Source organism: Hemiscyllium ocellatum, chromosome 40 (genome assembly GCF_020745735.1).
Source record: "Hemiscyllium ocellatum isolate sHemOce1 chromosome 40, sHemOce1.pat.X.cur, whole genome shotgun sequence".
Classification (NCBI taxonomy): Eukaryota; Metazoa; Chordata; class Chondrichthyes; order Orectolobiformes; family Hemiscylliidae; genus Hemiscyllium; species Hemiscyllium ocellatum.
The window spans coordinates 7,444,744-7,588,922 of record NC_083440.1 but is presented as its reverse complement, the minus strand read 5'-3'; the positions used below and the strand labels follow the sequence as shown (position 1 = coordinate 7,588,922).

At 48.8% G+C, this 144,179-nt stretch overlaps 1 protein-coding gene and 1 non-coding gene across 4 annotated transcripts; both read right to left on the bottom strand.

The window, feature by feature from the left end:
• Positions 1–36,987: 36,987 nt before the first annotated feature.
• trnak-uuu (transfer RNA lysine (anticodon UUU)) lies at positions 36,988–37,060 on the bottom strand. The gene has a single exon. It is a non-coding gene; the product is annotated as a tRNA-Lys (tRNA).
• A 15,475-nt stretch (positions 37,061–52,535) lies between these two features.
• LOC132834477 (oxysterol-binding protein 1-like) lies at positions 52,536–122,965 on the bottom strand. 3 transcript variants are annotated; one of them, XM_060853385.1, is made up of 14 exons: positions 122,544–122,965; positions 87,145–87,353; positions 83,762–84,012; positions 82,720–82,918; positions 79,658–79,769; positions 76,838–76,892; positions 72,765–72,953; positions 72,170–72,415; positions 70,156–70,276; positions 67,724–67,827; positions 67,335–67,430; positions 61,318–61,502; positions 60,121–60,338; positions 52,536–54,772 (listed from the first exon to the last, which is right to left on the bottom strand). In XM_060853385.1, the coding sequence occupies exons 1-14, from the start codon at positions 122,663–122,665 to the stop codon at positions 54,621–54,623; spliced, it is 2,259 nt and encodes a 752-aa protein (XP_060709368.1). In that variant the 5' UTR covers positions 122,666–122,965; the 3' UTR covers positions 52,536–54,620. The 3 variants fall into 3 exon arrangements, with proteins under 3 accessions (XP_060709368.1, XP_060709369.1, XP_060709370.1); XM_060853386.1 differs by lacking the exon at positions 122,544–122,965 and adding an exon at positions 121,734–121,748; XM_060853387.1 differs by lacking the exon at positions 122,544–122,965 and adding an exon at positions 120,639–120,648.
• Between the last annotated feature and the right edge of the window lie 21,214 nt (positions 122,966–144,179).

Here is a 144,179-nt window from a genome sequence, read left to right as displayed (position 1 = left end):
GAAAGATTTTCATTTCGACCTTTGTCAGTGTCTATTCTGTTTGGAAACCAAAAAGTTGTTCATTTTAGAAGGGGTAACACATTACTTAAAAGTCGAAAACTAGCCTTAGGGAAGTGGAGTTAAAGCTGTGGATCATTCTATGCATCAACCACGCAATTCTTGAATGCCAAACTACCTGGATGGGGCCCAATGGCCTGCTCGTGCTCCTATTTCTTATGACCTTACAAGTTACGGCATAGTGGCTCAGTGGTTAGCACTGCTGCCTCACTGTGTCAGGGATCTGGCTTCCATTCCCGTCTCAGGCGATTATCTGTGTGGAGTTTCCACATTCTGCCTGTGTCTGCATAGGTTCCCTCCAGGTGTTCCAGCTTCCTCCCACAATCCAAAGATGGGCAGGCTAGGTGAATTAGCTATGCTAAATTTCCCATAGTGTTCAGGGATGTGTAGGTGAGGTGCATTAGTCAGGGATAAATGTAGAGTAATAAGGTAGAGGAATGCGTCTGAGTGGGTTACTCTTGGAGACTTGGGGTGAACCTGTAGGGCCGAAGGGCCTGCTTCCACACCGTTTCGGTTCTATGATTCTATTCTATGACACAAAATTACAAAGAAATCTCGCTCAAACCCATGAGAAAGAAACACTTGACCCAAAGGCGTAACTCAGATTTCTCTCCATAGATGCCACCAGAGGTGCTAACAGTCCCAGCAATTTCTGATGTTGTTTCTGATTGCCACCATCCGCACTTCTTTCGGCTTTTATCTACTTTATCCAGTGTGTTTCTGTAACACAGCCATTTCGACAAGCTCTTCACAGTCCAAACGCTAAAATAACACTTGAACTCTCCGAAATAAGTACGACAGAAGAAATTGAAACATTTTAAACTGTGGGAGTCTTATGTCAAATTTAAGAAGAATGAGTTCGAGCTCATCTGGCCTGTTGTTTTTTTTTCGAGACCTGAAACAAATCAGTTTTAAACCTGTCATGCATTGAATGTTTGGTCATAGAACACGGAAATAGGCTTTATAAGTAACGCCCGAACAGGGATTTGAACCCTGGGCCCTCAGATTAAAAGTCAGGTACTACATGGGCTGTGGTAGCAGGGCTCTACTCCAATGGCTAACACAGCGACAACCCTTGGCCAGTCGAGAATATTGCATTGACTTACTTTATGGATTTGTCACACAGAGTTCCTTTCTCATGGTTTACCCCGATTCCCACAATGGTTAATGTTTCCAGCCCAGCGACACTTCGTCACAATTCACAAATTGCAATTCACAACAAGCTGCTCCCGGAAACAAACTCCATTTTCCAAATGGCAGTAACAGAACGTCTCAAGCAAAATACATGACGTGTAAGCGCCGCTGTTGGACTGGACTGGACAAACTTAAAAATCACACCACACCGGGCTACACTCCAACATGTTTAGTTGAACGCACGGGAAGGACAGTGAGCGAACTAAATAAGGGGCGGTGCTCTGAAACCATCTGGTTCCAAATCAATTCCAATACAAGCAGCAGTGTCTCTGGGGGCACGTGACCCAGCTGTTGGTTCCATAGTGTCATAGTTATCCCGTCTGCTTTGTATACAGAAGGTCCTGTGTTCTAGCCCTACGGAAGCCATTGTATTTGGGCGGAAATGGTGACAACTTGCATGTTGCCATTCAAATACGAACCAAAAATCCAACGTGCTGAACTGAAACATTGACGTGACATGCAGAGACCACAGCTAACTCGGCAGTGAGACAGACTTCGAGATGCACGGCACCAAAATAGACCCTTTTGGCCAACTCATCCACACTGACCAGATATCCTTCGCTAATTTAGCCCCATATCTCAGCACCTTACCCATATCCCTCTCAACACTTCCTGTTCATGTACCCATCCAAATTCACTTCAAATGCTGTAATTGCACCAACCTTCACCACTTCCTCTGGCAGCTCATTCCATACATGCACCACCCATTCTGTGCACACATTGCCATGAAGGTCCCTTTTAATTTTTTCCTTCTCCGCCTGAACTTACGCTCTCTAGTTCTGAACTCCCATACCACAGGGAACAGACCTTGTCTATTTGCCTAACACAGTTGCCCTCATTTTCTAACACCCCTCTGTTTTGCTGCCCTATCCCAAGTTTTGCATCTGCACCAGTTATGTAACACCCCTCCCATGTTTCGCACTCTGCATTTTGGCCCCCTCTTCCAGTGCAGTGCCCGTTTGGACCCTGATCATCCCACTCCATTATACACCGCACATAAAAGACCATTTTCAACTCCTTCTGTGTCCTATTAAGGCCCACCCCCTGAACTTTGGGGAAATAAGTCTGTGTGGACGGACCGGCCTGTGACTGTACCGCCCTCCACCAAGTCCATTGATGCACCTCAAAATCCCAGTCCCAAAATCTCTGACACCTTACACCCCAGGAAGAGCATATTTGGCCAATTGTGCCTACCCTCTCCACCCCGTGGAATGATGTGGGTCATCAGGATTTGCCTCCTAATGGCCCTCATTAAATCACATTTCCTGGGGAGACCTCTGCTCCCTGCTACCCCATCCTGCCCCCACACAGTAAGCGCATGCAGAGATTGATCATGGGGATGCAGAGCAAGATCCCAGTCTCTTGTCATTCCCTGCCACTCCCCAAACTCACTGAGAAAGGGGCTTTATCTGATCCTCATCCCAGTTTGTCACTTTCCCCAAAAACCCTGCACCCAATACCTTCCCCTGGAGGTAATGTCTGTCTGTCCTCAGTTTTGCAGTCCCCACCAAATCTCCCCCACCTCCCACCCCCTCCTGTCTAATTGCACACTCCTGATGTAGCTTTATTCCCCTCTATACACTGATCGCCCCCATAGATCCCCTCAATAGAGGGGAATTTTACCCCCAGTCAAATTCTACACTTCCAGAATTAGCCCCACAATTTTGCCCACTGCCAGTTATGCCCAGATCTGGGATAGTCAAAATAGTTGGGGGGGGGAGCAGAACGTAATTGCCCTCATTTTGTCCCATTCCATTTTTATGCCCTCCCCAATTAAGCAACTTGTGACTCCCTATCCCCATATCTCAGCCTCGACACACCCCTGGGATTTCTGTCCCCAGCCAACCCTTGCACTTTCCCCCAAATATTTAGGGCCCCACCTTGTACAGGTCTAATTGCCCCCTTGAAAAACAATGTCCCCTGTGCCATTCCTCACTGCCTCCCCTTCACTGGGTATAAAAGCCCCCTCTGTGTCTCCATCATGTACAAAAACCCCCCTCACCAACATCCCCTCCCCGCTGAGCCCTAGCTCCTGAGCTGAAGGCAGTGGGGACAGAGAGTGTATGTATTCTGACTGACTGGCCTTTCAACTGTGTGTGTGTCTGTGTGTGTGTGTGTGTGTGTGTGTGTGTGCGTGTGTGTGTATGTGTGTGTGTGTCTTCGTGCACAGCAAGATCCCAGGCTTCAACCTGGACTCACCCCAAACTGAGTTCAGTGAGAAAGGAGCTTTATCTCCCCAACCCGCCACCGAGCAGTAGAACAACAAGGGAGGCAGAGGGACAGCAAGATACCACTGTGCTAACTGTACGTGCAGCAATACGTGTCACTGAGTCCAATTCTACCACAGGGACAGGAACAGTGGAACAGTTAGCGGGGTAGGGCGGGAGGAACAGAGAAGAGGAGAGAATGCGAGCTAGATGATGGACAGAGAGGGAGGGACAGACACGAGAGAGAGAGATGGAAGGACAAACATAGGAAGAGCGAGAACTGCTGAGTGAGAGAGACAGAAGGAGACGCAGAGTGTGAAAACAGGGAAAGCGAGAGAGAGAGAGAGAGAGAGAGAAATCCAGAAAGAGACAACATAGGACAGAGAAAGACCCAAGGAATGAAAGAGGTACTCAGACTCCCAGGGACGTAATTGGAGTACAAACAAGTGGATAAGAACGAGCACCAATTGAGAGAGAGAGAGAGAGACAGACAGAGAGCGTGACATAGAGAGAGAACGATAGAGAGAGAGAGCTACAACAGACAGCTAGTGAAGGTGGGGTGATGATATTTGACAGATAGAATAATACTCAGTCAGGAACTGCAAGATCCCCAGGACTGATGGAGAGAGAGAAAGTTGTGGGGAGGAGTGAGCTGGGAGGTTGGGGATTGAACCATCGAACAGTTCCAAGAAAAAGGGAGGATCCAGAGAGTTGTAGGAAAGGATTGTGAACAGGACGAAGATGAGAATGATAGGGTTTGAAAGAAAGACAGACACAGAGAGAGAGAGAGATCGAGAGCTGGGAACACTGAGGTGGAGCTGGGAGCTGTAGTGAGAGGAGGAGATCGTGACATCTGTGGGATCAGACTGTGCAGCAGCTCCCTCTCAATCTTTTTGTTCCTTCGATCCCCCCTCAGCAGCTCAGAACTTACTGCTTGTGGTACAAATCCCAGATGCAAATGTGTTGCTGGTCAAAGCACAGCAGGTTAGGCAGCATCTCAGGAATAGAGAATTCGACGTTTCGAGCATAAGCCCTTCAAGGGCTTATGCTCGAAACGTCGAATTCTCTATTCCTGAGATGCTGCCTAACCTGCTGTGCTTTGACCAGCAACACATTTGCAGCTGTGATCTCCAGCATCTGCAGACCTCATTTTTTACACGTACAAATCCCAGAGACAGCCTGAAACACATAATGTGTATGTGTGTGTGTGTGTGTGTGTGTGTGTGTGTGTGTGTGTGTGTGTGTGTAAATAACTGACCCAGCTCTTTTCTGAGAATTTTGCAGCGCAGAGTATTTGATTCTATCTGTCACTCCACTGTCTAAAGTGTCAACTCCCGGATGCAATCTCTCCTCGGCAGGTAGGGAGGTTGGGCGGGAGGGGAGGGGGGAATGACTAGAAATAAAAATTGATTTGAAATAAAATACAACAATGGCACGGAAAGCACAGCTGCTTTCCCCAATCTCAAACTTTACCCTGTGTCACTAGTTGATTAATTAATGCATAACGAGTGAATCGCATAACATCACAGCAACAACAAAATTTTTTAGAATCACCATACCGCAGTTGACCAGAGGCTAGAAATGTTAACAAACATGCACAACAAGAGCCCAAAAGCAGCAGTGTGATCACAGACAGTGCACGTGTGTCGATGATAAAAGTTAAAGTCTCAATGTTATCTCCAGGGCGACACAGAGGGTCCAATCCTACTGTTTGACAAATAACAAATATTTCCCTCTTTCCTCTCTGTTATCCCCTTCCTCTTTCTTGTTCTGATTCCCCCCTCGCTCTCTCACTCTGTTTTCCCATTCGCTGTCTCTCCATCTTTTATATCTCTCCCTCTCTTTCTGTCTCTGATTTAATCCTGCACACTGTAATCATTATTCCCCACATCGCTAAAAGTAACAACGTGTGGGATGGTTTTGTTTGTTTGAAAACGCAACGAAAAAAAACGGGAGAGAAAGACAGACAGAGACTCGCCCCCACCCACACCTTCCCCCCAATCTGTGTCTTATTTCTGTGATTATCACATTTTATCCCCAGGGCCTATACACATCTCACTTCACTCTGTACACGGCCTTTGGAGGGAGTTTCTCATTTAAGGTATTCATTCCGTCCTAGGGGAGTCCTGCCTCGCACATCCTGAGGGTTAACCTGTTTGTCTCACAATCCCAGTATCCCGGTTACTTTAGCCCCAGGCTTCAAGCCTGTTTTAAAAATGACTGGGCTGCAGTCTGACTGGACCCAGATAAACAGAAGCCCCTATAACCAGGTCCAACCTCCCCAAGAGGGGATGAAACCTCGGGATTATAAACAGACCATCACTCACCTGGGTCCCACGGCGTGAAGCCTGGCAAACAGGCCTCAGGCCCATGCTCCCCCTCTGGAGGTTATTCATGTCCAAGACTTTCATGGCGCAGTCATTTTGAATGTTCACTTTGCAGTTCTCCCAACAAAGGCTCCTCTGGGAAAAAAAAAAGAGAGAAAAGATGAGTTGAAAGGGGGAGCAAGAGCACATCGATTCAAAATTAAACAGCATGAGCTGGGTTTGAAAACATCCTCCATTCCCCATCCCCATCCCCAATGCATTGCATAACACCACAGCAACATCAAAATATAACACACACACACACACACACACACGCGCGTACACACACACACACAGACACACTGATCACAGGACTGGGGAGATCATGGGGACTGAAATCTGAAATATAATTGAAGGGTTCAGGGTGTTCTTTTATCGAATAAGAGATACAATCAGGAAACTAATCAATGGATTTGGGGTGGTTTATATATGGAATACAAGATACCCAAAGTGAGTTGCAGATTGGAATCTAAACAAGGGGTTTGGACTGGTTTATATATGGAATAACATCTATCCTGCAGCGAGTTACAGACTGGAATATAACCAAGGGATCAGGGATGGTTTATATGTGCAAGAACAGGTATTGAGAGTGAGTTGCAGAATTGCAGCAAGCATAACTAGGGAGCGAATAAGGCCCTTTAACGGTCAGCAAAGCAACCTCCGCATGGAATTGCAGGACATGGGGAGATACTGATCGAGTATTTTGCATCAGCGTTTACTGGAGAGAGAGAATCTAACATACATAATGTGGGGAAATAAATGGTGATATCTTGAAAATGTCCATATTATAGAGGGAGTGGATAAATCCCCAGGAGCAGATCAGGCGTACCTTAGACCGGTTCAGGAAGTTGGAGAAGTGATTGCTGAGCTCCTTGCTGAGGTATTTGTGTCATTAATAGTCACTGGTGAGGTACCGGAAGACTGGAGGTTGGCTCGTGTGGTGCCACTATTTAAGAAAGGTGATAAGGAAAACTCACAGAACAATAGCCTGGTGAGCCTGACATCAAAAGTGGGCAAGTTGTTGGAGGGATTCATGAGGGTCAGGATTTCCATGTATTTGGACAGACAAGGACTGATTCGGGATAGTCAACATGGCTTTGCGTTGTGGTAAATCATGCCACACATATTTGATTGAGTCTTTTGAGTAAGTAACAAAGTGGACTGATGAGGGTAGAATGTTGCACGTGATCTATTTGAACTTCAGTAAGGCGTTCCATAAGGTTCCTCATGGTAGACTGGTTAGCAAGGTGAGATCTCATGGAATAGAGGGAGAACCAACCATTTAGATATAGAACTGGCTCAAAGGTAGAAGACAGAGTGTGGTGGTGGAGGGTTGTTTTTCAGACTGGAGGCCTGTGGCCAGTGGTGTGCAGCAACAATTGGTCCACTGCTTTTTGTGAACATAGGAGATAAAGTTAGTAAGTTTGCAGATGACACCAAAATTATGGGTGCAATTCACAACGAAGAAGATTACCTCAGATTACAACAGGATCTTAATCAGATGTGTCAAAGGGCTAACGAGTGGCAGATTTAGTTTCATTTAGATAAATGTGAAGTGCTGCATTATGCAAAAGTAAATCAGAGCAGGACATATATATTTAATGGTCAGGTCCTGGCGAGTGTTGGTGAACCAAGAGACCTTGGAGTGCATTTTCATAGCTACTTGAAAGTAGATTCGCAGACTGATAGGACAGTGAAGAAGGCATTCAGTATTTTCCCCTTTATTGTTCAGAGCATTGAATATAGGCATTAGGATGTCATGTTGCAAGCTGCGCAGGAAATTGGTTAGACCACTTTCGGAATATTATGTACAATTCTGGATGATATTGCAGTCAAAAATGTGAAGAGCAGACATTAACCAAGCATTGACGCAGAGTTAAATTCAGTTTAAACTGTCTCCATCACACCCCACACACAGACATACATAGACACCAACAAAGATAGAGTCCTGAATTCTCGACTGTGATACAAAAGGGTACACATATCAATGGCTCAACATTCTCAACAGTAAATGAACTCGTTCACACACGAGTGTGTGTGTATGTGTGTATGTGTGTGTGTGTGTGTGAGAGAGAGAGAGAGAGAGAATGTGTATGTGTTTGCATGTATATGTGTATGTGAGTGTGATCGTGTGTGTTTGAAAGAGAGAGAGAGCGAAACTGTGTCTGTGTGCATCCAAAATTATTTGCTTGATTCTCTCTGTTCTGAGGAGAAAGTGAGGACTGCAGATGCTGGAGATCAGAGCTGAAAATGTGTTGCTGGAAAAGCGCAGCAGGTCAGGCAGCATCCAAGGAACAGGAGATTCGACGTTTCGGGCATAAGCTCTTCTTCAGGAAAGGGCTGAAGGATGGCTTATGCCCGAAACATCGATTCTCCTGTTCCTTGGATGCTGCCTGACCTGCTGCGCTTTTCCAGCAACACATTTTCAGCTCTGTCCGTTCTGATTCCCTGTTAGATTGCTGGTTCTGGACATCCCCATGGACAGTCAGAAACCCAGGAGTGGATTACTGACTGGAATGTACACGTGCCATGTCCCGCTCCCAAACACAGTGTCTGATACAGAGGCCACTCAGCGTCAGGTGGAGGTGAGTCTTGAACTTGACGCAGGTGCATGAAAGACCTGTGTTAATCTGACAGTCAGGGATTCTTTAGTGGAGCTTTAATATTTGGAAATCCAAATGTCCTTTCATAAATCCATGCCCCTGAGTGCCACTCCATATATTTATGTGTATTGTGTGTGTGTGTGTGTGTGTGTGTGTGTGTGTGTGTGTGTGTGTGTGTGTGTGTGTGTGTGTGTGTGTGTGTGTCACTGATCATTGGGTACATTACACGGTAAACTGTAATAGATATGAAAGGGATGAGATGCAGGAATTGATCACTCCTTACTGGGAATTGGACAGTGGTCATGAACGCAATGAATCAACTCCGAAAAGCTAACGGATGGATGTGGCAATTTGCAAATATTCCAGAAGTGGGGAGAGAAACAGACAGATACACAGACATTATCCAAGAGGCAGGGCTGGAGAGAAGGATATTTGTATGTAGGGTGGCAAGTGAGTCAGTAAAATACTGTCTGAGTCTGAAATCTAATTGAAGGCTTCGGGTTGTTCTATATTGAATACCAGACACCTGGAAGTGAGTTACAGACAAGAAACTAATCGAGAGGTTCTGGTTGGTTTTTATATGGAATAACGTACCCCAAAATTAGTTATAGACTGAAATCTAACTGATGAGGTTGGAGTGGTTTACATATGGAAGAACAGATACCCGGGAGTGAGTTGAAGACTGGAATCAAATTGAGGGGTTCAGGGAGGTTTATATATGCAATTAAAGGTAACCCTGGAATGATTTTCAGACTGGAATCTTATGGAGGGTTTCAGGATGGTCTACATACAGAATAATACATAAACCAGCAATGAGTTACAGACTGGAATCTAATCAAGGGTTTTGGGGTTACTTATATTTGGAATAAGAGATGTTTGGGAGTACTTAAAGATTCAAATCTCAAATCTCATCACGGGGTATGGGGTGATTTATATGCAGAATTAAAGATACCCAGGAATGAGGTACAGACTAGAATCTAATCAAAGGTTTTGCGGTGGTTTTGATATAGAATAAGAAATAGTTTATTCAGGTTTGTACATTTGAGTTTCTCAGATATTCGGAGTGTGGAAAGTAAGTGGGCAGACATTGCTGGAATGTGACATTGTCTCTCTGTATTCACTGTAAACAGGTTCTGGAATTTGCATTTTAATCACCTACAAAGAACTGTCTCAATTCCCTACCTCTGCAAGGATTCATGAATGGAAATGGATTTTCACACATTCTCCCCTTTCCCTTACTGACCCCAAATCAACCAGGCAGACATCTGAGATTTGTTCACAGGCACCATTTTATATTAGCACAACACTGACACTGACGTTCTAATTCGAGAAAAGCAAGAGAAATTGACAACATCAATACAGTTCAATAATATTGAATATTGAACCCACACTGACATCTAACATTCTCTGATCCTAAACCTCCCCCACCACCACCACCATCACCACCCCACCACACAATCCGCCCTCCTGAGACAGACGACTGGGCAGATTGGGGAATAATTGCTGAAGTTCCATCTCAGAAGTTTCCTGATCAGTGTTACTCCGACATATAACTCTATCTGTCTACCTTTTATTTCTATATTTACATCAAGTGTGTGTGATTATCTGTGGCCATGTTTCTGTCTGTGAGTGAGTGTTTCTGTGTGAGTGAGAGACCGTGCCTGAATATGTCCAGTTTGAGTATCAATGATTCCATGATGGAACTCGCGAGGCTTTCTCTCACACACGAGCGCTGATACACACACTCAAATACTCACACAAACCTACTCACGCACCCTCATAATCACTCACACATACTCTCATGCACACGCACTTTCATGCACACACACTGACTCACATGCACAGTTACACCCTCTCAATCTCATTCTCTCTCTTCCAACAAATCATTGTTCAGGAGCTTTATGTATCGAATAACGAATACTTAAGAGTCAGTTATTGACTGGAATCTAATCAAGGGTTCAGTGGGGATTTACATGCACAGTAACAGATACCCGGGAGTGAGTTACAGGCTAGCATCGAAACGAGGGGTTCAGGTTGGTTCATATACAGAATAACAGATACCCTGCAGTGAGTTACAGACTGGAATCTATTCGAGGAATTCAGAGTGTTTTATATATGGAATAACACATATCCGGGAGTGAGTTACAGACTGGAATCTAATCGAAGGGTTCAGAGTAGATTATATACAGACTATCAGATACCTTGGAGTGAGTTATAGACTGGAATCTAATCAAGCGGCTTAGCATGGTAAATATACAGAACAACAGATAATCCACAGTTAGTTACAAACTGCAATCTAATCGAGGAGTTCAGGGTGGTTTATATATGGAATAACGGGTACCCGGGAGGGAGTTCAGACATGAATCGAATGAAAGTGTTCCGTATTGTTCATCTGTGGAGTAACAGATGCACATGCATGAATTACAGACAGCAATCTAATCGAGAGGGTTGGGTAGGTTTAGTTATGGAATAACAGATACTCAAAACAGAGTTACAGACTTCAATCTAATTAAAGGGATCGGGATGATTTATACATGGAAAATACAGATACACAGAAGCGAGCTACAGGCTCTAATCTAATTCATGGCTTCAGGGTTGATTTTATCTGGAATGACAGTTACTCAGGAGTGACCGACATAAATATGAACCATATATGGGTCATATATGTAATATTAGATACCACGGAGTGAGTTATAGACTGGAAACTCATCGAGGGTTACGGGGTAGTTTGTATATGGAACAACAGTTACCTGGGAGCGAGTTACAGACAGGAATTGATTGGAGGGTTTGGGATGTTTCATATATGGAATAACAAATATTGAGTGAGTTTCTCTGCACATAAGAGGCTGGTGGTTTGTTTTAAATCCAGGCCAGGCCTCTTCCCCCAAGAACAGTAGTTGACTTTGTTGCCCTTTATGAGAAACAGAAAGCCCTTAGCCCTCACATGCTTATTTCACTGGAACTCTGTGCTTCATATTAATTGGCCAAAGCAACAGTAAGGAAGTTTTTCTCTGTGAGTGTTTCACTGATATGACTTCAACAATCCTGTGGACCACTTTCACCCTCAGACATCTTCCAATGACAGGAAACAACATCTGCTTGTATCCTGCTGAAGTGTGCGACTCTTCCCTATTTACTCCATTTGCGATTTGTGAGTCATCTACACATTCTGATAATATGTCGTGTAAAACTGTTTCTATACTGTCCGATTTAGTGACTCCAGGGACAGGTACAACAGGAGGAGAGCACTCTAAGATGTTGGAGTCAAATATTTAAAGGACGCACATTATACAAGCAGAGAAATAGAGTTGAACTCAGTTTAAACTTTCTCCATCACATCACTCACCCCACAGCACGCATTGTGTGGGCGTGCATGCGCGCACACTCACGCAGACTGAATTCTTGACCGTGGTACAACAGGGTCAATATATTATTGGCTCTACAGTCTCAACAGGAACTGAACTCTTCCACAAAGTCAACACCTAGTTCTTTGTTTGATTCTCTCTGTTCTGTTCTGATTCTCTGCTAGATTCCTGGTTCAAAGCAGGAACAGCCCCTCCTCTGGCACCCCACTCATTTCACTAGGAAGGCCAGCATGCCATTAACATTCCTCACTGCCTGCTGCACCGGCATGCCAACATTCAGTGACTGTTCCCCCATGACACCCAGGTCTCGCCGTCCCACACCTTTTTTAAACTGCTACCATTCCAATTGTAATCCGACTTCCTGTTTTTGCGCTAAAGTGGATGAATTCATGTTTAACGACATTATATATGCATTGGCCAAGTATTTGCCCACTCAGCCAGTCTGCCCAGGTCACCCTGCAGCTTCTTAGCATTCTTCTCCGAAAACCTGCAGGCATCCAGCTTAGTATCATCTGCACGGTTGGCATTCAATTCCCTCGTCCAAATCATTAACGTATATTGTGAACAGCGGTGGGGGGGGGAGGGGGGGGGGCGGGCGGGGGTGGCAGGACTGATCTGTGCAGTACACCACGCATCACCACCTTCCACTCTGAAAAGGACCCATTTATTCTAACTCTCTGCTTCCTGTCTGCCAACCAGTTCTCTATCCACGTCATGACATTACCCACAATACCATGAGCTTTAATGCTCCTTACTCATGTCTTGAGCGGGACCTTGTCAAAAGCCTTTTGAAAGTCCAGAGACACAACATCCACCGATTCACCCGTGTCCACTCTCCTGGTCACATCCTGAAAACATGCCGGATGAGTTGGTAAGCATGGTTTCCCATTAGTGAACCCATGCTGACAAGGATTGACCCTGTCCCTGCCTTCCAAATGCTCGGTGAATCCATCCTTAATACTTAACATGGGGAGGTGGCATTGGGACAGATGATAGGCCATGGCATCATGGAATAGAAGGCTGCCTTCACTTTTATTCTGGAGAGGCAAAGATTTATCATAACCTGAAAAAGAGGAAAATGCACCATTGGGGGAATAAAAGAACCCTTTATTGCATTGATTAGTTCTGTTCAGCACTGTAGTGCGTAGTTGTGCCAAAGGGGAAGCATACAATTGTTGCAGTGAAGGGAATTGCTAGCTTTCTGATGAGCAGCAGAGGGCGCCTGCGGGCTCAGCCTGGGCGCCGTCAGCTTCACATTGATCTCCATCTCCGCCTTGTGGCTGCAGTAGGATTTGCAACGCCCACCGCCACCCCCGCCACTCCCGTGTTTCCTCTCTTCCTGCTGGTGCGAAAAAAAAAGAAAAAAAGCTATACTCATACCACCTCCATGCGCTGGGCCTACATCCATCCAAACATTCCTTCGCCATGAATTTTTTCAAGATGTCTTCTTCACGTCGTACCCACATCTGCATTCATCACTTCAGAGTCATAGAGTTGAACAGCACAGAAAACATTCAGCTCAACCCATCCATGCTAACCCACTTAACTCAATTAATCTCGTCCCATTTGCCAGCATATGGTCCATTTCCCTCTAAACCCTTCCTATTCCTCTACCCATCCAAATGTCTTTCAAATGTTGTCATTTTACCAATCTCCACTCCTTCCTCTGGCAGCTCATTCCAGACATGTTCCACCCTCTACGTGGAAAGGTAGCCTCTTTGGTCCCTTTTACATCATTCCCCTCTCACTTTCAAACTATGCCCTCTAGTTCTGGACCCCCCAACCCAGGGAAAATACCTTGTCTATTTACTCTATCCGTTCCACTCACACTTCTATACAAGTCTATAAGGTCACTCCTCAGCCTCCGACGCTCCAGTGAAAAAAGTGCCACCATATTCAGGCTCCCACTACATCTCAAACACTTCAAAATCCTTTTTCGATCCCTGTGAAGTTTCCCAATATCCTTCCTGTCGGAGGGAGACCAAAACTGCACGCAATATTACAAAAGGGGCCAAGCGAATGTCCTGCACAGCCGTAACATGACATCTCCATTCCTATACTCAATGCACGAACTAATAAAGGAAAGCATACCAAACACCTTGTTCACTCTCCTACCTACATATGACTCCACTTGCACACGAAGGACTCGTTACTCAACAAAGCATCCCAGGACTTCAGGCCCATCTGCTCTGTCTAATGAGGGCACAGCACTCGGCTCTGCAAAGGTTCTGGCATCTTCCATTTATTCTGTAATTTATTGTCTGCCTACAGTACGAGGGATGCGTAAGGTATCAACATGGATGCTGTCATCCACTGCTCTGCTCCACTGACTGGAACAGGCATATTAACATCAATAAAACATTTCCAGCACAAACACTTATCAGAGCAAGGAGCGAACAGTAAAATGTGAAGCCACCAGGCTGAAGGACTTCTCAAATGACCCAGAGAATAACTCACTTCAAATCAAGAACTAACTTTCATTATTTCACTGTTAACACGTGACATTTTCTGAGTGAAAGCACTGATTGTTCCTGTTGACCTTTCCCTGATGGCCTTCCACCGGTTAACCAGATAGCAATTAACAGCAGCGAAACGTTCTTTCTTGCAGCCGACAGTAAAAACAAGCATCAAAACAAAAACAAAGCCCAATTTATTGTCAACTGATGAACCCAGCATCTGGTGATGGTGGTTAGTGGTGCAGCAGAAGATGCTTGAGACAGGAGGAAGAAGATCACGTGTTTGAACTTCTACTTGATGTGGAGCTTATCAAAGAAAAATCCAACGCACTTCTTTACCACAATATTAATCAGGAATAAATGTTCAAGTTCGACACGTTCTCTCTTGATTGAGGAATTCAATAGGAAAATGATTCTGGTATTTATTTGTTTTAACAAGTTCACACACGTAGTGACAAGATTCAAGAGCAACCCCAATCCGCCACCCCTCTCTCAAGGTCCCACACTCCCTGATGGGATCTAACATTGACATCCAACATTTCTGGGCCTATTTAATAGAGAGATGAAGGACAGCTGTGGCGGCATTCTGCAGTTCGGTTTCCACCGATTGCTAATGAAAGGACAATGTTATGATGAAGGACTGGATTCCCAAGGATTGAAAGGTTTCCACTTGCTGTCAGAGGCCTGGGACCAACCTCAGTTATTCTGTCCCAGAGAAATTAGAAATCACCAAACACCAGGTTATAGTCCAACAAGTTTATGTGGAAGCACCAGCTTTCGGAGCTCCACCCCTTCATGAGGAGCAGAGCTCCAAAGGCTGATGCTTCCAATTAAACCTGTTGGACTATAACCTGGTGTTGTGTGCTTTTTAAATTTGTACACTCCATTCCAACACCGGCATCTACTAATCATGTCGCCCAGACAATGGGGAGGAATTGAGGAGGATGTGTGGGGGGGGTGGGGTTGAAGGAGGGACCAGTCTCCCAATGCAGCCACCCATGACAGGGGCAATGTCACTTCACAGAGAAGGAGGGGGGTATAGCAGGGGGTTGGCAGCAGGAGGCAGTCTCCAGGCACACATCATGCCAGGTGAGGAATGGCCCACCACTTCTCCTCACGCCCCACCCGCCCATAAAACACCCTTGTGCCAATGCAAGTGCCAGGGTGAGTGACAGTTTCCCCCCACTTTCCTACCTCGTGACAACAGTGCCATCTCACTGGCTCAGGATGCCCTCCGACCGCTCACAGCCCGCCACCTCCAGACCACGCCCACGCCTCCGAAGCATTTTCCAGGCAACCAATCGCTTTATTGAAATGTAGCCAATTGTTGTAGAGTAGGAAAAGCGGCGGCAGCAGCTGGTTCACGCACAGCAAGATCCCACAAACCTGCAACGCGATATGGGCCTCTCTCCATCGGATCTTCCATTTCTCGCTTTCCCAATGACGGTGGGGATGGGCGGTTGGGGGTCTGTGAAATTGAGGGCGCTGTGTTTGTGGAATGTTTCCTGCGAACCTGGGTCCATTTGAGTGCGAGGGGTGCAGGAAGATGAAGACAAAGTAGGAGGCAGAGGAGGAGGAGGAAGACAGGATGGAGGACGTGAGAAAACCCACACAATTGGCTCCCAGCCCCACACTACACACCTCATGGCTACCCGGCCTCACCCAGACTCTGCCGCATGGTCAGCTTCAACACCAACCCACACCCACCCCCATCCCTGCCTATGTCCCTTGTCTCAAAGACTCTGCAAGCCCTCCCCAAAACCCAGGTAAAGTCTAAATCTACGTGGATAGTTCCAAGGAAATTACAGCCAATTCCAGACAGATGCTTCCAGCTGCCTGCTTCCCCGACCATTCCCGCACCACAGATCTGCCCTGGGAGAAGTGGCACACTCTCCACCGCCCCTGGTTCTTAGTCTTCCCATCCACCCCAACTCCTCCCCAGATGTTCAGCCTGACCACCACCCCAATCCCACCTCCCCCACCCCCCCCCCCCCACCCCCTCGCCCGGCCAGCATTAATCAGGCCCAAGAGTTGCTGGGTGGTATGGGGGTAGAAAAGAGTCTGTAATGAAATGTTGATAGATTGGAGTCTGGTTTAAAACAAGATATTGGGTGCGTTTTCCCCTTCCATCCTTATGTTTTAGACACGATGCGTGGAAGGGAGATGGGAGCACAGAAAATATAACATCGAACTATACAGCACAGAACAGGCCCTTCAGCCCACGATGTTGTGCCGAACATTTGTCCTAGCTTAAGCACCTATCCATGTACCTAATCAATTGCCGCTTAAAGGTCATCAATGATTCTGACTCTGCCACTCCATTGTGGCAGTGCATTCCATGCCCCCACCACTCTCTGGGTAAAGAACCTACCCCTGACATCCCCCCTATACCTTCCACCCTTCGCCTTAAATGTATGTCCTCTTGGAACACTCTGCTGTACCTGGGGAAAAAGTCTCTGACTGTCTACTCTATCTATTCCCCTGATCATCTTATAAACCTCTATCAAGTCACTCCTCATCCTTCGCCGTTCCAATGAGAAAAGGCCTAGCACTCTTAACCTAGCCTCGTATGACCTATTCTCTATTCCAGGCAACATCCTGATAAATCTCCTCTGCACCCTCCCCAAAGCTTCCACATCTTTCCTAAAGTGAGGCGACCAGAACTTCACACAGTACTCCAAATATGGCCTGACCAAGGTCCTATACAGCTGCAACATCACTTCACAACTCTTGAATTCAATCCCTCTGCTCATGAATGCTAATACACCATAGGCCTTCTTATAAGCTCTATCCACCTGAATGGCAACTTTCAAAGATCTATGACCCCAAGATCCCTCTGCTCCTCCACCTTACTAAGAACCCTACCGTTAACCCTGTATTCCGCATTCTTATTTGTCCTTCCAAAATGGAACTCCATCTGCCACTCTCAGCACAGCTCTGCATCATATCTAAGTCCCTTGGCAGCTGACAACAACCCTTCTCACTATCCACAACTCCACCAATCTTCGTATCGTCTGCAAATTTATTGACCCACCCTTCGACTCCCTCTTCCAAGTCATTAATAAAAATTACCAACAGCAGAGGACCCAGAACTGATCCCTGCGGAACTCCACTTGTAATTGGGGTCCAGGCTGAATATTTACCATCTACCACCACTCTCTGACTTTGACCGGTTAGCCAATTCTCTATCCAACTGGCCAAACTTCCCATGATCGCATGCCTCCTGATTTTCCGCATAGGCCTACCATGGGGAACCTTATCAAATGCCTTACTAAAAGCCATGTACACTACATCCACTGCTCGACCCTCACCAACATGCTTGGTCACCTCCTCAAAGAATTCAGTAAGACTTGTAAGGCAAGACCTCCCCCTCACAAATCCGTGCTGGCTGTCCCTAATCAAGCAGTGTCTTTCCAGATACTCATAAATCCTATCGCTCAGTACCCTTTCCATTACATTGCCTACCACCGAAGTAAGACTAACTGGCCTGTAATTCCCGGGTTTATCCCTATTCCCTTTTTTGAACAGGGGCACAACATTCGCCACTCTCCAGTCCCCTGGCACCACCCCCATTGACAGTGAAGATGAAAAAAATCATTGCCAACCGTTCTTCAATTTCCTCAATTGCTTCCCACATAATCCTAGGATATATCCCACCAAGCCCGGGGGACTTGTGTATCCTCAAGTTTTTTCTTTCAAAATGCCCAACACATCTTCCTTCCTAACAAGTAGCTCCTCCAGCTTACCAGTCCGTTTCATACTCTCCTCTTCATCATTTGTAAAATGAAACAGGAGATAAGGGGAAGGAGGGGGATGTCTGCACATCGTCGCCACCACCTGGCAGAGACAAAGGCGACGTGAGGGACGGGGTTCACTGGATGGGTAAAGGCTGAGGAGGTCACGGTTTGGGAGGTGAAGGATGAGTAATCCTTTCCCTGCACCGTCCCTACCCCGCTCCCTTTCCGTCTGCAGAATCTTCCCGTTGTATCTCCCACGTCGGGGCCCGCCACAGTCAGAAGCAATCTCTCAGTCTGAGTCCAGGGGGTGCGGGGCTGGTCAAGGCTGGGTGCCCACTCTCTCGCTCTCTCTTATGCACACGTGCACACACAAACACACTCACCACAGCATCGGAAAGCAACAGGCACTGGACTTAAGAAGATATCCGGGCAGAAGTGCCTGTCTTGTTCCTCTTTCGCCTTCCATTAACCCCCCTTGTAAAAATGCACCAGCTCTTTGGTGTAAGGGTCCTCACGTTTCTCAAACATAGGAGGATACTACAGAGTGTGTTTGCCCTGCAAACATCAAACAGGGAGGTCAGTCTCGGCAGCTGGATGCTTCAATCCTTTCATTCCCAAACTATCCACAACTCCCCCCGAATAATTTCCACGTAAACTCCCATCTTCGATTCAATTCTCTCACTGGCTAGTCTGTATCTAGGGAAAAAGAACTCTTCCAGATACTTTTAGCTGTGATAATGCATAACGGCCTATGAAAATCTATTAGACCCATGCATGAATGGTCAACAAACATGGGTTCTCACTTTCTGTTTTAGGTCAGGGCCTTATATAAGCAAAATCATGAAGAGGAAAGATGGAAAAGGGTATGCGCCAAGTGCAGGGAAACTGGATTGGCGTGGATGGACATTCTGGTTGGCATGGACCACTTAGGGCGCAAAGGCCTGTCTCTGTGTTGTCATACTCTATGACTGGGACCCTTGTAAAAGTTCCTCAAATGCGGGAGTGGGTGATAAAGAAGCTGGTTTGATCGCTGCCTGAGGTTTCCCAGTTACCTGACTTGAATGACAAGTCTGGCAAAATTCAACTACATCCTTACGAAGTCCAGACCAGTGAAAACCAGTGATTCAGTGTGCTGCGTGCATGATGTGGGAGGTCAGGGACACTGATGGTGTCTCTGGCTCTTATAGCTGTGGAAAGTGTGCACACAAACAGCTCCTGAAGGAGCATCTTGCAGCACTGAAGAAAAGGAGATGAACTCACGGTCATCCGAGAAACAAGAAATTTCTGAGCAGGGCCTTCAGTGAAATCACTACACCGAGCATGCCAGAAGAGAAAAGGGAGATGACGATGAGAAAGGAAGAAATGATTCAAGTCCAAGAGACCACGGGGCAAGTATCTCTTGTGAACAGGTTGACTCTCTCGGAAACCATCAGGACAGACGACATTGCCAGTCTGAGAGGCAGATAGGTCTGCCAATCGAAAATTTGCATGGAAGCAGAGCCAAGGAGTCACACATCATGCAGGGCCGCGATAATAGGGGACTCCATAGTGAGAGGGACCGAAACGGATTTCTGCGACAAAAGGTGGGATTTGAGGATGGTGTGTTGCCTTCCTGCCAGGATCCAGGACATCACCGACAGAGTACAGGGAATTCTCTAGGGCGAAGGTGAAGAGTCAGAGGTAGTGGTGCACGTTGGCACAAATGACGACGGGAAGAAAAGAAGGGACATTCTACAGCGGGATCTCAGAGAAAAAGGCTGAAGAGCAGGATTTCTAGGGCGGTTATTTCCAGTTTGCTTCCAGTTCCTCGGGCTGGAGAGGGGCGGAACAGTGAAATAATGGACTTGAATTTGTGGCTGAGGAACTGGTGCAGGAAGGAACTCTTGGTGCAGGATTTAAGTTCTTGGATCACTTGGGTATATTTTGCGTTTAGGATAAATTTCACAAGGGGGACGGATTGTGCCTTAGTAAATGGGGGACCAGCATTCGGGCAGGTAGGTTTGCCACTGCAGCACAGGTGTGTTTAAACTAAGAAGTGGGTGTGGATGGGGCAAACAGGAAATTCAAAAAGAATGTTAAAGGGAAAGTGAGAATAAGAGAAGTTATTCAAGACAACAGAATCAACGGCGCAGAAAACTCAAGAAGGGATCATACAATATGGTCAAGAGGGATTGGTAGGAAGGGTGAGGTGAGTAACAAATTTAAAATATTCTGTATGAATGCACGAAGCATACGAAATAAGGTGGATGAGCTTGACGCTCAGTTGGAAATTGGAAGGTACGAGTTTGTGGGGGTTACTGAGACGTGGCTTCAAGTGGACCGGGCCTGGGAATGAATATTCAAGGCTATCTGTGCAATCGAAATGATAGACTGAAGAGCAGAAGGGGTGGCCCTGTTGTTGAGGAATGGCAGTCAGTCCCTTGAGTGGGGGGGGGGGGGGCATAGAATCATGAGATATAGAGTCAGCATGGATCGAGCTGAGAAACTCTCAGGGTGGAAAAACCCTAATGGGAGTGATCTGCAAGCCCCCCACAGTAGTCTGGATGTAGGTTGAAAGTTGCATAAGGAATTGAAATTGGCCTGTCGCAAATTTATTACTGCAGTTGTTACGGGGGATTTCAACATAAGTAGACTGGTGGAATCAGGATGGTGCTGGATTCCAAGAAACTGAATTTGTGGAGTACCTCCAAGACGGATTCTGAGAAAAGCTTGTGCCGCAACTTACCAGGGAGAAGGCAATTCTGAATCTGGTGTTGTGCAACCAACCGGATTTGATCAGGAATCTCCATGTAAAGGAACCAAACTGAGGTAGTGACCATAAAATTATAAGATTTAATTTGCAATTTGAGAGGGAGAAGGGAGAATCGGAAGTGTCAGTATTGCAGTTGAACAAAGGGAACTACGGAGCAACGAGGCAGGAATTGGCCAAAGTTCAATGGTTCAGTACCGTAGCAGGGATGGCAGTGGAACAGCAAGGGCAGGTATTTCTAGATATAATGCAGAAGGTGCAGGATCAGTTCATTCCAAGGAGGAAGAAAGGTTTAAGAGGAGGCAGGGGCGGCCGTTGCTGACGATGTAAGTTAAGGACAATGCAAAGATAAAAGAGAAGAATGAGAATATCCCAAAGATGGGCAGGAAGCCGGGGTGGGGGGGGGGGGCGAATTTTAAAGAGCAACAGAGGATATTTACAAAGGCTATACTCAGATAAAAAAAAATGAGCTATGAAGGCAAACTTGCCAAAAATATAAAGGAGGATAGCAAAGATTTATTTTAGGTACAAAAAAAAGTTAAAACTAAAATTGAGCACTTGATGGCAGAAACGGTTGAATTTACCATGGGGAACAAAGAAATGGCAGAAGGGTTGAATAGGAACTTGGGATTTTTCTTCACTGGGAAGACGCAAGCAATCTCCCAGGTATAATAGTTGCTGAAGGACCTAGGGTAATGGATGAACTGACGGGAATTTATATTAGTTCTGAAATGGTGTTGGATAGACTGTTAGGTCTGAGGCTGATATGCTCTGGGACCCAATGGTCTGCATCCCAGCGTACTTAAAGAGGTGGCTCTAGAAATCGTGGACGCATTGGTAATCATTTTCCAATGTCCTATAGACTCAGGATCAGTTCCTGCGGATTGGAGGGTGGTCGATGTTGTCCCATTTTTCGAGAAAGTAGCAAAAGATAAAACAGGGAATTATAGACCAGTTAGCCTGATGTCAAGTGGTGGGAAAGAAACTGGAGTCAAGTATAAAAGGTGAAACTGCGACTCGTTTGGTGAGCAGTAACAGGCTAGGTCAGAGTCAGCATGGATTTATGAAGGAATTTAGTCAACCAACGTTGACTAATCTTCTGGAATTCCTTGAGGGTGGAACAGAAAATATGGACATGGAAGAGCTAGTGGATATAGTGCAACTGGACTTTCAGAAAGTCCCACATAGGATTAGATTAGATTACTTACAGTGTGGAAACAGGCCCTTCGGCCCAACAAGTCCACACCGACCCGCCGAAGCGCAACCCACCCAGACCCATTCCCCGACATTTACCCCTGCACCTAACACTACGGGCAATTTAGCATGGCCGATTCACCTAACCTGCACATTTTTGGACTGTGGGAGGAAACCGGAGCACCCGGAGGAAACCCACGCAGACACGGGGAGAACGTGCAAACTCCACACAGTCAGTCGCCTGAGGCGGGAATTGAACCTGGGTACTCTGGCGCTGTGTGGCAGCAGTGCTAACCACTGGGCCACCATGTCGCCCACTGATTAGTGGATTAGGAGATTAGTGAGCAAAATTAGTGGACATTTTATTGGGGGCAAAATACTGACTTGGATTGAAAATTAGCTGGCTGACAAGAAGCAAAGTGTAGTGATAAACGGGTCCCGTTCAAAATGGCAGGTGATGATCAGTGGGGTTACTGCAGCTGTTTACAATATGTATTAATGATATAGATGCCGGCATTAAAAGTAATATTAGCAAATTTGACACGAAGTTGGGTGGCAGGGTGATGTTATGAGAATACAGGGTGACTTGGACAGGTTAGGTGAATGGACAGATGCATGGCAGATATAGTTTATTGTGGATAAATGTGTGGTTTTCCACTTTGGTGGCAAGAACAGGATGGCAGATAGCTATCTAAATGGAGTCAAGTTAGGCAATTGGGAATTACAACGAGGTGGAGGTGCTCTTGTACATCAGTCAATGAAAGCAAACATACAGGTTCAGCAGTCAGTGAAGAAACCTAATGGCATGTTGGCTTTCCAAACAAGAGGAATTGAGTATAGGAGCAAAGAGGTCCTTCTGCAGCTGTACAGGGCCCTGGTGAGACTGCACCTGGAATAGTGCGTGCAGTTTTGTTCTCCAGATTTGAGGAAGGACATTCTAGCCATTGAGGGACTGCAGCGTAGGATCACGAGGTCAGTTCCCGGAATGGCGAGACTATCATTTGTTGAAAGATTGGAGCGACTGGGCTTGTATACACTTGAGTTTGGAAGGATGAGAAGGGATCTGATTGAGACGCATAAGATCATTAAAGGATTGGACACTCTGGAAGCAGGAAGCATGTTTCCGCTGATGGGTGAGTCCAGAACCAGAGGACACAGTTTAAAAATAAGGTGAGGTCCATATAGAAACTTCTTCTCCCAGAGAGTGGTGGATATATGGAATGCTCTGCTCCAGAAGGCAGTGGAGGCCAAGACTCTGGATACTTCCAAGAAAGAGCTGGATAGAACTCTTAAAGATAGTGGAATCAAGTACTATAGAGGAAAGGCATCGTGGGTGATCGACCATGATCATAACAAATGGTGGTGCTGGCTTGAACGGACGAATGGCACATTTTGTCTATTGTCTATTTTCTACAAAACACATGATGTGGAGGTGCTGGTGTTGGATTAGCTTTGACAAAGTCAAAAATCACACGACACTGTATTAAAGTCCAACAGGTTTATTTGAATCCACGGGGAGGACAGTGAACTAACCCAAGAATGAGCTGCAAAGGGACCTGGCTTCAAAGCAAGTAGGGCACGTGCTTTGGGGGGGCTCACCGATTGGTCCATCTCTGCCTGCTGTTTTCATAGTGCAATACTTCTCTTACCACTCTTATGCATAAAGCGTCCTGAGTTCGAGACTCAATCAAATAATTTAGTTTTTGGTATACTCTGACTGAAATGAGTTGAGAATTTTGATTATTTGCACGTTGCAATTCTAATGTGAAACAAGAATCCAATGTGCTGAATGGAAAATGGGGATATTAGGTGGAGTGTGATTTTTCTCATCAATTCCTTCTTCAATGGGGCATTGATTATATAGCTTCGCTGTTCACAATAGGACCATAAGGTAGATGAGGAGAAAGTGAGGTCTGCAGATGCTGGAGATCAGAGCTGAAAATGTGTTGCTGGAAAAGCGCAGCAGGTCAGGCAGCATCCAAGGAACAGGAAATTCGACGTTTCGGGCATATGCCCTTCATCAGGAATGAGGAAATCGGATTTCCTGTTCCTTGGATGCTGCCTGACCTGCTGCGCTTTTCCAGCAACACATTTTCAGCAAAAGGTATATGAGCAGAACTTTGGCCATTCAGCCCTCTGAGTCTCTCCGCCATTCAGTCATGACTGATAAGTTTCTCACACTTGATGTCCATAACACTTGATCCCTTTGATATTCAAAGACCTATCCATCTCAGTCTTAAATATGCTAAATGACAGGCTCTCCACTGCTTTCTATGGCAATTAAGTCCATAGGTTACATCGTAACCCTTGGGAATATTGACCAGCTGTCGTCCATGTGCTGTAGGTGGATCTGCAATGCTGTGAAGGGACGTTTTCAAGAGTTTTGACCCAGCATCATCAAAGTAGCAGCAATACACTTTGATGTCAGTATGGTGTGTGGCTTGGAGGGGAACTTGCAGTTCGTAGTGCTGGTATGCACCTCCTGTCACAATTCTTTTAGACGGCAGTGTTTGTCGATTGCTGTCATCGGATGCAGATGTTACCTATTTCTAATGCTGCATGTTTTGAAGAGATAACACTTCTCATCCTCCTAAATTCCAACGAGTTGATTCGCAATCTTTGCTCATAAGAAATCCCAGCACAGTGGAGGTCATTCTCGAGAAATAAAATAACGAGCCGTGGACACTGAAGATCCGAATACATTGCTGGAGAAAGTCAACAGGTCTGGTGGCAAGAAAGCAAGATTAGTTTTCCAAAGAAAAGACAATGAACTCGAAAGTTAACTCTGTTGTTTTTCTATCCCTCAACAGGCATGTTGAGCTCATAGTCATGGAGTCACACAGCATGGAACCAGAGACGACCGTACAACTCATCCATGCTGATCAAAATATCCTTTATTAATCTAGTACCATTTGACAGTATTTGACCCGTATCCCTCTAAACCTTCCTAATAATTTCACAGTCCACTTGGCTTTTAAATGTTGCAATTGAGCCAGCCTCCTCCACTTCCCCTGGCAACTCAATCCATACATGCAAAACCCTACTCCTGAAAAGTTGCCCGTCAGGTCTCCTTTACATCTTTCCCTTCTCACTATAATACAATGCTGTCTCGTTTTGTATACCGGGGGAAAAGATCTTGCCTATTCACCCTGCCCACGCCCTTCATGATTTCCTCCCCTTCAATAAGGTCACCCCACGTCCTCCCATGGTCTCCAGCAAATTCTGGGTTTGACTTTATCGAACCAGCTGTGCAGGAGAGCCGAATAATGTGGGTGACAGCAGTGAGCTGGAGGCCCGAGCGGACTGGGCAGTTGTTGGACTCTGGACGACTGTGGGGAGTCAGCGGTTCACAACCCGGGCTGACCACGTGTGGAAGTCCCCTGCACTGATCCACTGCAAACCACAATGCTAAGCTTAATAACCTTACTCCAACTACACTTCAACACGGCCAAATAAATTCTATGAAAGGAATTGAAACATATTAACATTTGGGAGTGTTATAGAACATAGAACATAGAAAAATACAGCGCAGTACAGGCCCTTCGGCCCTCGATGTTGTGCCGACTGAAGCCTACCTAACCTACACTAGCCCAATAACCTCCATATGATTATCCAAAGCCCGTTTAAATGCCCATAAAGAGGGAGAGTCCACCACTGCTACTGGCAGGGGATTCCATGAACTCACAACGCGCTGAGTAAAGAATCTACCCCTAACGTCTGTCCTATGCCTACCACCCCTTAATTTGAAGCTGTGTCCCCTAGTAACAGCTGACTCCATTAGCGGAAAAAGGTTCTCAGTGTCAACCCTATCTAAACCCCTGATCATCTTATGTGGGCATCTATAAAAATGAGCTCAATATCAGCAGTTTCCAGCTTCTGGGAGAAGGTTTTAGGAAACATAAAACAGATCACGTTTAAACATGTTAGGAATTATTGGTCAGAGACAACATTACGAACATTTTAGCGCTGAAACGTCAGATCGAAGAGTGTGATGCTTTACTGAATAAACTATCAGGGCTCGCAGCTGCATATGACACTCACTGGTGAATGGAGAATGGATCCACTAATTTTCTTTGTTCTTCACGTGTTTCTTGCACACATTTCCTTTCTCACTGCTTCTCCCAACTTCCAAACGCATTCACAACTGCATTTTCCCAACACAGCAACTTATTTCACATCCGGCAACAATTCTACACTCTCTCATCCTTTTCTTTCTGTGCAGTTGTCTTGCAGGTTGCTTCCTGAAAGCAAAAGAAAAAAAAATCATCGCTTCCAGCTCAACCCTTCCAAACTCATTCACAAGAAGAAAGACTGAAGTTGCTGGTAAAACTCAACAGCTCTAGCAGCATCTGTCGAGATAAAACAAGGTTAATGTTTCCAGCCCAGTGTCCCCTCTTCACAAATCACAACTTGGAAGTCACAACTTTCTGAAAACAATCCATCTTCGAAATGGGGGCAGTCAAGCAAAACACACGATGTGTAGGTGCCGCTGTTGGATTGTGCTGGACAACGTCAAAAATCGCACTGCACCGGGTTATAGTCCAACAGGTATATTTGAACTCACAGGAAGGATAGTAAGCGAACTGACCAAGGGCTTGTGGTGTCAAACAAAACAAAAGCATTTCTATAAGCCTGCTCTTCATATAGAAGGCTCGACCCCCAGTGACCCATTTGCGTTTTGACTGAAATGAGTTGGGAAATTGATTACTTGCATGTTGCAATTCAAATGCCAAGCAAGAACCCAAAGCTGAATCGAAAGATCTACATCTTAGGTACAGCACAGAAACAGACCCTTCGGTCCAACATGTCCATGCCAAACAGATATCCCAATCCAATCTAGTCCCATCTGCCAGCACCCGGTCCATATCCCTCCAAACCCTCCTGTGGGAAGAATAGAATGAAACTTGAAAGGGCTCAGAAACGATTTGCAAGAACGTTGCCTGGGATCGAGAGTTTGAGCTGCAGGAAGAGGCGGAAATGGCTGGGACTGTTTTCTCTGGAGTGTCGGAAGCTGAGGGGTGACCCGATAGAGATTTATAAACTCATGAGGGGCTTGGATAGGATAAATAGACAAGCTCTTTTAACTGAAGTAGGGGAGTCCAGACTTTAATGACATAAATTTAGGTAAAAGGGGATAGATTTAAAAGGGACCTAAGGGGCATTTTTTTCACATAGAGAATGTTGCGTGTATGCAAATATGCTGCTGGAGCAAGTGATAGAGACTGGTTCAATTACAACATTTAGAAAGCATTGGATGGCTCATGGACAGGAAGTGATTAGAGGGATACAGACAAGGTGCTGGCAAATGGAACAAGTTTCATTTATAATATCGGATAGGCATGAATGAGTTGGTCTGATGGGTCTGTTTCCATTCTGTACAAAGCTGTGAACCCATGAATCGAACAATTTGCTGGACATAGCACAGTAGTGTCTCAGATGGAACGATTTTTATCTTGCTTTTCGTTAGACTGGGAAAATTTTGAAAGGGTTTCAATACACAACCTGTACCAGCACTCCAACCAAGGACTCTGAGAGACAGATCAGGTAGGAGGCACTTTCACTCGGAGATCAGAAAGGTCCACATTTTGGCCTTCTTCAATATCTAATCTGTTCAGAAGCAAGGAATGAAATTACGAAGAAATCTCGATCAAACTCTTGAGAAAGAGTAACTCGACTGGATAGGGTAAATAGGGAAAGTCTTTTCCCCGAGATCGGGGAGTCCAGAGAGCATAGGTTTAGGGTGAGAGGGGAAAGATATAAAAGAGACCTAAGGGGCAACAGGGTGGTATATGTATGGAATGAGCTGCCAGAGGAAGAGGTGGAGACTAGTATAATTGTAACATTTAAGAGGCATTTGGATGGGTATATGAATAGGAAGGGTTTGGAGAGATATGGGCTAGGTGCTGTCTGGTGGGATTAGATTGGGTTGGGATATCTGGTCGGCATGGACAAGTTGGACCGAAGGGCCTGTTTCCATGCTGTACATCTCTATGATTCTATGACCGAAAAGGTAACTCTAGTTTCGCTCTACAGAGCTGCTCAGCTTTTCCAGCGATTTCTGATTTTGGTTCTGTTTGCCATCATCCGCACTTCTTTCGGCTTTTATCTCCTCTATCCAGTGTGTTTCTGGAAAACAGCCATTTCCACACACTTTCCACAGACCTAGGACAAAAATAGCACTTCAACTCTCCCAAATAAACACTAGGGAAGGAATTGAAACATTTTAACCTGTGACAGTGTTATTGGGACGGTACTAATAATGAGTTCGAATTCAGCTAGTCTGCTGTTTCTGGGCATTTTTGTCTTTTTAGACTGAAAACAAATCAGGTTTAAACTTGTCATGTATCGATTGTTGGGACGCAGAATGGAGGACTCTGATTGAAAGCAATGGCTGTACAGTGACTTGAACCCTGGATCATCAGATTAAAAGCCTGATGCCCTACTAACTGAGCAACCCAGGCGCCCCTACACTGGCTAAGCCATTGACACAGACTGGTGCACAGAGAATATTGCATGCATTTACTTTCATCTTCATGGATTTGTCGCACACACTTTTGTTTTTCATGCTGCTTCCCCATTCACCCACAATCACATTTCACCGGCACCAACGCATCACTGATCCTGCACCAATTCCACATTCCCTCATCTTTTTCCTTCTCTGTGGTTGGCTTGCACATTGCTTCCTGAAATCAAAAAAAAATAACTTCAATACTTCCAACTCTAGCCTTCCAAACGCATTTACGACAAGAATGGACGGGTTGGACTGAAGGGTCTGTTTCCATCTCTGTGACACTATGACTCTAAGAAGGACACAAATTGCTCGTGAAAAAACAACATCTTTGGCAGCAACTATCAAGAGAAAACACAGTTAATATTAACAGCCCAGTGAGGCTTCTTCACAAATTGCTCTCTCAAAACAACTCCATCTTCCAAATGGCTGCAATCAGAATGACTGAAGCAAAACGCATGGCGTCTATGGGCCGCCGTTGGTCTGGGCTGGACAAGGTTAACACTCGCAACACGCTGGGTTAGTGTCCAACGGGTTTATATGAATCCACAGGAAGGACAGCGAGAGAACTGAAGAAGGAGTGAGGCCCCGAAAGATTTTGGTTTCAAATCGAGTAAAACACAGGCACTGGCGTTTCACAGGTCTGCACAGCTGGGTGTGCCGGTTCCAGAGTGTAGTGGTTAACGCATCTGCTTGCTCTGGGTTACCATGCCAGAGGAACCATTGCATTTTGGAACACGTTGACATGAAATGAGTTGGGAAATTGTGATTAGTTTGCAGGCGGCAACACTAATGTGAACCCAGTATCCAACACTCTGAATCGAGAGATCGACTTGTCACACGGCTCTCACGTCAACTCCTTCTTCAATGACGCATGAACGTTCGCTGGTTCTGATGCAGCTGGTAATGACTTGGATGAAGCTTTGTTAGACCATACTTAGAGCACTGTGTGGAGGTTTAGGCACTACACTTATAGTGAGGCGCTGCAGGCGAGGCAAAGGGTGTTTATTAGGATATAGTCTGCAGTGGTATGCCTTATCTATAAGGAGCAGGAAGACAGACTTGGATTGTTCTTTGCCAGAGCTGCTGGCCGACCTGATCGAACTCTATACAAGGAGAGGTGGCATTGATACGGTGGAGTGTCTGATTCTTTTTATCCGAGGGTGGAAATGACAAATGTTACTGGACATATGTTTAAGGTGAGAAACAGAAAATTAAAACTGGGATCTGCAAGGGCAGCTATTTATATGGAAGGTTTAGCTGAGTAGAATGTGCTGCAAGACAGGTGGTAGGAGCACACACTACAGCAACGTTTAAGAAGCATTGAGACAGACGCATCTCGAGGCAAAGAATAGAGATACCGTGTCTAGGCAGGTAGGGTTAGTTTCAAATGATTGGCTCAACGATGGTGGGCCGAAGGGCCTGTTGCTATGATGTAGTGTTCCGTGAGCAGGAAATCAGTGATAAATGTGTTCTAGGCTGAATTAAAAGGTATTTTGATAGCCAATGTTGTTAGCAATAAGATTTATGCACTTAAAGGTAAAATGTTGGGGACTGTTGCTGAATGAGTGCTATTTGTTGTTCCTTGAATGTGGAGAGGCATGTAAGCTAGGATAGTCAAGAAGGCGTTTGGAATACTTGCCTTTGTTGTTCAGAGTGTTGTGAACAGGAGTTGGCAGGTCATGTTGTGCAGCTGTACGTGATATTGGTTAGGCCACTTTTGGAACGTTTTGTGCAATTCAGGGCCCCCTCCTGTCGGAAGAAGGTTATGAAGCTTGAAAGGGCTCAGAAAAGGTTTGCCAGAACGTGGCCTGGGTTCGAGGGTTTGAGCTACAGGGAGAGGCTGAAAAGGCTGGAGCTGTTTTGTCTGCAGTGGCGGAGGCTAAGGGGTGACCTCACAGAGGTTTATAAAATCATGAGGGGCATGGATAGGGCAAATAGATAAGGTCTCTTTTTTCCCCTGGGTTGGGGGCATCCAGAGCTAAAGGACATAAAATTATGTGAAAGGAGGAAGATTTAAAAAGGACCTGAGGAACATTTTATTTTCACGCAGAGGGTGGCGTGTGATTGAGAATGAGCTGCCAGAGCAAGTGGTGGAGGCTGGTTCAGTTACAATATTTAAAAGGCATTGTGGATAGGAAGGGTTTAGAGGGATACAGTCCACGTGCTGGCAAGTAGGACGAGATTAATTTATGATATCGAGTCAGAATGAACCTGTTGGACCGAAGGGTCTGATTCCATCCTGTATAAAGCTGTGAACTCACGACGCTAACAATTTGCTGGACGCAGCACGTAAATGGTTCAGCTGGAACGACCATTACCTTGCTTTTCTTAAGACTGGGAAAATGTGAAAGGCTTTGAAAACACAACCGTAACCAGAACCTAAACCAAGGACACTCAGAGACGGATCAGGAAGTCGGGACTCTCTCTCTCTCTCGCAGATCTGTAAGGTTCACATTTCGATCTTCGTCAGTGTCTAATCTGTTCAGGAAAAAAAAAGTAGTTCATTTTGGAAGGGATAAGAAAAGCACGATTATTTAAAAGGCAAAAAACTAGCTTGAGGGAAGTGGAGTGAAGGCTGTGGGTCATTGTACGGATCAACCGTACAATTCCTGAATGGCGAACAACCTGGAGGGGCCGAAAGGCCTGCTCGTTGACTTTACAAGCTACGGCATAGTCGCTCATTGGTCAGCACTGCTGCCTGCCTCACTGTGCCAAGGATCCGGGTTCAATTACAGTCTCACCTGACTCTCAGTGTGAAGTTTGCACATTCTCCCTGAGTCTATACAGGTCTGCTCCAGTTTCCTCCCACAATCCAAAGATTGGCCAAGCCAAATTTCACGTCGAGGTCCATTAGTCTGGGGTAAATGTAGAGTAATACGACAGGGGGATGAGTCTGTATGGTTTACTCTTGGAGGGTCGGTGTGAACGTGTTGGGCCAAAGGGCCTGTTTCCGCACCGTTGCGGTTCTATAATTCTATTGTATGACACGAAAGTACAAAGAAATCTCGCTCAAACTCTTGAGAAAGAAACACATGACCCGAACTCTGATTTCTCGCCACAGATACTAGCAGAGATCCTCACAGTCCCAGCAATTTCTGATGTTGTTTCTGATTGCCATCATCTGCATTTCTTTTGGCTTTTATCCACTCGATCTAGTGTGTTTCTGTAGCTGCAAATGTGTTGCTGGTCAAAGCACAGCAGGTTAGGCAGCATCTCAGGAATAGAGAATTCGACGTTTCGAGCATAAGCCCTTCATCAGGAATAAGAGAGAGAGAGCCAAGCCGGCTGAGATAAAAGGTAGGGAGGAGGGACTAGGGGGAGGGGCGATGGAGGTGGGATAGGTGGAAGGAGGTCAAGGTGAGGGTGATAGGCCGGAGTGGGGTGGGGGCGGAGAGGTCAGGAAGAGGATTGCAGGTTAGGAGGGCGGTGCTGAGTTGAGGGAACCGACTGAGACAAGGTGGGGGGAGGGGAAATGAGGAAGCTGGAGAAATCTGAATTCATACCTTGTGTGTTTCTGTAACACGAGTAAAAAGTGAGGTCTGCAGATGCTGGAGATCACAGCTGCAAATGTGTTGCTGGTCAAAGCACAGCAGGCCAGCCAGCATCTCAGGAATAGAGAATTCGACGTTTCGAGCATAAGCCCTTCATCAGGAATCAGGAGAGTGTGCCAAGCAGGCTAAGATAAAAGGTAGGGAGGAGGGACTCGGGGGAGGGGCGATGGAGGTGGGATAGGTGGAAGGAGGTCAAGGTGAGGGTGATAGGCCGGAGTGGGGTGGGGGCGGAGAGGTCAGGAAGAGGATTGCAGGTTAGGAGGGCGGTGCTGAGTTGAGGGAACCGACTGAGACAAGGTGGGGGGAGGGGAAATTAGGAAACTGGAGAAATCTGAATTCATACCTTGTGGTTGGAGGGTTCCCAGGCGGAAGATGAGGCGCTCCTCCTCCAGCCGTTGCGTTGTTATGTTCTGCCAGTGGAGGAGTCCAAGGACCTGCATGTCCTCGGTGGAGTGGGAGGGAGAGTTAAAGTGTTGACCCACGGGGTGATTGAGTTGGTTGGTCCGGGCGGCCCGGAGGTGTTCTCTGAAGCGTTCTGCAAGTAAGCGGCCTGTCTCCCCAATATAGAGGAGGCCACATCGGGTGCAGTGGATGCAATAGATGATGTGTGTGGAGGTACAGGTGAACTTGTGGCGGATATGGAAGGATCCCTTGGGACCTTGGAGGGAAGTGAGTGTGGAGGTGTGGGCGCAAGTTTTACATTTCCTGCGGTTGCAGGGGAAGGTGCCGGGGGTGGAGGTTGGGTTGGTGGGGGGTGTGGATCTGACGAGGGAGTCACAAAGGGAGTGGTCCTTGCGGAACGCTGATAGGGGAGGGGAGGGAAATATATCCTTGGTGGTGGGGTCCGTTTGGAGGTGGCGGAAATGGCGGCAGATGATATGTTGTATGCGGAGGTTGGTGGGGTGGTAGGTGAGAACCAGTGGGTTCTGTCTTGGTGGCGGTTGGAGGAGCGGGGCTCAAGGGCGGAGGAGCGGGAAGTGGAGGAGATGCGGTGGAGGGCATCGTCGATCACGTCTGGGGGGAATCTGCGGTCCTTGAAGAAGGAGGCCATCTGGGCTGTGCGGTGTTGGAACTGGTCCTCCTGGGAGCAGATGCGGCGGAGACGAAGGAATTGGAAATATGGGATGGCGTTTTTACAGGGGGCAGGGTGGGAGGAGGTGTAGTCCAGGTAGCTGTGGGAGTCAGTCGGTTTATAATAGATGTCTGTGTTGAGTCGGTCGCCCGAGATAGAGATGGAAAGGTCTAGGAAGGGGAGGGAGGAGTCTGAGACAGTCCAGGTGAATTTCAGGTCGGGATGGAAGGTGTTAGTAAAGTTGATGAACTGTTCAACCTCCTCGTGGGAGCACGAGGCAGCGCCGATACAGTCATCGATGTAGCGGAGGAAAAGGTGGGGGGTGGTGCCAGTGTAGTTGCGGAAGATGGACTGTTCCACATATCCTACGAAGAGGCAGGCATAGCTGGGGCCCATGCGGGTGCCCATGGCAACTCCTTTAGTTTGGAGGAAGTAGGAGGATTGAAAAGAGAAGTTATTCAGGGTGAGGACCAGTTCAGTCAGTCGAAGGAGGGTGTCAGTGGAAGGGTACTGGTTGGTGCGGCGGGAAAGGAAGAAGCGGAGGGCTTTGAGTCCTTCATGATGGGGGATGGAGGTGTACAAGGACTGGATGTCCATAGTGAAAATAAGGCGTTGGGGACCGGGGAAGCGAAAATCCTGGAGGAGGTGGAGGGCGTGGGTGGTGTCCCGAACGTAGGTGGGGAGTTCTTGGACTAAAGGGGACAGGACCGTGTCGAGGTATTGGGAGATGAGTTCAGTGGGGCAGGAGCAGGCTGACACAATGGGTCGGCCGGGGCAGGCAGGTTTGTGGATTTTGGGCAGGAGGTAGAAACGGGCAGTGCGGGGTTGTGGGACTATGAGGTTGGAGGCGGTGGATGGGAGATCCCCTGAGGTGATGAGGTCCTGGATGGTCTGGGAGATGATGGTTTGGTGGTGGGAGGTGGGGTCGTGGTCAAGGGGGCAATAAGAGGAGGCGTCCGCGAGCTGGCATTTAGCTTCAGCGGTGTACAGGTCAGTGCGCCAAACTACCACCGCGCCTCCCTTGTCTGCGGGTTTGATGGTGAGGTTGGGATTGGAGCGGAGGGAGTGGAGGGCTGCACGTTCTGAGGGTGAGAGGTTGGAGTGGGTGAGAGGGGTGGACATGTTGAGTCGGTTAATGTCACGGCGGCAGTTGGCTATAAAGAGGTCGAGGGCGGGTAGGAGGCCAGCACGGGGTGTCCAGGTGGATGGGGTGTGTTGGAGGCGGGAGAAGGGGTCATTAGAGGGTGGGCGGGAGTCTTGGTTGTGAAAGTAGGCACGGAGGCGAAGGCGGCGGAAGAATTGTTCAATATCTCGCCGCGTGTTGAACTCATTAATCCGAGGGCGTAGGGGAATGAAGGTGAGGCCCCTGCTGAGGACTGATCTTTCATCCTCAGAGAGGGGGAGGTCTGGAGGGATGGTGAAGATCCAGCAAGGCTGGGAGCTAGGACCTGGTGTGGGACTGGAGCTGGGGCTGGGGGCGGGGTTAGGGGCGGGGACAGAGATCGAAGTAGGGGCGGAGTTAGACGTGGTGACGTTAGTCCCTCCTCCCTACCTTTTATCTTAGCCTGCTTGGCACACTCTCCTCATTCCTGATGAAGGGCTTATGCTCGAAACGTCGAATTCTCTATTCCTGAGATGCTGGCTGGCCTGCTGTGCTTTGACCAGCAACACATTTGCAGCTGTTTCTGTAACACAGCCATTCCCACACAATATCCACAAAATTACACTTCAACTCTCTCAGATAAATATGACGGAAGGAATTGAAACATTTTAACCTGTGGGAGTCTTATGTGGACGTTATTAAGAATGAGTTCGCGCTCAGCTAGCCTGCTATTTTGTCTTTCGAGAATTGAAACGAATCGCATTTAAACTCCAGTTCCCAAAATAAAAAAAACAAATTCCTGCAGATGCTGGAACTGAAACCAAAAGAGAAAATGCTGGAAAAGCTCAGCAGGTCTGGCTGCATCTGCAAGGAGAGAAAAGAGCTGTTTTCTCTCCTCACAGATGCTGCCAGACTTGCTGAGATTTTCCAGGATTTACCCTTTTGGTTTCAGTTCCAGCACCAGCAGGAATTTGCTTTTATCCCACTGCCACCTCCCTTCCAGGAATGCCTACCCAGAAGAAGTACTGCTCTTCTCTCCGACAGGATTTTCATTTGTCTCTCTCTCTCCCCCTGTCCACCTTCATTGCCTTCCTTTCCTCCCTCAGTGTTAGACAAGGTATTTGCTCTGGCTCGCTTCCACAGCCATGTTTCCTTCCTCAGTGACTGTCTTCGGAGCTTTGAGGAAGGGTCAGTCCCACTCGAATGGTCAGCTCTTTCTCTCCTTGCAGATGCGGCGAGATCTGCTGAGACGGTTCATGCTCCAAGTGGCTGCAACAGAACATCTCAAGCAAAACGCATGAGGTGTCAGCGCTGCTGGTGGACTGGGCTGGACAAAGTCAAGAATCACACCACACCGGGTTATTATCCAACAGGTATCCGCAGGAAGGACAGTGAGCGAATTGTAGAAGGGGTGTGACTCAGAACACCGTCTGGTTCTAAATCAACTCCAATGCAGACACCAGTTTCTCGAAGGCGAGCGGGCGTGTGGCCTTTGGCCCGCTAGTGTAGTGACCATCTCGTCGGCTTTATACGCAGACGGTCCTGGGTTCAAACGCCAGTAGAGCCATTAAGTTTTGGTGCAGTTGGACTGAAATGGGTTGGGAAATTGCGATCACTTGCACATTGCCATTCAACGATGAACCAAAAATCAATGTGCTGAATCGAAATATTGACATATGCAAAGACCCGAGCTCACAAGACAGTGAGACAGTCTTCGAGATGTACGGCACTGAAATAGACCCTTTCGTCCAACTCATCCACACTGACTAGACATTCTTCGCTAATTTAGCCCCATTTCTCCACACTTTACCCTTCCTGTTCATATACCCAGGGGAAAGCCTTTGAATTGTTGTAATTGTACCAGCCTCCACCACTTCCTCTGGCAGCTCATTCCATACCCGTACCACCCACGAGGTGAAAACGTGGCCGCTTACGTCCCTTCTAAATTTTTCCCTCTTTCCCCCGAACTTGAGTTCTGGACTCCCACACCAGAGGGAAGAGACCTTGTCTACTCACCTGTGTGATGGTTTTGTTTGTTTGAAAAACTCAACAAAAAAAAACGGGAGAGAAAGACAGACAAGAGACCGACCTCCCCCAGACACTCGGTGAATTGAATTGAAATGGTCTTATTTCCACGATTATCACATTTTATCCCCCACTTCTCACTTCACTCTGACATCAGAATGCCGCCTTTCTCTGGGAGTTTCTCATGTAAGGTATTAATTACTTCCTCGGGGACTCCTGCCTCCCACATCCTGTATGGCCCTGGTTGCTTTAACCCCAGGCTTCAAAGCAGTTTTAAAATTGACAGGGCCGCAGTCTGACTGGACCCAGTTAACCAGAAGCCCCTACAAACCAGGCCCCACCTTCCCAAGAGGAGATGAAACCTCGGGATAATAAACAGACCACCACTCACCTGGGCCCCAAGAATCACTTGACCCGATGAGGTAAGTGATTTCTCTCCACAGATGAGACCAGAGTTGCTAGGCTTTTCCAGCGATTTCTGATGTTATTTCTGATTGCCATCATCCGCACTTTTCTTTCGACTTTTATCTACTCTCTATGTGTGTTTCTGTAATACAGCCATTTCGAAACACTCTCCACAGTCCAAGCCCAAAAATAACTCTTCAACTCTCCTAAATAGGGAGTACAGAAGGAATTAGAACATTTTAACCTGTGGGAGTGCTATATGAATGTTACTAAGAATGAGTTCGAGCTCAGTTGCCTGCTGTTTAGTCTTTCGAGACTTGAAACAAGTCAGGTTTAATCCTGTCACGCATTGATTGTTTGGTCACAGAACACGGAAATCCGATTTAAAAGCAGCGCCCGAACAGGGACTTGAACCCTGGACCCTCAGATTAAAAGTCTGATGCTCTACCGACTGAGCTATCCGGGCTCGATGCATGGACCCCGTGCAGTGACACACACTGGTGAAAAGTGAATATTGCATCGGCTCACTTCATGCCTCCCAGCAGAGCGCTTTAGGGAACATCTCCGAGACACCCGCACCAATCAACCACACCGCCCTGTTTATCAACATTTCAACTCCCCCTCCCACTCTGCCGAGGACATGGAGGTCCTGGGCCTCCTTCTCTGCTGCTCCCTCACCACCAGACGCCTGGTGGAAGAACGCCTCATCTTCTGCCTCGGAACACTTCAACCCCAGGGCGTCAATGTGGACTTCAACAGTTTCCTCATTTCCCCTTCCCCCACCTCACCCTAGTTCCAAACTTCCAGCTCAGCACTCTCCCCATGACTTGTCCTACCTGCCTATCCTCTTTTCCACCCATCCACTCCACCCTCTCATTGACCTATCACCTTCATCCAAGGAGCAGGAAAATCGATGTTTCGGGCATGAACACCTCTGCGACACCCGGACCAACCTACCCAACCACCCCGTGGCTCAACACTTCAACTCCCCCTCCCACTCCACCAAGGACATGCAGGTCCTTGGACTCCTCCATCGCCAGACCATAGCAACACGACGGCTGGAGGAAGAGCGCCTCATCTTCCGCCTAGGAATCCTCCATCCACAAGGGTCACCTTCCTAACCTGCAATCTTCTTCCTGACCTCTCCGCCCCCACCCCCACTCCGGCCTATCACCTTCACCTTAACCTCCATCCACCTATCGCATTTCCATCGCCCCTCCCCCAAGGACCTATTCCCTACCTTTTATCTTAGCCTGCTTGGCACACCTTCCTCATTCCTGAGGAAGGGCTCGTGCCCGAAACGTCGATTCTCCTGCTCTTTAGATGCTGCCTGACCTGCTGCACTTTTCCAGCAACACATTTGCAGCTCTGATCTCCAGCATCTGCAGTCCTCACTTTCTCCTCTCACCTTCATCCGCTCCCCCACTCACTGATTGTACTCTATCCTACTTTCTCCCCACCCCCACCCTCCTCTAGCTTATCTCTCCACCCTTCAGGCTCACTGCCTTTATTCCTGATGAAGTGCTTTTGCCCGAAACGTCGATTTTCCTGCTCCTCGGATGCTGCCCGAGCTGCTGTGCTCTTCCAGCACCACTGATCCAGAACTTGGTTTCCAGCATCTGCAGTCACTGTTTTTACCTCATCGGTTTGTCACACCGAGTCCCTTTCTCACTGTTTACCCCTACTCCCACAACAGTTAATGTTTCCAGCCCAGTGAGACATCGTCAGAAATCGCAAATTGCAATTCACTACAGCCCGCTCTCGGGGAAAAAAAACTCAATTTTCCAAATGGCTGCAACAGAACATCTCAAGCAAAACACATGAGGAGGAAGCGCCGCTGTTGAACTGGGCTGGGCAAAGTTAAAAACCACACCACACCTGGTTATTGTCCAACCACTCGCAGGAAGGACAGTGAGTGAACTGAAGAAGGGGCAGTACGCAGAAACCCTCTAGTTCTAAATCAACTCTAATACAGACACCAATGTTTCGGGGCCAGGAGTGGATAGGTGTTGCTTCCATAATGTAGTGGTTATCATGCTTTACATGCCGAGGGTCCTGGCTTCAAACTCTAAAGCTTTGACTGAAACGGTTTTGGGAAATTGTGATCACTTGCACGTTGCCATTCAAATATGAACAAAAATCCAACGTGCTGAATCCAAATATTGACATATTATGCAGAGATCCGAGCGGTCTTAGAGATGGGCACTGAAATAGACCCTTTTGGCCAACCCATCCATACTGACCAGATATCCTTCGCTAATTAAGCCCCATTTCTCGACACTTTACCCATATCCCTCCAAACTCTTCCTATTCATATAACCATCCAAATGCCTCTTAAATGTTGCAATTGTACCAGCCTCCACCACTTCCTCTGGCAGCTCATTCCATACACGCACTACCACAATGTTATCACTTAGGTCCCTTTGAAATTCTTCCTGAACGTATGCCCTCTAGTTCTGGACTCCCACACCACAAATGACCCTATTTACCTTGACACAGTTGCCATCATTTTCTAACCCCCCCCCATCTGTTTTTCTGCCCTTTCCCAAGTTTTGCAGCTGCACTAATGACGTGACACCCCTCCCATTTCTCACACCCTGCATTTTGGCCCCCTCTCCCAGTGCAGTGTCCCTTTGGACCCTGATCCTCCCACTCCATTACATCACTCCACATTAAAGCCCCTTTTCATCTCCCTCTGTGCCCTATATTGCAATAAGCCCCACCTCCTGAACTTTCGGTAAATGAGTCTGTGTGGACGTACCAGCCCGTGACTGTCTCGCCCACCCCCAACTTCGTCGACGGGCACAGCAAGATCCCAGTCTCAAAATCTCTGGCACCATACACCCCAGGAAGAGGATGTTTGGCTCATCGTGAAATGATGTGGGGCCTCAGGATTTGCCCCCGACTGCCCCTCATTAAATCCCATTTCCTGAGGAAACCTCTCCTTCCTGCTGCTACACAGTAAGTGCATGCAGAGACTGACCACAGCAAAATCCCAGTCTGCTGCCATTCCCTGTCGCTCCCCAACTCACTGACAAAAAGGCTTTATATGACCCTCTCCCTCACAGTTTGTCCCTTTCCCCAAATACTCTCCACTCATTACCACCCCCTGGATGTTCTGTCTATACCCAGTTTTGCAGTCCCCACCAAATCTCCCCCTCCTCCCACACCCTCCTGTCTAATTGCCCCCTACTTTATTCCCCTCCATACACTGATCCCCCCATAGATCCCCCCTCCATATTTGATGTCCCCCAACCTGTAGTATCCACTGTTTTGCATCTCTCAATTTTGCCCCCCAGTCAAATTGCACACTTCCAGAATTACCCCCACAAATTTGCCCCCTGCCAATTGTGCCCAGAACTGGGATAGCCCAAATAGTTGTGGGGGCAAGAACATAATTGCCCTAATTTTGTCCCCCTCCATTTTTATGCCCTCCCCAGGTTTTAAACCTGCCCCAATTAAGCAGCGTGTGACCCCCATCCCCGTTTCCCAGCCTCTGCCCACCCTTAGGATTTCTGTCGCCACCCAACTCTTGCACATCCCTTCCAAATATTTTGGTCCCCATCTTGTCCTGGTCCAATTGCCACTTCCCCATAATTCCCTCTATGCAATTCCACTCTGCCTCCCGTTCACTGAATAGAAAATCCCCCTCTGCGTCTGCATCATGTACAAAAACTCTCCCTCATCACCACCCCATCCCCCCTGAGCCCTGGCCCCTGAGCTGAAGGCAGTGGGGGTAAGAGGGTGTATGTACACGGAATAACTGGCTGGCCTTTCAACTGTGTGTGTCTTCATGCACAGCAAGATGGCTTTCACCTGGACTCCCACTACCCCCAGTTGAATGAGAAAGGTGCTTTATCTCCCCATCCCCCAACCTACCCACCAGTTGGACAACAATGGGAGACACAGAGAACAGCAAGATCCCACTGTGCTGACACTATGTGCAGCACCAATTGGCACTGAGCCCAAGTTTATCCCATGGACAGGAATAGCAGAACAGTTCGGGGGGCAGGGAGGGAGGGGCAGAGAGGGCAGGGGGAGAGAGTGCACGCTCGATGAGGGAGGGACAGATACGAAAGAGACAGACAGACAGACAGATGGACAGTCGTAGGAAGAGAGAAAACTGCTGAGTGAGAGGGACAGAAGGAGAGGCAGAGTGTGAAACCAGAGTGTGAAAGAGAGAGGGCGCGAGAAACACCCAGAAAGAGACAACATAGGACAGAGAAAGACCCCAGGGAATGAAAGAGGGACACAGACTCCCAGGGACGTAATTGGAGTACAGACAAGTGGATGAGAAAGGGCAGCCATTGAGAGAGAGAGAGAGAGAGAGAGAGAGAGAGAGCTACATCAGACAGCTAGTGAAGGTAGGGGTGATGGTTGTCAACAGATAGAATGATCCTCAGCCAGGAATCTCAAGATCCCCCCAGGGCTGATGGACAGAGAGAGAAGGTTGTGGGGAGGGCTAAGCAGGGAGGGTGGAGATTGCACAACTGAATAGTTCCAAGAAAGGGGGAGGATCCAGAGAGTTGTAGGAATGGTGGGGATTGAAAGAAAGATGTGGGACATACAAAGAGAGAGAGAGAGCTGGGAACACTGATGTAGAGGTGGGAGCTGCAGTGAGAGAAGGAGATCATGACATCTGTGGGATCAGATTATGCGGCAGCTCCCTCTCAATAATAATCCCAGAGACAGCCTGAGCCATATAATGTTTGTGTGTGTGTGTGCGCGCGCAAATAAATGACACAGGGAAAGGACAGTTTCTGATTATTCTCTCTCTCTCTCTCTGGTTCCAGCTCTTCTGTGATAATTTCTCAGTGCAGACGAATTTGGGTTCAGCTGTGTCTGCACCATCCCAAGTTTCAGCTCCTCCTAATTGGTGGTTGGAGAGGTTGGGGGTGTGGGGAGGGGCAGGCAGAGAAATAAACATTGAGTTGAAATAAAATACAACAATGGCATGGAAAGCACAGCAAGATCCCACTGTTCTCTGCCTTCCACAATCTCAAACTTTACCTTTTGACACGGGTTCAGTTTAATTATTGCATAATTAATGCATTGCATAACATTGCAGCAACAACAAAATTTTTAAAAAATTAACATAGAGCAATTGAACAGAGGTTAGAATCACTAATAAACATGGACAGCAAGATCCCACGAGCAACAGTGTAACCACAGACAGTGTGTGTGTGTGTCACTGATACTGGTTCAGGGTTCAATTCTGTCTCCGGGATGACAGCGAGGGGCAAATTACAAACATTTCCCTCTTTCTTCTCTGTTCCCCCTTCCCCTTTTTTGTTCTGCTCCCCCCTCACTCTCTTATCCTTTTTCCCCTTTCGTTCTCTATCCATCTTTCATATCTCTCCCTGTCTGTCTGTCTCTGATTTAATCCTGTACACTGTAATCATTACTCCCCCCCCCCCCCCCCACCCCACCACTTAAAATAACAACGTGTGGAATGGTTTTGTCTGTTTGTAACTACAACATATGAAAACGAGACAGAAAAACACAGAGACCGATCTCCCCCAGACACTCAGTGAATTGAATTGAAATGTCCAGCCTGTGTCTTATTTCCACGATTATCACATTTTATCCCCTGGGTCTATACATTTCTCACTTTACTCTGACATTAGAATGCCAACTTTGGAGAGAGTTTCTCATTTAAGGTATTAATTCCCTCCTCAGGGAGTCCTGCCTCCCACATCCTGGGGGTTAACCTGTATGTGTCACAATCCCAGGGCCCTGGTTACTTTAAACCCAGGCTTCAAAAAAGGTTTTAAAATTGACAGGGCCGCCGTCTGACTGGACTCCGTTAACCAGACGCCCCTACAAACCCAACCCCATCTCCCCAAGAGGAGAGGAAACCTCAGGATAATAAACAGACCACCACTCACCTGGGCCCCAAGGGGCTCAGGTCTCATGTGCATGCTCCCCCTCTGGAGGTTATCCATGTCCAAGACTTCCTTGACCCCAATTAATTTGAATGTTCACTTTGCAGTCCTCCCGACAAAGGCTCCTCTGGATAAAAGACAGAAAAGATGAGTTGAAAGGGGGGGGGGGGGGGGAGCAAGAGCACATTGATGCAAAAGTGGACAGCGAGATGCCAGGTTTAAAAGCATCCTTCCTTCCCCATCCCCAAAGCAATATATACCACCACAGCAATATCAACATATAAACAAATCATAACACGCTTATTAAACAGAGGATGGAATCATTAAAATAAACACACGCACACACACACACGCCCTGGCCAGATCATGTAGATTGAAATCTGAAATATAATTGAAGGGTTTGGTGTGCTCTTATGTCGAATACGAGATACCACAGAGTGAGTTACAAACAAGGATCTAATCAAGATGTTTGTGGTGGTTTATATATGGAATAACAGATACCCCCGAGTGAGACTGGAATCTAATCGATGGGTTTAGGGTAGTTTACATACAGAATAACAGATACCTAGGAGTGAGTTGCAAATTGGGACCTAATTAAGTGATTTGGACTGGTTTATATATGGAATAACATCTATTCGGAAGCGAGTTACAGACTGGAATCTAACCAAGGGATTATGGATGGTTTATATGTGCAAGAACAGGTACTGAGAGTGAGTTACAGAATTGAAGCAAGCATAACTAGGTAGCAAATAAGGCAATTTAACGGTCAGCAAAGCATCCTCCGTGTGGAAGTGCAGGACATGGGGAGATACTGAGCGAGTATTTTGTATCAGCGTTTACTGGAGAGAGAGAGAATCAAAGATACATAATGTGGGGAAATAGATGGTGGCATCTTGAAAATGACCATATTATAGAGGGAGTGGATAAATCCCCAGGAGCAGATCAGATGTACCTTAGACCGGTGCAGGAAGTTAGGGAAGTGATTGCTGAGCTCCTTGCTGAGGTATTTGTATCATTGATAGTCACTGGTGAGGTACCGGAAGACTGGAGGTTGGCTCGTGTGGTGCCACTATTTAAGAAAGGTGGTAAGGAAAAGTCACAGAACAATAGCCTGGTGAGCCTGACATCAATAGTGGGCAAGTTGTTGGAGGGATTCCTGAGGGACAGGATTTCCATGTATTTGGAAAGGCAAGGACTGATTCAGGATAGTCAACATGGCTTTGTGTTATGGTAAATCGTGCCATACCAATTTGATTAAGTCTTTCGAATAAGTAACAAAGTGGACTGATGAGGATAGAACTTTGGACGTAATCTATTTGGACTTCAGTAAGGCGTTCCACAAGGTTCCTCATGGTACACTGGTTGGCAAGGTTAGACCTCATGGAATACAAGGAGAACCAGCCATTTAGATACAGAGTTGGCTCAAAGGTAGAAGGCAGAGGGTGGTGGTGGATGGTTATTGTTCAGACCTGGAGGCCTGTGACCAGTGGTGTGCTGCAAGGATTGGTCCACTGCTTTTTGTCATTTATGTAAATGATTTGGATGTGAACCTAGGAGTTACAGTCCTGAATTATTATCTGTTGTACACAGGATCAATAAATCACTGGCTCAACATTCTCAACAATAACTGAACTCTTTCACAAATTCAACACCAAGATGTGTGCATGTGTGTGTGTATGTGTGTGTGTGTGCATAAATGTGTGAGAGTGACCATGTGTAAATGAGTGTGAGTGTGACAGTGTGTGTGTGAGAGAGAGAGACCAAAACTGTCTGTGTCTGTCCAAAATTCCTGACGAGATTCTCTATGCTCTGATTCCCTGTTCGACTGTGGTTCTGAACATCCCCAAGGACAGTCGGATACCCAGGAGTGGATTACAGACTGGAACATACGATGTGCCATGTCCTGCTCCGAAACACAGTGTCTGATACAGGAGCCTCTCAGTCCCGGATGGAGGTGAGTTTTAACTTAACGCAGGTGCATGAAAGACCTACATTAATCTGTCATTCAGGGATTCTTTAATGGAGCTTTATTATTTGGAAATCCAAATGTCCTTTCATAACTCCATGCCCCTGAGTACCAGTCCATATATTTATGTGTGTGTATCTCGGTGTGCACGCATATGTCTGTGTGTGTGTGTGTGTGTGTGTGTGTCTGCATGTATCAGTCTCACAAGGGCACTCTATCATTGGGTCCATTCCCTGGTTAACTGTTAACGATATGAAACATTATTTTCTGGATCTGTGCACGTAAATCCCAGAAAGCTAATGTGATGGTGTCTCCAAATATTTGGTGGTCACCTGGTGATTTTCCAGTTATTCCCAAGGTATGATATGCTGGAATTGATCAAGCCTTACTGGGATTGTACAGTGGACATGAACACCACGAAAAAAAACTAATGGATGGATGTGGCAGTTTGCAGACATTCCAGGAGTGGGGAGAGGAACAGACAGATTGACCAAGGGACAGGATTTGAGAGAAGGATATTTGTATGTAGGGATGGTAAGTGAGTCGGTAAAACATTGTCTGAGTCTGAAATCTAATTGAAGGTTTTGGGTGATCTTATATTGAATAAGAGATACATGGAAGTGAGTTGCAGACTGGAATCTAATCGAGGAGTTCGGTTTGGTTTATTTATAGTATTACAGATAACCTTGGAGTGACTTCCAGACTGGAATCTTATGGAGGGGTTCAGAATGGTTTGATATACAGAATAACCGATTCACCGGCAGTGAGTTACAGACTGGATTCTAATCAATGAGTTCGGGGGAGTTGTATGTGGAATTACAGATACCTGGGAGTGAGCTACAGATCAGAATCTAATCAAGGGGTTCAGGGTGGTTTATATACGGAATTACAGCTACCCAGGAGTGAGTTACAGACTGAAATCCAATCAAGGGTATTGTGGTAATTTATATTTAGAAGACGAGATGCTTGAGAGTAATTAAAGATTCAAATTTCATCGCGGGATATGGGGTGGTTTATAAGCAGAATTATAGATACCTGGGAGTGTGCTGCAGACTGGAATCTAATCAAGGATTTTGCGATGGTTTTGATATAGAATAAGAGATAATTTATTCAGGTTTATATGTTTGAGTTTCTCAGATGATAGGAGTGTGGAAAGTAAGGCAGACATTGCTGGAATGTGACATTGTCTCTCTGCATGGACTGTAAACAGGTTCTGGAATTTGCATTTTAATTACCTTCAAAGAGCTGTCTCAATTTCCTACCTCTGCAAGGATTTATGAATGGAAATTGATTTTCACACATTCTCCCCTTACCTGACCCAAATCAACCAGGCAGATATCTGAGATTTGTTCAGAGCCACTATTATATATTAGCACAACACTGACACTGATGTTATAAATCGAGAAAAGCAAGAGAAATTGGCAACATCAATACAATTTGAAAATATTGAATATTGGACCCACACTGACATCTATGATTCTCTGACCCATACCCTCCCCACCCCATACCACCCCCTCTCCTGACACAGACAACTGGGCAGACTGTGGGAATAATTGCTGAGATTGCCGCTCAGAACTTTCCTCATCAGTGCCACACCAACGTATAACTCTATCTGTCTCTATTTGAAGTCTATATTTGCATCAACCGTGTGTGATTATGTGTGATTGTGTTTCTGTCTGTGAGTGAGTGTTTCTGTGTGAGTGAGAGACCGTGCCTGGGTATGTCCAGTTTGAGTGTCAGTGATTCCATGATGGAACTCGTGAGGGGTTCTCTCACACATGAACTCTGAAACACACACTCAAATACTCACACAGACCTGCTCATACACTCTCACACTCATACACATTCTCATGCACGCATATTTTCACGCACACACAATGACTCACATGCACAGGTACAGCCTCACTCTCATTCTCACTCTTCCTTTAGTATCAAATAACGAATACTCAAGAGTGAGTTACTGACTGGAATCTAATCAGGGATTCAGTGTGGATTTACATGCACAGTAACACTTACCCAAGAGTAAGTTACATGCTGCGTTTAATCGAGGGGTTGAGGGTGGCTTATATATGGAATCACAGATTCCTGGGAGTGATTTCAGACTGGAATCTAACCAAGGGGTTCAGGGTGGTTTATGTACAGATAACAGATACCCTAGAGTGAGTTATACACTGGAAACTAATTGAGGGCTTCAGGGCGGTTTATATACAGAATAACAGATACCCCGGAGTGTGTTACAGACTGGAATCTAATCGACGAGTTCAGGGTAGTTTATACATGGAATAACGGATATCCAGGAGTGAGTTCAAACTTGAATCTAATGAAAGGGATCCGTATTGTTCATCTGTGGAGTAACAGATGCACATGAGTGAATTACAGACGGCAATCCAATCGAGGGATTTGGGGTGCTTTAGATTTGGAATAACCGATACCCAGAAGAGACTTACAGACTGTTATCTAATTGAGGGGTTCGGGTGGTTTATATATGGAAAAAAACAGGTACACGGAAGTCAGTTACCCACTCCAATCGAATTCAGGGTTGGTTATATCTGAAATGACACTTACCAGGAGTGACCAACAGACTGGAATCGAATCAAGGGTTCAGTATGGTTCATAAATGAAAGAATTGATATCAAGGGGTGAGTTCCAGACTGGAAACAAATGGATGGGTTCGGGGTGGTTTATGTACAGAATAACAAACACTGGGAGAGTGTCTCTGCAGTGTGATTTGTGTTAAATCCAGGCCAGGCCTCTTCCCCCAAGAACGTTGGGTGACTGTTTTGCTCTTTATGAGAAACAGAAAGCCCTCAGCCCTCACATGATTATTTCACTGGAACTCTGTGCTCCAATGACAGGAAACAGCATCTGCTTGTGTCCTCCGAAAGTGCACTACTCTTCCCTGTTTACTCCATTTGCAATTTGTGTGTCATCTGCACATTCTAATAATATGTCCTGTTCAATGGAGGTGGACGCAGAGTAAAGCTGTTTCTATACGGTCTGAATTAGTGACTCCAGAGACAGTTACAGAACGAGGAGGACACTCTATGGCGTTGGAGTCAAATATTTAAAGGACACACATTATCCAAGCAGAGACATAGAGTTAAACTCAGTTTAATCTTTCTCCATCACACCACTCACCCCACAGCGTGCACACACACAGAAACACACTCACTCCTACTAAAACACAGGCCTGAACTCTTGACCGTGGTACAACAGGGTCAATATATCATTGGCTCTACAGTCTCAACAGGAACTGAACTCTTCCACAAAGTCAAAACCAACTTCTTTGCTTGATTCTCTCTGTTCTGTTCTGATTCTCTGCGAGAATCCTGGTTCTATGCATCCACATGAACAGTCCCTCCTCTGATCCTCCAATCATTTCACTAGGAAGGCCAGCATGCCATTAACGTTCCTCACTGCCTGCTGCACCGGCATGCTAACCTTCAGTGACTGTTCCCCCATGACACCCAGGTCTCATCGCACCACACCTTTTTTTTAAACTGCCCCCATTCTGATTGTAATCCGACTTCCTGTTTGTGTGACAAAGTGGATGACTTCATGTTTATCCTCATTATAGTTGCATTGGCCAAGTATTTGCCCATTCAGTCACCGTGCAACCTCTTAGCATCCTTCTCCGAGCACCTGCTGCCACCCAACTTAGTACGTTTGGACACATGGCATTCAAGTCCCTCATCCACATCATTAATGTACAGTGTGAACAGTGGGGGAGAGTGTGAACAGCACTGAACCATGCGGTACACCACTCATCACTGCCTGCTGCTCTGAAAAGGACTCATTTATTCTAACTCTCTGCTTTCTGTCTGCCAACCAGTTGTCTATCCACGTCATGACATTACCCACAATACCATGAGCTTTAATGTTCCTTACTCATGTCTTGTGTGGGACCTTGCCAAAAGCCTTTTGAAAGTCCAGAGACACAACATCCACCAATTCACCCGTGTCCACTCTCCTGGTCACATCCTGAAAATATGCCAGAACATTTGTTAAGCATGATTTCCCATTAGTGAACCCATGCTGACAAGGATCTACCCTGTCCCTGCTTTCCAAATGCTCGGTGAATCCATCCTTAGTACTTAACTCCAACACTGATGTCAGGCTAACTGGCTTATAATATATATTTGTTTCTGTCTCCCACTTTTGAAGAGTGGGGTTGCATGAGCTGCATTCCTGCCCATTGGAATTTTTCCAGAGTGCACAGAATGCTGGAAAATGATCATCAATGTGTCCGATATTTCCAGGGCCACTTCCTTAAGTACGCTGGGATACAGAGCGTCATGCCATGGGGACTTATGGGGCTCTAATCCCAACAATTTCACCCAGTTACTGACGAATAAGGATTTCCTTTGGCTCCTCCACCATGCTTCATCCTTTGTCCTAAAGGTTATTCGTGACCTCCTCAGTAATGCCAGATCCAAAATATTTCTTCAACTGGTCTGCCATCTATTTGTTTGACAATATCGATTCACCTGATTCTAACTGTCAGGGACCTACTTTTCACCAGTCTTTGTCTTTTCACATACCTATTTTTGCAGGTATGTTTTCTGCTAGATGACACTCGTAATATATTTACCCATTCTGAATTAAACCCTTTCTCCTCCTCTGCTGCATTTTACATTTCTCCTAGTTTTTTCTGACCAATCCATATTCGTCTGCATTGGCTTTAACACTAACCCTGATATTCCAGTGTCCCAGAACTGTGTCTCAGCACCAGCCATCTTCAGCTGCTTCATCAATGATGTTCCCTCCGTCAGAAGTGGGCACATTCACCCGTGACTGCACGATATTCAGCATCGTTTGTTGGCGACACAGTGGTTCAGTGGTGCATCAGAGCTCCAGTGACCCGGGTTCAATTCCAGCCTCGGGTGAACGTCTGTGTGGAGTTTGCATATTTTCCCCCGTGCCTGCGTGAGTTTCCTGCAGATGTTCTGGCTTTCTCCCACAGTCCAAAGATGGGCAGGTTTGGGTGGATTGGCCATAGGAAATTGCCCCACAGTGTGCTGGGCAGGCTAGCCAAGGTGAAATGCAGGGTTACAGGAATAGTGGCAGTGGTGGGGTGATAACTCCAGGAGGGTGCTGCGAACTTGATGGGATAAATGGCTTGCTTCAACATTTATAGGGATTCTATTCTATCCTTCATTTGTGACTCCTCAGATACTGACGCAGTTTATGTTCAAGCTTGGGCTGACAAGTGGCAAGTTACATCCGTACATCACAAATGACAGGCAATGACAATCTCCAATAAGAGACAATGAAATCACCACTTATAGAGACGTACAGCATGGAGACAGACCCTTCAGTCCAACCCATCCAGATATTCCAACCTAATCTAATCCCAACTGCCCGCACCTGGCCCATATCCCTCCAAACCCTTCCTATTCATACACCCATCCAAATACCTCAAGTGTTGCAATTGTACCAGCCTCCACCATTTCCTCTGGCAGTTCATTCCATACCCGTACCACCCTGTGTGTGAAAAAGTTGCTACTTGAGTCACTTTTATATCTTTCCCCCCTCACCCTAAACCCTGGACTCCCCATTCCCATTTTTCCTCATCATCATTCTTTTTGACAGCTCCTTGTATTTCTCATTGGATTTCACGATTTCAGTAAATTCTGTCACAAGCCGCAGCAAATTTTCCCAAAGCACTTGCTGGGGGTCTTGGCACCATGAATATTTCACGCTCGCTTTCACAAGGTGACCCAAAACATGGCAAATTTAAAAAAAACAGATTTTGTTTTTGTCGCATCTTAATTGGGAGATAGACACAGAGTCATAGAGCATGGAAACAGACCTTTCTGTTCCTAAACTAATGGCAGCGCGGATGGAATTTCACATTGGCCCCAATGTCCCATAGATCCGGTGGGAACCTGTGCCCTACAACCTGAGCCACCTCCGGAGTTTTAGTTTGTCCCTTTTCGGGACATTAAATGGCTGGCTCTGTGTTGACTGCTGCAGCACACTATCCACGTCTTTTCCCTTATTCACCGCCCAGACACACCTTGTCGTGCCCGTTTGCCGGCGGGTGGTGGGGACCCCCAATGGTTGGCTCTCTACATGGGAGTCCTCCCCCTTTATCTCCGACATCTGGGGCAGAGGCTGCTGTACACAGCAATCCCCTGCAACCTCAGATTGCGGTGGTTCACGGAATCCCACTGCTTGTTCTGTGGTGCTGTGGAGTCCATGGACCGTGGGGGGCATTGGTCTTACACTCCGCTTACAAACCTTCTCCTCGGTTTTTGGTTGCACTTCAGTCCCACGCTCCATTTCGTTGGGCACTAAGGGTGGAGGGGCAAGTCAGAGGATCGCCTTGTGGGTCTGCCATGAGCAGGTCGAGGCACCAGGCCATGGAGGGGGTCGTTAGGGCTGATAACTGCAGCAGAGGGGCAGGCAATGTCAGATCCCGGGTGGCCCAGGAAGAGCATATGGTTTCCACCAACAGCCTTGAGATTCTCAGGGAAAGGTGGGCACCACAGGGAATCGAATGCATTCGTTCCTCCTCCAACTCCATTTTGATTTAATCCCTGCTCCCCTTCACTGTTTGATACAGCGTTGCCCTCAAAGAAGGGCACTGCTGGTCACTGGCCATTCCAGTGTTTCCTCACTTCCTGCTGCTGGGTCTATGTCCATCCAAAACTTCCTCCGCCACAAATTTTTTCAAGATGTCTTCTTTACATTGTACCAGCATCTGCATCCACCACTTAACAGTCAGAGAATGTACAGCACAGAAACAGACCATTCAGCTCAACTCATCCATGCTCATCAGATATCCCCAATTAATCTGGTCCCATTTGCCAGCATTTGGGCCATATCCCTTTAAACCCTTCCTATGCATATACCAATGCAGATGTCTTTCAAATGCTTCATTTTACCAGCCTCCACCCCTTCCTCTAACAGCTCATTCCAGACATGCTCCACCCTCGACATGGAAAGGTAGCCTCTTCGGTCCCTTTTACATCTTTCCCCTCTCACCCTAAATCCGTGCCCTCTAGGTCTGGACTTCCCCACCCCAGCGAAAATACCTTGTCTACTTACTCTACCCATTCCCCACACACTTTTATAAACTTCTATAAGGCCATCCCTTAGCCTCCAAAACTCCAGGGAATAAAGCGCCAGCCTATTCAGGCTCCCACTCCAACTCAAACCCTCCAACCCTGGCAACATCCTTTTCCGACCTGAGCAGTTTCCCAACATTCTTCCTGTCACAGGGAGACCAAAATTGCATACAATTGTCCAAAAGTGGCCAAACCAATGTCCTGTACAGTTGTGACATGACGACCTAACTCGTCCTCACAATGCACTGACCAATAAAGGCAAGCATACCAAACACCTTGTTCACTTCTCTACCTACCTGTGACTCCACTTGCAAGGAACTATGAAACGACACAAGGAGGACTCTTCACTCAACAAAGCAGCCCAGGACCTTTCCCCCATCTGATTTGTCTAATGAGGGCACAACTCTTGGCTCTGCAAAGGTTCTGGCATCTTCCATCTATTCTGTAATCGATTGTCTGCCTTCGGTACGAGGGATGTGTATCAACATGGATGTTGTCATCTACTGCTCTGCACCACTGGCATTAACAGGCATATTAATATCGATAAAACAATTCCAGCACAAACACTTATCAGAGCAAGGAGCGAACAGTAAAATGTGAGGCCACCAGGCTGAAGGACTTCTCAAATGACCCAGAGAATAACTCAGCTTCAAATGAAGAACTAATTCCTCGTTATTTCACTGTGACATTTTCTGAGTGAAAGCACTGATTGTTCCTGTTGACCTTTCCCTGATGGCCTTCCACCGGTTAACCAGATAGCAATTAACAGCAGCGAAACGTTCTTTCTTGCAGCCAACAGTAAAAACAAGCATCAAAACAAAAACAAAGCCCAATTTATTGTCAACTGATGAACCCAGCATCTGGTGATGGTGGTTAGTGGTGCAGCAGAAGATGCTTGAGACAGGAGGAAGAAGATCACGTGTTGAGCTCAGCAAAGAAAAATCCAACCGCACTTCTTTACTGTAATATTAGTCAGGAATAAATGTTCAAGTTCGACACGTTCTCTCGAATGAGGAATTCAATAGGAAAATGATTCTGGTATTTATTTGTTTTAACAAGTTCGCACACGTAGTGACAAGATTTAAGAGCAACCCCAATCCGCCACCCCTCTCTCAAGGTCCCACACTCCCTAATGGGATCTAATATTGACATCCAACATTTCTGGGCCCATTTAATACAGAGATGAAGGACAGCTGTGGTGGCGTTCTGCAGTTCGGTTTCCACCAATTGCTAATGAAAGGACAGCGTTTTGATGAAGGACTGGGTTCCCAAGGATTGAAAGGATTCCTCTTGCTGTCAGAGGCCTGGGACCAACCTCAGTTATCCTGCCCCAGAGAATTTAGAAATCACACAACACCAGCTTATAGTCCAACAAGCATAATTGGAAGCACCAACTTTCGGAGTTCTGCCCCTTCATCAGGACCGGCGTTTCAAAAGCAACTGCTTCCAATTAAACCTGTTGGACTATAACCTGGTGTTGTGTGATGTTTAACTGTGTACACCCCAGACCAACACCGGCATCTCCAAATCATTTCTCCCAGAGGATGGGGAGGAATTGGGGCATGGTATGGGGTGGAAGGAGGGACCAGTCTCCCACCACAGCCACCCACAGCACAGGCAATGTCACCCTTTCCCAGAGAAGTGGGGTGGGGAAAATGTGAAGGGGTGGGAAACATGAGGCAGTCTCCAGCTACCCATCATGCCAGGTGGGGAATGGCCCACCGCTTCTCCTCATGCCCCATCCCCCCCAAACAACACCCTTGTGTCAGTGTAAGTGCCAGGGTGAATGAAACAGTGCTGCCCCACCCCCACCCTGTGACAACAGTGCCGTTGCACTGACTCTGGATGCCCTCCGCCCCCTCACTGCCCACCACCCCGAGACCACCCCCAAAGGGTTTTCCAGGCAACCAATCACTTTATTGAAATGCGGCTAAGTGTTGTAGTGTAGGAAAGGCTGATTCACGCAGAGCAAGATCCCATAAACCTGCAACGCGATACGGACCCCTCCCCACCGTACCTTCCATGTCTCGCTTTCTGAATGCGGGTGGGGGGGTGGGTGAGGGGACGGGGTCTGTGACCTTGGGGGCGCTGGGTTTGAGGGATAGTTCGTGGGAAGCTGGGTCCATTCGAGTGCAGGGGGTGGAGGAAGACGAAGACAAAGGAGGCGTCGGAGGAGGAGGAGGAGGAAGACAGGACAGAGGACAAGAGAAAACCCACGCAAATGGCCCCCAGCTCCACACCGCATACCCGACTGCCTTCCCCCACCCCCAGCCAAACCAAGACACTGCCTTGTGGTCAGCTTCCATGCCTATGTCCCTCATCCCAAAGACTCTGCAACCCCTCTCCAAAACCCAGGCAAAGTCCAACTCTACGCAGGTAGTACCAGGGAAATTACAGCCGATTCCAGACAGGTGATTCCAGGTGCCTGCTTCCCCCCACCAGCTCTCCTGCCCTGGCTCTCCCCTGGGAGAGGCAGCACACTCTCCACCAGCCCCCTTTCTACTTTTCCCATCCTCCCTACCCTCTGGTGCCCAGCCTGTCCACTCCCCACCAGCACTGACCAGGCCCAAGAGGTGCTCAGTGGGGGTAGAGAAGTGGCTGCAATGAAATGTTGACAGATTATAGTCTGGCTTTGTACAATAGACCAGGTGTTTTTTCCCCTTCCGTCCATTGCTATATGTTCAACACGTGGAAGGGAGGTGGGGGCATGGAGCAGGGAGGAGGGGGGGGGGGGGGGGGGGGGGGGGAGGAAGGGGGGGGGTGTTGTCTGCACATCTTCACCCCTACCCGGCAGAGACAAAGGCGACGTGAGGAGGAGGAGGTTCAGTGGGTGGGTAAAGGCTGAGGGGGTCACGAGGTGGGTGGCGAAGGACGAGTAACCCTTTCCCTGCACCGTCACCATCTCCCTCCCCTTCAGTCTCCAGGATCTTCCCGCTGGATCTCCCGTGTCAGGACCCGCCATGGACAGAAGTGATCGCTCAGTTCGAGTCCGGGGAAGGGTGGTCAAGGCTAGATGCCCACTCTCTCTCTCTCTCTCGCTCACTCACACGTGCGCACACACACACACTCCCCCCAGCACCGGGCAGAAGCAGGCACTGGGCTTCAGAAGATATCCGGGCAGAGGTGCCAGTCTTGTTTCTCTTTCGCCTCCCAGTAGCCCCCCTTGTAGACATGCACCAGCTCTTTGGTGTAAGGGTCCTCACGTTTCTCGAACCAGAGCGGGCGGTAGGAGGATTCTGCGGAATGCGTTTGCCCTGCAAGTGTCAAAAAGGGAGGTCAGTCTGTGCAGCCAGACGCTTCAATCCTTTCATTCCTCAACTATCCACAACTCTTCTCTCCACACCACACCCACCCCCCCAACCACCCCAAATAATTTCTACGTAAACTCCCATCCTCGATTCAATTCTCTCACTGGCTCGTCTGTATCTAGTCAAAAATAAAACCAACTCTTCCAGATCCTTTTAACTGTGATACTGCGCAGCAGAATGGTCTATGAAAATCTATTAAACCCATGTCAACAAACACGGATTCTCACTGTCTGTTTTAGGTCAGGCCCTTCTGTAAGCAAACAGCAAGAGGAGAGGTGCAGCAGGATATGGGCCAAGTGCAGGGAAACGGGATTGGCGTGGATGGACATTCTGGTTGGCATGGACCAGTTAGAGCACAAGGGCCTGTCTCCTTGCTGTCGGACTGTATGTTTGTGACCCTGGTAAAAGGTTCCTCAAATGCGGGAGGTGGTGTTAAAGATGCTGGCTTTATCACTGCCTGTGGTTTCCCAGTTACCTGGCATGAATGACATGTCTGGCAACATTCAGCCACATCCTGACGCAGTCCAGACCAGTGAAAACCAGTGATTCAGTGCGCTACATGCATGATGTGCGAGGTCAGGGACACTGAGTCTCCGACTCCTAAAGCTGTGGGAAGTGTGCACACAAATCAGCTCCTGAAGGAGCACGTTGCAGCACTGAAGAACGAACAAGATGAACCCAGGCTCATCCGAGAGAATGAGAATTTTCTGGACAGGACCTTCAAGCGAGGTCATTACACCGAGCATGCCAGAAGAGAGAAGGTAGATGACAATGACGAAGGAAGAGATGATTCAAGTACAAGAGACCCCGGGGGAAGTACCTCTTGTGGACAGGTTGACTCTCTTGGAAACAGTCAAGACAGACGACACTGCCAGTCTGAGGCAGATAGGTCTGCCAATTGAAAACTGGCGTGGAGGCAGAGCCGAGGAGTGAGACGTCATGCAGAGCCGTGGTAATAGGGGACTCCATAGTGAGAGGGACCGACAGGGGCTTCTGTGGCAATAGGCGGGATTTGAGGATGGTGTGTTGCCTTCCTGGTGCCAGGATCCAGGACATCACCGACAGAGTGCAGGGATTCCTCAAGGACGAAGGTGAAGAGCCAGAGGTGGTGGTCGGCGCAAATGACATCGGGAAGTAGAGGAGGGACATTCTACAGCAGGACTTCGCAGAATTCGGAAGGTGGCGAAAAAGCAAGACTTCCAGGGTGGTCATCTCTAGTTTGCTCCCAGTTCCTCTGGCTGGAGGGGGCAGGATCGGGGACATAATAGACTTGAGTGCGTGGCTGAGGAACTGGTGCAGGAAGCAAGGGTTTAAATCCTTGGACCACTGGGGTGTGTTTTGCTATAAGGATAAATTATACAAGAGGGACAGGTTGTGCCTTAATGGGTGGGGGACCAGCATTCGGGCAGGCAGGTTTGCCAGTGGTGGTGGGGGGGGGGGGGGGGGGGGGGGGGGGGGAGGGGAGGGGAAAACTGGAAATTCAAGAAGGAAGTTAAAGGGAAAGTGGGAATGAGAGAAGTTAACAAAGACAACGGAATCAACCGAGCAGAAAACTCAAGAAGGGATCACACAGTACGGTCAAGTGGCATAGGGATTGATAGGAAAGGTGAGGGAAGTAACAAATTAAAAATATCATATATGAATGCAGGAAGCATAAGAAATAAGGTGGATGAGCTTGAGGCTCAGTTGGAAATTGAAAGGTATGAGGTTGTGGGGATAACTGAGACGTGGTTTCAAGTGGACAGGGCCTAGGAAAGGAATATTCAAGGTTGTCCGTGCAATCGCAATGACAGAAGGGGTGGGGTGGCCCTGTTGCTGAGGAATGATACTCAGTCCCTTGAGAGGAGGCATAGAATCAGGAGATGTCACATCAGTATGGATGGAGCTGAGAAACTCTCGGGGTAGAAAAACCCTAATGAGAGTGATCTACAGGCCCCCCAAACAGTAGTCTGGATATAGGGGGTAAGTTGAATAAGGAGTTGAAATTGGCCTGTCACAAAGATATCACTACAGTTGTTACGGGGGAATTTCAACATGTAGGTAAGACTGGGGGAATCAGGATGGCGGTGGACCCCAAGAAAGGGAGTTTGGGAGTCCCTCCGAGATGGACTCTGAGAATAGCTAGTACTGAAGCCTACCATGGGAAAGGCAATTCTGGACCTGATGTTGTGCAACGAACCGGATTTGGTCAGGGACCTCGAAGTGAAGGAGCCATTAAGGAGGTCGTGACTATAATAAGTTTTAAGCTGCAAATTTGAGGGGGAGAAGGGACAATCAGAAGTGTCATTATTGTAGTTGAACAAAGGGAACTAAGAAGCTATGAGGGAGGAGCTGGCCAAAGTTCAGTGGCTCATTACCTGAGCAGGGATGGCAGGTATTTCTGGATGTAATGAGAAGGTGCAGGATCAGTTCATTCCAAAGAGGAAGAAAGATCCTGAGGGGAGGCAGGAGCGGCCGTGGCGGACGAGGGAAGTTGAGGACTGTGTAAAGATACAACATCACAAAGATGAGCGGGAAGCCAGAGGACTGGGAAATTAAAAGAGGGACATGAGGATAACTAAAAAGGCAATACTCAAGACAAAAAATGAGATTTGAAGGCAAACTGGCCAAAAATATAAAGGAAGGATAGTGAAAGTGATTTATGTATGTGAAAAGATAAAAAAGGTTAAGACGAAAATTGGGCTTTTGAAGACAGAAACAGGTGAATTTATTATGGGGAACAAGGAAATTGCAGGAGAGTTGAATAGGTACTTCAGATTTGTTTTCACTGGGGAAGACACAAGCAATCTCCCAGATGTAATAGTGGCTGAAGGACCCAGGGCAATGAGCAAACTGAAGGGAGGAATGTATATTCGGCAGGAAATGGTGTTGGATAGACTGTTCGGTCTGAAAGCAGACACGTCCCTGGGACCTGATGGTGTGCATCCCAGGGTACTTGAGGTGGCGGCTCTAGCAATCGTGGACACATTGTAGAACGTTGGAAAATAATGACCAGATTCAGGATCAGTTCCTGTGGATTGGAGGGTGGCTAATGTCATCCCACTTTTCAAGGAAGGAGGAATAGAGAAAACAGGGAATTATAGACCGGTTAGCCTGACATCCGTGGTGGGAAAGATGCTGGAGTCAATTTTAAAAGGTGAAATGACGACTCATTTGGAAAGCAACAACAGGATAGGTCAGAGTCAGCATGGATTTATGAAGGGGAAATCGTGCTTGACTAATCTTCTGGAATTGTTTTGAGGATACAACGAAGAGGATGGACAAGGCAGAGCCAGTGAATGTAGTGTACCTGGACTTTCAGAAAGCCTTTGATAGGAGATTAGTGAGCAAAATTAGGGCACATGGTATTGGGGGCAAAGTACTGACTTGGATTGAAAATTAGCTGGCTGACAGGAAGCAAAGAGTAGTGATAAACAGGTCCCTTTCGGAAAGGCAGGTGGTGACCAGTGGGTTCAGTGCTGGGACTGCAGCTGTTTACAATATACATGAATGATACAGATGAAGGTATTAAATGTAATATCTTCACCTATACCTGATGACACAAAGTTGGGTGGCAGGGTGAAATGTGAGGAGGATGTTGTGACTTGGACAGACTAAGTGAGTGGACGGATGCGTGGCAGATGCAGTTTAATGTGGATAAATGTGTGATTATCCACTTTGGTGGCAAGAACAGGAAGCCAGATTACTGCCTAAATGGAGTCAAGTTAGGTAAAGGGGAAGTACAACAAGATTTAGGTGTTCTTGTACATCAGTCAATGAAAGCAAGCATGCAGTGAAGAAAGCTAATGGCATGCTGGCCTTCAGAACAAGAGGAATTGAGTGAAGGAGCAAAGAGGTCCTTCTGCAGCTGTACAGGGCCTGGTGAGACCGCACCTGAAGTAGCGTGCGCAGTTTTGGTCTCCAAATTTGAGGAAGGACATTCTCGCAATTGAGGGAGTGCAGCGTAGGTTCACGAGTTCAATTCCTGGAATGGCAAGACTATCATATCTTGTAAGAGTGGAGCGACTGGGCTGGTATACACTTGAGTTTGGAAGGATGAGAGGGGATCTGATTGAGACGTACAAGATTACTATAGGATTGGATACTCTGGAGGCAGGAAGCATGTTTCCGCTGATGGGCGAGTCCAGAACCAGAGGACACAGTTTAAATATAAGGGGGAGGCCATTTAGAACAGAGTTGAGGAGAAACGTCTTCACCCAGAGAGTGGTGGATATATGGAATGCTCTGCCCCTGAAGGCAGTGGAGACCAAGTCTCTGGATACTTTCTTGAAAGAGATGAATAGAGCTCTTAAAGGGAGTGGAATCAAAGGTTATGGGGATAAGGCAGGAACAGGATACTGACCGTGGATGATCAGCCATCATCATAATGAATGGTGGTGCTGGTTCGAAGGGCCGAATGGCCTAATCCTGCACCGATTGTCTATAAAACGTGTGTGCATGTTCCCTTCAGCTTCCCTTACTCCCAAACAACCACTGACTAGGAACTCATGTACAATCCACAGCACCTCCATTCTATAACGGACCAGGTATAGAACTTGATCAACTTCTGCCCCTTTCTCATCCGTCTGAATGTATGATGGTCCCCAATCCCTTAGGAAGATGCCCTCTTGACGAGAATACCATTCTGGGATACTCTCAGGTTCGCCTGTCGTCTTTTTGATACAATTGCTTGAGTTTTCCGTGTCTCGGCTGGAATTCAGTTCATTTCTCTTGAACTAAAAATACCCACTTGCCGCCCTTTTCCCTTCAACCACTGGGTCAAACTCCTTCCTACAGGCAGCTGTGGGGGCGCAGCCCTCGTGTATATTTAAGGCGGAGATGGATTCCTGATCAGTTACAGGAAAAGGGCAAGAAAGCAGATGTGATTGTCGGCTCAGCTTAAATTCTACTGTAATTCTTCTAATTCCAACTCGTACTTCCCATTTTCCGAACTCTCCCACATGACCATCCAGTCCAAACACAGCTCCAGGAGGGATCCCAGTCTCCTCTACGACGTTCCGATGGCTCGCAAGGCAGGGACAGTCACAGACACGGAGGGAACACAGCGCCTCATACTGCATCCTCCATTCTGAGACCCCTTACCCTCGCCAACACAGAGGATCCATCACCTTCTGCCGCTCCACCCTCTCCCACCCCCCAATTCCCCAACCCATCTTGACAACAACTTGGCAGCAATTCAGCCCATCAGCCCCAAGGACACATCCTCCCTCCCTGACCGGCCCCAGGGGCCCGGTCCCTCCCTGTCCCCGACCGCCCCCGGGGCCCGGTCCCTCCCTGACCCCGACAGCCCTCACCTTCGGACAGCTTGCTGACGTCGGACTCTCGTTTGCGTCGCACGGCCCGCTGCTTCTCCTCCAGCCGCTGCTTCTCCATGTTGGCCTCATCCCAGCGGCCGTTCTCCATCAGCCTCTGGTCCGGCCGCAGGCGACTGTCAGTGGGGGCCACCCCATCCTCCAGTTCGTTCAGGGTCAGGGCCAGCTCCGAGAAGTAGTACATGGATTCCGCGCGTTCCCTGATGAGACAGAGAGAGAGAGAGAGAGAGAGAGAGGGAGAGAGAGAGAGGGAGGGAGAGAGAGAGAGAGAGAGGGAGAGAGAGAGAGAGAAAATGACAGGGGGAATTTGTTCAAACTCTTGCTTCACAGCGGCCAGCCCTTCTCCCTGCCAGCTCTCACTCCACATGGATGCTCAGTGGACCCTTCCCCACAAGCAGCCCCGAAGCAGAGTTTCTGCTCCAGTACTCTCTGCAGGGAGACAAATCAACACATTGCAGTAACGTTCCTATCTTACACTTCGGATAGGTGTGACAGTACTGCTCCCTCTATGCTTCTAAGTAAATTAGTCTTAGGTTGGAAGTAGGCTGAACATAAAGCTCCCTCTCCCGTTTTAAACTCAAAGGAAATTGTTCTTGGCTCTTTTAAACTGAAAGGAGAGCGCCATCAACACTGTCCCGTTAAATACTCTGTGAAGCTTCCTCGACACTGTCCCCATAAAACACTCCCAGGACAGGGATAGCTTGGGGTTACGTACAGAGTAAAGCTTCTTCTACACTGTTCCCCATCAACAACTCCCTAGGCAGGGGCAGCATGGGATCACAGTTAGAGTAAAACCCACTCCAAACACTCCCAGGGCAGGGGCAGCACACTTAAATACTCTGTAAAGCTCTCTCTACACTGTCCCAGGACAGGGACAGCTTGGGGTAAAATGCAGAATAAAGCTTCAACTCTTCTAACAACGAAGTTAAACTATTTTTACTTGCCTTTAAAATAAAAGTGCCTACTTTATTAACCCTTTAACTGCTTTCTCACCACCCTGTCCATGCTCCTCATCATCTTACACCTCACGCAGGTCCCACCTCAACTGCCCCTGCTCCAAACAAAGAACTCTGAGCTTATCCAGTCTGGTTCCATCCCTGGGGAATCTCCCTCCGCAGTCCCCTCGACAATTGGCGCAGTGACCAGGTTTACATAAATCCCCCACCAGCGGCCACTCACAGCGCCTTGTGCCTTCTCCAGAGCTCCTTCCCTCGCAGGGTCTCGTACACCGTCTTCTGCCTCCCTTCCGCGCTGTTCTCGCCTTTGCTGCTGTGCAGGACCCGCGAGTATTCCATCTTCTCATCCCACGTCCCGGACAGAATGAAGTGAGCTTTCCCCATACTGTCCGATACGACACCGGTGACCTGCAGCCCCCCATGGGCGAGAAAGGAGACACACTCTCATTAGGGCGGTCACATCACGTCGCATACCTGCACGCCTCGGGGACTGGCGGCGCCATCTTGCGTTTCTCTCCGCGCTGCAATCGGCCAGAATTCACAACGGAACGGGAACACCTCACTCGCTGTTGGGCAGAGGTATGCTTCGATAGTTTGAGGGGCACCAGTCCACAGACAAGGGGCAGTGGACGGTTCTGAATCTCCTGGCAGTTGGCATCATTGTGCACCAAGCACTGACCATGAGCTGACTGACCCCTCCTGCTAGTCACATTGTAAATCCTGTCTCTTTTGACCAGAGGAGAAAGTGAGCTCTGCAGATGCTGGAGATCAGAGCTGAAAATGTGTTGCTGGAAAAACGCAGCAGGTCAGGCAGCATCCAAGGAGCAGGAGATTCGATGTTTCGGGCATAAGCCTTACTTCAGAAGGGCTGAAGGAGGGCTTATGCCCGAAACGTCGAATCTCCTGCTCCTTGGATGCTGCCTGACCTGCTGCGCTTTTCCAGCAAGACATTTTCAGCTCTTTTGACCAGAGCCTTACAAAGAGCTGTTACAATTCCAGCTGGTGTTATCGCTGGGCTAGTCAGACCCTGAACTGAAATCTGGCTTGGTCAACCCTATTTTTGGACTCCTTTTCACTTGAACGAGACGATCGTTCAGTGAAATACTGCGGAACTGGTTTTGACAAGAAAAGTGTATTGTTCCGAAGTTCAGGGAATAAATTAAACTGCCCACAAGTTTAAAGATTCTGAAAGATTCTTAAATACAATATGATTAATCCCAAAAGCACAACTTTATATTATAACGACAACCCAGATTTGCCTTCCCTATCACAACAATAGGGGTCAGTTCAATGACGACTTCAATCCCCAGGCTTCAGAATCTGTTTCGAGTCTTCGGGAATCAGGATTAGACTTTCTCAGCTTCAAATAACTCCTTCAGGACTTAAGCCACACAGTTCTGGTTTGGAAACTAAACCCCATACCAGCGGGTCGTGCTAAAACTAATCGCTCATTCTCGGGAGCAACGATCTGAAACAGACAGCTTCAAATAAAGCTTCAGTGAAACCTGAAACCCAGATGTTAGTTTTGCTCCAAAAGCAATGGGTGTTTGCCCTATTCCAAAGACAAAAAACAAAATCAACCTTTCACCGTCTGAACTGCAAATCGAGTGCACACAACTGCTTGCTTTTCCCACCCTCCCAACGGAAACAAACAGGAAGGGAGAAACGCCAAAGGTACGGTCACATAGATGGGTTAACTCCAGGAAAGGTAAGAGAGGTAGTGCAGGAGTCTTCTGTGGCTATCCCCATTTCAAACAAGCGCGCTGTTTTGGAAAAGGTAGGGGGTGATGGATTCTCAGGGGAATGGAGCACAAACAGCTGAGACCAAGACAGTCTCGAATGTAACTTGGGGTACGTCAGATTCCAAACGGTCGATTGGGTCAGGGCACTCTTAAGTCAGAGTAAAAAGTGAGCTCTGCAGATGCTGGAGATCAGAGCTGAAACTGTGTTGCTGGTTAAAGCGCAGCAGGTCAGGCAGCATCCAAGGAACAGGAAATTCGACGTTTCGGGCACAAGCCTGATGAAGGGCTTATGCCCGAAACGTCAAATTTCCTGTTCCTTGGATGCTGCCTGACCTGCTGCGCTTTAACCAGCAACACATTTTCCACTCTTAAGTCAGAGGCACGGACAGACGCTTCTGTGGCCAGCAGGGAAAAATCAGAATGGTGTGTTGTCTCCCTGGTACCAGGATCAAGGATGTCTCAGAGGGTTCTCAAACGGGGGAAGAGGGCCGAGCAGGAGGTCATTATACACATTGGTTCCAATGACACAGGAAGGGAAAAGGACGAGATTCTGACGGAGAACATAGAAAGTTCAGCAGGAATTTTAAAAAGGAGGTCCTTGAGGGGAGTATCTGGATTACTCTCGGTGCCACGAGTTAGTGACGGTAGGAATAGGAGGATAAGGTAGATGAATGCATGGCTGAGGTGGTGTGTATGGGAGAAGGATTCACAATTCCGGATCATTGGGATCTCTTCTGGGATAGAAAAGATTGGTACAAAAAGGAGGAATTAGACCTGAATTGGAAGAGGACTAACATACTGGCAGGGAGATTTGCTAGAGCAGTTTGGGAGGATTTCAACTGGTGAGGTGGGAGGGGGTGTGGGACCCAGGGAGACAATGCAGGAAAAGATCAATCTGAGACTGGTACAGTTGAGAAAAGAAGCAAATTAAGCAGTCAGGGTAGGTAGGAACAGAGCAGAGAACAAGGTAGGACTGATAAATTAAACTGCATTTATTCAATGCAAGAGGCCTAACGGAGATGTCAGATGAACTCAGGGCAGGGCGAGGACATGGGACTGGGATATCATAGCAATTACAGAAACGTGGCTCAGGGATGGGCAGGACTGGCTGCTTAATGTTCCAGGATACAGATACTACAGGAAGGATAGAAAGAGAGGCAAGAGAGGAGGGGGAGTGGCGTTTTGATAAGGGATATCATTACAGCTGTAAATAGGAAGGATATTCCCAGAAATACATCGAGGGAAGTTACTTGGGTGGAACCGAGAAATAAGAAAGGGGCTTTCACCTTATTGTGATTGTATTATAAACCACCTAATAGTCAGCGGGAAATGGAGAAACAAATTTGTAAGGAAGTTTCAGTTACCTGTAAGAATAATAGGGTGGTTACGGTAGGGGATTTTAACTTTCCAAACATAGACTCGGACTGCCATAGTGTTAAGGGTTTAGATGGAGAGGAATTTAAAGTGTGTACAAGACAATTTTCTGATTCAGTATGTGGATGTACCTATGAGAGAACGTGCAAAACCTGACCTACTCTTGGGAAATAAGGCAGGGCAGGTGACTGAGGTGTCAGTGGGGGAGCACTTTGGGGCCAGCGACCATAATTCTACGAGTTTTAAAATAGTGATGAAAAAAGATAGACTAGATCTGCACGTTGAAGTTCTAAATTGGAAGGCGGCTAATATTGATGGTATTAGGCAAGAACTTTAAAAAGCTAACTGGGAGAAGATGTTCGCAGGTAAAGGGATGGCTGGAAAATGGGAAGCCTTCAGAAATGAGAGAACGAGAGTTCAGAGAAAGCATATTTCTGTTAGGGTGAAAGGAAAGGCTGGTAGAAATAGGGAATGCTGGATGACTAAAGAGACTATTGAGGGTTTTGATAAGAAAACGAAGGAAGCACATGTCCGGTATAGACAAGATAGATCAAATGAATCCTTAGAAGAGTATAAAGGCAGTAGGAGTACATACTTAAGAAGGAAATCAGGAGGACAAAAAGGGAACATGAGATAGCTTTGACAAACAGGATTAAGGAGAATCCAGAGGGTTTTTAGAAATACATGGAAGACAAAAGGGTAACTAGGGAGAGAATAGGGCCTCTCAAAGATCAGCAAGGCCGCAGGAGATGGGGGAGATACTAAATGAATATTTTGCATCAGTGTTTACTGTGGAAAAGGATATGGAAGATATAGAATGTAGGGAAATAGATGGTGACATCTTGAAAAACATCCATATTACAGAGGAAGAAGCGTTGAATGTCTTGAAATGCATAAAGGTGGATAAATCCCCAGGACCAGATCGGGTGTACCCTAGAACACTGTGGGAAGCTAGGGAAGTGATTGCTAAGCCCCTTGCTAAGATATTGGTATCGCTGATAGTCACAGGTGGACACCTGGAGGTTGGCTAACGTGATATCACTGTTTAAGAAAGGTGGGTAAAGAGAAGCCAGGGAACTATAGGCCGGTGAGCTTGACATCGGTAGTGGGCAAGTTGTTGGAGGGAATCCTGAGGGACAGGATGTACATGTGTTTGGAAAGGCAAGGACTGATTAGGGATAGTCAACATGGCTTTGTGCGTGGGAAATCATGTCCCATGAACATGACTGAGTTTTTAGAACAAGTAACAGAGGGAGGATCAGGGCAGAGTGGTGGATGTGATCTATATGGACTTCAGTAAGACTTTCGACAAGGTTCCCCATGGGAGACTGATTAGCAAGGTTAGATCTCATGGAATAGAGGGAGAACTAGCCATTTGGATACAGAACTGGCTCAAAGGTAGAAGACAGAGGGTGGTGGTGGAGGGTTGTTTTGCCAACTGGGGACCTGTGCCCAGTGGAGTGCAACAAGGATTGGTGCTGGGCCCATTACTTTTCATCTTTTAGACAAATGGTATGGTTGGGAGCATAAGAGGTACAGTTAGTAAGTTTGCAGATAACACCAAACTTGGAGGTGTAGTGGACAGCGAAGGAGGTTATCTCGGATTACAACGGGATCTTAAACAGATGAGCGAACAAGCTGAGAAGTGGCAGATGGAGTTTAGTTTAGATAAATGCGAGGTGCTGCATTTTGGGAAAGCAAATCTTAGCAGGAATTATACACTTAACGGTAAGGTACAAGGGACTGTTGCTGGACAAAGACATTGGAGTGCAGGTTCATAGCTCCTTGAAAGTGGAGTCGCAGGTAGATAGGATTGTGAAGGCAGCGTTTGGTATGCTTTCCTTTATTGATCAGCGTATTGAGTATAGGAATTGGGAGGTCATGTTGCAGCTGTACAGGACATTGCTTAGGCCACTGTTGGAATATTGCATGCAATTTTGGTTCTCCTTTCTATCGGAAAGACGTTGTGAAACTTAAACGGGTTCAAAAAGATTTACAAGGGTGTTGCGAGGGTTGGAGGATTTGAGCTATAGGGAGAGGCTGAACAGGCTGGGACTCTTCGCCCTCCAGTGTCGGAGGCTGAGGGGTGACCTTATGAAGGTTTATAAAATCCTGAAGGGCATGGATAGGACAAATAGACAAGGTATTTTCCCAGGCACGGGGGAGTGCAGAATTAGAGGGCATAGGTTAGGGTGAGGGGGGAAAAATATAAAGGAGCCTTAACGGGTAATGTCTTCATGCAGAGAGTGGTATTTATATGGAATGAGCTGCCAGAGGAAGTAGTGGAGGCTGGTACAATTGCAACATTTAAAAGGCCTTTGGATGGGTATATGAATAGGAAGGGTTTGGAGGGAAATCGGCCGGGTGCTAGCAAGGGGGACTCGATTACGGAGAAACTGCGCATAAGTGGCGTCGAAACGCCCAACAACCATAACTGAATGACGCAATGGACTCGATGGGCCAAATAGCCTTATTTCCACTCCTATTTCTTATGGTGTTATGATTACGTTGGGATATCTGGACGAGTTGGACTGAAGGATCTGTTTCCATGCTGTACACCTCTGATTCTATGACTCGACCTATTAGCCTCCTGGAACACACACACTGCTTTTGTAAGCGATCACCATTGCTACAAGAAACATTTGCATTTTAAGCCTCTTCAGACACAAGTCTACATACAACTAGCTGAAATCTAGTCCTTACCATAAGCGATGTTACAAAATATGGATGAACCTCTCACACGTTATATCACAGAGGAAATAGGTTCAGGAAGGGATCTGAGCGCTCAGGGTGACCAATGGGAGGGTGATCAAGTGATGCCTGAACCAGACAGGGACAGACATCAGAGGAAAGCTGTGAGGATGCAGAGGGAGAGCGAGCAATGCCACAGAGGGATGTGAACAGAGAAATGGTCAGGTGAACGAGAAGACAGTGTAGGTCAACAGGCAAAGGAGCGTGGTGGGCAACAGGGTTCAGGCAGTTGATGGCTCTTTTCTCTTGGGGTGTGTGAAGGAAGCCGTCCTTGCAGAAGGGGATCATGGTCGGCTTGGAAGTTTGGATTGAGAAGAGCTGACAGACCTGTCCTCTCTAGGCTCTCAAGTATCTCAGTGCGACAGAAACCTACCTTCCGTGCAACGTCGCGAGAGAAATAGCTGTAAGGTGCGAACTTCAAGTGGCACTTGTCCCTGGTCTTCCTGTTGATGATGTCAACCTCGCCACTCTAGTCAGACACAGGGGAGAAAAAAAAGAGAAACAACACAATAGGGTTCTTTATGATGAAGGGGACAATGTCAGGGTCCTGTGAAAATGGATGATCATTCAGCCCCAAGCCTGGGACACAGCACGTGGCTGTGACCCTCCAACAGCGCAGCACTCCCTATCCCAGCCCCTCAGAGGCCCGACGCAGCCGCCTTTATCAATGACCACACGTCAGGCTGCTCATTACCACCTAAACGGGGCGGGGTAGGGGTGGGTGCAGTCCGCAGGGACAGGCCCAGGGCCTGCCATCCTCACCTGATCGATCCACAACTTGCCCACGATGATGTTGTGCACAGTGGTGGTGACCTTCTTCCACGTGTAATGGTTGCCGCTTTGATGGAAGTTGCAGTGGATGGTACCTGCAAGCACAGGGAAGGACCCACGTCAGTTGGTGGGCTTTTGCCCCCCCCCTGTCCTTACCCAGGCTGGGGTGGGCTCCACGTGACTCCAGCCCTCACGTGATGCCCAACCTTACCTGGTCTGCTCTCAGGAGTTCGAATTTCTTTCACTGATGCACCAATGTACACATTTGCGAATACACAATCAATGTCCAATCACAATTGTGTTGGTACAGGTTGTGACCATTTGGCCCATTATGTCTGCACTGGCTCTCTCTCAGATCATTCTGACTGATTGTTATGCATCTGCTTTTGCCTCTTGCACGTCATTTGAATGGGAACAATCACCCCGATGTCTTCTTCAAGGCCTCTGGTCATACCGACAGTCCACCTCTACTCTTGCTTTCCACATCCTAATGACCAACTAGACATTCCCCACCCCGCCTCTGCTCCCTTCGCAAAACATTTCACCTCTGCACCATTGCTTTGGGTTCTCAATCCTTCTCTGAGCAAGGGACAGTTCCTCCCCATGCACTCGGTCTTGGCCCGTCATAGTTCTGAACACTTCCAGCAAATCTCCTCTCTTGTCCAAACTTGATCAGTGCCCAATACTCCAGCTGAGGTCTACAAGTTCAGTAAAAACCTCTTCACTTTTGCATTCTGTCCTCCTGTTAACAAGGGACAGTACAATGGCTCAGTGGTTAGCACTGCCGCCTCTCAGCGCCAGGGACTTAGGTTCGATTCCAGCCTCGTGCTACTGTCTATGTGGAGTTTACACACTGTGTCTACGTGGGTTTCCTCCGGGTGCTCCACTTTCCTCCCACAAACTAAAGATGTGCAGGTCAGGCGAATTGGCCATGCTAAATTGCCTATAGTGTTAGGTGCATTAGTCGGGGGTAAATATGGGGAATGGGTATGGGTGGGCTGCTGTTCGGCGGGTCGGTGTGGACTTGTTGGGCTGAACAGCCTGTTTCCATACTGCAGCAAAACGAAAAGAACAGAACACTGCACACTATATTGACATCTCCCGCCACGTTTCCAGCAGTCCCCTTTATTTGATCCTATTGCTCCGGATTCTGCAGGTGCCTTTTCCCTGTACTATGTGACATGTCCAAACTGGGAAGACGACTGACTATCCATGACACATTACGGTCACGTCACCCCTTGGAGCCTCCAGACCTCCAGCAGAACTCAATCCGTGGGCGGCACGGTGGCACAGTGGTTAGCACTGCTGCCTCACAGCGCCCGCGTTCAATTCCCGACTCAGGCGACTGACTGTGTGGAGTTTGCACGTTCTCCCCGTGTCTGCGTGGGTTTCCTCCCACAGTCCAAGGATGTGCGGGTCAGGTGAATTGGCCATGCTAAATTGCCCGTAGTGTTAGGTAAGGGGTAAATGTAGGGGTATAGGTGGGTTGCGCTTCGGCGGGTCGGCGTGGACTTGTTGGGCCGAAGGGCCTGTTTCTACACAACCTTCCCTTGCAGCCAGTCCACTGTAATTCTGGCAACACTCTGCTAAACGTCTTTCACGCTCTCTCCAAAGCCTCCCCATCTTTCCCCCATGAGCATGCTGAACCGACTTTCACCGACGCGCCAAAGAAAGCACGCTACCTGAGGCATCACAGCTCAGTACAGCAACTACTCTCCCCAGGCCCGTAAGAAACGAGAGAGTTGTGAACACAGCCCAGTCCATCACCCGAACCAACCTTCCATCCATCGACTCCTGACTGTACAACCTACTGCCTTGGGAAGGCAGCCAACATCAAAGACCCCTTCCCACGCATTGCTTATAATCTCTTCCATCAGGGAGAAGATGGAAAAGCTGAGACTCGTGTCCCAACAGGTTCAAGAACAGTTTCTTCCCTGCTGTTATTCGACTCCTGAACCAGCCTCACCAAACTCACGCTGACCTTGCTTTCTGTGCACCTGGAACGTTGCATTCCTCGCCTTGTTCTATCACCCCACAAGTTTTGTATGGAATGACCGGGCTGGAGCTCACGCAAAAAACAAAACTCTTCACTCGACTCAGGCGCAGGGCCACCTCGATTATCCAAACGACACAGGCGGGGACGATTTTGTTTAGATAATCGCATGTGCGGACGATAACAGTTTACCTGAGCATCGGGTCCCCGAGACCTCGCTCAGACAATCCGAAATTTGGATAATTAATGTTCGCATAACTGAGGTTGCCCTGACAGTGACAAATCAAACCAAACCACAGCCTGGGAACCAGCAGCTTCGCAGGTTGAGACAATTCTGTAAAGCATAGCACATTGCGTGGAAGAGTCAAGGGACACACACACACACACACACACACACCTTGTCAACTGGTTTTGACTCGTTTTCACTTACCCAGGGGCATGATGGACAGATACTTTCCTCTGAACTTGCTCGCGATAGCTATCTCTTGCCTTAACGTCCAGCCAAACTTGGAATCGGCGTGATGGGCAGCAGCTGGAGGGTGGTGGCTGACCTGTTGGGAAAACAAAAATTGGGGGGAGGGTCAGAGGACCACACCATTACACACGGAACACCCTCTCCGGATGGTGCTGCCCCCTTTCAGCACCACCTCACATCCCAGTAACGGAGCAGGGATGTCTTGCTGCAACTGTCCGGGGGCTCAGGGAGAACACAGGGGGAGCAGTTTTGGTCTCCATCCCCGAGGAGGGATGCACCAATAATAAAAAAAGCAGAAAGTGCCAGGAAAGCTCAGCAGGTCTGGCAGCAGGTGCAGAGAGAAAACACAGTTCACGTCGAGCGACCCTTCCTCAGAACTGGCAGGAGGAATATTCTTTGCTGTGGAGGGAATGCAGTTGATCCCAGGGACTGACATACAAGGACAGGCCGCAGCACTGAGGATTACAGGTACTCCCTGCGTTTCCCAAGTTCACTTTACGCCACTCCACTTTTATGAAAGACCTACATTAGTACAGGTGCACAATCCTTTCTTCGGACGGGCTGGTTTTCAGAAACCAGAATTTTACAGTAAGTGACAGTTTCCGACGGTGAAATTCTGAAAGACTGACCGGAGGAGCAGACTCATTGAGAAAAACGGGCTTTAAGACAGAATTGAGGCCTGCCAGTGATGAACCACGCCTCTCCCCCCACCACCCACGTCGCATCCGCATGGCACACATTGAGTGGGCATCGACTTGGGTGAACTGCTTGCACACCAAACAACCTTGCTCATGAGGGGGCAAACAAAACTTCACAGAAAAGCTTTCGGACTTTGGAACTTTTTTTGGATTGCAGATAAAGGCTTGTCCACCTGCTCTCGCTAACCAAAAGAAATCTGAAGGGGATATTCGCTTTGACGGAGAAAGGTAACATCTTTCCCGTCTACATTAATGCTTCCTCGCTTTACGCCATTACAAATGGTCTCATAGGAACGCTCTCCTTTCAGATGTGGGGAGCTTAAGGTAAATATCATATTGAACCATAAGGAATTAAGGGATACAGTGAGAGGGTGGGGATGTGGAGCTCAGTTCATGAAAAGATCAGCCATGATCTTATTGTAGGGTAGAGCATGCGTGAAGGGCCAGATGGCCCACTCCTGCTCCTCGTTCTCCTGTTCTGAGATTCAGAAGAATAAGGTAAAAACAATGACTGCAGATGCTGGAGACCAGATTCTGGGTCAGTGGTGCTGGCAGAGCACAGCAGTTCAGGCAGCATCCAACGAGCAGCGAAAGCGACGTTTCGGGCAAAAGCCCTTCATCAGGAATAAAGGCAGTGAGCCTGAAGGGTGGAGAGATAAGCTAGAGGGGGGTGGGGGTGGGGAGAGAGTAGCATAGAGTACAATGGGTGAGTGGGGAGGGGGTGAAGGTGATAGGTCAGGGAGGAGAGGGTGGAGTGGATAGGTGGAAAAGGAGATAGGCAGGTTGGACAAGTCCGGACAAGTCATGGGGAGAGTGCTGAGCTGGAAGTTTGGAACTAGGATGAGGTGGGGGAAGGGGAAATGAGGAAACTGTTGAAGTCCACATTGATGCCCTGGGGTTGAAGTGTTCCGAGGCGGAAGATGAGGCGTTCTTCCTCCAGGTGTCTGGTGGTGAGGGAGCGGCGGTGGAGGCGGCCCAGGACCTCCATGTCCTCGGCAGAGTGGGAGGGGGGAGTTGAAATGTTGGGCCACGGGGAGTAAGGCAGGACTTCACTATGTAAGTAGAATCCAGTTTCTTGTCACCAAGTGTCCTCAAGTACAGGAGGACAGTGAAAAGCGCACAACGACATCAGAGGTGATGCTGCCTGAGGTAGAAAGTACCTCATCACGACTCCGATGGGCTGAAGTAAATAGAGAAAAAGAAGAGGAAAACCTGAAACTTCTACAAGGATACAAACAGGGAAGAGGAAAAAAGTAAAACGTGAAGGTGACCTGCTCGCAGATGGACCTGAATCCTTCATCTTCCAGCCGGTCTAATTCAAAGGTCTCCCCGAGCAAGGGGTTGAAAGGCTTTCCCGTTCGGTAGACGGTGGTGGAGTATGAGGACACAGTGAAGGCAGCCACGTAGCACAGCTGCTCTAAGGCATTCTCGCACTTGGAGGCTCTGTCCAGGAGTTCGTGATACTCCAGGTCCTCCGTCAGTCGCTGCAGCATCGACAGGGGCTCATTGAAGTTCACCTGCGGGAGAGGACACAGAGGGACTAACAACACAGAAACGCCTGAGGGACAGGAAGAGACAGGTCCGGCGCTTATGGTGGACACACTATGGCACACAGCAGGAGGCCCCCAAACGCACGGTGATGCCCCGCTCGGCGCACTTCACCCAGGCGCTAGTTTCAAAAAGGCATGTAGATGGGTCAGGGCGAAGGGCCAGCTTCCGCGCTGCACGTGGCTGTGACCGACTGGGAAGGCAAGGCCACCTGTACAGCACCAATGGCAAGGCCAGCACGGCGATGCGCAGCCCACAGGTACCTCATTCTTGGGCACCCTCCCCACCCCAGAGCAGGGTCCTGAGCTCCACACTCACCGGCATGGGGATTTTGGACAGCTCCTTGCCGATGCAGTTCTTCATGATGCTCCACAGGTTGAGGCTGTAGTTGGGTTTGTCGGGGATGCTGGTCCGCCGACGGCGCTTGGTCGCCGGCTCTTTGCTCACCAGCTCCACCGCGCTGGCGCTGGAGCTGGTGTTGCTGCTGGACATCTGCTCATCGGACAACTGGGCATTAAGGGGGGGGGGGGGGGTGGGGGGGGGGGGGGGGAGAAGAGAGAGAGAGAGGGGGAAAAAGGTGGAGGGAGAGAGAGGGGGAAGAGGGTGGAGGGAGAGAGAGAGGGGGGGGGAGGGTGGAGGGAGAGAGGGGAGGGAGGGTGGAGGGAGAGAGAAGGGGGGAAGAGGGCGGAGGGAGAGAGAAGGGGGGGAAGAGGGCGGAGGGAGAGAGAGAGGGGGAAGAGGGCGGAGGGAGAGAGAGGGGGGGAAGAGGGCGGAGGGAGAGAGAGAGGGGGGAAGAGGGCGGAGGGAGAGAGAGAGGGGGAAGAGGGCGGAGGGAGAGAGAGAGGGGGAAGAGGGCGGAGGGAGAGAGAGAGGGGGAAGAGGGCGGAGGGAGAGAGAGAGGGGGAAGAGGGCGGAGGGCGGAGGGAGAGAGAGAGGGGAAGAGGGCGGGGAGTAAAACAAAACAACACTTTAGAAGGCACATCATTATTTGGCCAAAGCACAGTACAGAGAGAGGCCACTCGAAGTATAAAGCGCTGGACGCTTCTGGGGAGGGGGGGGGTGGGTCATGGTGGGAGAGGGGAGGGGAGGGACACATGTCCCAGGGGAATGGGCGAAAAGGAAACCACAGAGGGAGCGGGGCGGAGGGAGGCACAGGTCGACTGAAGACGGAGAAGCAGGAAACAAATACCTCTCTTATCTACGGCCCTGAGACTCTGTCAGCCTCCGTCTGCTCTGTCTCGCTACGCACTCGGGGCTCTTCCTTCCTTTTTCCTCCTCTTTCTGTGTGTCTCATTCTCTGTCTCTCGCTCTCTCTCTCTGTCTGTACCTCTCTCTTTCACTACCAGCCATCTCTGCTGCTTCCTTCCTCCTTCCCCAGCTCAACTTCCCTTCCTCCAGTGCCTCTCATGATAGCCCAATGTCCGCTTCTCCTCACTGTGGGACAGTCTAAAAAAACAAGAGCAGCAGCCCTGTGCCTGGGCGGGGGACTGAGGCAGGGTGACAGACAGGAGGGGGAAAGGGTGGGGGCGGAGGGGGAAAGAGAAGGGGAACAGAACACATGAAAAGTACAACACTTTTGGGAGGCTGGAAAACGTAACACCAAGTCCAACGTAACACCGAGTCCAATGCCCGGAATCCCGTTTGAGTCACCCCAGGATCACCCACCCACCGGAGAGCTGATAGAATAGGCCATTCGGCCCCTCCATTCACACTGGTTCATCTGGCCTGTCAACTTCATTTGTCCCCTATGACAGGGCCCCTCCGAGATCTTCACTCTGGTACCCAGCGAAGTCAACCTCTTCGTTCCTTTCCCCTCTTCCACGTCCCCCGACACGCACCTAACCCATTCACTCCCAACCAATCAGGCGACAGCGACATCCGCAACTAAACGGAAAGAACTTCTCTCCCAATTCCCAATTGGATTTCTTCGGGATGGTCTTACACCGACAGCCCTTGGCTCTGCCAACTAGCAAGGTCACCTTCTCCACCCCCAAAGGAGGGCATTCAGCCCATCGAGATTGCTCTGCTATTCCCTGAGATTCCAACTGATCTGATAATCCTGAACGGTACTTCCCCACCTCTGCATTTTAACCCTTTCTGCCGTCTCTGATTAAAGATCTATCTACCTCAGCCTTGAATATTCTTCATGACCCCAGCCTCGACAGCCCTTGGGAGAAAGAATTGCACAGCACCATGCAGAAAGTCCTCCTCGCAAACATACATCTCCATGTTCTGAGATTAAGCCCTCTGATCTAAGACACACCCAACAGGGGAACCAAATTCCTTCTATCTCCCCTGTCCACTCCTCTCAGGATCCCCTCTATTTCATTCAGATTGCCTTCCACCTTTCTATATTCCAATGAGTATAGTTCTAATCTCTGCTCTTCAGGTCGTCCCTCTTCATCAGTAATCAGCCTCGCGACCCTTCTGTCTACATTATTTTGTGTTCCCTACATATTCAATCTGCCAAGCCTTTTCCCCCACTCTCAGAACCTGTCGATGGCCCCTCTGCAGACTCTTGTCATCCCTGCAACTTACCTTTCTGACTACGGCCATCTGGAAATACGACCATAGTAGATTTATTTCCGTCACCCACACCATTAACATGCATTACTACAGACTGCGGACCCAGCACCGATCCCTGTGACTATCACTAGTTACACGTTACCACCCTGACAATGTCCCCCTGATCCCAACTGACTTCTATTAGCTAGTTAAGCCTCTGCCCTCGCTAATAAACTACCTCAAACGCCTTAAATCGCTGCACAGCACCTTATCAAACACTTTCTGAAAAGCCAATTATATTACATCCACTGGCTCCTCTTTATCTAACTTTGCTAACTGCACAAACCGGGCTGCAGCAGCTCCATAAAAGGGGACTCACTGTTACCTTCAAGAACAAAGAAAATGTACAGCCCAGGCACAGGCCCTTCGGCCCCTCCAAGCCTGTGCTGATCCAAACCCACTGTCTAAACCTGTTGCCCAATTCCTGAGCATCTGTGTCCCTCTGCTCCCCCACCTCCTCCTGCATCTGCCCAGACCCATCTTAAATGATTCTACCGTACCTGCCTCTCCCACCTCCTGCTGGCAACGTGTTCCAAACACCCCCCACCCTCTGTGTGTGAGGTACTTACCGCGTGTATCCCCCTTCAACTTCCCACCTCTCACCTTGAGAGCGTGACCTCTCGTTATTGAATCCTACACCCTGGGAAAAAGCTGGTCTCTCCCCACCCTGTCTATCCCCTTCATGATTTTGTAAACCTCAATCAGGTCCCCCCCTCAATCTCCTTTTTTCTCATCAAAATAAACCCAACCTACTCAACCTCTCTCCATAGCTAGCACCTTCCATACCAGGCAACACCCTCATAAACCTTCTCTGCACCCTCTCCAAAGAGTCCATATCCCTTTGGTAATGTGGCGACCAGAACTGTACACAATGCGGCCGAACCAATGTCTTGTATAATGTTAACATGACTTGCCAGCTCTGATACACAATACCCCGTCCGATGGAGGCAATCATATCATATGCCTTCCTGACCACTCTATCCACCTGTGCAGCCACCTTCAGGGTACAATGGCACTCCCAGATCCCTCTGCCCATCAACTTTTCCCAAGGCTCTTCCATTCCTTGTATAATTCGCTCCAGAATTAGTCTTGCCGAAATGCATCACCTCACATTTGTCTGGATTGAAATCCATCTGCCACTTTTCCGCCCAACTCTCCAGTCTATCCATATCCTCCAGTATTCTCTGACAGTCCCTTATGCTTTCTGCTTCTCTACTACTTCAAGAGCGATGAGGGATGAGCGATAAATTCTGGCCAGCCGGCGACACCCAAGTCCCATGAGTGAATTTTAAAAATTCCAACACATTTTGTCAGTATTACCCCATTTCGGCATCCTGTCACTGTCCCGTTGTGATCTCCAACAGTCTTCCACGCTATCCACCGACCTTCGTGTCATCGCCAAGCTTACTAACCCACCCTTCCACTACCTCACCCAAGTTATTTATAAAAATCACAAAGAGCGGTGGTCCCAGAACAGATCTCTGCAGAACACCAGTGGTCACCTGAGCTCCAGGCTGAATACTGTCCATCTACGACCACTCTGTGCTCTATGGGCCAGACAACTGTGTACCCAGACAGCCAAATTTCCCTATATCCCGTATCTCCTTCCTTACTGATTGAGACAGTGCTGTACACTACTTCTTAGATACTATAAAAGCATCTGAAGAAAGTCGGTGCAACAGTGGTCATGACCGAACTGGAATATCCCTGCTCGCCAAAACACAAGACACAACGGCATTTGAGAAGACTCAAGGGAATGGCTGCAGGTGCAGGGAGGAGGGGGGAGAGGGAGAGGGAGAAAAGGGGGGTGGAAATTAAATACTTACTTGATCCTCGAAGGCTCCCTCGCTGCTGGCTCCGCTGATGTTGCTCCCCGTCCGCCTGCAATCAAACAGCCCATGTTACCGACAGCAATGTCACGCGGACAGCTCCTTCCTCCCATCTGACGGGCTTTTTAAGCAGAAAAACATGCAATGTTGCCCTCTGCTCGCCAGCCACAGGGGACCTAGAACTCTGGTGGACGCTAGAACTCTGGTGGACGCTCAACAACGTAAAGAAGAAGCGGTGCCGCAAGCAAAAAAGGTTACATTTGGAGAAGTAGTGGGGAGGCCACGGCGGTTTGTCGGGGATCGAGACGGTTAGAGAGAGAGAGAGAGAGAGAGAGAACGAGAAGGAGAAGACTGTATGCAGTGGAGGAAGTCACAGAGGACAGGAAGGGCTGGTCGTGGCTGGAGGAAGTTATTGAGAGGAGAGAAGTTGGTGAGCAGCCGAAGGAAATTACGAGTGTACAAAACACAAGCAGACCATTCGGTCCCTCACAGACCTGTTCTGCCATTCAATCCAATCTCGGCTGAGCCGTGTCCCCCCACATTCCCATCTACCCCCAACACCACTAATTTCCCTTGCCTGACAAGTCAGATTTACCTCAGTCTCAACAGTACTTAATGACATCTCCCCACCAATACTTTTGGAAAGCAGAGCCCCACCACCACTCACCACTCAAAAACAACTCCCATGTGTCTGAACGAGTAATGTTAAAACAGCATCCCTGGTCCTTGACTGTGTTACTGACAAAGGAAATCTTTCTTGCGCCCACCTCGTCAATCATTCCAAATGTTCCAGGCTTCAATCAAAACACACCTTGCTCATGAAAACTTGTGGGAACAATGGCGGCCAGATCTCAAAACCACCCAATACCAATCCCCTGGACCACCTTCAAAGCATTTACTGCCTTTCCTTAGCCAAGGAGACCAATACCGGACCAGCGTTTGACATGTGCTCTCACCAGCGCCCTCTGACACTAAAGCACAATATTACTACTTTAATGTTAAATTCACCTCATAATTAAAGAGAGCATTCTGTAATGATGTGATCACTAAGTTACAGCAAACCAGGCAGAATAACTCACTCCCTCTGCATCGCAATCTTTTGCCATTTAGGGAAAAAAAACACTCCATGTGTTTTTTTTTCAAAAAATGCTTCCTCCCAGGTTACATTCTCTCATGTAAAACTCCAGACCCGTGGGTGGCACGGTGGCACAGTGGTTAGCACTGCTGCCTCACAGCGCCGGAGACCCGGGTTCAATTCCCACCTCAGGCGACTGACTGTGTGGAGTTTGCACATTCTCCCCGTGTCTGCGTGGGTTTCCTCTGGGTGCTCCGGTTTCCTCCCACAGTCCAAAGATGTGCGGGTCAGGTGAATTGGCCATGCTAAATTGCCTGTAGTGTTAGATAAGGAGTAAATGTAGGGGCATGGGTGGGTTGCGCTTCGGCGGGTCGGTGTGGACTTGTTGGGCCGAAGGGCCTATTTCTACACTGAGAGTAATCTAATCTAATCTAATCCCAGGCATCCGTTCTGTCTTGTATCTTTTTTCCCTACCCACATACAAACTGACCTACTCAGCTCGGGATCGTCTGCTACTGTGCCTGGGCTCCCCACATCCAAGGTCACTGACGTAGTTGTGAAATGGTGCAGCCTCAGCTGAGGACTTGGTTGGACTCCAGTTGTTCCTTCATGCCAATCAGAAAGAGACTCTCTGTTTTCTGCCAGCCAGCTGATCTTCTCTTCACGCTAACGTGTTCCCCTCAACACCACTAAACGTTCATTTTCCCCACAGCAGCCTTGGATCTGCCCCTTGATCGAACGTCTTCCGAAAATCCAAACACACCGTACGTCTAGGTTTCGCTTTATCCAACGCATATGCCACTACTTCAAAGCCCTCTTGTTTCTAATCCAGTTGACATGATTACCATTTGGGGAAACCATACCGATTCTAGCCAATTACCTCAAGTTTTTCCAAGTGCACAGCTTTAAGTCTCTTGAATAATCGACTGAAACAGCCTTGCCATACCCAAACATCCATCTCATCTAACCGTTGCCAGGTTTCTGTCCCTCCACCTTCAAGATTTGCTATTTTTGCAGACAAATAGACTCCCTCCTGAACGCAGGGGACTTCAGAAAATCGACACTGACACAACTATTATCAAATCAACAACCTCTTAAGACGCCTCCATTGAAAACCATTCTGGACAGCTCGCGCCATTCTCTGCTAACCGAGAGAGACCCAATTCCAAATCAGCCCCAATTAATCTAGTTACGGAGACAGGGAGGATTCGGAGGACTGGAGGTGGTTACGCAGGTAGGGAGGGTTGAGGATGCTGGAGCGCAATCACAGAGATACACACAAAACCAGATGCAGGAGGAGACCACTTACACAAGATTCAAAAAATGAGCAATGACCTGCAAGGCAGTGGGAGGACTGATGGTCAACGGGGAAACTGGATGGGCAGTTCAGAAAAATAAGCTTGCAGAAGCATGGGGCTCCAGAAAGGAAATGAGAACTGAGCAGACTGCTGTGCAAAGAGGAAATGTGCGCTCAATTAACCGAGAGCACTCAAATCCCACCGATCTGACTCCAATGCTATGGGACACCCTGCAGTTGTGAAAGGCAATGAGGTAAACTGTGACTAATTCTTCTTTTTTTGTTATGGGTGGAACAGGGAGTCTCAGGTTCCTCAGCTGTCAGAGCTGCAACAGGGAGCAGAATGGCCAGCAGAAAACTGACTGAAGGGCACAGTTCCTGGGCAGCCAAAGGCAATGGGGCTAAACAATAACCACCCCCCCTCTTTCAAGGCAGCATCACTGACCTGTGGTACCGCGAATCAGCCTGGACGGTGATAAACTCCGCCACGTCCTCCATTGCGTCAAAGAATTCGTTCTCGTCGTCCTCATCGCTCAGATCCCGACTACTTGTGCTCCCTGAAAACACAAAGGTTGTCACCGGACTAGGAGGACAACAGCATGGAAGGAAGGGCTCAGAGGAGACCAAGGGAGACGCAGACAGACACTCTAAGTTCCGACAGTTTTACTCGCCTTATTTAAGAGGTATTCTTTCTTTTAAGCCAGATCAGAGAAGCTCCACTGGAATGATCCCTGGTGTGGCGGGATTGTCCAGTGACTAAAGACTACACAGGTTGGGACTCTACTCAGAATAAGAGGTAGTCTCACTGAAACATATCTGGACTCGATAGCGTCAATACTGAGGTAGTGCTTCCCCTCAGAGGAGAGTCTGCCACCAAGAAGCACCAGGTTCAGACTGAGATGAGGAGGAATTTCTTCGTTGTCAAGGTGGATTGGCTTTGGAACACCTTGTCACAGAGTGCACCGTGGGGGCAGAGTCCTTGTGTTCATGCCGAAGGCTGGGATATGTAGATTCTTGATCAATCGTGGAAAAATCGAGCGTTACAGGGAAGGGGGATATGAGGATTACTGAATCAGTAGTGATCCTATCAGGCTTGAGTGGCCAAACAGCCTACTCCTGTTCCCAGTTCTTACAGTCGTACGTACGCAGATGCAAAACCAGCCAGCCAACAGCTCGCAAACCAGAAACCTATACCCTTCCTGCTGCTGCTGCTGCTTCTGTGTGTAGCCTAGCACCACACTGGACAGCACAAGTGAGAAACTGCATCCTTCAACTCTGGATTCCCTTCACGAACAGCCCTGCCTCCAACTCCAGATAACTAATTCTGGAAATCCTTCCCCCCCCACCCCCCCCCCCCCCCCCACCCCACACTCCGTAAACGTCGCCATCTTGCTGCCCCACTCGTCCACCCCTGCACTCCGCCATGACACAATGGCATCTCACTCCTTGGTCAGGCGTTTGGTCACGAGACTGAATGTTGCTTTGAGGGTCGCCTGTCCTGGTCGCGCTTGATGCGGCTGTGAGTGTTTAGATGCGATTCCCCTGCAATGTTGCAGAGGGCGGCACGGTGGCACAGTGGTTAGCGCTGCTGCCTCACAGCGCCAGAGACCCAGGTTCAATTCCCGACTCAGGCGACTGACTGTGTGGAGTTTGCACGTTCTCCCCGTGTCTGCGTGGGTTTCCTTCGGGTGCTCCGGTTTCCTCCCACAGTCCAAAGATGTGCGGGTCAGGTGAATTGGCCATGCTAAATTGCCCGTAGTGTTAGGTAAGGGGTAAATGTAGGGGTATGGGTGGGTTGCGCTTCGGCGGGTCGGTGTGGACTTGTTGGGCCTGTTTCCACACTGTAAGTAATCTAATCTAAGGTCCACACCGACCCTCTGAAGAGTAACCCAGCCAAACTCCTTTTCCCTCTGTCTAATGGACCTAAATGCACAAAATTACGCATGGCCAATTCATCTGACCTGCACAACTTTGGATAGTGGGAGGAAACCCACGCACACAAAGGTAGGATGTGCAAACTCCACACAGACAGTCGCCCGAGGTTGGAATCAAACCCAGGACTCTGTTGCTGTGAGACAACAGTGCTACCAACTGAGCCACCGTTCTCTCACCCCCCAGAACCCAGGGATTTGAGATTCAGTCTTCAGCAGTAGCTGCTGTTCTGGGACTTCGAGTGGAAGGTATTTTTCCCCCTTCTCTCGATAACAGCCAAACGCTGGAGGGGGGGGGGTGGCTCTCTTCCCTGGCCTCTCTCTGGCATACATGACAAAATATGCTTTCTGAATTTGCATTTTTACCACGGGTGTATTAATCAGACACAGGAGCAGAAATCAGGCCACTCAGCCCATCGAGTCTGCTTCACCACTCAATGATAGTTAAAGTTTCTCAACCCCCTTCTCCCACCTTCTCCCAGTAAACGTTCATCCCCTTGATATTCAAGAACCTCTCTATCTCAATCTTGTATATACACTCCACAGCCTTCAGTGGCAATAAATTCCATAGATTCGATCAATCTCTGGCTCAAGCTTCTCCTTATCGAAAAGTTCTTCCCTTTACTCAGGCTGTGCCCTTGGGTTCCCGCCTCTCCGACTAACGGAAACATCTTCTCAACATCCAACCTGTCCAGGCCATTCAGTATTCTGTCGGTTCCCATTACAGCCCTCATATCCTGCCAAACCCCGTCACGTACAGACCCAGAGTCCTCAAACGCTCCTCACATGTATAAACCGTGAGTCCTCAAGCATTCCTCATATGAAATGAAATATTACTACACTGGAACAGTTAGCTCATAATAGTCACTGCATCTGCTATTCTGTTAAATTTTTCAATCAAGTTCTTCCTCCTTTTTTGTTCTGTCGAACTATCGTGCGTGAATAAATCGTGATTTGCTTAACATGGTCATTTGACCAGTCATTCCTGAAGAAGAGCTTATGCCCGAAACGTCGTTTCTCCTGCTCCTTGGATGCTGCCTGACCTGCTGAGCTTTTCCAGCAACACATTTTCAGCTCTGATCTCCAGCATCTGCAGTCCTCACCTTCTCCTCCATTTGACCAGTCAAACTATATCTGCAACAGAACACCTCACATTTACCTTACCAAAGAAAGGTTAGGGTCTAGGTTACCTTCTTATAAGGTAAAGGTTGGGGAGGAGGGGGTCTACTCAGGGCATAACAGGCATTTCCATAGATTTGCTGGCCTTATGCATTCATAAGGTGTATGTCACGGGGGGGGTGGGGAATGGTGCTGTCAGTAAGTAGCTGAAAACGTGTTGCTGGTTAAAGCACAGCAGGTTAGGCAGCATCCAAGGAACAGGAAATTCGACGCTTCGGGCCAGAGCATGGTGACATACCGCAGTGCACAGCATTCATGGCCCACATCGCTGCCACCTTGCGGAGGGAATAACTGTTAGAGGCGACGGATGTTGGGGGGTGGTATTGCTGGAACTCTCTCTGGGTGAGACCTGTGCCCAATGCCATCAGGAGACGCTGACTCAGCGGCAGCCCCTTACCTTTGACGGAGCCGACACTGAGCGTGCTGCTGGGCGGCAGGACAGTCGCTCCGCGGAACGCTCGCTCCAGGTTGTTGTGTTGCTTGGCCAGCTGCTCCAGCGTCTCCTCCAGCCGGATCCGCTGCTCCCGCTCGTGCTGCAGGGCTTTCTGCCATTTCTTACTGTGGGTCTGGGCCAGCAGCAGGAAGTCACGGCAAGCCTGACAAACACACACACAATGTAGAGAGGGACACAGGGAGGGTTAGGGAGCAGTCAGAAGTATACACTATTCATCAGCACTGTACCCCCCACCCACACACACACACACACACACACACACAGGTACATTAACATCCATTTCCATACGGCCAGTAACACAGGGCGCTGGGTGGGGTGGGGAAAAGAGGGGTTACTGAGTGAGTGTGAAGGAGCTGGATTAACATCAGTACAGATACAGTCAGTAACACAGGGCGCTGGGGAGGGGAGAGAGGGGTTACTGAGTCACCATGCGAGGGAGCTGGATTAACATCAGTACAGATACAGTCAGCAACACGTGGCTCTGAGGAAGGTTGTCGGGGTGGGGGGGCGGGAAGGGGCTCCTGAGTGACGGTGTAAGAGAGTTGTATTAACATCAGCAGATATACAGGTCACTAACACAGGGTGGAGGAGCGATGGGTTACTAAGTGACAGTGGGAGGGAGCAGGGGGTTTGAGTGACAGTGTGAAGGAGCTAGATTAACATCACTACAGACACAGTCTAACACAGAGTGCTTTGGAGGGAGGTAGAAACCACACTGACAGTGTGAGGTAACAGCAGTAAGACAAATCAGTGAGACAGGAAGTTGTGGGGAGAGGGGTTACTGACTGACAGCGAGAGGTAACAGCAGTAGTGATAGAATCAATAACGTTAGGTGCTTGGCTGGGGGGGGGGGGGGGGGGGGGGGGGGGGGGAGAAGGGCTACTTGAGAGAGGAGGGATTATAGGGTGCCAGAAAGGAATTGCTGGACCACCCTGGTAGAGCCCTTGTGGGTGCTGGGGGGTGGAGGGAGAGAGCGCTGACTCACATTGATCATGGCGTTGGAGGTGATTCGGAAGAGGGTGGCTCGCTCGTTGACTTGTTTGATCTTCTCGGAGCTTTCCGGAGGCAGCCGGAGGTTCTCCAGCTCACTGAGCGAGCGCTGCAAGGCCGTGCCGTGCTTCGCGATGAGGTCGTTGCACGTCGAGAGGTCCTCCACCTTGCTCGTCAGGGTCCTCAGCGTGTTCTGCACTTCGGTCTTGTCCGTCTGAGAAGACTGCTCTTCGTCAGCGGAGTCATCTTCAAAAAACAAGTTGTTGAATTTCATAGCGCGTTCAAGAGATCAACCTCCCGCGCGCCCCCACCTCTCAGCAGCAGAGTTAACGGCTCGCATACCCTCACCCAGCAGAAACACTCATCTCTCACTTTCCCTATTCTCCCCCACTCCACCCCAAACATGGGACAGCCTCCCCACCGTCACAGCACAGGCAGCACAGTGGCTCAGTGGTCAGCAATGCTGCCTCACACCGGGTTCGATCCTACTCTGAGTCAAGTTCACATATTCTCCCCATGTCTCTGTGGGTTGCCACCAACGCCCAGGGATGTGCGGGTTAGGGTGGATTGGCCGTGGTTAATTGTCCCATGGTGCCCAGGGATGTGCAGGTTAGGCTGGATAGGCCGTGCTAAATTGTCCCATAGTACCCAGGGATGTGCAGATTAGGGTGGATTGGCCATGGGGCAGTGTCCCATAGTGCCCAGGGATGTGCAGGTCAGGGTGGATTGGCCATGGGAAATTGTCCCATAGTGCCCAGGGATGTGCAGGTTAGGGTGGATTGACCATGCTAAATTGTCCCATAGTGCCCAGGGATGTGCAGGTGAGGGTGGATTGACCATGCTAAATTGTCCCATAGTGCACAGGGATGTGCAGGTTAGGGTGGTTTGGCCATGGGGCAGTGTCCCATAGTGCCCAGGGATGGGCAGGTTAGGGTGGATTGACCATGCTAAATTGTCCCATAGTGCCCAGGGATGTGCAGGTTAGGGTGGATTGGCCATGCTAAATTGTCCCATGATGCCCAGGGATGTGCAGGTTAGGGTGGATTGGCCATGGGGCAGTGTCCCATAGTGCCCAGGGATGTGCAGGTCAGGGTGGATTGGCCATGGGAAATTGTCCCATAGTGCCCAGGGATGTGCAGGTTAGGGTGGATTGACCATGCTAAATTGTCCCATAGTGCCCAGGGATGTGCAGGTGAGGGTGGATTGACCATGCTAAATTGTCCCATAGTGCTTAGGGATGTGCAGGTTAGGGTGGATTGGCCATGGGAAATTGTCCCATAGTGCCCAGGGATGTGCAGGTTAGGGTGGATTGGCCATGCTAAATTGTCCCATAGTGCCCAGGGATGTGCAGGTTAGGGTGGATTGGCCATGCTAAATTGTCCCATAGTGCCCAGGGATGTGCAGGTTAGGGTGGATTGGCCATGCTAAATTGTCCCATAGTGCTTAGGGATGTGCAGGTTAGGGTGGATTGGCCATGCTAAATTGTCCCATGATGCCCAGGGATGTGTAGATTAGGGTGGATTGGCCATGCTAAATTGTCCCATAGTGCCCAGGGATGTGCAGGTTAGGCTGGATTGGCCGTGCTAAATTGTCCCATAGTGCCCAGGGATGTGCAGGTTAGGCTGGATTGGCCGTGCTAAATTGTCCCATAGTGCCCAGGGATGTGCAGGTTAGGGTGGATTGGCCATGCTAAATTGTCCCATGATGCCCAGGGATGTGTAGATTAGGGTGGATTGGCCATGCTAAATTGTCCCATAGTGCCCAGGGATGTGCAGGTTAGGGTGGATTGGCCATGCTAAATTGTCCCATAGTGCCCAGGGATGCACAGGCTAGCCAGGTTAGCAATGGGAAATACAGGGCTACAGGGATAGGGTCAGGGACTGGGTCTGGTTGGGATGCTCTTCAGAGGGCCAGGCGCAGGCCCGATCGGCCGAATGGCCGCTTTGCACACCTCCCCTCCGCACTGCAAGAGGGTCAGTTAACTGCTCATATCACTTGGATGAAATAATTCATTTATGGGGCGGTGCGTTTAAGAAAGTCAGAGCAGCATTTATTGCCTGTGGCTCATCACCCTCAAGGGTAACTGCTTTCTTGAACGACTGCAGTCCGTTTAGTGCAAGTCCAGTACCATTATGGCTGGGGAGGGCAAGATCGAGGGTCACTGGGAGCGCGCCAGGATCCTGACCCGGTGACACAGATATATTCCCGAGCCAGGCTTGAGGGCGGCTCTGATGGGACCTTACAGGTGGGAGTGCTCCTCACTGTGTTTGTCCTCCTGGACAGTCACGGGTTTGGAAGGTGCTGTCGACAGAGCCTTAGTGAGTTGCTGCAGTGCATATTTAGATTAGATTACTTACAGTGTGGAAACAGGCCCTTCGGCCCAACAAGTCCACGCCGACCCGCCGAAGTGCAACCCACCCATACCCCTACATACCCCTTACCTAACACTATGGGACAATTTAGCATGGCCAATTCACCTGACCCGCACATCTTTGGACTGTGGGAGGAAACCGGAGCACTCGGAGGAAACCCACGCCGACACGGGGAGAACGTGCAAACTCCACACAGTCAGTCGCCTGAGTCGGGAATTGAACCCGGGTCTCAGGCGCTGAGAGACAGCAGTGCTAACCACTGTGCCACCGTGCCGCATCTTGACACACACAGACACACACAGACACCCCCTGCAGCTACTGAGTATCGATGGCGGAGGGAGCAGATGTGGTGCTAACTGAGCGGGCTGCTTTGTCCTGGACGGTGACAAGTTTCTGGAGTGTTGCTGGGGGTGCCCTCCCACCCGGACAAGTGGGGAGTATTCCATCACACTCCTGGCTTGTGCCTTGTCGATGGTGGACAGGCTTTGGGGAGTCAGGGGGTGGAGTTACTCGCTGCAAGATTCAGAACTTCTGGCATGTTGTTGCAGCTCGCACCAAGTTAACCACGCAGAGAATCCCTCCGGCAGGGAAGCAGGCTGTTCGATCCAAAAAGCCCACAACAACCCCCTCCAAACAGCATCCTACCCAGACACACTGTCCACCTATCGCTGCATTTCCTTGGACGCTGTGAACAGTTCAGCACGGTCAGTCCACTACACAGCTTTGGACTAGGGAAGGAAATCCCACATAGATACAAGGGGGGGGACAAACACCCGAGGGTGGGATTGAACCCAGCCCCCATGGTAGGACTCAGGTTCCCTCCAAAATGAACCTCTCGTGGGAAAATTAACCCTGCCCCCCACCCTCCTGCTGCCTGCACTGGGATGGTCGAGCCCTCTTGGCCGGGAACAGTGAATCACTGGAACACCTCACTGCACTCGGTGCGGATCTCCCTGGGGGGGGGGGGGGGGGGGGGGGGGGGGGTGGCCCTTGCACCTTTCCTTACCTGACTCAGCCTGCATCTTGACAGCCTTCGCTTTGGCCAGCTCCAGGGCGGTGATCCAGCGCTGGCGCTCAACCTCCGAGCTGGCCTTGAGGTGGTAGGTCTGGGCTCCCCCGTTGGAGATGATGAAATTGCACGAGTCCTCCACGGTGATGTTGGCCGTGGCGAGATTTATCGTCCCGCGGCACGTGTGCCCCATCTCTGCCTGGGTCCTTGGGTGAGGGGGAGCGGTGGGGAGGGAGGAGAAGGACAGACGGAACAGGGAGGGGCAGAGAGAGAGAGAGACCAGGAGAGAGATTAAACGACCGTTCAGCTGGAGAGGGTCCAGGAGAAACTTAACCGGGATGTTACCAGGTACAGTCGGCTTCAATTATAAAGAAAGCCTGGGACTTCTATCACAGGAGTACAGGAGGTAGAGAGACAACGTGTTAGAAGTTCATAAAATAATGAGGGGTATACACAGTTAATGGTCGTGGTCTTTTTCCCTAGGATGGGGATTGCTAGACCGGGGGAACATTTTTGAGGTAAAAGGCGAGCGATTTAAAAGACACAAGGTAAAGGGTGTTGTAAAACTTGAAAAGGTTCGGCAAAGATTTATAACGATGTTGCCAGTCTTAGATTAGATTACTTACAGTGTGGAAACAGGCCCTTCGGCCCAACAAGTCCACACTGACCCACCAAAGTTCAACCCACCCATACCCCTACATATACCCCGTATCTAACACTACGGGCAATTTAGCATGGCCAATTCACCTGACCCGCACATCTTTGGACTGTGGGAGGAAACCCACGCAGACACGGGGAGAACGTGCAAACTCCACACAGTCTGTCGCCCGAGTCGGGAATTGAACCCGGGTCTCTGGCGCTGTGAGGCAGCAGTGCTAACCACTGTGCCAACGACATGGGTTAGTGTTTGGACTCTCGGGGAAGGCCGAATAGGCCGGGGGTATTCTCACTGGAGCGGAGGTTCAGGGCTGACTGTGTAGAGAGTTTATAAAATGCAGGGCAATAGGAGGGATAGGGTGAATAGACAAGGTCTTTTCCCCAGGGTGGGGAGTCCAAAATTGGACACGGCATAGGTTTCAGGTAAAAGGGGAAAGATTTAAGAGGGAGGCAGGGGAGATCTTTTTTCACGCAGAGGATGGTGCTTGCATGGAACAAGCTGCCCAAGGAAGTGGAGGAGGCTGGTACAATGACAGCATTTGAAAGTCACCTGGATGCGTATACGAATACAAACGGTTTAGGGGGATACGGGCCACGTGCTGGAAAATGAGACGAGATTAATTGAGGATATCTGGTTGACGTGGATGAGTCGGACCGAAGGGTCTGTTGCCTCTCAATGACTCTAAATGGTGGATGCAGGTAGTTGCGCGCAGAAGATATCTTGGAAAAAAATTCATGACGAAGAAAAGTTTGGATGGATGGAGGCCAAGTGCAGGGAGGTGGGACTAGTTTAGTTTCGGAACATGACCAGCATGGACTGGTTGGACCAAAGAGTCTGTTTCCGAGCTCCGTGACCGAGTCTGCCTCACAAATAAGATGCTACTTCAAATCTAGTTCCTTTCTTTTGCCAGGTTTCGGCTCACCTTGTGAAACCGATCAGGACACATTGTGTTTAACAACTCCCATGAAGCACACTGGGAAAATTTAATGCAACTTGTGACAGAACTTCCTTAAAGCATGAAATCCAGTGAGAAACACAAGGAGCTGCAGGGAGGAAGGGGGGCTGCAGCGAGGGGGGGGGGGCTGCAGCGAGGGGGGGGGGGGCCGCAGGGAGGAGGGGGGGCCGCAGGGAGGAGGGGGGGCCGCAGGGAGGAGGGGGGGCCGCAGGGAGGAGGGGGGGCCGCAGGGAGGGGGGGGAGGGCTGCAGGGAGGGGGGGGCTGCAGGGAGGAGGGGGGCTGCAGGGAGGAGGGGGGGCTGCAGGCAGGAGGGGGGGGCTGCAGGCAGGAGGGGAGCTGCAGGGAGGCTGCAGGGAGGAGGGGAGCTGCAACCCCTACTGCAGCCACAAGATGGGGCTGCAGATCAATGAGAAGCTGACTGCTCCCCCCTAGACTGAGCCCACAGGCGCCCTCTGCTGCTCATCAGAAAACCTGCAATTCCCTTTACTGCAATAATTGAATCCTCTCCCCAGGCACTGGGTTCCAGGGCACGACTACTCAATGCATGACCAAGTACTTTTATTCCCCATGGTGCATGTTCCTCTTTTGCAGTTTTTGTTAAATCCATCTCAATACAAGTGCAGGCAGCCTCCTATTCCATGATATAACCGTCTGTCATTTTCCCATCTTACTTTAGCACTCTTGTGATTAGATTAGATGACTTACAGTGTGGAAACCGGCCCTTCGGCCCAACAAGTCCACACCGACCCTCCGAACAGCAAACCGCCCAGACTCATTCCCCTACATTTACCACTTCACCTCACACTACGGGCAATTTAGCATGGCCAATTCACCTAACCTGCACATGTTTGGACTGTGCGAGAAAACCCATGCAGACACAGGGAAATGTGCAAACTCCACACAGATAGTGAGGCAGGAATTGAACCCGGGTCTCTGGCGCTACGAGGCAACAGAGCGCCAGAGTGGTGCTGGAAAAGCACAGCAGGTCAGGCAGCATCCGAGGAGCAAGAAAATCGACGTGCCACCGTGCTGCCCAGCCACTCTGCCGCCGTTACTCATCTCCAGAAACAACCAATTGTCAATTTACATCAAGGGCAGGCTCGCTGGCTTACAGCTGTCTGCGAAGGAAAATTCCAAAGACACACCACCTTCAGAAGCGAAGGAATTCCCACGTCCATTATCCGGAGTCTATGTCCCAAGTTCCACCAGTGGGAATACAAGGGCCCAATGTTTTCCCTGGAGCACTGGAGGCAGAGGGCTGACATCATGAGCAGCATGAATAAAGTCGATCCCCACCCCATTCACTCAATGTACTTTTTGTTCCCTTCTCCCCAGCCCCCTCTCTTTCTCCCCCCTTCCCCCCCCCCCTCTCTTTCTCCCCCCTTCCCCCCCCCCCCCCCAAGAGGCTTCCTGCCCTCTCTCTGGTGGACTCTCCCTCTTTATGGGCATTTAAACGGGCATTGGATATGGAGGGAAGTGGGCTCGTGTAGGTTAGGTGGGCTTGGATCGTCGCAACATCGAGGGCCGAAGGGCCGGTACTGCGCTGTATTTTTCTATGTTCTATGTTCTGATGAAGGACTTATGCCCGAAACGTCGATTCTCTTGCTCCTCGGATGCTGCCTGACCTGCTGTGCTTTTCCAGCGCCACTCTGACCTAAGCTCTGGTTTCCAGCATCTGCAGTCCTCACTTTTGCCGAGTTGAGGTTTATCCCCCCAGCGTGTAGTGGAGGACAAAACTAGAGGACATAGGTTTCAGCTGAGAAGCAAAAGATTTAAGAAGTGCTTCACGGGGCAACTTTTTCCACACAAAGCATAGTGCACGTTTGGAATGAGCTGCCAGAGGAAGTGGTGGAAGCTGGTACAATTACAACATTTAAGAGGCATCGGGATGGGTATAGGAAAAGAAGGGTTTAGAGCGATATGGACAAAATGCTTGGGAATGGGACTAAATCAGATTGGGATCAGTGTGGATAAACTGGACCAAAGTGTCTGTTTCCACACTGCATGACACTGATTCCTGCAGGAATCCTGCGATTCTACTCGCTCAATCTGGCAGGTTTCAAATACTTCTATCAGCAACACTCTGCCTTCTCTCAAGAAGAAAAAAAAAATCTCAATTTCTGAAATTCAGATCAGAGGTTCCTCATCCTAAGAACCGTTCTGGCGAAGGTCACTCCCAGAAGCGCACACCGTTCAGTTGAGATCTAACAAAGTAGGAGACAGTGAGGACTGCAGACACTCCCAGTCAAAATCAGTAGACGAGAGACTGGAAGAGGGTTGCACAGCACCAGGGCGGACAAAACGCCGACTCGCCTGCTCCTGTTTGAACAGACGAGGTTGAACAAGCTCAAGTTTAGCGTAACCTTCTTCCTTTTTCTCCCTCTCCCCACCCAGTTCAAACATGGCAATTAAGAGGCCTCTTCAATGAAGTTTAGAAGCCAGCAGCACCTCTCAGGACATTGGAAAGTGCAGAAGAGCAAATACGTGAGTGCTCACAAACAGCATCACCCCTGCTCCACTGATGCCTTGCCATAACGGGAGTGCTTGAACAACTGGAATAGAACATCAAACACGCGCACACCTCCCCTGATGACCAAGCAACCTTGAAGCTATTAAAACAAAGCCTGTTTACACAACAAATGGGCCAAAACTAAAGCAGATGGCACTCGCAAAGCACTGTATTTACACTGTTTCATGTTGGGATTGGGCAGAGGCAGATGGGAAAGGGGAGAGACACAGACACAGTGAGAGAGAGAGAGAGAGAGACACACACAGACAGAGTGAGAGAGAGAGTGAGAGAGACACACACAGACAGAGTGAGAGAGAGAGTGAGAGAGACACACACAGACAGAGTGAGAGAGACACAGACAGAGTGAGAGAGACACACACAGACAGAGTGAGAGAGACACACACAGACAGAGTGAGAGAGACACACACAGACAGAGTGAGAGACACACAGAGTTAGTCAGATTTGATGGTGACAGAAAGAAACAGACAGACACAGCAGTCCCTAAAAATAACCAAAGGCATACGCTCAAATTACAAGATAGCGTCCCTGTCACCTCGGGCAAGAGTTCAAACAATTGATGTCAGGGTTTGGCAGCAGCACTAGCCAAGGTGCCCGGGAGACTGCGTTAGTGACGAGTTGCTTGGATTGTTGGACGCGGTATAAGAGACAGAAGGTGATATCATGGATGTGTCGACGCTCAACATGGCTCAGCTCAAGCTCAGTGGGTCAATGCACTTCCCTGGGAGGGTGTGGGATACTGAATCCTCCCTCCCTCCCTCCCAGGGTCACACTGTCCGCAGGATTCCCAGCTGCTTCCTGGACCTTGCGGGGTACACACATGGTCTCCTGTGGTGCCAGTCACCAACGTACAAGGCTGGTCAACCAAACTAACTCCAGGCACGGTGGACAAACACGAGGCAGGTTTTGGAGATCAGAGACTGGAGGCCATTCTGCCCACGGTGACCGTGGCAGCCCGCTGGGCGATTCTCTCCGCCAAGCAGGCTGTCCCCCAATACCCACGATTATTCTGTGAACCGTCCCGACGTTAAGCAGGGCAAGAAAAAAACCCAGTGGCAAGCAATCAGCCACCATCTGATCACGAGATTCAACAGTGTGCTCAGTCTGTGGTTTTCTTACCAACTCAGGAACAGGAGGCCATTCAGTATGGTCTGCTATTCAAAGATATCATCTACCTCAATGCCCACTTCCATACTGTATGGTGTTATCATCTCCAGACATGTTCAATTACATAGAACATAGAAAGGTACAGCACAGAACAGGCCCTTTGACCCATGATGTTGTGCCGAGATTTAATCCTAATGTAAAATATTGTAACTTAACCTACGCACCCCTCAACTCACTGCTATCCATGTGCACGTCCAACAGTCACTTAAATGTCCCCAGTGACTGTTTCCCCCACCATGGCTAGCAACGCATTCCAGGCATTCACAACTCTCTGCGTAAAGAACCTACCTCTGACGTCTCCTTTATACCTTCCTCCTAACATCTTCAAACTATGACTTCTTGTACCAGTCAATCCAGCCCTGGGGGAAAGTCTCTGGCCATTGACTATTTATTCCTCATTATTTTGTATATCTCGATCAGGTCTCCTCTCTCCTTCCTCCTCTCAAGAGAGGAAAGTCCGAGCTTATTCAACCTTACTTCATAAGGCAAGCCCTCCAGTCCAGGCAGCATCCTGGTAAACCTTCTTTGCACCCTCTCCAAAGCCTCTGTATCTTTCCTATAGTCAGGCGACCAGAACTGGACACAATATTCCAAGTGCAGTCTCACCAGGGACTTGTAGAGCTGCAGCAAAACCTCACGGCTCTTAAATTCGATCCCCCTGTTAATGAAAGCCAAAACACCATCTGCTTTCTTAACAACCCTATCCACTTGGGTGGTAACTTGGAGCGATCTAAGGACTTGCACACCCAGGTCCCTCTGTTCCTCCACACTGCCGAGAATCCTGGCTTTAATCCTATATCCAGCATTTGAGTCCGACCTTCCAAAATGCATCACCTCGCGTTTATCCAGGTTGAACTCCATCTGCCATTTCTCAGCCCAGCTCTGCATCCCGTCTGTGTCGCGCTGCAGCCTGCAGTAGCCCTCGATACTATCGACACCACCTCCAACCTTCGTGTCACCTGCAAATTTACTAACTATCGCTTTACATCAGGACAGTGTCCACAGCTGGCCGCGGAAGAGAATTCCAAAGACACACCACCGCCTGGCGTGGAGGAATTCGCCTCACCCCAGCCCCAGAAGCGATGTCCTTAGTTCAAGGACTCCATTACCCAAGGAAAAGTCCTCATTAGATTAGATTACTTAGTGTGTAAACAGGCCCTTCGGCCCAACAAGTCCACACCGACCCGCCGAAGCGCAACCCACCCATACCCCTACATTCACCCCTTTACCTAACACTATGGCCAATTCACCTGACCCACACATTTTTGTGGCTGTGGGAGGAAACCGGAGCACCCGGAGGAAACCCACGCAGACACGGGGAGAACGTGCAAACTCCACACAGTCAGTTGCCCGAGTCGGGAATTGAACCCGGGTCTCAGGCGCTGAGAGGCAGCAGAGCTAACCACTGTGCCACCGTGTCGCCCTGTCTACCTCTAGCCTATCTCACCCTGTACGAAATCTCAATGAGATTGTTTAAACACTTGAGAGCACAAGCCTCATTTCCTCAATGTACATGAACCAATGTTGTAATCTTAGGAATGAGTCTGCTCTCATTCACGCTGCGCGCTCCCTGCGGCAAATATATAAGGGCCCAATAAAATGTACAAAGTCCTCTCACTGCGGCTCACCAAAGCTCTCTTCAACTGCAACACTTTCTAATCTCTATTTTGCTCACATTTTCCTGTTGCCTTGATTTCTGAACTTAAATGCAAGTTTGTTGCAAGTCATAATAAAAGGACCTAGATGTCAACAGCTCGCATCATTTAAGAAATACTCTAATTCACAATATGTTCACCTGCCACGTTAGTGATCGCTCACATACCCTGCCCAAGTCTGCTTCAGAATTCCTCGGAACCTTCCTCAAAACTTAGATTGTCAACTGGTTGTGTCAGATTGGAAAATACTCAAATGAGCCCCAGGATCCAGATCACTTACAGCTAAGGTGAACAGCCGATGCACCTTGTCGAAGGGTAGGTGAATCTAAAACTAGAGGGCATAGCTTTTAAAGGGAGACAGGCAAGATAGAGAAAGGACCTGAGGGGCAAGATTTCCCACACAAAGGGTGGTGTGCGCGCGCGTGTGTGTCGTCGATAGTATCGAGGGCTACTGCAGGCTGCAGCGCAACATAGACAGGATGCAGAGCTGGGCTGAGAAATGGCAGATGGAGTTCAACCTGGATAAATGCGAAGTGATGCATTTTGGAAGGTCGAACTCAAATGCCAGAGGAAATGGTTCGGATGGGTAGGATTACAGCGCTTAAAAGGCATGTGGATGGGTACTACATAGGAACGGGTTTAGAGGGATATGGGCCAAAGATAGGAAAACAAGACTGGTTCAGTTTGGAAAAGCTGGATAGCATGGATGTGCTTGGCCGAAAGGCCCGTGCTGTCTGACCCTATTTATATAGATTGTGAAGAACCTGGGCTTTACTATAGCAGTTACTGCCTGTCACCCTGACAATTATATGTTCACTCACACTCTCCTCTCTCCATGTTGATAATTCTGCGCTAATATATGACCTCAAATCCCACGTGCTGTGCTTTTGCTTACTCCAACTGAGAGAGACCTTACCGATAGCCTTCTGAAAATCCCAACACTGATTCTCCTTCACCTATCCTTGTAAACCACCAATCAGGTTTGGCCGATAGGAATGCCCTTTGGGAAATCTGTGTCGAGTATGCCCAAACCTGTTGTGCCCGGTTAGTAGATTCTAACATTTTCCACACTCCTACCATCCAGCCTAACCAGCCTGGGGTTCTGTTCTCCCATCAACCTCAGGCTGTAAAATCTATAATCTTGAAAGACAGCCACCAATCCAACTTCTTTCGTGACAACTACCTCAGTCAACATGCTGTCGCTTATCTGGGCTTCATTAACAATTCTGTATGAGTACTAAATTCTTTCAGCTCCTTCTCTTTTCAAAATGAGTTGACGGGATTCGCTGGCAAGGCCAACATTTGTTGCCCATTCCCGGTTGGCAGAGGGGGGCAGTCAGGACTCATACTATTGTGGGCCTGGGGTCAGAGACGCCATACTGGGCAGCTTCCTTGCCAGAGGAAGTGGTGAAGGCTGGTACAATTGCAACATTTAAAAGGCATCTGGATGGGAATATGAATAGGAAGGGTTTTGGAGGGATATGGGCCGGGTGCTGGCAGGTGGGACTAGATTGGATCGGGATATCTGGCCGGCATGGACCGAAGGGTCTGTTTCCGTGCTGCACATCTCCATGACTCTATAAAAGGGCATTAGTGAACCCAGGATCGGTAACGGTTTCTCGGTGGTCATTAAATCCAGACTTTCAATTTGAAATTTTTCCTGCCCAAACTTGAATTCGCCGTGGCAGGATTTGAACCCGCGTTCCCGGTGTTTCTGGCTTAAGAGGTCATTGCTTCGCCATTTCTACAAGTCCGTTATTTCTGAGCTTCTCTTTATCTTCCCTGGGAAGACAGGCCCCAAGCAAATTGCTGAGTTAGTCCAATATTCCCTGGTTCTCCAATGTCGCCTCCATGTGTGACGCCCAAGATTTATCCCAGCTAACCTTTCCTTTTCACATTGCGAAGGAAGCTTTTGCAATCTGCTTTTATGATCCTCTTTGGTTTGCGTTCATATTCTACTCAATCTTTTATCAGATCCTGGCTCATTCTGTACTCCTAAAGTACTCCTAAATTCTTAGATTTACCATTTTTTTTCCTGGCATCTTTCAAGCCAGGACGGTCAAGACAGCGCTCGGTACACTTGCCTTTGATAGTTGAGCGCACGAATTGGGAGGTCACGCTTAGGGCTGTACGGGATGCTAGTTCGGCCACTTTTGGAACGCCGCGTGCAACTCTGGCCTCCTTGCTATCGCAAAGATGTGGCTAAAGTTGAAAAGGTTCAGGAAAGATTTACAAGGATGTCGCCAGGATTGGCGGGTTTGAGCTCGAGAGGGGCGGAATCGGCTAAACATTTTCCCTGCAACGTTGGAGGAGGAGAGGCTACTTTATACAGTTCATAAGGGGGCATACATGGGGTGAATAGTCAAGTGCAAAACTAGAGGACACAGGTTTAAGTTTGGTGTGGGGGGAGGGGAAGAGGGGGAAGAAGAATATATAAAAAGGAACTGAAGACGCAACTTTTTCACACACGGGGTAATGCGTGTATAAATGAGCTGCCAGAGGAAGTGGAAGAGGCTGGTACAATGACAACATTTAAGTGGCATCAAGATGGGCACACAGATAAGAAGGGGTTAGAGGGATATGGGTCAAATGCTGGTAAATAGGACAAAATTAATTGAGGATATTTGATTGGCATGAACGAGTTTCATCCAAGTGTCTTTTCTCATTCTACGCCAATTCCTCTAAATGCAATTCGACTTTCCTGCTGGATATTCCGACAATGCGAGCCAGCGAATTGGTTTCCAGCACTCGTTTGGACAGCAGGTCGTAGGCTGCGTGCAAAATTCGGATTCCCTCCCCAAGCCCGCCCTTTTGTAGGTCAACTTAAATCCACTTTTGTTAGTTGCGGATAACTTCCTGTCAGCAACTTGATCCAACCTCTCTGAATTCTGAATGACACCTGCCTTTAACTTACTGGGCTGCAAGAAGATCAGCTTTGGTGAGGGTTTGTCAGGATGCTGCCTGGATTAGAGGGTACAAACTACAAGGAGAGACCAAACAAAAAACTCCTGTTGTTTTCTCTGGAGCAGCAGAGGCTGAGACTTAGAACAATACAGCGCAGAACAGGTCCTTCGGCCCACCATGTTCGCCGACCGGTGAACTCATCTAAGCTCATTCCCCTCCACTATCCCGTCATCATCCTTGTGCTTATCCAAGGATTGTTTAAATCTCCCGAATGTGGCTGAGTTGACTACGTTAGCAGGTAGGACATTCCACGCCCTTACCACTCTGAGTAAAGAACCTGCCTCTGACATCTGTCTTAAATCTATCACCCCCTCAATTCTGATGTCATCATCCTAGGAAAAAGACTTTCACTGTCTACAATATCTCATCCTCTGATCATCTTTCTTGTATGTCTCTCTCAAATCCCCTCTTAGCCTTCTTCCTTCCAATGAGAACAGACCCAAGTCTCTCAGCCTTTCCTCCTAAGACCTTCCCTCCAGACCAGGCAACATCCTGGGAAAGCTCCTCTACACCTTTTCCAATGCTCCCACATCCTTCCTGTAATGGGGCGACCAGAACTGTACACAATATTCCAAGTGCAGCCGCACTAGTGTTTTGTATAGTTGCAACTTTACGGCTCCGAAACTCAATCCCTCTACCAATAAAACCCACCACACCGTATGCTTTCTGAACAGTAGTATCAAGCTGTGGGGCAACTTTCAGGGATCTATGTACATGGACACCAAGATCCCTCTGCACATCGACACTACCAGGAATCTGTCCATTGACTCAGTATTTTGCCTTCCAGTTATTCTTCCCAAAATGCATCACCTCACACTTATCTGCATTGAACTCCATTTACCACCTCTCAGCCCAATTCTGCAGATTATCCAAGTCCCCCTGCAACCTGTAACATTCTTCCACACTGTCCACTATTCCATCGACTTTAGTGTCATCTGAAAACTTACTAACCCATCCACTTTTCCCTGTGCCCAAGTCATTTATAAAAATGACAGACAGCAGAGTCCCAAAACAGATCCTTGTGGCACACCACTAGTAACCAAACTCCAGGCTAAATATTTTCCATCAACCACCACTCGCTGCCTTCTGACAGAAAGCCAGTTCCTAATCCAAACTGCTAAATCAACCTCAATCCCATGCCTCGGTATTTTCTCCAACAGCCTACCATGTGGAACCTTATCAAAGGCTTTACTGAAGTCCATGTACACCACATCAACTGCCCTACCCTCATCCACGTTTGGTCACCTTCTCAAAAACCTCAGTAAGGTTTGTGAGACACGACCTGCCCTTAACGAAACCATGTGGACTTCCTACATGCAACAATTTGATTGCAGGAAGATTACAAATCCTATCTCTTGTCATCTTTTCCAAAACTTTTCCCACAACAGACGTACGGTGCACTGGTCTATAATTCCCTGGGTCATCTCTGCTGCCCTACTTGAACAAGGGCACATTTGCAATCCTCCAGACTTCTGGTACTAAACCTGCAGACAATGACGACTCAGATCAAGGTCAAAGGCTCCAACATGTCCGCCCCAGCTTCCCAGAGAATCCTCCGATAAATCCCATCCAGCACGGGGACTGGTCTACTTTCATGCCTTCTTCAATCGATAACACCTCTTCCTTACTAACCTCTATCCTTTATCTTATGCTCCCTACCTTTTATCTGAGCCTGCCTGGCACCCTCTCCTCATTCCTGATGAAGGGCTCTGGCCCGAAACGTCGAATTTCCTGTTCCTTGGATGCTGCCTGACCTGCTGCGCTTTAACCAGCAACACATTTTCAGCTCTATCCTTTATTGCCTAACATCCCGTTTCTCATTATCGACAACATTCTCTTTTTCCTTAGTAAATCAGATGACAAATATTTGTTTAGCACCCCTCCGGTCTCCACAGGGTCCACCTTCAACTTCCCACATCTGCATTTGACTGGCTCTATTGCTCCCCTAGCCATCCTTTTATTCCTCACATACCGACAGAAAGTTTTAGGTTTCTCCTCAATTCAACCTGAAGACTGCTCACGTCCTCTCCTTACTCTTAACTCTCTCTTTAAATCCTTCCTGGCTAACCTGTAACTTTCTATCTCCTCATCTGAACCATCACGTCTCAACGTCACATAAGCCTCCTTCTGCTGAACAAGAGATGCAATTTCTTTAGTAAACCAAGGTTCCCTTTCCTCATCACTTCCTCCCTGTCTGACAGGAACATACCTATCAAGGACACACAATATCTGTTCCTTAAACCAGCTCCATCTTTCAATTGTCCCCATCTCCTACATTTTGCTACCCCATTCTATGCATCCTAAGTCTTGCCTAATCACATTATAATTGCTCTTCCCCCACCTATAACTCTTGTCCTGTGGCACATACCTATCCTTTCCCATCGCTCAACTAAAAGTAACTGAATTACGGTCACTCTCTCCAAACTGCTCATCTGCCACTAAACCAAACACCTGGCCTGGTTCATTACCAAACATCAGATTCGGTGTGGCCTCCCCTCTTGTCGGCCCTTCGACATCCTGTGTCAGGAAACCCTCCTGTACACGTTGGACAAAAACTGATCCATCCGACGTACTAGAGTTATAGCATTTCCAGTCGATGTTGGGGAAGTTAAAGCCCCCCATAATGACCACCCTGTTCCTTTCACTCCTACACTGAATAGTTTTGCCGATCCTCTCCTCCACCTCCCCGGAACTCTGCTGAGGCCTAGAAAAAAACTCCAGCAGTGTGTCCTCTCTTCTCCTGTTTCTAACCTCAGCCTATACTATCTCAGTCGACGAGTCCTCGTGAAAATGTTTTCAGCCACCATTATACCGTCCTTGACTAACAAGGCCACACCTCCCCCTCTTTTACCGCCTTCACTGTCCTTATTGAAAGATGTAAACCCTGGAACCTGCAACATTCATTCCTGACCCTGCTCTATCCATGTCTCCAAAATGGCCACAACACCGAGGTCTATCATTGATGAAAGTCTGTCAAATTCGGAGATGCAGAGATACGGATGACAGTCATAATATCTCCCGCGAAAGTTGAAATGTCGTAAAACCGGGGGCCTGTGTTTGAGGGAAGAAAAAGGAAAGTTCAAAAGGAGATGTGAGGGGCCAGTTTTTTTTTTGAAACAGCGTGGGACGTGTCTGGAATGCACTGCCAGGGATAGTGGTGCAGCCAGATACGCTAGTGTGTTTAAGGGAGTTACAGATAAACACATGGATATGGAAGGAATGGAGAGCAATGGACCACGGGCAGGCAGAAGGAACTGATTTAATTCGACATCACACTCAGCACAGTATCTTGGGTCGAGGGGCCTGTTTCTCTGCTGTACTGTTCCGTGTTTTATTGTCAGCTTTTCCAGCCTGCCTCCATACTACCCCGCCTTCCGGGAATCAGGAATCTCCCTTCCCTGATCAGGGCAATGCATGTCCAAAGCTTCTTTCGACAACTCCCAAAGCACTTCCGAACCAATTAGGGATCGATGTGCTGCAGCAGCCAAACTCACTACCATAATCACACACAGAGTAACCAGATCAGCAGCTTTTTTTTTTTAAGAACGGGCGATGACAGGTATGGGATTAACACACCCGGGCCCAAGACAGCAGGGACTCCTCTACTTGCTCGGTTGGATTCCGATTTCAAAGAACGCAGAAACCCCTCAAGGCTGATCCTCCCATCGCTTGGCGTGCTGCCCCCACCCCAAGGGCAGACCCTGCCACAGCCTGGCGCCCCCTTATGGTTGATCTCCCTCACTACAGACACCGTTGTCGAACTGGACGTGCGCCCCAGGTCTCTCGAGCAGATGCTGACCCTGTGACCTTGGGTGCAAGAGTGCCACCCGCCCAGCCACAGCTGGCACTCCTTGTGCTGAACAATTCCATTCCCGTACAATTTGGCAAGACGCGCTTTCAAAGAGAGTTTAATGTCCAAGGGAGCAGCGTGAGTCACGCTGACTCATATTCCAATCCTGGGTTAATAAACCACTGGGGAGATAAGAGTGTCCTGACCTCCCCATCGACAAAGGCCTCGATAAATACTTTCCACAATGCAGCTTCTGATACTAAAACAGGGGAGCAGTGTCCCTGGGCCATTTAAAAACAAAGGGATACCAGTCTTTAAAGGGAAGATAAGCAAGGGGAGAAAGACCTCAGCATTCACACTTATTTCTCACATGCATTAATCATCCAGTCTGTGGACATTACTTCAGTTTACAGATGAAATGAGTCTCTTTAATGTAAACAGGGAGGGAGATAGATCGAGCTAACCTCGTCTAATGGCCACACACATGACAACTGCAGTGCAATGCAAAGAAAGCTTATTTTACTACATAGCAAAGTCCAATCTTACACGATGACAGGTCAGGTTTGAAAGCTATTTTGAGAATGATCTGCACTCAGAGATATATGCAAAGTGGCGCGGGTTACAAAAAGCTTTACATTAAAACTTCTCTGAATCACCCAGAAGGGGGAGTGAAACCAGAGGATGGTTGGATTAATTTGCCGAGGGGATGCGGGAGGTTTTAGTCATGGGGGTGACTAAATGGTGGAGGCAGTTCTGTTGTTGCACACAAGGTCACCAGCAGTTCTCTGTCAGTCCAACATTTCCCGGTTAACTATCCAGCCAAGTCACACAGAACTGTCTACGGTCTCCAACGAGAATGGAAGGAGACTGAACAGTGACTTAGACGAGAGAATTAGTCACAAAAATCAAGATCTGAAGTTGCAGGGGAATGATAGATTATGGGAAAACAGACACCCTCCTTGCACAGGTTCTACGAGACACCCAGAGCTGCTATTTCGAAGTGGCAAGCATGTGTGCTGGGTCAAAACAGACTCCAAAGCCAACAAGTAAGCATGACTGCACTTAGTCACAGCTTGCTGTGAACTGTCGTCAAATCACAACAGTGGTTATGTTTCAATTAAGCACAGAAGTTCGTGGCCTGAGAAGCACTTGCCCCAGCAACAGTGAGAGGTGCTGCATATTAATGCTCCTCATAATCTTCCAACTTGCCCTTGGCTAGTCCCAACAGCCAACCACCTGTGGCACTGCTCCTTCTGTTTGTACAGTTCCATAGTGGGAGAGGTTTCAGTGTCAGCCACCGCACTCGCCACGTCAAACTGCATTGCTACTCTGTAAATAATGGATGAGCAAACGATACCGTCAGTGGACACACGATCGCACTACTCATGTTTACGCCGCGTATGCACCTGTAGTTCACCCCTTTCGGGCTTTCATTTGGCAGCAAGGTGAGATGAAAAGCAGAAGATTGCAAGTGCTCCTGAGGCCGTGGTGGCTCAGCGTAATCCCTGGTTGCTAAACAGCAGGAGGCACTCGCTCAGGCAACGAACACGTAAAATACAGTCCAGGACTGGGCTACCACGCGACAAAGCCGTGAAATGTTTGGGGTCTCATGTCAAAGGTACAAAGACAGAAACTTTGTCAAAAGCATAGAGGTGAAGGGCAGGCAAACAGCATCGGAAGATGGCATGGCACACAGTCCCCTAGATCTGCTGCACAGGAACAGCAGACCCCTTGTGGATGTTTGTCCATTAAACATCACCAGCACTGTTAGCATCTCAAACATTGTTCAGCCACCTCGGTTCCACGATCCTTTAGTATGAAACCTTTACCCATCGAGGGCCCAGGGAGTCTTCAATTTACAAATGTCTGACTTGCAAACACTCATTTCTAAGAGGGGGGGTAATTTTGAAGACCCCACACACAAACATTTCTTGCTCTTACAAACAGCTGCTTTACACTGCCCTCCACGGTGTTCTGACTTGCAAACCACTCCAGAAGGGAAGCCGTTCACAACCCAGGGACTGCATACATACTAACTGAACTCACAATGACCACGTTTAGAGGGACTCGCTCCCCATGTCTCTGATCCTTTCATGTAGATAAGTGTTTTCCAACTTCGCACTTGACTGGCCTGACTCTAACTTTAAGATGATCAATCCGCCAGGTCATCTCCCACCCTGGACCACACCCGCAGCGGGAAGAAAGACAGAACTTTTTCTCTTTCAATCTTGACAAAATCGTTAAAAGACCATCAAAACTGATTTGACCACAGTTAAAATGGTCTCCAGACAAGGAAATGCTACAAGGAATAACTCAAGGCCCAATAGAACACAGGAGAAGGTGAGGACTGCTGACGCTGGAGACTCAGTTGTAAAGGGTGATGTCGGAAAAGCACAGCAGCATCTCAGGGGACAGGAGCAGGAAAGCCACCCTCCAACTGGAGGAAGAATGCCTCATCTTCCACCTTGGGATCCTTCAAACACACAGCATCAACATCAACTACCAGTTTCCAAATCTGCCTTCCCACCCTCCACTCCACGCCAGATCCAACCCTCCAACTCGGCACCACCCTTTTGACCAGTCCATTTCCTTCCCACCAACTGCTCTATGCTCCCCACTGACCTATCACTGTAACCCCCACACTCTCCAGCTTCGCCCACCGATCGCATCTCCAACTAACTGCTTCCTAGTCCGACCCCCCCCCACCCCCAATTTATCTCTCAGCCCCCTTCCCACTCCGCATTGCTAATGAAGGGCTCATGTCCAAAACGTTGATTCTCCTGCTCCTCAGACACTGCCTGGCCTGCTATGCTTTCCCAGCCTCAGATGGAAACTTCCAAGGTAGGGTAGTATTTTCCCGTACTTCCAGATGGTAGTGGTCATGGGCTCGGCAGCTGGGGTCTAGGAAGTGTTGCTGAATCTCTCTAGTGCGTCTTGCACATGGTCGACACTGCTCTGACTGAACATCGGTGGCGGAGTGGCTTGGAGTCAGAGAGATGTACAGCATGGAAACAGACCCTTTGCTCCAACCCGTCCATGCCGACCAGATAGCCCAACACAATCTCATCTCACCTGTCAGCACCCGGCCCATATCTCTCTAAACCCTTGCTATTCATATACCCATCCAGATGCCTCTTAAATGTTGCAATTGTACCAGCCTCCGCCACATCTTCTGGCAGCTCATTCCATACACGTACCACCCTCTGCATGAAAGAGTTGCCCCTTAGGTCTCTTTTATATCTTTCCCCTCTCACCCTAAACCTATACCCCTCTCGTTCTGGACTCCCCCACCCCAGGGAAAAGACTTTGCCTATTTATCCTATCCATGCCCCACATAATTTTGTAAACCTCTATAAGGTCACCCCTCAGCCTCCGACACTCCAGGGAAAACAGCCCCAGCCTGTTCAGCCTCTCTATAGCTCAAATCCTCCAACCCTGGCAACATCCTTGTAAAGGGTTTGTCAAAGAGTCAGGTTAGACTCAAAACATCAGCTCTTTTCTCTGCTTACAGATGCTGCCAGACCTGCTGAGATTTTCCAGCATTTTCTCTTTCGGTTCAACATCCTTGTAAATCTTTTCTGAACCCTTTCAAGTTTCACAACATCTTCCCGATAGGAAGGAGACCAGAATTACAAGCAATATTCCAACAGTGGCCTAACCAATGTCCTGTACAGCCACAACACGACCTCACAACTGCTGTACTCAATACTCTGACCAATAAAGGAAAGCATACCAAACGCCTTGTGTTTCGTTGAGCGACAGACTGTCATTGGATGATTCAGTGACACTGCAGGGACCAAACGGCCACGCCCACTGGTTGTCCACATGAATGCATTTAAAAGATGACAATGTTCTGGGGTTAAGAATTCAAATCCCACCATGACAATTGGCTGAATTTAATGTAATCAGAGGCACAATCAAAAACCACACAGAAACAGACCCTTCGGTCCAACTCGTCCATGCTGACCAGTTTTCCTAACGTGCAATATTCCAAAAATGGCTTCACCAACGTCCTGTACAACTGCAATATGACCTCCCAATTCCTATACTCAATACTCTGACCAATTAAAGAAAACTAGCAAATGCCTTAACTGTCCTATCTACCTGCAACTCTACTTTCAAGGAACTATGAACCTGCACTGTAGAGTAAAAAGTGAGGTCTGCAGATGCTGGAGATCAGAGCTGAAAATGTGTTGCTGGTTAAAGCACAGCAGGTTAGGCAGCATCCAAGGGACAGGAAATTCGACGTTTCGGGCCAGAGCCCTTCATCAGGATGAAGGGCTCTGGCCCGAAACGTCGAATTTCCTGTTCCTTGGATGCTGCCTAACCTGCTGTGCTTTAACCAGCAACACATTTTCAGCTATGAACCTGCACTCCAAACTCTCAGTTCAGCAACACTCCCTAGTACCTTACCATTAAGTGTATAAGTTCGACTTTGATTTATTTTACCAAAATGCAGCACCTCTCAACTAAACTCCAGCTGCCACTCCTCAGCCCCACTGGTCCATCTGATCAAGATCCCATTGTAACTTGAGATAACCTTCTTCGCTGTCCACTACACCTCCAATTTTGGTGTCATCTGCAAACTTATTAACTACGCCTCCTGTACTCACATCCAAATCACTTATATAAATGACAAAAAGTCGTGGATCCAGCACTGACCCTTAGGGCACACTGCTGGTCACAGGTGTCCAGTCTCAAAAACAACCCTCCACCACCTCTCTCTGCCTTCTACCTTCGAGCCAGTTCTGTACCCAAATGGCTGGAGGTTGGCTAACATGGTTTAAGAAGGGTGCTAAGGTCAAACCAGGAACCGTAGACCAGTGAGCCTGATGTCAGTGGTGGGGCAAGTTGTTCAAGAGAATCCTGAGGGACAGGACGTACATGTATTTGGAAAGACAAGGACTGATTCGGGATAGTCAACATGGCTTTTTGCATGGGAAATCATGTCTCACAAGCTTGACTGGGTTTTTTGAAGTAACAAAGAGGATTGTTGAGGGCAGAACGGTGGACGTGATCTATATGGACTTCAGTAAAGCATTCAACAAGGTTTCCCATGGGAAGCTGATTAGCAAGGTTAGATCTCACAGAGTACAGGGAGAACTACCCATTTGGATAGAGAACTGGCTGAAAGGTAGAAGACAGAGGGTGATGGTGGAGGGTAGTTTTTCAGACTGGAGGCCTGTGACCAGTGGAGTGCCTCAAGGATCGGTGATGGGTCCACTACTTTTCATCATTTACATAAATGATTTGGATGTGAGCATAACAGGCATAGTTAGTAAGCTTGCAAATGACCCCCCAAATTGAAGGTGTAATGGATAGCAAAGATTACAACAGGATCTTGATCAGTTGGGTCAATGAGCTGAGAAATGGCAGACTGAGTTTAATTTATAAAAATGTGAGGTGTTGCATTTTGGGAAAGCAAATCTTAGCAGGATTTATACACTTAATGGGAAGGTATGAGGGAGTGTTGCTGAACAAAGAGACCTTGGAGTGCAAGTTCATTGCTCCTTGAAAATTGGAGTCACAGGTAGATAGGATAGCGCAGGTGTTTGGTATGCTTTCCTTTATTGGTCAGAGTATTGAGTACAGGGGTTGGTTGGGAGGTCATATTGTGGCTGTACAGGACATGGGTTAGGCCACTATTGGAATATTGCATTTTGGTCTCCTGCATATCGGAAAGATGTTGTGAAACTTGAAAAGGTTCAGAAAAGATTTACAAGGATGTTGCCAGGGTTGGAGGATTTGAGCTACAAGGAGAGGTTGAGTAGGCTGGGGTCATTTTCCCTGGAGCGTCAGAGGCTGATGGGTGACCTTATAGAGGTTTATAAAATCTTGAGGGGCATGGATAGGATTAATAGACAAAGTATTTTCCTTGGGGTGGGGAAGAGTAGAACTAGACGGCATAGGTTTAGGGTGAGAGGGGGAAAAATATAAAACAGACATATGGGGCAACGTTTTCACTCAGAGGTGGTACGTGTATGGAATGAGTTGCCAGTGGAATTGAGGGAGGCTGGTACAATCACAACATTGAAAAGGCATCTGGATGGGTGTATGAGTAGGAAGGGTTTGGAGAGATATGGGCCAGGTGTTCGCAGGTGGGACTAAAATGGGTTTGGATATCTGGTCGGCATGGACATTGGACCGAAGGGTCTGTTTCCGTGCTGCACATCCCTCGGACTCTGTGACTCAATCTAGCTCTCCCTGTATTCCATGTGGTCTAAGCTCGCAAACCAGTCTCCAATGGGGAACCTTGTTGAAGGCCTTACTCAAGTCCATACAGATCAAATCCATCGTTCTACCCTCATCAATCCTCCATTACTTTGTCAAAAACTCAATCAATTGAGACCATGAGACTAATTTTGATTGTTGTAAAAAAGCTAGCTGATTCGCCCACGCTCTTTCGGGAAGGACTCCTGCATTCATTGTGCGCTCAAATTTTGCCCAACGTAAAGCTTTTTCCTGAATGAATTTGCATCGGTTCCTATGCTGTTAAACTCCCCCGAAAGAACATCGGCATCAAAACGTATCAAGTATTTAAAACACCTTCCTCGGATCACGCCCGAAACTCTTCCCCCCCCCACCCCCCTCCCCCCCAACCCGAGAAAGGAGTACCAGAACATTTGGATGTTCCCGGGTTTTTCTATGCAGTTCTGGCCCGACCTGCAGCAATATGGAGCTAGAGGGGGATGGGATGGGAAAAGAGAAGGAAGTGCTAACATCACGAGTCGACTAATCAATAACTCCATTCAAGCATTTTGGAGATAGTGATTCAAATCCCAGCCCGTCAGGTGAAGGGCAATTCAACAGAAGTCTCGAATCAAAGATTAACTTCGGGAAAAACCACGTAACCAGTGTCTATTGTTGTAAAGCCGACTTAACGTTTGTTGAGAAAGGAAAGCTGCTATCCTTCTATGGTGTCACCTATAACACCAAGGTGACTGACTCAATACTGCATCCTGGGCAGGAGGGATGGGCAAGACTGACCTACAGAGTAACTCCTACACGCCCGGAATAAATCAAGTCAATGAAACAAAAACGCTGTCTCTTAACTGGTCTGTGAAATGGCCTTTAAAGCCGCAGGGTTCGAGGCAGTTAGGGATGTGAAACAAAGGCTGGCTTTGTCGTCCACACCCCGTCAAAGAATGTCAAAAACCAACATATAAACTTGCCGCTTGGTGGGAACTTGCATTGGCACCTTGGCTGCCCGCTTCCCAAGACAACAACACTGAATGCTTCATTTCAGTTGCCGCACAGCCCTGTAAGAATGGCCGGCAACGTGTAAAGTGGTATAAAAACGCGCCCCTTTTCTCTTTATTGCACGGAATACAAATATGAAGACGAAATGGTCGGGCGTCTGCACAGCAGGGTTTGATGCAACTCTCTAAAACTCCCCTTGGCTTTAAACTAGCAATGATGGGGTAGCTCAGGTGGGAAGGATGATTAAACAGCAAAGGCAAAGATACTGACAATACTCTGGGTGGAGTATAAAGGTGCAGAAGTTACGTTGTTTTCTAAGAAGCCCCACGGTGAGCAAATCTCAGGAAGGCTGTATCAGCCCAGGAGGGAATACAATGTGGGCTTACAAGAATGACACCTGCACTTATGTTCTGAGGAGAGATGATCCAAATTAGGGCCCTGCTACCTCCAGCAATTTAGCAGATCAAGGGGTGATCTGATTGAACTCTTGACAGAAAAAGACAGGGTAGATCAAGATAGTTTCCACTGGTGGAGGTTGTGGACAAGGGGAGCAGAGTCGCAGAACAGGGCCCAGAGTGGTCAGGAGACAACACAGAAACAGACCCTTCGATCCACCTTGGCCATGCCGAAAAGCTACCCTGTATAAATCTCATCCCATTCATCAACTTCTGGCTCATATTCCTTTCAACACTTCCTATTCATACACCCATCCAGATGCTTCTTAAATGCTCTAGTTGTACCAGCCTCCAGCACGTCCTCTGGTAGCACATTCCATACCGAGTTTACCTTCTGTGTGAAAAGGTTGCCCCTTCGGTCCCTTTTATATCATGCCCCCCTCAGCCTGAACCTCTGCTCCCGAGTTCCACAATGGCCAGTGGGAACCCTGCCTCCAACACTCCAGGGAAAAAGGCTATTCTGCTTCTCCCGATAGCTCAAGCACTCCAAACCCAGGCAACATCCTTGTAAATTATTTCTCAACTCTTTCAAGCTTTGCAACAAACTTCCTATAAGAGGGAGGCCAAAACTGAATGCAGTCATCCAAAGGTGGCCTAACAGGATAGGACTTTATTCCTTGGAACGTAGGACAATGAGATGATCGTACTGACATGCATAAGGTCACGAGGGGCATAGATAGGATGAATGCATATTCTCTGAAAATGAGAGGGCAGAGGTTTGAAGTGAGAGTGGGAAAGGTTTGAGGAGGATCTGAGTGACAACCTCTTCACACAGAGTGGCTGCTGGAGAAAATGACTGAGGCACGTAGTTAGCACTGTTGTCTAGAAGCTCCCTGAGCTTCCTCGTTGAGTACTCCTTCATCTTGTTCCAAAGTACATTACCTCACATTTATCAGGATTAAATTCCACCTACCTAGAATTGCCCTTATGTCCAACCTTCTGCAACGTAACGCCTCCCTTCTCACTGTCAACCACCCAGCCAATCTCTGTCATCCCTAAATTTACATCCACACACACCCCTCTTCCTCCAACTCAACAGGCCCATAGAACATAGAACGTTACAGCGCAGTACAGGCCCTTTGGCCTGCAATGTTGGGCCGACCTGTGAAATTAATCTGATGCCCATCTAACCTACACCATTCCATCATTATCTGTATGTATGTCCAATGCCCATTTAAATGCCCTTAACACCCATGAGTCTACTACTGTTGCAGGCAGGCCGTTCTATGCCTCTACTGCTGAGGAATGAAACTACCCCTGATATCTGTCCTAAATCTATCACTATCTAGAGTTCCATCGTGAACATTTGTGAATATCACAAGCAGTAATGGACCGGGCACTGCTCCCTGCGATACACCAGGCTCCAGTCGGTGTCACTCCACATCGCAACCCAGCCAACGAGAAACCAAACGCAAAGTACAGAAGTAGCCCGATATATTGGTGATGGATGCCATACCAACCACACAATTGCAGCGGTGACACATCAACAAAACACACTGCATTAAATCATCAAGCTAATACTTCACTGTTGCTGGGTTCAAGTCATGGGACTCTCCCCACTAACAGCACTGTCGATGCACTCACACCCTAATCTCGAGGACCTTGTGGAACCCTATCTCTGTCACATTACCCAGCGTAGACAGCCTTCCCTACCTCCGAAACTACTACAGTCCTGACAGCACTTGCCATTACCAGTTCCTCCACCACCTCCAACTTCCAATCACAGTTTGGAAGCAGGCCATTTTGCCCACTGGGGTCCACATGGGCCCTCTGAACAGCATCACACCCAGACCCAACGCTATTCCTGTAACCCTGCATTTCCATTGGCTAATCAGACTGGCCTGGTCACTCTGGGACAATGTAGCATGGCCTATTCACCCTAACCTGCGCACCTTTGGATTGTGGAAGGAAACCGGAGCACCCGGAGGAAACCCACATAGGCACGGGGACAATGTGCAAACTGCACATGGAGGTGCCTGGGCCTTGGGCACTGCGAGGCAGCAGTGATACCCACGGAGCTTCTGTGCTGCCCTACTGCACAATCTTGACTACACTGAGCATGCCTGAATCCAGTCGTTCTATCGTTGGCAGTTGCACTTTTAGCTGCCAAGTTCCGCTCGAAAGGCTCTTTGCGTTTTGACACTGCTCCTCTTACAGATGTGCCTCGCAAACCACCTCATCGACTGGGTTTATCTTTTGAAAGCACACTTGGGTGACTTGCTTCTGTCGGCGTGCAAACACACAAGTCGATTAGCAAATCCTTCCTGGAGAGCAGCCAGGGCGAGTTCTTCCTGGACAGCAGCCAGAAGTACCACGTTGAATCATGACTCCGCAGAGGGTGCAAAGGTTCTAGACACGATTCGAGGGTGAACTGCGTTAAATCGAGGCCAGGCTGCAAAGGGCTGGCATGTATTCAGAGTAAAGTTTGGTCAGGGGTCATCTGTTCAAGGTAATTGAAGAAGTGACAACTTCTAATGTCAACCCCATTTCCTCTTATGGGTGGGTTGGGGGTGGGGGGGAAGGTTTCAGAAGTTTAACCCGAGGGCTGACACTTTAAAAGGGTCATGTTAGGAAGCACCTTTCGACATGAAAGGTCACAGACACCTGGGAGGGATAGGGACCCCTTCCCCTGCCCCATGACTATTCTGGGGTTCCACCAGACAACATAAAGGTGAAAGAGATTGCTGATAACCCCAGTTTTAATTCAGTCTTCTGAAATGAGAGAGAAGGCTCCAAGCGAAGTTGGCTGCTCCACTCTGATGGGGCACTTTTCTGTCAGGCTGTACACTGATGTAGCGAGGTGCGAGGGTGCTGGTGCTGAGTGGGGCACGGTCAGATCTTTCTTCCAAACCCGAAGCCTCTTCCTAAGGACAAGAGGCCACAGGGTAGTGATGGTGGGGTGAAAGGAGGAGGAGAGAGAAAGGCAGATTGAAAAGCAACCTGGGGCCAGGGCAAACAGCAGACTGCCTTGCCAGACAGTGAAGAATACAGATGGAAGATCTGACTACAGGCCTAATCACCAGGCTCCACAGCTAAGTATCCTTCACAGCAGAGTCAAGGACACGCCAATGACTCCGCTCAATGAACGGGAGTGTTCCTGTACACAATGTGACTGCACTTGCCAGTTCGATGCTGGCACAAGGCACGCCACATTTTTGATTTAAGAAATTCATTCACAGGATGAGGCTGTCGCAGGGCAAGGCCAACATTTACTGTGGTTCTGGAGTCACACACAGGGTGAGACCAGACGAGGATGGCAGTTTCCTTCCCCAAACAACACTGGAGAACCAGAGGGGGCTTTTCCAAAAATGGACAATGATTTCATTAGACTCTTAATGCCAATTTTGAAAAAAAATTATCCACCATCTCTCAAGGTATGATTCGAACCTGGGTTCAGATCAGGAGTCCAGCGATATCATCACTAGGCCATTGCCTCCCACTTTGGACGATGCTGTATATAATTAATTTAAAACCAAATTCCACAAGATGTAAAGCTTGATCAAAGAGATGCAGCTTCGTCAACATTCTCCTTTCGAGTCTCCACACAGACACTTTCGTGAAGGAATTCCAGATTTTGCAGGGCTTTAGAGAGAGCTCATCTCAAATACCATACGCAGCCTTTAAGTCCTTACTTAAGCAAGCATGGAAATAAACTGGGGGCAGATAGATCACTCGACTGAAACCAGAAACGAGCAGGACGTCTAATGAGCAAAGAATGGACAGACTGGCTCTGTTTTTAAGAGCGTTCAAAAGAACTGAGCCACTTCCAGAGTTTAAGGCATTGTGGGTCAGCAAGCAAAGTCTATAACATGGTCTTGACAAGATTCGCATGGAGATGCTGATTCCAGTGGTGGCTGAGACCAACAAGGGGACAGGCATGACTGGAATGTTGCTCTGTCAGAGGATTGTGCAACTTTATAATAGCCGAATCAGTCTCTGAATGTCTTTCAAATGGAGGTTGACACATTCCAGGCAGGCAGGCAGGCAGGCAGGGAGAAATCACAGGTTTTTGGGAACAGAAAGCAATGGGGAAGATGAGGAACCCAAAACACAGCCTTATCAAATGGCCGAGCAGTACCGAGGCTCAATCAGTCGCCTTCTACTCTTTAATACGTTCACACGTTCAGCTTGGGACAGCTGAAGGTGGAGTCCAAGGGGGAGCTCAGAAACTGCCTTACATATCTTGTGCACGCTCAAGTAGGTGAGACGCTGTTAAATGGGACAGGGTGGGGACGGGAAAGCAGGACGTGATGTCAGCTGCAACGTGGACAGATTCGGGTCAACTTGGGGTTGAGGATCCGGGAGGGTTGGGATCTGCAAAGGGATCTGGGTGCAACGACATGCTCCCTCAACCAACTGAAAATGTGCTGCTGGAAAAGCGCAGCAGGTCAGGCAGCATCCAAGGAACAGGAGATTCAATGTTTCGGGCATAAGCTTTCTTCAGGAATGAAGAAGGGCTTATGCCTGAAATGTCGAAACTCCTGCTCCGTGGATGCTGCCTGACCTGCTGCGCTTTTCCAGCAACACATTTTCAGCTCTGATCTCCAGCATCTGCAGACCTCGCTTTCCCTCAACCAACTGACTGGCAAAGCACTTGCGGACTGAACAGAGTGGCAAACATTTCCACCGTTCGCCACTTGGGGGACACCCCTCAAGAACTCAATAGGGCCCGACAGAAATTCAATTCAAGTTGAAGGCCATGTAAGACCCAGTGCAAGTGAAAGGTGCAGGCCAAGGGGGAGGATTGTGAACAAAGGATGTAGCTCAATAACAATCGGGCTCAGAGCATGTTAGAAGTAAAGCAGCAAGTCAAGTGACTGACCAAACTGAAGTTCTGACAGAGCAGGCATTCCTTTTCATTGAATCATGGGAATTGTCAGCTTGCCCATTCCCAAGCCGCTAAGGCAACAGTCACTGCTTCGGGTCTGGATGGCAGATCTCCAACCCAAAACAGGGCATCAGTGACCCTGAAGGCTTTCAGACAACAATCAGCACTTGGTCCTCTCTGGGGAAAGGTTTTTTATTCCAATTCTCAACATTGAGTTCAAAGTTTCACCACAGACAAGGTCTTATTTCTGGGGCCGGGGAGTCCAGAACTAGAGGGGATAGGTCGAGGGTGAAAGGGGAAAGATATAAAAGACACCTAAGGGGCAAAGGGTGGTACATGTAAGGAATGAGCTACCAGCAGAAGTGGTGGATGCTGGTACAATTGCAACATTTAAAAGGCATCTGGATGGGTATACGAATAGGAAGGGTTTGGAGAGATATAGGCCAAGTGCTGGCAAATGGGACGAAATTAGGTTCGGATATCTGGTCGGTATGAACAGGTTGGACCATACCGCCTGTGTTCGTTATGTATATCTCTATGACTCCATTACGATCCAGACTCGAACGCTTGTCCACTGAAAATTAACCTAAGTTGCCGGAATGATAGCCAGTGACATTACCACAATGTAACTACCTTCCTTTGTGGGGAAGTGCCAACTTCCAGGGCATCAAGGTCAACGCTTAGTCACCCAACCGGATAGTGAGGAACAACTGCCTCACCCAGAGAGTGGGGAGAATGAGGAACTCTGCACCAGGACAAAGACGGGCAACTGAGTTTAACGACGACAAACATTCGACAAATGAAAGACAAAGCATGGGCCAGAGGACCAGTTCCAGCACGTCCAACTCGGGGAGATCTGCTTTCATTGGGGAAAGAAAACCCAGCAAACATCATGCGAAGCTCTGAATAATTCAGCTTTACAAACAATATTGGATCGCACTGGGTCACCAGTCACAGCACTTTCACTCGCAACGCCCGAGCCCAGAAGAGCTCGAGATGGTAGGGCTGGAATCTAAATTATGCAGGAGGGTGGAATCTGATCGATGCAACAGACACCATCCAGTTTCTGAGGCCAGCTGCTAGTCTCTCCACTCGGGTGGCTATAGGGAGAGCTCTCTGTCAGCCGAGTGACACACACACACACACACACACACACACACAGTTTCGAACACAGGAAAGGGTCCACAGGGGAAAAAGACAGGTCCACAGTTTGCAAGATACATCGTGGCCCAGGAAAGCAGATGCATGCCATTAGGAATTCAGGGTACAATCATTCAGTCCAATTAAAGCAGTCAATACCAGCCTTATGGTCTTATCAATGCAACAGCCACAGAGATTATTCAGAGCACAACAATGCACACAGCTGCCCAGAATGTTTCAATGGAATGACACAGCACCACAACTCGGGGAAGCATTCAAGAGACAGCCAAATGCAGCGTGACCCAGAATTTCCTGCAGTCTAGTCACAGGCCCCTGGACAGGACTGAGGGAGCGCCGCACTGCCGGTGGGGGGGAAAGACTGTGCTTGGAGTGGAGGGTCGGGGCCAAGGGGAGCACCGCACAAGTGGGATGGGGGTCAGAGCCGACTGAGCGCCAGGCTGAGGGAGGTGGAGTCTTTTGGACAATGAAAACCCCAGTCTGCCTGTTTCCTGAGAGGGGATTCCAAGACAAGTGCTGTGTCTTGAGCCTGATCTCTATCCTTCTACCAACGGTGGATAATAAGACAGACATGTGTGGGGGTTCAACGTGCACAATTTCAGAGTTACTTCCCCAATATGCCAACAGCTGGTGCAGCTCAAACAACAACAACATCGCTTTGGTCATCTCGTGCTTTCGGACATCCTGAAGTCAGGAAGGAGCCTCTTTGAGCTGTGTCCTTGGCTGTGTACGCTGCTGACTGTCTGCCAGGGCAAGCATTGAAATTTCACCCAGGTACTGGGCACAACATTCACAACCACTGCAGCAACTTCATGAGCTTTTTTTTTTAAAAAGAAAAACGAGAGTGCCCATGTTTGAGGGCTCCTGGGGCAAAAGATTGTGTCCAGGAGGAAATGGATAAAGTGAATTAAGACTGTCCGATTCTATTGTGCAGTGGGGACAGACAGAAACAGACTCGATTATCTAAGTGGCCCATTTACCCTGAAGTGGTTGCTGCCAAGTATCTATGATGTAGAAACCGGCTGCCCAATTGACATTCCTCAAACCCCCTTCTCCCTCGAATGTCTATCTGACTTCCAACTAGCAAACTACTCCATGTGAATAACGACACCAGCTCTGCCAGTCACTCAGTGGTTTATAATCCCCACGCCCCCAAACTTTTCTAGGCTTGCCTGCCAATCTCTCCATCTATCCCAAGAAAGTTGTACACTCAGGTCACCCCCTCAGCCTTTTCTTCCTGGCAGGAGAGAACTGCAGCCTGTCTGGCAATCCCTGACATATTTTTAGAATTAGATTAGGTTCCCTACAGTGTGGAAACAGGCCCTTCGGCCCATCAAGTCCACACCAACCCTCCAAAGAGGAACCCACCCAGTCCCATTTCCCTCTGACTAATGCACCAAATGCTATGGGCAATTTAGCATGGCCAATTCACCTGGCCTGCACATCTTTGGACTGTGGGAGGAAACCGGAGCACCCAGAGGAAACTCATGCAGACACGGGGAGAGTGCGCAAACTCCACACAGACAGTCACCCGAGGCTGGAATCGAACCTGGGACCCTGGTGCTGTGAGGCAGCAGTGCGAACCACTTAGCCACCGTGCCACCCTATTTAGAATCCTTACGGTGTGGAAACAGGTCCTTCAGCCCAACTAGTCGACACTAACCCTCTGAAGAGTATCCCACCCAAACTCATTCCCCATTACTCCACATTTAGCCCTGACTAATGCACCTGACCGATACACCTCTGAACAAAATAACATGGCAATTCATCTTCAGATTGTGGGAGGAAATCGGAGCATCCAGAGGAAACCCACGCAGACACGGGGAAGAGTGTGCAAACAGTCACCCGAGGCTGGAATCGAACCCGGTGTCCCTGGTGCTGTGAGGCAGCAGTGCTAACCACTGAGCCGTCGCACCGTTTCGCCTCGGAGGCTGCGATCATCCATGTGAATTTTCTTTTCTTTCTGCCTATCCCTCGTCTCCCCTATCCTTTTGCATGATGTGGAAACCAGAACTGTGCTGAGTAACCTTTAGATTACACAGAAATCAGAATGGACCATGGTCGTTCTCAGTGCAACATGGGGATGGGAATCATGCACTATTCCCCAGAGTGACGTAGAGACTGGAACTGTGCACAGGAGCTCCCAGGGAGGCCTTGACAAGTTCAGCGTCACTTCCTCACTCATAGTTCTACTTCTCTAGAAATGACCCCCCGCACTTTCATTTTTATAACAGCTGTGTTATCCCAAATTACAATCATTAGCAATCTGCATCTCACTGAGACACAAATAGAAACCCTTCAATCTTTACCTCCATTCCCATTCAAACTGACTGCCTAAACAGATCCGGCTTCAAAAATATCTCAGCCCCATCACAACGTACTCCTGCCTGGCCAACTGTGACATCAAGATTCCTCGTTCATTTCAAAACCCGGTCCCCAGTGGACAACCCAATAGCTGGCTGAATTGTTGAGCTGTACTAATTGGTGCCCAGCAGAACGTTGATCCTGCTGCAGGAAGCAGTGACTCAGACCCAGGAAACCTCCAGGGTAATTCTGACCCTGCACTGAGCCATGCCAGCAGCAACAACAACAGGTCCCTCCCTGTCTCCTCACCTCTCTCTCCATCTTCACTCAGAGTCAGAGAGGTACAGCACGGAAACAGACCTTTCGGTCCCACTCATCCATGCCGACCAGATATCCAAACATAATCTAGTCCCACCTGCCGGCACCCGGCCCATCTCCCTCCAAACCCTTCCTGTTCATATACCCATCCAAATGCCTTTTAAATGTTGCAATTGTACCAGCCTCCACCACTTCCTTTGGCAGCTCATTCTGCACACATACCACCCTGTGAGAAAAAGTTGCCCCTTAGGTCTCTTTCATATCTTGCCCCTCTCACCCTAAACTCTATGCCCACTAGTTCTGGACTCCCTGGCCCCAGGGAAAAGACTTCGTCTATTTATCCAATCCATGCCCCTTATGATTTTGTAAACTTCTGTGAGGTCACCCCTTAGTCTCTGAAACTCCAGGGGAAACAGCCCTAGCCTGTTCAATCTCTCTATATAGCTCAAACCCTCCAAGCCTGGCAACATCCTTGTACATCTTTTCTGAACCCTTTCAAGTTTCACAATATCGTTCCAATCCTTTCCTCCCTCCACCTTCATCGAGCACATACCTACTCTAATCCCACTGCCATGAGCGCAATACTGCCACAGGTAAACACAGAGATATTTAAAAGTAGTTCAAGTTCTGAGTCGTCGTCATAGGACCCAAAACATGAACGCTGTTTTCTCACTCCACAGATACTGCCAGACCTGCTGAGTTTCTAGTTTTGCACTTGGATATTGTGATGGTCCCAAACTACCCTTACAAACAATGAGTTCCAGGTCCTCGCCATCCACTGGGTTAAAACAAAACCTTCCTCAAACCAAGTCTAACCTTACTGCTGTTTATCTGAAACTCATGCCTCTTGGTCATCAACTCCTTGGCTAAAGGGACATGTTTCTTCCTAAAGATTAACTCGATATGTCTAAATACTGCGCCCTCTTTGTCTGCGCAAAGGAAAACAATCGCAACTCATCTAGTCTCTATTCAGCCCCAAAATGCTCCTCTTCATGAACACAACCTATCTCATTCTCTTCTCCCACCCCACTCTCCCCAATTTCTCCTCTCCACAGCATTGATCACTCTTCCCGCCCCCTTCTCACCCCTACCACACCTGTCACCTCCCCTGTCCTCTCTCTTATCCTGCAGTGACGGTGCAGCACCACCCACCACCTGGGGTACATGTGGTGATGGAGTAGCTCTCCCCACGCCCCAGGGTACGTGCAGTAATTGAGCAGGAAGTGGCGCATTTGTTTTAATGCAAGTAGTATAGTAGCTAAGGCAGATGAACTTTGGGCTTGGATTAGTTCCTGGGAGTATGATGTCACGGCTATCACTGAGACTTGGCTAAGGGAAGGGCATGATTGGCAAATGTGCCCTAGGATATCGATGCTTCCAGCGGGATAGTGAGGGAGGTAAAAGGAGTGGAGGAGTTGCATTCACTTGGAGGTCACCACTGACGATGTGACCTAGCCAGGTAATGAAACGTCTGGATATCAAACCTACAGCTCAGTGAGCAGACCTACACCCTAAACTTCAACCTGAACTACAAACCTTGCAGCTGCATTACTGGTCAGAGAGGATATCACAGCTGTGCTGAAGGAAGGCACGATGGAGGACTCGAACGGTGAGGCAATATGGGCAGAGGTCAGAAATAGGAAAGGTGTGGTAACAATGTTGGGGCTGTAATACAGGCCTCCCAACAGCGAACGTGAGATCGAAGTACAAATATGTAGAGAGATCAGAGAAAGATGCCGGAGCAACAAGGTGGCGGTGAAAGGAGATTTTAATTTTCTCAAGGCTGACTGGGATTCACTTAACGTTAGAGGATTGGATGGAGCAGAATTTGTAGGGACTTTAGTAAAGCGTTTGATAAGGTTCCTCATGGTAGGCTGAAGAAGTGAAGTTGCATGGGATCCAGGGGTTCCCGCCAAATGGATGGAGAACTGTTGGGCAACAGGAGACAATAGTGGAAGGGAGCTTCTCAAAACGGAGACCAGTGATGTCCCACAGGGATCCAGGCTGGGACCACTGTTGGTGATATACATAAATGATGTGGAGAAAGGTGTAGGTTGCCTCATTAGCAAGTTTGCAGAGGACACTAAGATTGGTGGATTAGCAGATAGTGAAGGGGACTGTCAGGGAATACAGCAGGATACAGATAGATTGGAGAGTTGGGCAGAGAAATGGCAGATGGAGTTCAACCTGGACAAACGCAAGATGCAATTCCAGAGCGAACTATACAGTAAATGGAAAACTCCTGGGGAAAATTAATGTACACAGAGATTTGGGTACAATTGTTCCCTGAAGGTGGCAACGCAGGTATAGTAGGCAAGGAGGCATACGGCATGCTTTCCATCATCGGATGGGGTATCGAGTACAAGAGTTGGCAAGTCAAGTTACAAATGTGGGTTCGGCCACATTTGGAATACTGCGTACAGTTTGGTCGCCACATTAATAAAGTGACGTGAATGCTTTGAAGAGGGTGCAGAGGAGGTCCACCAGGATGTTAGCTAGCACCCTCCATACCAGGTATGAGGAGAGGTTGAGTAGATTAGATTAGATTACTTACAGCATGGAAACAGGCCCTTCAGCCCAACAAGACCACACCGACCTACCGAAGAAAAACCCACCCAGACCCATTTCTCTACATTTACCCCTTCACCTATAACTACGGGCAATTTAGCATGGCCAATTTCACCTAACCTGCACATTTTTGGACTGTGGGAGGAAACCACAGCACCCTGAGGAAACCCACGCCAACACAGGGAGAATGTCTGTTTGTACAGTCGCCTGAGGTAGGAATTGAACCTGGGTCTCTGGTGCTGTGAGGCAGCAGTGCTAACCACTGTGCCTCCGTGCTGATTATTTTCATTGGAAAGACGGCGATTGAGGGGGTGGGGACCTGATAGAGGCCGACAAAATCATGAGGTGTAGACAGGATGGATAGCAAGAAACGTTTTCCCAGATTGGAGAACTCAATTACGAGGAGTCACGAGTTCAAAGTGAGAGGGGAAAAGTTGAGGGGCGATGTATGTGCAAAATTGTTTACGCAGAGAGTGATGGGTGCCTGGAATGCATTGCCAGCAGAGGTGGTAGGGATGGGTACGATAGCATCATTTAAGATGTATCTAGACAGATCCATGAATAGACAGGGAGCAGAGGGATACAGATCCTTAGCAAATAGACAGATTTAGATAGAGAATATGGATTGGTGCAGGCTTGGAGGGTCTATTCCTGCACTGTAATGTTCTTTGTTGGTTACTGAGCAACCCAGCACCTGGGGTAGCTCTAGTAACTGAGCAACCTACCCACCCTAGGGTAACCGTACTAACTGAGCAGCCCACCAACTCCAGGGCACCTGCAATAGCCGAGAGGCCTACCAACACCGAAGCACCCACAATAACTGAGCTGCCCTCACTCCGGTACCTGCAATAACTGAGAGACCGCCTAATCCCCCCCACAACCCGGGGGGAGAGCACCTGCAATAACAGAAGTTCCCTAACCCACCCCAATCCCGCAGGGATACCTGTAGTAACTGAGCTACCCCCTAACCCGAGGAGGTACCTGTAATAACTGAGCAGCGCGCCCCCAGCCCCGGGGGGGGGGGGAGTACTTGTAGCAGCTGAGCAGACGATCCCCACCCCCCACACACACCACGCCCAGGGGGGTACGTGTAGTAACTGAGCAACCCCCCCCCAACCCCCATCAACAAGCGGGGGGGGGGTACCTGAAGTAACTAAGCAGCCTCCCCACTCCTCCCTAACCCCCATTTCCCTGGGGGGGGGGGGGGGGGGGGGGGGAAAAGGGGTTGGTACCTGTAGTAACTGAGCAGCACCCCCCCCAGCCCACTCCCTAATCCCCACCCCCAGAAGGGGATGGGTGGGTTCCTTTGTAACTGAGCAGGCTTCTCCCCTCCCCCTGCCCTAACCCCCATCCCCGGGATTGGGGGGGGGGGGGGGTACCTGTAGTAACTGAGAACCCCCCTTCTCCTGCCTAACCCCCATCCCCACGGGAGGGGGGGGGGGGGGGTACCTGGGGGGTGGTGTGTACCTGTAGTAACAGAGCAGCCCCCCCTCCCCCTCCCTAACCCCCATTCCCGGGGGGAGGGGGTGGGGTATCTGGGGGCAGGGGGAGTACCTGTAGTAACTGAGCAGTCCCATCCTCCCTAACCCTCCATTTCCCAGGGGGTGTGTGGTTTGTACCTGGTGGTGGGGGGGGTGGGGGGTGGGGTGTACCTGGGGGGGGTGGGGGGGTAATGATGGGGTGTGGCATGTACCTGGGGGTGTGGGTGTACCAGAGGGGGTGTACCTGGGGGAGGGGGGGGTGGAGGAGAGGTGGGGGGTGTACCGGGGGGGGGGGGAGAGAGGGGGTGTACCTGGGGGGTGTGTCTGGGGTTGGGGGTGGGGGGGGGTTGTACGTGGGGGTGGGTGTATCTGGGGGGGGTACCTGGGGGTGGGGGAGGGGGAGTGTACCTGGGGGTGGGCAGGGGCAGGAGGGGGTGTACCTGGGGGTGGGGGGGGGTGTGTACCTGGTGGAGTTGGGGGTGGGTGTGGGGTGTACTGGGGGGTGGGGGGGGGTGGGGTGTACTGGGGGGTAGGGGGGGTACATGGGGGGGGTGTACCTGTAGTAACTGAGCAGCCCCCCTCCCCCTCCCTAACCCCCATCCCCGGGGGGAGGGGGGGGGGTACCTGGTGGGGGGGTGTACCTGGGGGAGGGGGTGGGGTGTACCTGGGGGTGGGGGGGGTTGGGGGGGTGTACCTGGGGGAGGGGGTGTGGTACCTGGGGGTGGGGGGGGTGGGGGGGTGTACCTGGGGGTGGGGGGGGGGTGTACCTGGGGGAGGGGGTGGGGTACCTGGGGGCGGGGGGGGGGGTGTACCTGGGGGTGGGGGGGTGTACCTGGGGGAGGGGGTGGGGTACCTGGGGGTGGGGGGGTGTACCTGGGGGTGGGGGGGGGTGTACCTGGGGGAGGGGGTGGGGTACCTGGGGGCGGGGGGGGGTGTACCTGGGGGTGGGGGGGTGTACCTGGGGGAGGGGGTGGGGTACCTGGGGGTGGGGGGGTGTACCTGGGGGTGGGGGGGGTGTACCTGGGGGAGGGGGTGGGGTACCTGGGGGAGGGGGTGGGGTACCTGGGGGAGGGGGTGGGGTACCTGGGGGAGGGGGGGGTGTACCTGGGGGAGGGGGTGGGGTACCTGGGGGAGGGGGTGGGGTACCTGGGGGTGGGGGGGTGTACCTGGGGGTGGGGGGGTGTACCTGGGGGTGGGGGTGTGTACCTGGGGGTGGGGGGGTGTACCTGGGGGTGGGGGGGTGTACCTGGGGGTGGGGGTGGGGGGGTGTACCTGGGGGTGGGGGGGTGTACCTGGGGGTGGGGGTGGGGGGGTGTACCTGGGGGTGGGGGGGGGTACATGGGGGTGGGGGTACATGGGGGGGGTACCTGTAGTAACTGAGCAGCCCGTTGCTCAGCACGAACCACCGCCGCTGGTATCCCTTGATGTAGTTGGTCCATTTGAAGAGCCAGCCCTTGTAGGTGTCCGACGCCGACTTCAGCTCCGACATGGCGGCCCGCGGGCTCTCCCTCTCCGCGGGGCCCACCGCCAGCGACTGCCCGCGGGGTGGGGGTGGCCGGGGGCCGGGCTGGGCCTAGAGGCCGAGGCCTGACTGGGGGAGCGGGGACTGAGGCCTTGAGGACGGGGCTGGGCGGGGGAAGGATCAGAGAGAGAGGGGCGAGGGGCTACTCCGTCCCGGCCGCCTGAGGCCGAGCGAAGGAAGGAGACGGTGACACGGCCGCCCGGCTCCCGAGCGTCACTCCAGGCCCCGGGCGCCTCCTCCTCCAGCTCCTGCCACAACACCCCGCCCTCTCCCCCCCGCCGCCGCACGCCATTGGCGCAGACCGCGGGGCGGGTTTGGGTGACCTGCCCGCTCAACACCGCCTTTCTCAAGCTCCCATTGGTCCCAATCGCTGTCGGTCGACGCTCACCGCGTTTCATTGGTCGAGACGGCTGTCTGTCAGGACTGCCCTCGCCGGCCATTGGTGCGACTGGCCGTCCGTCAGGGTCCAGATCCCGCCTCCATCTTGCGTTCCCCCCCCAAACCCCAACAGGTCCGCCTTCTCATTGGTTGGAACGGCTTTTCGTCAAGGGTTTTTTCGGGGAGGGGCGGGCGACGACCATGCTGCGACTGCCGATTGGTCAGTTGGCGGACACCGGGCGCGTCCCTCAACTTTCATTGGACGAAGCGACTGTCGATCAGTCGACCATTTTGAGTTCAACCCGCCCACCCTAGCCGTCGTCATGTAAACCTGGCCTCTTGTTGGTTGTAGCGTCTGTCCATCATTGCGCAGCGCTCCGAGTCGGTCGGTGAATGGTCGGTCCGCGGACGGAAGTCGGCCCCTTGACCGCCATTGGCGGGGCGCTGCGTCCTTCGGCGGGGTACGCCCCCCCACCGTCCTTGACTTCCTCCCATTGGTCAGTGCCTGATGTCCATCAAAGGACGAGGGTGAGATCATTGCGTTGTTGAAGGGGAGAGGCGCGCTGCAAAGGGGGCGTCACTCGCATCCGCGGGTGGGGAGGCGGGACAGCAGCGTTGCCGTCCTCCTATTGGACAAGCGCTGCGGCCACGCCGGATGTCCATTGGATAGGCTTCCCCGTCAGTCACAGCCGGCGGACTGCGCGTTATCAGGTGACGTGGCACGGACTGACCACGCCCTTCAGATGTGTTCCGGGCGCCTGATTGGACCACGTGCGGCAGGGAACAGACTGTGCTCCGATTGGTTCTGGCGGCTGTCAATCAGGTGCGTCTGAAGGGTTTGGTCCGTGAGGTCAGCGGAAGCTAAACTCCTGCAGCGGCTGAGGTCCTGAAATTAAATCAGAGGACCAAGTCCCGGAAGGAGGAATATTCCAGGGAAAGGGGTTCGAATCCCACCGCGGGAAATGGGAGAAAATTGACTTTAGTTTATAAAAACCTGGAGTGTTACAAAAAGAATCACAAGATATAGAAAAAAAGACATTTAGATAAGGACATGAAGTATTGCTTGGAGAGGTATGGGCCAGGCATAGGTAGATGGGACGAGTGGAGTTTGGGAATATGGTCAGCATGGACTGGTAGGACCGAAGGGTCTGTATGACTATGAAAGGGCCATTCAGCCCCTGAAGCCTGCTCCACCATTTAACAGGATCATGACTGGTCTGATATTACACGCGCACACACAAAACATTTGTTCGAATCCCTTCAGTGTGGAGACAGGCCATTTGGCCCAACAAGTCGATACTGATCCTCCAAACAGTATCCCACCCTGACCCATCCCCCTACCCCTGACTAATGCACCGAGCCCACACATTCCTGGACACTATGGACAATTTAGCATGGCCAATTCATCTAACCGGCACATCTTTGGTCTGTGCAGAGCATACGGTTGAAACCCAGACATTTCCTGTTCCCCTGTGCCCATATCGCCTTGATTCACCAACTGACCAAGAGTTGGTGAATATCTCAGCCTTCACTACACACAAGGATTCTGACCCCACAGTCCTTTGTGACAAGGAATTTCAAATATAGACCAGTGAGCCTGACCTCGGTTTTGGTCAAGGTGTTGGAGGGAATCCTGAGGGACAGGATGTACATGTGTTTGGAAAGGCAAGGACTGATTAGAGATAGTCAACATGGCTTTGTGCGTGGGAAATCATGTCTCACAAACTTGACTGAGGTTTTTGAAGAGACACCAAAGTGGATTGATGAGGGCAGAGCAGTAGATGTGATCTATATCGACTTGAGTAAGGCGTTCGACAAAGTTCCCCATGGGAGACTGATTAGCAAGGTTAGATCTCACGGAATACAGGGAGAACTTGCCATTTGGATACAGAACTGGCTCAAAGGTAAAAGACAGAGTGTGGTGGTGGAGTGTTGTTTTTCAGATTGGAGGCCTGTGACCAGTGGAATGCCACAAAGATCGGTGCTGGGTCCTCGACTTTTTGTCATTTACATAAATGATTTGGATGTGAGCATGAGAGGTACAGTTAGTAAGTTCGCAGATGACACCAAAATTGGAGGTACAGTGGTAAGCGAAGAGGGTTACCTCAGATTACAACAGGATCTGGACCAGATGGGCCAATGGGCTGAGAAGTGGCAGTTGGAGTTTCATTCAGATAAATGTGAGATGCTGCATTTTGGGAAAGCAAATCTTAGCAGGACTTATACACTTAATGGTAAGGTCCTAAAGAGTGTTGCTGAACAAAGAGACCTTGGAGTGCAGGTTCATAGCTCCTTGAAAGTGGAGTCGCAGGTAGATAGAATAGTGAAGGCAGCGTTTGGTATACTTTCCTTTATTGGTCAGAGTATTGAGTACAGGAGTTGGGAGGTCATGCTGCAGCTGTACAGGACATTGGTTAGGCCACTGTTGGAATATTGCGTACAACTCTGGTCTATCGGAAAGATGTTGTGAAACTTGAAAGGGTTCAGAAAAGATTTACAAGTATGTTGCCAGGGTTGGAGGGTTTGAGCTACAGGGAGAGGCTGAACAGGCTGGGACTGTTTTCCCTGGAGCATCGGAGGCTGAAGGGTGACCTTATAGAGGTTTACAAAATTATGAGTGGCATGGATAAAGTAAATGGGCAAAGTCTTTTCCCTGGGGTGGGGGGAGTCCAGAACTAGAGGGGCATATGTTTATAATGAGAGGGGAAAGATATAAAAGAGACCTAAGGGGCAACTGTTTCACACAGAGGGTGGTACGTGTATGGATGAGCTGCCAGAGGAAGTGGTGGAGGCTGGTACAATTGCATTTAAGAGGCATTTGGATGGGTTTTTGAATAAGAGGAGTTTGGAGGGATAATGGCCAGGTGCTGGCAGGTGGGACTCGATTGGGTTGGGATATCTGGTCGGCATGGACGGGTTGGGCCGAAGGGTCTGTTTTCATGCTGTACATCTCTATGACTCTATGACTCTAAATGACATATTCCCTTAAATAAGGGTAACCAAACCTGTTCGCAGCCTCCAGGTGCAGTCTTACCAGTACCTTGTTATACAATTGCCGTAAGACATCCCTACTCTTCTTCTCCAACCCTCTTGAACTCAGGGCCAATATTCCATTACCCTTTCTGATTCCCTGTTGCCCGTATGAACGAGCTTTCCATGATTCGCGTGCAAGTCCCCCTCCCCGGACCCTTTGTGCTGCACTTCTTGCAGCTTTTCACCATTTAAATGAAAACTGTGTTCTCCCTTCCAAAATGAACCACCGCACATTTTGCCAAATTATACTCCTTTTGCCGACTTACTTATTCTGTTGAAATCTCACTGTAAACTGTTTGTATTCCTCTCACAAGCTGCCTTTCCACCTATTTCATGTCGTCTGCCAATTTGGCTCCAGTCCATTCACTTCCGTCCTCTGAGTCATTCATCTGTGTCGTCAGCGATCCCAGCTCTGACCCCTGTGGAACCCCCCCCCTCCCCCCACTGGTCACATGTTTCAACCTTGAGAAAGAAGCCTCATCCCTACTCGCTGGTGCCTACCCATTAGCCAATTCTCTACGCACACCAATATATTGCTTCCAACACCGTCAGCTCTTACCCTATGATATATCCAAATTTCCACACTGTCGGGATTCTCTTGAATCCAACGTTTTGTGGAAAACTGCAAGAAAGCGTCTCCTGTCTCTGTAGCTCGGATCTTCGGAGGCAAGCCATCAGGGTCATAAGTGCATAAGAACCAGAGCAGGAGGAGGCCATTTGACCCATCGAGCCTGCTGCACCATTCAATAAGATCATGGCTGACCTTTTCATGGACTCAGCTCCACTTACCTGATCCCCCTCATTATCCCCCCCAGATTCCTGATGAAGGGCTCTGGCCCGAAACGTCGAATTTCCTGTTCCTTGGATGCTGCCTAACCTGCTGTGCTTTAACCAGCAACACATTTTCACTCCCCTCATTATAACCCTTGATTCCTTTACTATCCAAAAAATGAACAATCTTCACTTCAAAAACATTCAATAAGGAAGCCTTGCCTGTTTGACTGGGCAGGGAATTCCACAGATTCACAACCCTCTGAGCAAAGGAGTTCTTTCATCAATTCAGTCCTAAATCTGCTCCTCCTAATTTTGAAACTATGTCCTCTTATCCTAGTTTCACCAGCCAGTGGAAAGATCCTCTCCGCTTTTATCTTATCTAGATTAGATTAGATTACTTACAGTGTGGAAACAGGCCCTTCGGCGTAACAAGTCCACACCGACCCGCTGAAGCGCAACCCACCCATACATATACCCCTTACCTAACACTACGGGCAATTTAGCATGGCCAATTCACCTGACCCGCACATCTTTGGACTGTGGGAGGAAACCGGAGCACCAGGAGGAAACCCACACAGACATGGGGAGAATGTGCAAACTCCACACAGTCAGTCGCCTGAGGCGGGAATTGAACCCAGGTCCCTGGCACTGTGAGGCAGCAGTGCTAACCACTGTGGCACCGTGCCATCTATTCCCTACATGATTGTAAATGTTTATACAAGACCTCCATGTCATTCTTCGAACTTGCAATGAAAAATAAATCTCTATCTACTCAGTCTCTCCTCATAAGCCAGCTCCAGAATCAACCTCGTGAACTTGCAGTGCACCCCCTCCAGTGCCAGTACGTTTTTAAAATGATAATAATTGCACATAACAATATGGCAAACTTTGCAGTATTTGAGGTTTATGTGTTTTGCCAGTTTTTGGAGAAGTCATCACGGGGATGAGCGTGAAGCCAGTCAGAGTTGGCTGACATTACCCGCTCAAAATAAAACACTGCACAAGCTAAAATACAGTACCATTCACGTACTGCATCATACATTCCGAAACTGCAAAATAAAATGCATCCTGAAAGTCAATAAAATACAACCTTCAGAAACCAATCGAGTGGTGTGGACTGACTGGCTCCATCTAGTGGATGGTCTCAGGGGCTACCTGTGTTTCGATCAGAGTGGTGCTGGAAAAGCACAGCAGGTCAGTCAGCATCCGAGGAGCAAGGAGAATCGACATTTCGAGCAAAAGCCCTTCATCAGGAATAGAGGCAGGGTGGAGAGATAAATGGGGGGGGGAGGGGGAGGGGGGAGGATGGTGGGGAGAAAGTAGCATAGAGTACAATAGGTGAATGGGGGTGGGGATGGAGGTGACAGGTCAGAGGGGAGGGTGGAGCGGATAGTTGGGAAAGGAAGATAGGCCGGTAGGACAGGTCATGGGGATGGTGCCGAGCTGGAAGGTTGGAGCTGGGGTAAGGTGGGGGGGTGGGGAATTGAGGAAACTGCTGAAGTCCACGTTGATACCCTGGGGTTGAAGTGTTCTGAGGCGGAGGATGCGAGTCTGTTTCAGAACATGGCTGAGGAGCTTCTTACAAGAAGATGTAAGGATGCAAGGATGCCTGCCTGGAAGAAGTTCCCCTCTTCTCTCTGCAAGAATCTCAGTGAGTCTCTCTCTCACTGCAACCCCCAGGTCATCTCCTCTGCCCTGAAGCTCCTCAACCATGTCCTGAAACAGACTCGCATCTTCCACCTCGGAACACTTCAACCCCAGGGCATCAATGTGGACTTCACCACTTTCCTCATTTCCCCTCCCCCCCACTTCACCCCAGTTCCAACCTTCCAGCTCAGCACCGTCTCACCTTCATCCCCACCCCCCATTGTGCTCTTTGCTACCTTCCCCCACCCTCCTCTCTGACCTATCACCTCCATCCTCATCCCCATTCACTTATTGTACTCTATGCTACTTTCTCCCACCCCCATTTATCTCTCCACCCTGCACACTCCCAGCCTCCATTCCTGAGTAAGGGCTTCTGACCAAAACGTCAAATTTCCTGCTCCTCGGATGCTGCCTGACCTGCTGTGCTATTCCAGCACCACTCTAATCCAGATTGAGAGGGTTTTTTTCTGAGGATTGAAGTTTCAATTACAAGGGGGTCACGGGTTCAAGGTGAGGGGGGAGGGGGGCAAGTTTAAGGGAGATGTGCGAGGGAAGTTTTTCCCACAGAGAGAGGTAGGAGCCTGGAACACACTGTGAGAAGAGGGGGTAGGAGCAGGCACAGTGGTGACATTTAAGAGGCATGGATAGATGAATCGGAAGGGAAGAGAGGGACATGGACCAAATAAAGGCAGAACGTTTGTGTTTTCGTTTAGTTTGGGCATGGTGATCAGCACACGCTTCCAGCTCACTGCCTTTATTCCTGATGAAGGGCTTTTGCCCGAAACGTCGATTTCGCTGCTTGTTGGATGCTGCCTGAACTGCTGTGCTCTTCCAGCACCACTGATCCAGAATCTGGTTTCCAGCACCTACAGGATTGGAGGGCCTATTTGTGTTCTGTACTTCCCTTTTGTTCTTTTGATTAAGATCCTTGACTAAATTTCCAACCATACTCTGAAATCCTTTCAAGTCTAAAAAGCCTCGCTTTTCTCAACATGATGTTGCACAGGCTATGTCTTGCTCATTCACTCACTGAACCAGTCAGAGTCATACAGCATGGAAACAGATCCTTCGGTCCAACCAGTTCATGCTGAATATAATCTCAGAGGAGGTGGTGGAGGGTTGTTTTTCAGACTGGAGGCCTGTGACCAGTGGAGTGCCACAAGGATCAGTGCTGGGTTCGCTACTTTTCATCATTTATATAAATGATTTGGATGCGAGCATAAGAGGTACAGTTAGTAAGTTTGCCGATGTCACCAAAATTGGAGGTGTAGTGGACAGCGAAGAGGGTTACGTCAGATTACAACAGGATCTGGACCAGATGGGCCAATGGGCTGAGAAGTGGCAGATGGAGTTTAATTCAGATAAATGCGAAGTGCTGCATTTTGGGAAAGCAAATCTTAGTAGGACTTATACACTTAATGGTAAGGTCCTAGGGAGTGTTGCTGAACAAAGAGACCTTGGAGTGCAGGTTCATAGCTCCTTGAAAGTGGAGTCACAGGTAGACAGGATAGTGAAGAAGGTGTTTGGTATGCTTTCCTTCATTGGTCAGAGTATTGAGTACAGGAGTTGGGAGGTCATGTTGCGGCTGTACAGGACATTGGTTAGGCCACTGTTGGAATATTGCGTGCAATTCTGGTCTCCTTCCTATCGGAAAGATGTTGTGAAACCTGAAAGGGTTCAGAAAAGATTTACAAGGATGTTGCCAGGGTTGGAGGATCTGAGCTACAGGGAGAGGCTGAACAGGCTGGGGCTGTTTTCCCTGGAGCATCAGAGGCTGAGGGATGAGCTTGTAGAGATTTATAAAATAATGAGGAACACGGATAGGATAAATAGACAAAGTGCTTTCCCTGGGGTCAGGGAGTCCAGAACTAGAGGGCATAGGTTCAGGGTGAGAGGGAAAAGATATAAGAGAGACCTAAGAGGCAACCTTTTCACCCAGAGGGTGGTACGTGAATGGAATAAGCTGCCAGAGGAAGTGGTGGAGGCTAGTACAATTGCAACATTTACAAGGCATCTGGATGGGTATGTGAATAGGAAGGGTTTGGTGGAATAGGAAGGGTGCTGGTAGGTGGGACTAGATTGGGTTGGGATATCTAGTTGGCATGGACAAGTTGAACCGAAGGGTCTGTTTCCATGCTGTACATCTCTAGGATGCTATGACTCTATGACTCAAACTAAACTAGTCCCACCTGCCTGCTCCTGGCCCATCTCCTTCCAAACCTTTCTTATTCATGTACCTTTGTCGAAATGTCTTTTAAACATGATGTGGAGGTGCCGGTGTTGGAACTGGGGCGTACAAAGTTAAAAATCACACAACATCAGGTTATAATCAAATAGGTTTATTCAGAAGCACTAGCTTTCGGGGCGCTGCTCCTTCATTGGGTGGTTCTGGAGTATAAGATCATAAGACACAGAATTTATAGCAAAAGTTTACTGAAATTATATATTGAAAAAGACCTGGATTGCTTGCTAAGTCTCTCATCATTTAGAATGACCATTTTGGTTTCAGTTCTTTCGTATGTATATCACAGAACTTTTCCAAAGTTACATTCTCAAGTGAACTTTATCAATTGGCATCATGTTGGCCCGATAATGCATTGAAGGTGTGAGCTGCCCAGTGCGAGGCTGTCTGTGCCGCAATGGTCAGACTGATTTCTAATCTCAACAACGGATTTACAGTATCTAACATGGATTTGAGCAATTTTTCAGCAAAATAAAATGTAATACTGCATGTTCGAATTCGTGTGTCTGTGTCCGGGTGGCGGGGGGGGGGGGGGGGGGGGGGGGGGGGTTGAGTGTCTGTGGTTGTAATTGTGAGTGTAAAGCAGTCTAAGTCTGTGAGAGGGTGTAGGTGTGGGTGTAAGTATATGCGTGAGAGTATGAGAGAGAACTTGGGTATGAGAGATGGTCTGCATGAGTCCATTGTGTGTGAGTGTGAGTGTGTGTATCCCAGTTGGGGCCATCCCCCTGGGTACTGAACTTGGCTATCCACCTCTGCTCGGCCAGTTTGCGTTGTTCCAGTTCTGAAATCTTTTCAATGTTGAAATTGTACCCACATCCACTACTTCCTCAAAAAGCTCATTCACCACGCGAACCACTCTCTCTGTGAAAAATTTGGCCCCTCATGCCTTTTTAAAATTTCTCTCCTTTCACCTTGAAAATGTGCCCCCGGGGCCTTGATATCCCCCATCCTGGGAAAAAGACAACTTCCATTAACCCTATCTATACCCCTCATTGTTTTATAAACCTCTGTCAGGCTTTGATTTGATTTGATTTGATTTACTGTAGCCACATGAACCTAAGTACAGTGAAAAGCCTTGTTTTGTCAGCAGTCCAGGTAGATTACAGTAAGTGAAGACATGCAGATCATAAGGTGTTCAGACAGAGAAAGACATACAAGGTTTTGGCTGCACAGTAGGGGCAAACAGTACGATTAACAATGATTTGAACTTAGGGAGGTCCACTCATCAGTCTAATAATGACAGGGAAGAAGCTGTTCTTGAACCTGCCCGTGCGTGTGTTCAAGCTTCTGTACATTCTGCCTGACGGAAGAGGTCGTAGGAGAGTGGGGCGGTCGGGTCTTTGATGCTGTTGGCAGCTGTTCCGTGGCAACGCGCTGTGTCAATGAACTCCACGGATGGAAGATTGGCTTCCGTGATGGGCTGGGCTGTGCACACAAACGTCAACATCTATAGAATCCATCTACCAGGCCCCGCTGTCAGGGAAAGGCCGCCAGCATTCTCAAAGATCCATCCCACCCCTGGCAATGTTTTTCTACACCCTCCACCATCGGGGAGAAGGTACAGAAGCCTGAACACACTCACACTAGCTGGTTTCAAAACAGTTTCTACCCTCCTGTTGTTAGAATACTGAATGGACTCACAAACTCTTAACATTCGCCTGTACCTGTGTTTTCGTTTTTGCTGCTGTTTACCTATTATTTACTATCTATGTTACTTAACTTTGAGATCTGCCTGTATTGCTCGCAAGTCAAGGCTTTTCAGTGTGCCTCGGTACATGTGACAATAAATACAACTCAATTCAGTTTCCTGGGCAGAGGGAGAGATTCAGATACCTGGATAATTGGGGCTCATTCTGGGGTCGGCCGGACCTCTGAAAATGGGATGGTCTCCACCTGAACCAGAGGGGTACCAAAATCCTTGTTGGCGGTGGGGGGGGGGGGGGGGGGGGAGAGGTTTGCTAATGTTCTTCAGGAGGATTTAAACTAACTCAGCAATGGGATGGGAACGTAAATTGTAGTTCCAGTGTACTGGAGGTTGAGAGTAAAAATTTCATGAATAGGGTTTCAAGGTCGCAGGAGTGTACTGGCAGGCAGCAAGGTGGTTTGAATTGTGTCTACTTCAACGTCAGGGGCATCCGGGATAAGGTGGGTGAACTTGCAACATGGGTTGGTACCTGGGACTATGATGTTGCGGCCATTCCTCAGACACGGATAGAGCAGGGATAGGATGGTTGCTGCAGGTTCTGGGGTTAGAATGTTTCAGTCAGAAAAGGAAGGTGATAAAAAGCCGGGGTGGCGGTGGGGTGGTGTGCGGGGAGGTGTGTGGCATTGTCAGTCAGGGACAGTGGCCGAAAGGACATTTGATGATGACTCATCGACTGAGGTAGTGTAGGCTGTGGTTAGAAACAGGAAAGGAGGGGGGTCACCCTACTGGATGCTCTCTATTGGCCTCCGAAAAGTTCCAGTGATGTCAAGCAAAGGATTGCAAAGATGATTGTGGTTCAGAGTGCAAGTAACAGGGTAGTTGTTGTGCGGGACTTTAACATTCCCAATATTGACTGGAAATGCTATTGTTCAACTACTTTAGAAGGGTCAGTTTTTGTCTAATGTCCGTAGGAGGGTTTCCTGAAACAGTAGGCAGACAGGCCAACAAGAGGCAAGGCCACATTAGATCTGGTACTGGGTAATGAACTGGGCCGGGTGTTAGATTTGAAGGCAGGTGAACATGTTGGTGGCAGTGACTGCAATTCAGTTAAGTTTACTGAAGCGATGGAAAGGGATAGGTATTTTTTTGTGTGTGATCAAACAGACGCTCCTATTTATTTTTTTCTTTTTTTTCTTTAGTAGAGTTGGAGGGGAACCCCTGTTTCTTTTGTCTAATTAACCCCCACACTACCGCCTAACTGCGGTAGTACTCCTTTGTTAATTGTTTTTTGATCAACACTCCTGCCTTTTCTTTTCTTCTCTTTTTTTTTTCTTATTGCCCCCCCCCCCCCCACACTACCGCCTAACTGCGGTAGTGCTTATTTTTTCCCCAGCACCCATGGTGTGTGTGTGTGTGTGTGTGTGTGTGTGTGTGTGTAGGTGTGAGACACAGTGAAAGAGACAATGTGTACAAATCTTTATTCAATTTCCACCACCAGGAAAATAGGAAAACACCCAAGTGGCAAAGGGATAGGTATATACCGCAGGGCAGGAGTTATAGGTGGGGAAAGGCAATTATGGTGCGATTAGACAACACTGAGGATGTACAGGATGGGGAAGGAAACTGCAGGGGATGGGCACAATTGAAATGTGAAGCTTGGTCAAGGAACAGCTACGATGTGCCCTTGATAAGTCTGTACCTGTCAGGCAGGAAGGAAGTGGTCGAGCTCAGGAGCCATAGTTTACTAAAAAAGTTGAAGCTCCTGTCAAGAGGAAGAAAGAGGCTTATGTTAGGATGAGACGCGAAGGCTTAGTTGGGAGCGCTTGAGTTTTACAAGTTAGCCAGGAAGGACCTAAAGAGAGAGCTATGAAGAGCCAGGAGGGGATACGAGAAGTCTTTGGCAGGTTGGATCAAGGAAAATCCAAACGCTTTCTCTTTGTATGTCAGCAATAAAAGAACGATGAGAGTAAAATTAGGGCCTGTCAAGGACAGTAGTGGGAAGGAGTCCGAAAGGATAGGAGAGGCATTAAATGAATTTTTTTTTGTCAGTATTCATATAGGAAAAAGACAACAGAGTGAAGGAGAATACTGAAATACAGGCTATTAGACTAGACAGGATTGAAACTCATAAGGAGGAAGTGTTAGCAATTCTGGAAAGTGTGAAAATTGATAAGTCCCCTGGGGTGGATGGGATTTATCCGAGGATTCTGTGGGAAGCTCGAGAGGAGATTGCAGTGCCTTTGGCTTTGATCTTTACGTAGTCACTGTCAACAGAAACAGTGCCAGAAGACTGGAGGATAGCAAGTGTTGTCTCCTTTATTCAAGAAGGGGAGTGGCAACAACTGTGTTAATTATAGACCTGTTGGAAAGTGTTGGAAAGGATTAGAAGAGATAGGATTTAGAATCATCTGGAAAGGAATAATTTGATTAGGGATAGTCAACACGGTTTTGTGAAGGGTAGGTCATACCTCACAAACCTGAATGAGTTCTCTGAGGTGACCAAACAGGTGGGTAAAAGTAAAGCGGTTGATGTGGTGTGTATGGATTTCAGGAAAGTATTTGTAGAAAATACGGAGGCATGGCATTGAGGGTGATTTAGCATTTTGGATCTGAGTTTGGCAAGCTGAAAGAAGACAGAGGGTGGTGGTTGATGGGAAATATTCATCCTGGAGTTCCGTTACTCATGGTGTACCCGCAAGGATCAGTTCTGGGGCCACTGCTGTTTGGCATTTTTATAAATGACCAGAATGAGGGTGTAGAAGGATGAGTTAGTAAATGTGCCGATGATACTAAAATGGGTGGAGTTGTGGACAGTGTGGAAGGATATTGCAGGTTACACAGGGACATAGATAAACTGCAGAACTGAGCTGAGAGGGGGCAAATGGAGTTTAATGCAGAAAAGCGCGAGGTGATTCACTTTGGAAGGAGCAACAGGAACAGAGAGTACTGGGCTAATTGTAAGGTGCTTGGTAGTGTAGATGAGGAGAGAGATCTCAGTGTCCGTGTACATAGGTCCCTGAAAGTTGCGACTCAGGTTGATAGGGTTGTTAAGAAGGCGAGCAGTGTGTTAGCTTTTATTGGAAGAGGGTATGAGTTTCGGAGCCATGAGGTCATGTTGCGGCTGCACTTGGAATATTGTGTACACTTCTGGTCGCCGCATTAACAGAAGGATATGGAAGCATTGGCAAGGATGCAGAGGAGATTTACCATGATGTTGCCTGGTATGGAGCGAAGATCTTATGAGGAAAGGCTGAGGGCCTTCAGGCTGTTTTCGTTGGAGAGAATAAGGTATCTTAACAGAGGAAAGAAGTTGATCAGACGATTAGATAGTGTGCACAGTGAGAGCCTTTTTCCTTGAATGGTGATGAGGGGACAAAGCTTTAAACTGAGAGGTCATAGATATCGGATAGATGTCAGAGTTAGATTCCTTACTCAGAAAGTAGTAAGGGTGTGGAATGCTCTGCATGCAACAGTCATAGACTTGCCAACTTTAAGGGCAATTTAATGGTCATTGGATAAATATATGAATGATCATTAGAGGGCGGCACGGTGGCACAGTGGCTAGCACTGCTGCCTCACAGCGCCTGAAGACCCGGGTTCAATTCCCGACTCAGGCGACTGACTGTGTGGAGTTTGCACGTTCTCCCCGTGTCTGCGTGGGTTTCCTCCGGGTGCTCCGGTTTCCTCCCACAGTCCAAAGATGTGCGATTCAGGTGAATTGGCCATGCTAAATTGCCCGTAGTGTTAGGTAAGGGGTAATGTAGGGGTATGGGTGGGTTTCGCTTCGGCGGGTTGGTGTGGACTTGTTGGGCCGAAGGGCCTGTTTCCACACTGTAAGTCTAAGTCTAATCTAAATAATGAAATAGTGTAGGTTAGGTGGACTTCAGATAGGTTTCATAGATTGCTGCAACATCAAGTGCCAAAGGGGCTGTGCTATGCTGTATTGTTCTCTGGGCAGTTGTCTCTCAATCTCCTGCACTCCAGTGAAAAAAGTCCCGAACAATCGAGACTTTCCTGAAATCTCAAACCTTCCCCCTTCCCAGCCTTTCTGTATCCTCCTTGCATTTTACTGCCCCACATCACTTTGTGTTATCAGCAAATGGAACACAAGATCCTATTATCTCAATCATTCATGGAGACTGTGTCCAACGCACTGCAGGTAAGAGAATGATGCACTCCCATCTGCTGCTGTACAAGTCGTGTCTGTCTCAGCCAGCTCTGAAAAATCTCCATGACATTCTGATCCTGTGTGTTGTCCTTGTCTGCCTGTATCCTCCTGAAGTCTACTGCTCCTCCCTGTTTACTCTATTGGCACTTTGTGTGGCATCTGCTCATTCTGATGATATTTGGACGTGGGTACAGAATAATGCTCCCTCTACACTGTCCGCATGAACGGCAGCTGACATAGTATATAAACGGTCCAAGCAGGGAAGGGGTTATACTGGACCTGGCGAGGAGAGTGAAGTTTTAGTGGGAGAGCATTTTGGGAGTAGTGATCATAACACCAAGAGTTTTAAGATACTTATGAATAGGGATAACAGGTGAAGGTGTTAAACTAGGGGAAGGTGAACTCCAACAACATTAGGGCAGGAGGTGGAAATTTTGATTGGAGGTGGCTGTTCGAGTGTAAATGCACACCGGACATGTGGGAGTACTGCAAGTGACAGTGGATAAGAGTTCAGGAATGCCTGGGAGAATGAAGGATAGGTATGGCAAGATATGTGAACTTTGGATGACCAGGAATGTTATGACTTTGGTAAAAAAAGAAAAAGGAAGCATATGTAAAAAGGAAGAGGTGGTATCCATCTTGAAAAGCATTACGGTCGATAATTCCCTGGGTCCTGACGGGATCTATTTCAGAATATCTAGGGAGGCAAGAGAACAAATTGCTGGAGCACTGACAGATTTCTTTACATCCTCTTTGGCCACAGGTGAGGTCCGAGAGAGTTGGAGAATAGCCAACATAGCCCCAGTGTTTAAGGGGAGCAGGGATAATCCAGGAAATTACAGGCCTGAGAGCCTCATGTCGGCGATAGGGAAACGATTGGAAAAGATTCGCAGAGACAAGTTATAGGTAAATGGACTGATTAGCAAGAGACAGTATGGCTTTGTGCGGAGGAGGATTAATTTGATCAAGGCCTTTGAGGAGACGATGAAGATGATTTGAGGGGAAAGCGGTTGACACTGTCCACATGGACTTCAGTGAAGCTACTGACTGGTGCAAAAAGGTGAAGCCACATGGTGTCAGGGGTGAGCTAGCAATTTGGAGACAGAAGGTGCTTAGTCACAGGAGACAGAAGGAATGGAGGTCTGTGACCGGTAGTGTTCCACAGGGATCAGTGCTGGAACCTCTGCCGTTTGGCGTCGACAGAAACAATAGCTGTTCGAATTGGGACATCTGCCGATGATATAAAGGCTGCTGGAATTGCGGACAATGAGGAGGGTTCACAGAGGATGCAACAGAATATAGATCAATCGAAGGCAGTGGGCAGACAAAAGGCAGATGGGAGTTTAATCTGGCCAAACGTGAGGGTGGTGCACTTCGGGAAATGATGCAGTGAGGGGCAAAACTCTTCGCAGTGTGGCTATGCAGAGGGATGTGAAGACACAAGTTCACAGATCACTGAAGGTGTCAGCACAGGGGGGAGAAACTGTGGCATTTTTGCCTTTGTTGGAAGTCCCTCCTAGTGGTGTGTTCCTGGCTTCTCCCCGCTAGTTTGCCCACTGCCTGGCTTAACTTTGGAGTTAGGGACTAGTTCAGTTGTTTGTGTGTGAGCTCTCGTGAATGCTCGCATCCTAAGGTCTTACCAGTGACACATACTGTTCAGTGCAGGTAGTCATGGGAGCTGCCACTAGATGGAGTCGGTTAGTCCATACAGCTCTGAATGTTGGAGCTACATCACACTCTACTGATACATGTTAGATTGCAAATTGGGAATGTATAGTGCTACACATGTATGGTACAAAGTTTAGCTTTGTGCATGGTTTTATTTTGAATTCAAATTGTCTGCCTGACGGTCTTCACACTAATTCCTATTGTAGGTATTTCTCGATGAACCTGCAAAAGTTATATACCTCAAATAACAATGTTTACCGTATTGCCACTTGCATTATTTCATTTATTGACCTCAATGAAAGACTGAAGTGACTGGGCTTGTGTACCCTTGAGTTTAGAAGACTGAGAGGGGATCTGATTGAGACATATAAGGTTATGAAAGGATTGGACACTCTGGCAGCAGGAAACATGTTTCCGCTGATGGGTGAGTGCCGAACCGGAGGACACAGCTTAAAAAATACGGGGTAGACCATTTAGGACAGAGATGAGGAGAAACGTCTTCACCCAGAGAGTGGTGGCTGTGTGAAATGCTCTGCCCCAGAGGGCAGTGGAGGCCCAGTCTCTGGATTCATTTAAGAAAGAGTTGGATAGAGCTCTCAAAGATAGTGGAATCAAGGGTTATGGAGATAAGGCAGGAACAGGATATTGATTAGGAATGATCAGCCATGATCATATTGAATGGCGGTGCAGGCTCGAAGGGCTGAATGGCCTACTCCTGCATCTATTGTCTATTATCTATAATCCAAATTTGTTTGCTGTCCTATCGAATGGCCACACACAACACCAACAGTTGATAACACACACACACTGGCTCTCACACTCACACCAAAATGTCAAGTCACAGGAGGTCAGTGTGGCATTTCATAAATTCCTGCTGTCAGGATGAAACCAGCCTGAATCCCAGTACCAACTCTGATTCGAATTCTGAACAATGCCCCACACCCACAATGCAGCAGCTGATGTTTTGAAAATTCCTGTTGCTCTGCTATCCTGAAGTTTGGAAAGAGAGCCTAACACTGTTAAAATGTAATTAACACAGGTCAGTGTCTTCCAATAGAGTCTTGGATTTGCATCTTAATCAATCCAGACTTGCATATCCCTTCGAAGAGAGATCTTCATATTCTGCCTCTGTAACATTTCTACATGGCAGGAATGGATGAATAAAATCAGCCTTTTAACCCAATTGTCCCTCTGCAACTACCATATTGATTTAACAAGTGTTCTGTCTCCAGGATTGCTGACAAGACCCACGTTGGGTGGGAGAGAAAACTGTGAGGATAGCCAAAGAGGCTGTGACCCGATATGGGCAGCTTCAGAGTGGGCAAGTTATTGGCAGATGGAATATAATGAGGAGAAATGTCCGTGTGCAGCACAGATTTACAAACTAACTCAGTGACATGCCTCTCTCACACAAACTCACGCGCGCGCACACACACACACACAGACTCACACATATCATCGATAGTCACAAGTGAGGTGCCAGAAGACTGGAGGTTAGTTAACGTGGTGCCACTGTTTAAGAAAGGTGGTAAGGACAAGCCAGGGAACTATAGACTGGTGAGTCTGTCGGTGGTGGACAAGTTGCTGGAGGGAATCCTGAGTGACAGGATTTACATGTATTTGAAAAGGCAAGGACTGATTAGAGACTGTCAACATGGTTTTGTGTGTGGGAAATCACGTCTCATGAACTTGATTGAGTGTTATGAATAAGTAACAAAGAGGATTGATGAGGGCAGAGCAGTGAAAGTGATCTATATGGACTTCAGTAAGGTGTTTGACAAGGTTCCCCATGGGAGACTGATTAGCAAGGTTAGATCTCATGGAATACAGGGAGAACTAGCCATTTGGATACAGAACTGGCTCAAAGGTAGAAGACAGAGGGTGGTGGTGGAGGGTTATTTTTCAGTCTGGAGGTCTGTGACCAGTGGAGTGTCACAAGGATCGGTGCTGGGTCCAATACTTTTCATCATTTATATAAATGATTTAGATGTGAGCACGAGGGTACAATTAATAAGGTTGTGGATAACACCAAAATTGGAAGTGCAGTGGACAGCAAAAAAGGTTGCCTCAGATTACAACGGGATCTTGATCAGATGGGCCAATGGGCTGAAGAGTGGCAGATAGAGTTTAATTTAGGTAAAAATGAGGTGCTGTATTTTGAGAAAGCAAATCTTAGCAGGACTTATACACTTAACAGTAAGGTAATAGGGAGTGTTGCTGAACAAAGAGACCTTGGAGTGCAGGTTCATAGCTCCTTGAAAGTGGAGTCGCAGGTAGATAGGATAGTGAAGGCAGCGTTTGGTATGCTTTACTTTATTGGTCAGACTATTGAGTAGAGGAGTTGGAAGGTCATGTTGGGAGGTACAGGACATTGGTTCAGCCACTTTTGGAACATTGCGTGTAATTCTGGTCTCCTTCCTATCGGAAAGATGTTGTGAAACTTGGAAGGGTTCAGAAAAGATTTACAAGGATGTTGCCAGGGTTGGAGGATCTGAGCTGCAGGGTGAGGCTGAACAGTCTGGGGCTGATTTTCCTGCAGCATCGGAGGCTGAGGGGTGAGCTTACAGAGGTTTATAAAATCATGAGGGGCATGGATAGGATAAATAGGCAATGTCTTTTCCCTGGGGTCAGGGAGTCCAGAACTAGAGGGCATAGGTTTAAGGGTGAGAGGGAAAAGATATGAAAGAGACCTATGGGGCAACTTTTTCACACAGAGGGTGGTACGTGTATGGAATGAGCTGCCAGAGGAATTGGTGGAGGTTGGTACAACTGCAACATTTAAAAGGCATTTGGATGGGTATATGAATCGGAAGGGTTTGCAGGGATATGGGCCGGGTGCTGGCAGGTGGGACTAGATTAGGTTGGGATATCTGGTCGGCATGGAGCGAAGGGTCTGTTTCCGTGCTATACATCTCTCTCCCCCTCTCTCACACGGACTCACAATCAGCCTTGCTTTTGCATACGGACTCTGGCACGCTCTGTCTCTCTCGCACACGGGCTTGCTCTCGCACATGCATGCTCGCTCTCGCACTCTTGTGCACACACTCGCACGTTTGCTCTCTCTCTCTCTCACACACGGATTGACACACGATCTGTCTCTCTCTCTCACACAGACTCACAAGCGCACTCTCTCTCTCCGCACACGCACTCGCTCAAACTCACATGCTCTCTATCGCACACAGACTCGCTCGCTCTGTCTCTCTTGCACACGGATTGGCACGCACTGTCAGATTCACACGTGCTCTCTCTCGCACACAGACTCAAACTGGGTCTCTCTTGCACATGGACACGGATGTGATCTCTCTTACACACTGTCTCTCTTGCACACGGACTTGCACGAGCTTTCGCTCTGACACTGGCACACACTCTCTCGCACATGGACTGTCACACTTTCTCACACATGCACTGACTCTCTCGCACACGGACTGTCACACTTTCTCACACATGCACTGGCACTCTCTCGCACACGGACTGTCACACTTTCTCACACATGCACTGGCACTCTCTTGCACACGGACTGTCACACTGTCTCTCACACATGCACTGGCACTGTCTCTCACACATGCACTGGCACTCTCTCTCGCACACGGACTGTCACACTGTCTCACACATGCACTGGCACCCTCTCTCGCACACGGACTGTCACACTGTCTCACACATGCACTGGCACTCTCTCTCGCACACGGACTGTCACACTGTCTCTCACACATGCACTGGCACTGTCTCTCACACATGCACTGGCACTCTCTCTCTCTCGCACACGGACCCGTTTGCTCTATGTCTCTCTCACACAGATACACACGTACTATCTCTGGCATGTGCGCTCTCTCAGACTCTCACACAGACTCGCAAGTGCTCTCTCTTCCCCACACGGGCTCGCGCGCACACTCTCTCTCCCCTTACAGGGCCACTCACGCTTTCTTTCTCACGCACACTGACTCGCATGCTCTCTCTCGTACAGAGCCGCGCGCGCGCTCTCGCTCATGCACGCGGACTCAACCGCGCGCACTCGCTCGCCCGTGCCCTCTTTCGTGCACGCGGACACGCACACTCTCTCTCTCTCACTTGTACACAGACTGGCACATTCTTTCTCTCACAGACTGGCATGCACTCTGTCTCACATGTGTTCTCTCTCAGACTCACACCTGCTCGCTCTTCTCCACATGCTCTCTCTCTCTCATGCACATGGTCTTGTATGCACTCTCTCTCTCTCGCACAGAATCACACGCTCTCGCTGACTCACATGCACTCTCTCTCTCGTAGACAGACCCGCATGCATTCTCTCTCTCGCAAATAGAACCGCACCCGCTCTCTCTTGTACAGACTCACACCCGCTCTCTCTTGTACATGGACATGAACACACTCTCTTGCACATGGGTCCGCACGCTCTGTCTCTCTCTCACACACACACACACACACTCTCTCTTCTCTCTACCTCTCACCTCCCCAGGCGGATGGCTTTAAATATCCCTCAATTTCAGACTATCAGTTCCCCTTTCAAGAAATTCCAACATACCACAAGTCCCCAAGTTCGGATATAGTTTTTTTTAATGAAAAAGCAGAAAAACAAAGTTGAGTTTTGGTTTAAAAACATAATTAAACTATATTGTGTAAAAGCGAAACGTTTTCCTGGTGTCCGTGAGGACTGCCAGACCGCACCCGGAAAAACGACAGGGAAAGGGGGAGGAAAAGAAAAGGGACTTTTAAAAAAAATAAGGAAGAGAATCACAGCCCAGCGTGGTCTGTGTGTGCTTGAGGGCATAGCAAATATCGCCCTAGGTTTAACCAATGTCACCTTCACACACACAGCTCAGAGGTTCAAGGATTCATTACCAGCTAAACCCTACATCTTTCTCCAACCCTGTCCGAAAGGGATTTAAAAAGGCAACTTGTTAAAATATATTCAAATGACTTTCCATTTCTTACAAAGTGAGAATTCACATTCCCGGTAAGGATTCGAGTGCCTGTCGTGAGGGGAGGGATTGAGTTTGTTGGGGTGGGGTGGGGAAGGAGCCAAGAAATTCAAGCGGATTCCACCACCCCCCCCACAAATGGGGAAAAGTTTGTTCGGAAACTCTTGAGGAGCGCGAGGGTCTTCGGCACCAAGTTGGTGGACTCCGAGAAACGCGGGGAGGAGGGCAAACCGAGTGAGTCAAGAGTAAATGGGTTTTGCATGAAGATCATGTGGGAGGGTGCGCATTAGGGGGTGTGTGTGTATGTGTATGAGAGTGTGCGTGAGACAGAGAGAGTGAGAGACAGAGAGAGAGAGAGAGTGAGAGAGAGAGAGAGAGTGAGAGACAGAGAGAGTGAGAGACAGAGAGAGTGAGAGACAGAGAGAGAGACAGAGAGAGAGACAGAGAGAGTGAGAGAGAGAGAGACTATGGTTGTGTGACTGTGTATGAGTGTTTGTGTGCCTGTGAGTGTGCAAGTGATTGTGAGAGCGAGGGACTGAGGGTGACTGTGTGCAACTGAGCGTGTGCAAAGCAGCTCCAGTATCATCTGTCTCCTGGAGACATGGGGCCTATCATAGAGCCGTCCCCACCAGGCCATCCCCTCCCGCACCAACTCTGCTCCTTCCAGATCTTCCTACCACAGCCTTAACTCCAAATAAATGTTGCTCAAAGCAGGTCCCCTCCCCTCCCCCCAACCACCCTCCCAGGTAGGAGAGGGAGCGGGAAAGGGCAGCGTCTTGGTACAGCGGGTATAAAAACCAGGGTAGGTATGGGGTGGAAGCTCAATCGGGGTGGGAGCACGCGCTTCACTGCATTCCCCAAAACCTGCTCACCACACCTTCCCCTAATTCCCCCCCCTCCAACCCCTGCCCAGATGGATTGCGTCCACCAGGGAACCTGACAGACCCACAGTCAGACTGTACCACCGTGAGCCCCGGGGGGGGAGGGGGGTGGGGGGGGGGAGGCCATTGGGA

Bases quoted from the DNA above. Each gene is read 5' to 3' on its own strand.
- LOC132834477 (XM_060853385.1), bottom strand. From the start codon at position 122,665: ATGTCGGAGCTGAAGTCGGCGTCGGACACCTACAAGGGCTGGCTCTTC. The intron at 67,431-67,723 runs GTGAGGATGGCA...GTGTCTGACTAG, and splicing joins GCAAGTTGTGGATCGATCAG to AGTGGCGAGGTTGACATCAT. The intron at 54,773-60,120 runs GTGAGGGCTGTC...TGACACTTGCAG, and splicing joins CGTCAGCAAGCTGTCCGAAG to GGCAAACGCATTCCGCAGAA.